This window comes from Trachypithecus francoisi, unplaced genomic scaffold, assembly GCF_009764315.1.
Source record: "Trachypithecus francoisi isolate TF-2019V2 unplaced genomic scaffold, Tfra_2.0 Lachesis_group7, whole genome shotgun sequence".
Lineage (NCBI taxonomy): Eukaryota > Metazoa > Chordata > Mammalia > Primates > Cercopithecidae > Trachypithecus > Trachypithecus francoisi.
In genome coordinates this window covers 41,129,765-41,273,943 of record NW_022681472.1, presented here as the reverse complement: position 1 = coordinate 41,273,943, position 144,179 = coordinate 41,129,765, and the positions used below count along the sequence as shown (strand labels likewise).

At 38.5% G+C, this 144,179-nt stretch overlaps 2 protein-coding genes and 3 long non-coding RNA genes across 6 annotated transcripts; 1 reads left to right on the top strand and 4 right to left on the bottom strand.

Annotated features, from left to right (window-relative positions):
• Positions 1 to 39,672: 39,672 nt before the first annotated feature.
• Positions 39,673 to 50,157, bottom strand: LOC117079104. Its single transcript, XR_004435262.1, has 3 exons — positions 49,861 to 50,157; positions 40,925 to 41,052; positions 39,673 to 40,173 (listed from the first exon to the last, which is right to left on the bottom strand). It is a non-coding gene; the product is annotated as an uncharacterized LOC117079104 (long non-coding RNA).
• Positions 50,158 to 89,900: 39,743 nt separating this feature from the next.
• CA2 (carbonic anhydrase 2) lies at positions 89,901 to 108,311 on the bottom strand. 2 transcript variants are annotated; one of them, XM_033203523.1, is made up of 7 exons: positions 107,811 to 108,311; positions 106,466 to 106,663; positions 97,736 to 97,854; positions 97,136 to 97,228; positions 95,710 to 95,772; positions 94,286 to 94,441; positions 89,901 to 90,713 (listed from the first exon to the last, which is right to left on the bottom strand). In XM_033203523.1, exons 1-7 carry the CDS (start codon positions 107,842 to 107,844, stop codon positions 90,594 to 90,596), a joined length of 783 nt encoding a protein of 260 aa, XP_033059414.1. In that variant the 5' UTR covers positions 107,845 to 108,311; the 3' UTR covers positions 89,901 to 90,593. The 2 variants fall into 2 exon arrangements, with proteins under 2 accessions (XP_033059414.1, XP_033059415.1); XM_033203524.1 differs by lacking the exon at positions 97,136 to 97,228.
• Positions 107,842 to 108,399, bottom strand: LOC117079529. Its single transcript, XR_004435492.1, has one exon. It is a non-coding gene; the product is annotated as an uncharacterized LOC117079529 (long non-coding RNA).
• Positions 108,400 to 123,481: 15,082 nt separating this feature from the next.
• Positions 123,482 to 134,224, bottom strand: CA3 (carbonic anhydrase 3). Its single transcript, XM_033203522.1, has 7 exons — positions 133,514 to 134,224; positions 132,541 to 132,738; positions 130,292 to 130,410; positions 128,364 to 128,456; positions 127,243 to 127,305; positions 126,167 to 126,322; positions 123,482 to 124,467 (listed from the first exon to the last, which is right to left on the bottom strand). The coding sequence occupies exons 1-7, from the start codon at positions 133,545 to 133,547 to the stop codon at positions 124,348 to 124,350; spliced, it is 783 nt and encodes a 260-aa protein (XP_033059413.1). The 5' UTR covers positions 133,548 to 134,224; the 3' UTR covers positions 123,482 to 124,347.
• Positions 131,927 to 133,586, top strand: LOC117079526. Its single transcript, XR_004435491.1, has 3 exons — positions 131,927 to 132,029; positions 132,146 to 132,354; positions 133,455 to 133,586. It is a non-coding gene; the product is annotated as an uncharacterized LOC117079526 (long non-coding RNA).
• Positions 134,225 to 144,179: the final 9,955 nt, after the last annotated feature.

Here is a 144,179-nt window from a genome sequence, read left to right as displayed (position 1 = left end):
AATGTGAGAAAAAGAAATGATGAATCATGGGCTGCTTGTTCTCACTAGATGATTTCCCTGAACCGCAAAAATATTGGTCTCTCAGTCCAGTGAATTTTCACCATTCTGAGATTGGTCTCATTTCATATTTTAAAGCAGGGGCTCCATTGTTATTATAACAGACATTATTTTGTACATATTTAGCATTAATTAGCTTCTAAACCCTTAGACATTATTCCATAATTTTTGCTTGAAAATTTGAGAAAATTGTGTGTGTGATTGTGTGTGTGTGTGTGTGTGTGTCTCTGTGCATGTGTGCGTGAATTGAATGATAAATTTAAATACTTGATTTTTGATATAGACTAAAGTAGCACATTTGATACAATTAAGAATTTTTATAATGTTAGCTCTAAACAGTTATAAATAAGTAATTATTCTCTTCATCAAATATACAGCATAATTAGTTAAACTTTTCCAATTTTGAGACAGTTCTACCACTAATAGGTGGAATTCAATCCATTTGCTGGTGAAAACTTTGTACAAATTTTAAGAATATAATAAAAGACAGGAGCTTTTTCCAACTTTATGTTGCAGCTGTTTCAAGGTAGTTTACTGCAGTGCTTTGGAGTCCTGTCTAAATCTTTTCTCCCATCTTCAAAGTTGTGTAACCTTAAACATGTTGTTTAATCCCTTTGTGATTCAGTTTTTACCTTTTTAAAGCAGGATGACTATAGGTCTACCTCACAGGGTCATTGAGGGTATTGTATGAGTCAGTAATGATCCTCTATGTGTGATACTCAACAAAGACTCAGTGCTTGTTGGGTGGCACATTCCCTTCCAAACCAGAACTTATGTTATATTTCCTAACAAACTTTCAATCAACAAAAATATCCCTAAATTATTTATTTATTTATTTATTTGTGAGACCGCCTCACTCTGTTGCCCAGGTTGGAGTGCAGTGGTGCGATCAATTAAGCTCACTTAATTGAGCTTAATGAGCTCAATTAATCTCACTGCAGTCTCTTGACTTTTGGGCTCAGGTGATCCTCCCACCTCAGCCTCCAGAGAAGCTGAGCTTAGAGGTGTTCCCACCAAACTGGCTAATTTTTCTATATTTTTGTGGAGATGAGGCTTCACATGTTGCCCAGGCTAGTCTCAAACTCCTAGGCTCAAACAATCCTCCCACCTGGGCCTCCCAAAATGCTGGGATTACAGGCTCTAGCCACCATCACCAGCCTAAATTTTTACACTTTTGTAAAACCATCAGGACCTCAATACAGAACTTCAATGTCATAGTCATCTTTGTTCTTTTAAACCAACACTTGCTACTCACCATATTTTCAAATGCATATTATTATTTTTTACTTTAAAAGCTTATATACTGCCAGGCAGGGTGACTCACGCCTGTAATCCCAGCACTTTGGGAGGCCAAGGTGGGCAGATCACCTGAGGTTAAGAGTTCGAGACCAGCCTGGTCAACACTGTGAAACCCCGTCTCTGCTAAAAATACAAAAAGTAGCAGGGTGTGGCAGTAGGCACCTGTAATCCCAGATACTCAGGAGGTTGAGGCAGGAGAATCACTTGAACTTGGGAGGCGGAGGTTGCAGTGAGCTGAGATGGCTGCCACTGCACTCCAGCCTTCGTGCGACCAAGCAAGACTCCGTCTCAAAAAAACAAAGCAAAACAAAACAAAAACTTATTTACTTGTAAAACAAAAAAGTTTATTTATTTGTGAGCACAAGGCTTACCCTTTCCTATGAATCATAAAGTAATTCCCATAAAGCAATTTCTGCAACAATATTGATTGTCAGAGGAAGGATTGGACCTGAGATACCGGGGTTTAAAGGCAGACTGTAATTCTGCAATATTAAGAAACAGGGTTGAGTGGTCCCTAACTCTTGACTGGTGAGCATTCTATGGCTTCCCTCCTGAAATATTGTTCTCATAAATGTCAACATTTTGCTTTTTAAAAATTTAAGTCTGTAATCTTTTTTCCTTCTCACAACTTTGGCTGCAAAAGCAAATCATCAGAATTTGTAATAAAGGATTTTCTTAACTTACGGCATTTTGAAAATTAAATAAAATCCTTTTCTGAATTAAAGAAAAGCCGTATATATACATTATATGTTTTTTTTTTTTCCAGGTCATTCATTCTTCATTTCTGTAATTAAATGGGATGGAGAGGAAGTTTATTTAGCTCTGAACTTGAATTTCCCCTTTCTTCAAGGGAAGTGGGTTCAGTTCGAAGCCAAATAATTAGGTTTTACATTGGGAAGAAAGATTCACAGAACACAAAATACCTGGAGTACAACTTTTACTTCTCCCTCAGATAATAAAGAAAGAAAATAGAAATAATTCATAGCACCAACTTCAGTGAAAATAATTCCTCTTGGAAGCCTGTTGCTGCCAGTGTCAGGTATCTGTTCATAATGGCAGAAACAGGAAGAAGAGATTCTTTTTTTTTTTTTTTTCCTCAAAGAAATGCTCAAACTCTCTGGGCCTAGAGCTCAGAGTAGTACAAGGAAAATTTCTGCAGTGGAGTGTACAGTCTGGAAGACAACAATCTCACACAAATGTAGACTTTGGAGCTCTGGGTCCAAGGGTCTTTTGAGTCTCAATTAACATTAACTAAGGGAAGAAAAGTCTTAAAGTCCTCAATACCTAAACCTTTAATAGATATCAAGACATCTCAAATGCCATCTGAAATGCTTACAAATAGACACTCTAGATTTATAGACAGGCTTTTTCTGAAAATAAAATTGCACCAATATGTATTTCTGACCTTACTACACATCTGGAGGAAGAGCATTATTGTATTATTAGACCAGTCCTCCAGACCCCCCTTGGCCATGGGAAAAAGTAAACAAAGAAGGAATTCATACGTGCAGTTATAGTCTGTCAGTTATGGTAAGAATTGGAATAAACAAAATTAGTATTTAGCAAACCACATGTATTTCTAACCTCACCCTCAGAATCACTAACCAGACACAAACAATAAGCTGTTATTCCTAAATCCAGAAATATAACAACATCTGTAGATGTTTGTTTGATCTGTGCTTCTCAGGTCACTCATGGTGGCTTAATAAGTGTCTTCCAAATTTCTCCTGACCTCATTATTCTGTGGACTCAAATGAGATCGCTGTATTATTTAGAATCTCCTTTAGCTCAATGACACTCACCACTTTGACAAATTCTGAGGGTCCCTCTCCCTCTCTCTTTCCTCTGAGTGTCCCCAGGGACTATCTCTGCCTGCTTCTGGATGGGTCTGAACCCATCATCTCCCTAGTGTACCCTAGACCAGGGCTTGTGAAGTTCTACTTCAGCAGGTGCCAGTTATTCCCTTGCAGCATCCTCAGAACTATTCTGCTGTGTGCTGCTGCTCACTGCAAACTGCCACTTAGGTGGTCTACTCAGAAACCTTCTCCTTTGGGAAATTAGGAGGAAGCCCCTTCCTCCTCTGGATCAGCAAACTTGTGGGTGACCCAAGCTGCAAGAGCACACTATATTTAAATACAAATCTTCCTCCCTATGATATTAGGAAACTTCCAGTTTGTCTGGTGTCAGGGTGGGTTCCGGTTCCAGCCCTACACCGGTTCCAGATGCAGACCCTTCTCTGGGTCTCCTCACTTTGAATAAATTCTTTCAAGGGGCGCACAATTCCCTCTTATAATTTGCTTTCTGTCATTTTCCACTCTTCTAATTAATTGGGCACATAAATATATTTGAACTCCAATCATAGACCATGTTCTGGTTCTTCTCACAGGTGGTTCCTCAGCCATTATAAAGTTGGCCAATGAAATCAGATAACAGGGAGGAGGGTGTCACCTAGCTCTATACCCCAACTGTGTGTGTGTGTGTGTGTGTGTGTGTGTGTGTGTGTGTATACATATATATATGGTATATGTACATCCAATTAGATGTGTGTATGTATATATACACACACACACATACATATGTATCTCCAATTAGAAATAATTGCTATGTGTATCTCTAATTGGATATGTATATATATAATATATATTAGAAATACACATTAAGTAAATTCTGCCTTTGCCACCCTAACAAATATAGAAAGTAAACATACATATATATATACAACTAATTTTCCCAGATCTCACCACCTATGATGCAAATGAATTTATCTTAATAGATATCATTCAAACTCTACTAGCTTTTATATCTATCATTCAAACTATCTGTCATTACATATTATATATATATGTATATATATATATATACACACACACACACACACACCACACACACACACATATATATATAAAATGCGATTTAGGGTTTAGAATCAAATCCCTGGATCTGATTCTAAAATTTTGGGTTCTGATCTTAGGACTGCCACTTACTAGAGGTATAACCTTGGCCAGTTACTTAACCTCATTGCAGTTCAGTTTTCTCATCCCCAAATTTAGAACAATTATACTTAGCAAACATTGCTACTTTGATATTTGAAAGAGATAATACAATGGGAACTTTGTAAAAAAAGTTCTTAGTATAAAGGATTTTGTATGTGGCAAGAGTCCTCACTTGACCTGTAGCCAGGGTTCAAGAACATGTGAATGTGTCTGGAGAACTTGCATGCCTGGGCCAGCTAAAATCTTTTTGCAAGAGGGCTGAAGAAACTTCCGAGAGAGACTCCAATCTTACCAAAGCATTCAGATACAAGGCACTTGACTCAGTAAGGAGATTTTGGTCTTCAGAAAAAAGGGTTGATTTTCAGTTTAAGATGAGAATATATCTTTCTTGAAGCTCAACCCCCAACTATGCTCAGGTCTCCCTAAATACCTACTGAGGAAGCTAAGGTTATTTTTGATCAGGGCAAGCTTTTAAAACCTAGCAGAGTTTGAATGATATCTATTAAAATGACTCCATTTGTATCATAGGTGGTGAGATCTGGGAAAATTAATTTTGTGTGTATATATATATATGCTTCTGTTTGTTAGGGTGGCAAAGACAGAATGTACTTGATATGTATCTCTAATATATATTATATATGACATATATACACATATCCAAGTAGAGATACACTTAGGAATTATTTCTATTTGGAGATATATATTATATATACACATCTAATTGGAGATATATAGTGTGTATATATATACACATATATATTAGAAATACAAATTCCAATTAGAAATACACACTAAATACATTTCCTAAGAAATTATCATGTTTACTTCATTAAGTAATACAATTTTTTCTGATACTACTGAAAATTATAGTTTCCATTTATTTATCTTTGATCTACAAAAGTACAGAAAAGTACAAGGTTTAGTTGGTCGCCAGAAAGTGGTTTGGGCAATTACAATTAACAATGAATTACTACTTTAAAGGAAACTGTATATAATGGAAATGCTCTTTGCTTTTTTGGAAGGTAGTTATCAACTAAGATGAATCGCTGGTAATGTTTACTTCTTTGTGACTTGTCAAGAAAACAATAAGCAAATCTCAAAGGAGATTGATGAATAAAGTCTCAAGGACAATACCATTCCTGCTTGAAATCGTAACTAACTGAAAGACCAAAGGTACAAAATTCAAAATTTCAATGTTTTTCAAATTGCTAGTAGACAAATGGGGAAGAAACCAGAATATTAATTTAACTGTTCACAAAACAACTGAAGGCAGTTACAAGTCAGTCATGGCAGGGCACGGTGGCTCACGCCTGTAATCCCAGCACTTTGGGAGGCCAAGGAGGGCAGATCATGAGGTCAGGAGATTGAGACCACCCTGTCTAACACGGTGAAACCCTGTCTCTCCTAAAACTACAAAAAAAAAGAAAAAATTTGGCCAGTCATGGTGGCAGGCACCTGTAGTCACAGCTACTCGGGAGGCTGAGGCAGGAGAATGGTGTGAACCTGGATGGCTGGGTCTGCAGTGAGCCAAGATCACACCACTGTACTCCAGCTGAGTAACAGAGCAAGACTCTGTTTCAAAAAAAAAAAAAAAAAGTCAATCATATAACAAAATCTTGAAAGCAAAATTACTGTCTCAAAAAGTAAGATGACAACTCTCTTAATGGGTGGAGTCACACCCCCTCAAAATTCGTATGTCAAGTCCTAACCTCTAGCACCTCAGGAGGTGACTGCATTTAGAGACAGGGCCTTTAAAGGGGTAATTAAGGTCAAATGAGGTCATATGGGTAGGCCACAATCCAATAAGACTGGAGTCCTTATAAGAACAAAGACAGGATCAGAGGGAAGGTCACATGAAGACAAGGGAGAAGACAAGGCAAGGAGAGAGTTCTCAGAATGAAACCAACACTGTAACACTTTGGTCTTGAACTTCTAGCCATCATCAATGTAAGGACATACATTTCTGTTTCTTTAAGCCACTTAGTCTGTGGTATTTGTTATGACAGCCCTAGCAGACAAATATAGTCCCCTATACCAAAAGCCTTCCCAAGAATTTAACACAAAGGAGGGAGGGTCATAACTCTTTTTCTTGAATCATGAGGTTGTAATCATCTCTTATATTTGGATCTTGCTCATAATTTTGCTTTGTATCTGTTATCTCCTGTGCGCCCATGACAGCTCCATTAAATGAATGGCAAGATGGAGGCTGAGAAGGGAACAATGACTTGCCTTGCTCAGTGACAGACTAAATACCACAACAAAACCTCCTGGTTCACTTGTACTGTGGCAGCTAAGGTTTAATGAGGACAGCTATACCATCCCTCCACATTTACTGATGGGGAGACTGAGGCACCATGTGACTAGGTGGCCTACCCAAGGTCCGCCCAGCAGGAAGCCGACTGCCGGGACCCAAAGCCAGGTCTTCAGATGTCAGGTCCCATAATGTTTCCACTGTTGTATGAGAAAAAGGCATGCATGGCTGAGTGTGGTGACTCATGCCTATAACTCCAGCACTTTGGGAGGCAAGCCAACAGGATCACTTGAGCCCAGGAATTCGAGACCAGTATAGGCAATATACTGAGACGTCATCTCTACAAAAAAGACAATTTTTTTTTTAATTAGCCAGGCATAGTGGTGTGAGCCTGTAGTCCCAGCTACTTCAGAAGCTGAGGTGGGAGGATCATTTGAACCTGGGAAGTGGAGGCTACAGTGACCCACAATGTCGCCACTGCACTCCAGCCTGGGTGACACAGTGAGAACCTGTAAGAAAAGAAAGAAAGAGAGAGAGAGGAAGGAAGGAAGGAAGGAAGGAAGAGAAAGAGAGAAAGGAAGAAAAGAAAGAAAGAGAGAAAGAAAGAAAGAAAGAAAGAAAGAAAGAAGAAAGAAAGAAAGAAAGAAAGAGAGAGAGAGAGGAGAGAGAGAGAGAGAAAGGAAGGAAGGAAGGAAGGAAGGAAGGAAGGAAGGAAGGAGGAAGGAAGGAAGGGAGGGAGGGAGGGAGGGAGGGAGGAAGGAAGGAAGGAAGGGAGGGAAAGAAAGAAAGAGAAAGAAAGCAAGCAGGAAGGGAAGAAAGGAAGAAAGGAAGGAAGAAAAGAAAGGTATGCATTTTCTCTGCAGTCCCAGGACAATTCCTGGCGTCCTTCCTTTCCTTCCTGCTCCTTTCTTTGCCAAGGAGATGCCAGCCCTCAGGTCTAAAGAGAGAATAACCGGTTAGGTTAGGCGTATAGTTATAGCTTTTGAAAGAAATCTTTATTACAAAGGCGAATTTGTATTTTTATGACTTTAACTTTTGTTTCTAATAAGAAAGAAAAGTTCAATCTCTACATGACAAAAACAAACATATTAAATGTATAAGTAACTACAATCATACATACATGTTATTGTACCCTTTTAGGAAGGGAAAAGATTGTTTTACATAAAGAAAATCATTTAAAGAGACAGACTGGGGACTAGGTTTGGGGGTTTGTAGAGATTTATATAACCACAGAACATTTGTGGGAAAGGAAAGCTGTCTAATAGAGGTTTTTAGGAAACTTAATTTGTAATACATTGTGTGAACCCTGCTACATCCCAGCCTTCTTGGATGTCTTCAAGGACTGTTCAGTAGAGGCCTACCATTACTTTTCAATGATTTTTGGAGCCCGAATTGTATTTCTTTCTTTGAATGTCATACAAATATGATCCCCTAGGACTGGTCTTAATGAAGGACAACTTTGTTCAGATACAATTATTTCCCATTAGTTTCACTGAGGAATAGAAAGCAGCTGTGCAATGAGACATTGCGAATTCAAGGGAGTGGGCAGTTGGTAACCAGCCAGAAGAACCTGGAACTCTCTAGACACCAAAATGTGACTCCCGTACAGTCTCCCGGATTACCCAATACCTCTTAGCAAAAGTCACTCTGAAGACTGAAAAGGTGTAGTATCTATTTATCTTTCTACATTTATGTCTATATATTCTACTAAGTAGTTTCTATATACAGATTTTTGATTCACAAAATTACCCCATATGAAAGTTCCAAAAAAGAAAAACTCTCCATGATTAAAATAACTGTGAAAATCAGAGCTCCTGTTTATAGCTCAATTTGCCCCAGTTGTTGACAATCAACTTCCTTTCTCTCACCTTCATGAAATACAGAGCCAAAGGGTGAAGGAGTAAGGATAACACAGTCTTTAATAAAAAAAGGGAAAAAAACCTCTAAAAACTGGTTTCCAATTCTCCTAACTGTTCTATCAGAATCTTCTCTTAGTCTTTTAACATTGTTAGTTCACACTTATCAAACAAAATCATCCAGAAAGCAATCAGATCCAGCCAGGTATTGTCAGAGGGGCTGGGCAGGGTCTTAGAATGAAGACATGCACTGAGCACTCTTTTAGCATGTCCCTGGTTACTTGTGTGAGCATCTCTTGGAGAATTGGTGGTTGTTTGCATCAGAGTCATTGAGATTCCAAGTGATCTCCAGAGACTTCCAACTGCTATCCACCAGTTAAGGAATTTAGCAAGAAGGCCATTGCCAAGAGTTAAAATGCACTCCGCATATTAATGCTTAGGCTGCAATGGAACTGCATCCATGATGTCAGACATAGTCAGCAACTCCTATAAAGCCAGAAGAAATGGACTTTGGCTGAAAAGTCCCAAAAGAGAGGCCTGAATTTCCCAGACACAATCTTAGATTCAACCTTTCCTGGTGTTGTGGCAGAGCAGGCTCACTCACTGGCCATAGGGAGGGAGGCTCACCTTTCCTGGAAGGTCACTCTCTCCAGCAGCCCAAGAGCTTTGGGCACCTGTTCATTCTATATTTAGTAATAGTCTACTCTGCAATCTACTATTCCCAACTGTCTCCTCTATTTTTTTCCATGTCAGAGCTGGCTCTACCTACCTTATATGCTGTCTGTATCCTGATTCTCTCATCCATCCCACACCATCCCTAAGGTGCTCCCATCAATAAATACAAATAGTTCAGCAGAATGTCTGGCTGTTCTTGGCTGAGTTTTCCTTCTCTTGCCTTAGCTATGTGCTTACCCTTCAACCCCTCCCTTCTTGACTCATTGTGTGGAGGGGTTTCTAGAGCACTTTCCTCAGACATACTTCTCCTAGGAGAAGGTTAGTCTTAAAATAGCTCCCAGTTTGGCCAGGCATGGTGGCCCATGCCTGTAATTGCAGAACTTTGGGAGGCCAAAGTGGGAGGATAGCTTGAGGTCAGGAGTTTGAGACCAGCCTGGCCAACATGGGGAAACCCTGTCTCTACTAAAACTACAAAGATTAGCTGGGCATGGTGGCATGCACCTGTAGTCTCAGCTACTTGGGAGGCTGAGGAAGGAGAATCACTTGAACCTGGGAGACGGAGATTGCAGTGAGCTGAGATCATGCCATTACACTCCAGCCTGAGTGACAGAGCAAGACTCTGTCTCGAAGAAAAAAAAAAAAAAAATAGTTCCTAGTTTATTGCCCATCTTCTCACCTACATGGATTCTCTTTTAAGTCTCTAAGGGTTTTCTTTCTTTCTTTCTTTCTTTTTTTTTGGTCAAAAGATTATCACATGGAAATCCAAATACTCCTGGAAATTATAAAGCCTTATTAGCAAATTAGCAAATATCTTAATCAGCAAACAGTTGAAACAAGACCCTATAAATGCTTGATGCCAAATAATGGGTTAATGATACTCACATTGGATTTTCAGCTCCTATTTTTCTCCTGAGCTTTACAGTTATATATAGCTATACAGTTATATATAGCTTTACAGTTATATATTCAGCCATCAGCTAGGTATTCCCTCCTGGATGTTGTCTATATGCTTCACTCTCTACATGTCCCAAGCCTGGTTCATCGTCTTCTTCAAGTCTTTGTATTGTACTGAAATCACATGCCATACTCAAGGTGCCTAAAACTAAAGTCTTGAGTGTTTGTGTGTATGTGTGTGTATATATATATATATATATTTGTGTGATGATGATAAAGTTAAGCACAAGAAATCTTTATTTGTACTTATGCAAAAAGGCTTAAATACTATATTCTTTGATAGGGATAACAAACATGTAAATTGATCCCAAAGTAATTTAAACTAGTTAATATAGCACTGTCCCATAGAAATAAAATGCCTACTACATTGTAATTTCAAAGCTTTTACTAGCCACATCAGAAAAAGTAAAAAGAAACAGGTAGGATTAAGTTTAATATATTCAACCTACAATAACTGTAATATTGTCATTTTGACATGTAATCCGTGCAAAAGTTATTAATAAGATATTTCACATTCTTATTTTTGTACTGTTTGATAATAGGTATATAATGTACATTTACAACACATTCCAATTTGCACTAGCTACACCTATGACTAGTGGCTACCAAATCAAATCATGCAGATCAAAAATAATCTCAATTAGGCCAGGTATGATGGCTCACGCCTGTAATCCCAGCACTTTGGGAGGCCGAGGCAGGTGGATCACTTGAGGCCAGGAGTTTGAGACCAGCCTGGTCAACAAGGTGAAGCCCATCTCTACTAAAAATACAAAAATTAGCTGGGTGTGGTGCCACATGCCTGTAGTCTCAACTACTCGGGTGGCTGAGGTGGGAGAATCGCTTGAACTAGGGTGGTGGAGGTTTCAGTGAGCCGAGATCACGCCACTGCACTATAGCCTTGGTGGCAGAGAGAGACTCTGTCTTACAACAACAACAACAACAAACCTCAATTAAAATATAATTTGAAAAACAATTCTGACATTCTAAAATTTATAAATTTAAAATTTCAGAAAAAAATCTGAAAAAGAAGAAAAAGTATTATATAAGTGGAAATATAAAAACTTAGATTAATGGGGGCAGCAAACATTACAGATTCAGTTATAAATAAGAATGTAGTTAACTCCAAACAATGGAGAAAGGGAGAAACATTTAATAAACAGTGTTAAGATCATTATTTAAGGAGGTGAGGAAATAATATTTTTAAGTCTCCCACACCTTTTTTACCATATATAAAAATAAATTGCAGAGCGTATAAAGTATTACATTTAAAAGGAAGAAAGGTTAATTAATCAAAAATAGAAAAATTATTATATCTTCAGAGAACTACTAATTTTCCAATAGATGATATGATACAATAAATTACAAAGGAGAGGACTCATAGATACAATGACAAAAAAATTTAACACGTGTAGAAAAAGAATGTAGACAATAAAAAAAAGAATGTGAAAAATTTGAAGGAAATGTTCTTTAGATTTATAAGAAATAATTAAGATACTAATTAGAAAAGAATACAAATAGATCATTATATTTAAAAATCAGTAGCAAGTATATAGAATCACCATTAGTCAAATAAATGAAAACAACTGCAAGTTATACTTTATATAGCTTAAATTTACTAAGTCAATATTTATAGAGCATGTAATGCATGTAAGGAATTCTTTAAGGTTCTATAGATGTGCAATTGAACAAAACAAGTAAATACTCCTGCTGTCATGGAGTTTATATATTCTATTTTTTATATTCCATTGTGGAGAGAAAGAATGAATTTATAAAGATGTAAATACATTCTGTAGGTAACAAAGTCCAAGAAAGCCAAATACCCAAGAGTATGGGTCAGGGAGCAGGAAAGAGGGATGCTCTCCAGGAAAGCCTTGCTGCTAAGTGCATGCCAGCAGAGACCTAAGGACTGTGAGCAACTCAGTGGCTGATGAAAAAGAGGACATTCTGTGCAGAGTGAAAAGCAAGTGTCAATGCCCTGAGTAACAGGGTAGAAGCTAAGGAAAGTGGGGAGGTCAGAGATTGATCTTGTGGGTGTTTCAGGCTATCATAACAACTTTGGCTTTTACACTAAATAAGATGAAAAGCCAATTGAAGTTTTTAATCAGGGAAGTGAATGATCGGACTTTGTATTAAAAGCAGTACTTTTGCAAGTGGAGGATGGCATATGGAATGCAAGAGTTAAGAACAGACTGTGGGACCAGAGTTAGAAGCAGGAAAAGACCTGTGTCAATACTTCAACAGAGAGGCCAGGGTGCCAGGATGAAGATGGTGGAGACAGTAAGAAGTAATCACTTCTGGGGATGTTTCGAATTTAAACTTCTGTCAATAGACCATGTGTGAATTGTGAAAGAGAAAATTCAAAGATGAATGGAGATTTACGTTCAAGAAAGGGGAAGAACTGTTCTGTTCCCATTTCCAAGAGGGAAAGATACATGTGAATAGAACATGTTTCAAGAATGGAGGTGGCACAACAAAACCCCATCAGTACATCACCATCATCAAAGACCAAAGGCAGATAAAACCACAAAGATCGGGAAAAAGCAGTGCAGAAAAGCTGGAAATTCAAAAAATCAGAGCACATCTCCCCATACAAAGGAATGCAGCTCATCACCAGCAATGGAACAAAGCTGGATGGAGAATGACTTGGACGAGTTGAGAGAATAAGTCTTCAGTCCATCAAACTTCTCAGAGCTAAAGGAGGAACTATTTACCCAGTGCAAAGAAACTAAAAACGTTGAAAAAAGAATGGATGAATGGATAACTAGAATAATCAATTCAGAGGAGACCATAAAAGAATTGGTAGAGATGAAAACCATGACACAAGAACTACGTGACAAATGCACAAGCTTCAACAACTGACTCGATCAACTGGAAGAAAGAGTATCCGTGATTGAAGATCAAATGAATGAAATGAAGCGAGAAAAGAAGTGTAGAGAAAAAAGAGTAAAAAGAATGAACAAAGCCTCCAAGAAATATGGGATTATGTGAAAAGACCAAATCTATGACTGATTGGTGTGTCTGAAAGTGATGCAGAAAATGGAACCAAGTTAGAAAACACTCTGCAGGATATCATCCAGGAGAATTTCCCCAACCTAGTAAGGCAGACCAACACTCAAATTCAGAAAATACAGAGAACGCCACAAAGATACTCCTCGAGAAGAGCAACTGCAAGACACATAATTGTCAGATTCACCAAAGGTGAAATGAAAGAAAAAATGTTAAGGGTGGCCAGAGAGAAAGGTTGGGTTACCCACAAAGGGAAGCCCATCAGACTAACAGTAGATCTCTCAGCAGAAACTCTACAAGCCAGAAGAGAGTGGGGGCCAATATTCAACATTCTTAAAGAAAAGCATTTTCAACCCAGAATTTCTAATCCAGCCAAACTAAGTTTCATAAGTGAAGGAGAAATAAAATCCTTTACAGACAAGCAAATGCTTAGAGATTTTGTCACCACCAGGCCTGCCCTACAAGAGATCCTGAAGGAAGCACTAAACATGGAAAGGAACAACCGGTACCAGCCATTGCAAAAACATCCCAAAATGTAAAGACCATCGATGCTAGGAAGAAACTGCACCAACTAATGAACAAAATAACCAGCTAATATCATAATGACAGGATCAAGTTCACACATAGCAATATTAACCTTAAATGTAAATGGACTAAATGGTCCAATTAAAAGACACGGACTGGCAAATTGGATAAAGAGTCAAGACACATCAGTTTGCTGTATTCAGGAGACCCATCTCACATGCAGAGACACACATAGGGTCAAAATAAAGGGATGCAGGAAGATCTACCAAGCAAAAAATCTAAGAAAGCAGGAGTTGAAATCCTACTCTCTGATAAAACAGACTTTAAACCATCAAAGATCAAAAGAGACAAAGAAGGCCATTACATAATGGTAAAGGGATCAATTCATCAGGAAGAGCTAACTATCCTAAATATACATGCACCCAATACAGGAGCATCCAGATTCATAAAGCAAGTCCTTAGAGACTTACAAAGAGACTTAGACTCCCATACAACAATAATGGGAGACTTTAACACCCCACTGTCAACATTAGACAGATCAATGAGACAGAAAGTTAACAAGGATATCCAGGAATGGAACTCAACTCTACACCAAGTGGACCTAAGAGACATCTACAGAACTCTCTACCCCAAATCAACAGAATATACATTCTTCTCAGCACCACATCACACTTATTCCAAAATTGACCACATAGTTGGAAGTAAAGCCCTCCTCAGCAAATGTAAAAGAACAGAAATTATAACAAACAGTCTCTCAGACTACAGTGCAATCAAACTAGAACTCAGGACTAAGAAACTCAATCAAAACGGCTCAACTACATGGAAACTGAATAACCTGATCCTGAATGACTACCAGGTACATAACGAAATGAAGGCAGAAATAAAGATGTTCTTTGAAACCAGTGAGAACAAAGATACAACATACCGGAATCTCTGGGACACATTTAAAGCAGTGTGTAGAGGGAAATTTATAGCACTAAATGCCCACAAGAGAAAGCAAGAAATATCTAAATTGACACCCTAACATCACAATTAAAAGAACTAGAGAAGCAAGAGCAAACACATTCAAAAGCTAGCAGAAGGCAAGAAATAACTAAGATCAGAGCAGAACTGAAGGAGATAGAAACACAAAAAACCCTCCAAAATATCAATGAATCCAGGAGCTGGTTTTTCTGAAAAGATCAACAAAATTGATAGACCACTAGCAAGACTAATAAGGAAGAAAAGAGAGAAGAATCAAATAGACGCAATAAAAAAATGATAAATGGGATATCACCACCGACCCCACAGAAATACAAACTACCATCAGAGAATACTATAAACACCTCTATGCAAATAAACTAGAAAACCTAGAAGAAATGGATAATTTCCTGGACACTTACACTCTCCCAAGACTAAACCAGGAAGAAGTTGAATCCCTGAATAGACCAATAGCAGGCTCTGAAATTGAGGCAATAATTAGTAGCCTACCAACCAAAAAAGTCCAAGACCAGACGGATTCACAGCCAAATTCTACCAGAGGTACAAGGAGGAGCTGGTACCATTCCTTCTGAAACTATTCCAGTCAATAGAAAAAGAAGGAATCCTCCCTAACTCGTTTTATGAGGCCAACATCATCCTGATACCAAAGCCTGGCAGAGACACAACAAAAAAAGAGAATTTTAGACCAATATCCCTGATGAACATCAATGCAAAAATCCTCAATAAAATACTGTCAAACCAAATCCAGCAGCACATCAAAAAGCTTATCCACCATGATCAAGTGGGCTTCATCCCTGGGATGCAAGGCTGGTTCAACATACACAAATCAATAAACATAATCCAGCATATAAACAGAACCAAAGACAAAAACCACATGATTATCTCAATAGATGCAGAAAAGGCCTTTGACAAAATTCAACAGCCCTCCATGCTAAAAACTCTCAATAAATTTGGTATTGATGGAACGTATCTCAAAATAATGAGAGCTATTTATGACAAACCCACAGCCAATATCATACTGAATGGGCAAAATCTGGAAGCATTCCCTTTGAAAACTGGCACAAGACAGGGATGCCCTCTATCACCACTTCTATTCAACATAGTGTTGGAAGTTCTGGCTAGGGCAATCAGGCAGGAGAAAGAAATAAAGGGTATTCAGTCAGGAAAAGAAGAAGTGAAATTGTCCCTGTTTGCAGATGACATGATTGTATATTTAGAAAACCCCATTGTCTCAGCCCAAAATCTCCTTAAGCTGATGAGCAACTTCAGCAAAGTGTCAGGATACAAAATCAATGTGCAAAAATCACAAGTATTCTTATACACCAGCAACAGACAAACAGAGAGCCAAATCATGAATGAACTCCCATTCACACTAGCTTCAAAGAGAATAAAATATCTAGGAATCCAACTTACAAGGGATGTAAAGGACCTCTTCAAGGAGAACTACAAACCACTGCTCGGTGAAATAAAAGAGGACACAAACAAATGGAAGAACATATCATGCTCATGGATAGGAAGAATCAATATTATGAAAATGGTCATATTGCCCAAGGTAATTTATAGATTCAATGTCATCCCCATTAAGCTACCAATGACTTTCTTCACAGAATTGGAAAAAACTGCTTTAAAGTTCATATGGAACCAAAAAAGGCCCTGCATTGCCAAGACAATCCTAAGCCAAAAGAACAAAGCTGGAGGCATCACGCTACCTGACTTCAAACTATACTACAAGGCTACAGTAACCAAAACAGCATGGTACTGGTACGAAAACAGAGATATAGACCAATGGAACAGAACAGAGCCCTAAGAAATAACACCACACATCTATAGCCATCTGATCTTTGACAAACCTGACAAAAACAAGAAATGGGGAAAGAATTCCCTATTTAATAAACGGTGCTGGGAAAATTGGCTAGCCATAAGTAGAAAGCTGAAACTAGATCCTTTCCTTACTCCTTATATGAAAATTAATTCAAGATGGATTAGAGACTTAAATGTTAGACCTGAAACCATAAAAACCCTAGAAGAAAACCTAGGTAATACCATTCAGGTGATAGGCATGGACAAGGACTTCATGTCTAAAACACCAAAAGCAATGGCAACAAAAGCCAAAATTGACAAATGGGATCTAATTAAACTAAAGAGCTTCTGCACAGCAAAAGAAACTACCATCAGCATGAATGGGCAACCTACAGAATGGGAGAAAATTTTTGCAATCTACTCATCTGACAAAGGGCTAACGTCCAGAACCTACAAAGAACTCAAACAAATGTACAAGAAAAAAAAACCCCATCAAAAAGTGGGCAAAGGATATGAACAGACACTTTTCAAAAGAAGACATTCATACAGCCAACAGACACATGAAAAAATGCTCATCACCACTTGCCATCAGAGAAATGCAAATCAAAACCACAATGAGATACTATCTCACACCAGTTAGAATGGCAATCATTAAAAAATCAGGCAACAACAGGTGCTGGAGAGGATGTGGAGAAATAGGAACACTTTTACACTGTTGGTGGGACTGTAAACTCGTTCAACCATTGTGGAAAACAGTGTGGCAATTCCTCAAGGATCTAGAACTAGAAATACCATTTGACCCAGCCATCCCATTACTGGGGATATACGCAAAGGATTATAAGTCATGCTGCTATAAAGACACATGCACATGTATGTTTATTGCGGCACTATTCACAACAGCAAAGACTTGGAATCAACCCAAATGTCCATCAGTGACAGACTGGATTAAGAAAATGTGACACAGGCCGGGCGCGGTGGCTCAAGCCTGTAATCCCAGCACTTTGGGAGGCCCAGACGGGCAGATCACGAGGTCAGGAGATCGAGACCATCCTGGCTAACACGGTGAAACCCCGTCTCTACTAAAAATACAAAAACTAGCCGGGCGAGGGGGCGGGCGCCTGTAGTCCCAGCTACTCGGGAGGCTGAGGCAGGAGAATGGCGGGAACCCGGGAGGCGGAGCTTGCAGTGAGCTGAGATCGGGCCACTGCACTCCAGCCCGGCGACAGAGCGAGACTCCGCCTAAAAAAAAAAAAGAAAAAAAGAAAATGTGACACATATACACCATGGAATACTATGCAGCCATAAAAAAGGATGAGTTTGTGTCCTTTGTAGGGACATGGATGCAACTGGAAACCGTCATTCTCAGCAAACTATCGCAAGAACAGAAAACCAAATACCACATGTTCTTGCTCATAGGTGGGAATTGAACAATGAGATCACTTGGACACAGGAAGGGGAACATCACACACTGGGGCCTATTGTGGGGAGGGGAGAGAGGGGAGGGATAGCATTAGGAGATATACCTAATGTAAATGAAGAGTTAATGGGTGCAGCACACCAACATGACACATGTATACATATGTAACAAACCGGCACGTTGTGCACATGTACCCTAGAACTTAAAGTATAATAATAACAATAGTAATAAAAGAAGTAATAATTGTGGGATTAAAGAAAAAAAAGAAAAGAAAAGAAAGAAAAAAATTAGCCAGGTATGGTAGTGAGTGCCTGTAGTCCTAGCTACATGAGAGGCTGAGGTGGGAGTATTAGTTAAGGCCATGAGTCTGAGATTGCAGTGAGCTATGATCACACCACTGCACTCCAACCTGAGTGACAGAGTGAAACCCTGTCTCTTATGAATGAATGAATGAATGAATGAATGGATGAATGAAGACATAAAAAAAAAGAATGGAGGTAGGGGGCAATGACATTAAGAAAGTTAGAAAAAAACCCAGCAATTTCTTTTTGGATATGCTATTTTTGTATTACATAATGTATATCCAAATGCAAAAAGGTAAAGTAGGCAGTATATTATTATAAAATATATCAAACAATTTAGTAGAATAAAGAACAAAAGAAGAAAATCATTTTAGAATCCCAACAGGTGTAGAAGAAGCATTTCTTAAAGCACTTATCTATGAAAAAATGTGGGTTTTATTTTTTTAGAAAATCAAGTATGGGAAAGTACTGTATTAACTTGCAAATAATATATTCCAAAAGTCTACTGTGAATTTAATCCTTAGGTTAGTTTCTTTAAATTTTATAATTGTCATAAATGTCAGCTTTCTTAGATTTTTTTTGCATTGTAATGGAAATCATGGCCAACAAAATAAGAAAAGAAAAAGGAAAGAATGGTGTAAGAATTAAAAAGTAAGAGATAAGCCATTAGTACTAACAACCCTTCAGAATGACCACATAATACAAGATCAATAGAGTGCCTCTACTCCATATGCTGGCACACTTTTTCTGTAAAAAACAAGTTAGTAAATATTTTCACCTTTGCAAGCCATAAGTTTCCATCACAACTGTTCAACTCTGCCATTGTGTTGTGAAAGAAAGCAGCCATAGACAATATGCAAGTGACTGGATGTGACTGAGTTTTAATAAAACTGTACTTACTTAGAAAAACAAGTTGGTGGGCCAGATTTGGCCCCTCAATCATAGTTTGCCAATTTTACATCTTCTGTATACCAATGTTACCAACCAGAAAAGGGAATAAAAAATGAAACACCTTTCTCGATAGCAGCAGAAACTGTGAGGCATTTAGGAATTAATTTAAACAATATGGCACAATACGTTTACAAAGAACATTTAAAAATATTCTCAAGGACATTGAAAAAGACTTGAGTAAGTGGAGAAATATACTGTGTTCACAAATGGGAAATATCATTGTGAAGGTATCACTATTTCCCAGATTAATCTCTAAATTAATTTAATCCCAATAGAAATTTTAGCCACAGTTTCCAAAAACATGAAAACACTTATTCTAGAATTTATATGGAATATAAAAACCACAAATAACTAACTCAATAAGGCAAAAATAAGAGCAAAGTAGGTTGCATCTTCTACTATATTTTAAAGCTATAAAGGCTTAGTAATAGAAACAAAATCATACTGGTGGAGAACAAACTAATGAAACTTAGGAGAAGACAATATGCATGCATGCATATATATCCTATATATACATATACATATGTATTAAAACTATATGGGAAAAAGAGCATCAAAACCAATGAGGAGACAATTCCTCATTTAAGTAGATTATACTGGAAAAATCTCATTCAGTATACAGAGCAAAATAAACTAGATCCTAACTTTGTTGTTTTTTGTTTGTTTGTTTGAGATAGGATCTCCTGTCCCCTTTTGCTCAGGCTAGAGCGCAGTGGTGCAATCACTGCTTACTGCAGCTTCGACTTCCTGGGCTCGGGTGATGCTCCTGCCTCATCCTCTTGAGTAGCTGGGACCACAGGCGTGCACCACCACACTGGCTAATATTTTTGTATTTTTAGTAGAGACGGGGTTTCTCCATGTTGCCCAGCCTCATCTTGAACTCCTGGACTCAAGCGGTCGCCCACCTCAGCCTCCCAAAGTGCTGAGATTACAGGTATGAGCCACCATGCCCGGTCTAGATCCTTCCTTTACAAAATATACTATAATGAAAGCCAAATTAAAGATATTAATTTAAAGTTAGAAAGTCAAAATAGTAAGTATTGTGGAATATCTTTATAATCTTGTAATGGAAAAGATATATTTACACAAAACACACAAGATATGCTTATCAATTTGACAAAAATTAGAGATATCTTTTCTACAAATAATATTATAGGCAAAGTTAGTAAACAGATGGCAGAATGGCAGAGGATATCAATAATATCTGAAACAGTCAAGGGATTAATATCTTAAAAACAGGAAACTCTTGCACATCAAAAGAAAAGAAAATGGACAAGTACTGTAATAGAAATCACACAAAAAAAGGAAAACTGAATGGATTAGAGATCCTAAAACTCATCAGTAACCAAAGAAATTCAAATTAAACAACAATAGCACTTTAGAGCCATCAAATTAGCAAATTTTTAAAATTAAGATACTGCCCAATACTGATGAGAATGTAAGTCAACTGGAAATTTCATGCCTAATTGATGAAAAGATTTGAGTCACTCTGAACAGCAATCTGACAGTTCCTAATGAAACCTATTGTGAAAAAAGCCTGTGACTCAGCAGTCTCATTCTTGGGTATAAATCTCAGAGACATGCTCTCAAAGTTCATTATGTGATATTTGCAAGGATATTCATTGCAGCATTATTTGTGTTTCCTGGAAATATGAGGTAATTTATGCAACAAAATGCCACATATGTACATTTAAAACTCTTATAAGTATCATGTTTTAGAAGGGTGCATACATATCCAAAAAGCTGATGTCTACTAGAGAAGGGCATGTGTTTGGGAATCAGGAATAAAAGGAATTAAGAAAAGGGGACAAGAGAAGGGTCTTAATTGCACTATGAATGATGGAGCTTCATAAACTGAGTGTATGATCAATTCTACACATGAGGCTCAAAAGAGAAATGTCTTGCTTCTGTATTGCAACCAAAAATTGTCGAAAATCACAACTAAGAATCATGCAAAAATATAGACATGCAAGGAAGTAATGTAGAAAAAAGCAAAAATTGGTGTGTCTGAGTGATAAAATTATGTGAAAAAATTTTCCTTTGTTGTTAAAATGTTGTTAGTGTTAATGACACTTCTCTTTAAGCGCAATACAAGGGAAACCCTAACAATGATGTTTGTTGTCAGTGCTGAACATTTTCCAGGGGCAGTGGCTAAGCAAAATTGATAGTCTGAGTAAAAGTACTAATTAGTTATTTATTTGGAGCTTTGTTGTTTTTTTTTAACCTCATAATACTATGGTAAGTATTTTGGCTATTTCTAATATGTCACAATAACTTAGCTTCCTTTGTTTACTTAGAACATTTTTGTTCGGTTTTAAGTGCTGAGTATGGTAGCCTCCGGTAATAAGCTTTGGGATTAAGGAAAGGCACTGGGGCTCTGCTTCAACATCCACTGGCAGATAAATCTTGACAGTGGGAAGATTTTAAATCTTGTGCATGACCTCCTAAACCAAGAGTTGCAAACCCCTGTTCTCAGTTTTTCTTGATAAACCCAAAAACATGAAAGGACTCACTCAAATCCACTACAACCCGTTCTCCTTGTTAAATCCTCACAGAGTGGACTCACATATCCATAGCCATCTATATCTAAGAATATTTGCTTCCCTCTATACCTCATATTTTTTTGTTTCTTTGTTCTCCTTTTCTCCTGACCAATTTCCATTACTGTAATATATAAAGCCTCTGTTCACTACCAGCCAGGGTTGTCCCACTTTGGGAATGACCTTCCTGCTAGCAGCAAATAAAGGTTTTCATGTGGTTGCTCCCTGTGGCCGTCTAGTTTAGGACCTTTCTAGAGTGGCCAATCCTGACATAAAGCTCTGGAATTCAGTCTATACCAATTGTGGCACACTTACATAAACTTCTCAAAGTCTGCTCTTAGGACCAACAGATTTCAGACCAAATAGTCTTTTTGGACCAGTAAGTCTTCAGTATGCCTACCATGCTGTGGCTTCTAAGTCTTGAAAAAGAGCAGATAATTTTTTTTCTTAAAGGTAGAGAAAGTGATTTTCAGGCCCATTGTGGCCTTCACTCTTCTATTCTCTAAACTAATGGTCAAGCATGAGCCTGAAACCAGATAACTGAGTTGCAATACCATTTCCATCACTTACTATCTGTGACCTCTTGGGTAAGTTACTTGGGTAAGTTACTCTTGGGTAAGTTAACCTTTGTGTGTCTCAGTTTCCTCATATACAAATTGGAGAAAATAGTAATAATCTCATAAATTTGATGTGAGGATTAATTGAGAACCTAAGTAAGCACTCATTGCATTTCTTCTATTATCATTGTTGCTGTATGCCAACCACTTCAGTCTCTGTGCCAGGTTTGCCATGCTGAATCAGACAAAATCTCTGTTCTCATATTGCATCTATCTTAACAAGAGTCATCAATCTATTATTTAGCAGCAAATTTTCATTGACTAAAAGGCAAGGCCCTGGTTGCACATCCCAAACACTAGGATTCTTTGTGCCTCCAACTACCCTCTTCTACTTCATCTGTTGGGACCAGAGCTTTCAGGGATTCCTATCCGCTAATCTCTCACTTGTTTCTCATCCTTCAGGGGTTCTTAATATCATAGCCATCTGCTCCAATATCCCCATTCTCTAGAAGGGCAAACCTAGGTATATAAGAAAGGAAACACCAGGAAGAAGGTTGTGAGCCTGTTTGTAAACAGAGCAAAGGCGACATCCTTATAGCCCCTATAATCATAAGTCAACAACTTATGTTGCAATTGAAATCTTCCTCATTGGATTTATGTTAATGTGTCAATGAGGAAAGAGATTAAATGTAGTGCCAAGAGTGAATTAAGAGTAGAAAAGTTTCATGAGAAATTACAAATCTAGGCTGAGTGTGGTGGCTCATGCCTCTAATCCCAGCACTTTGGGAGGCCAAGGCGGTTGGATTGCTTGAGGCCAGGAGTTCGAGACCAGCCTGACCAACATGGTGACACTCAGCCTACAGAAAAATACAAAAATTAGCATGGTGTGGTGGTATGTGCCTGTAGTCCCAGCTACTCAGGAGGCTGAGGCACGAAAATCTCCTAAACCTAGGAGGTGGAAGTTACAGTGAACTAAGAGCATGCCACTGCACTCCAGCCTAGGCAACAGAGCAAGACTCTGTCTCAGAGAAGAAAAAAAAGAAATTACAAATTTAAATTTGGCTCAAGAAAAGCTGAAAGGCAAATAGTCCAATCAGCTTGGCTACAATATATGATCCAAGCAAGGCTCCATCTGGTTTAGATGCATCCAGGTGTAAACCTGGTACCAAACAATAAAACTAAACAATACTGTAGTACAACAGATAAGAAGCTACCTTCATCACAGATAAGAGATGCAGAAAAGAAAATAGATTATTGGGAAGAAGACACTGAATAATTCCAGTGAAGACTTGATGGCTGCAAAGGTTGATTCAATCCCTCTGGGCTTATGAAGATAAATCTCTAAGGCATATTATTAACACTTCAACCCAAATGGACCTTGCTTACCCACTGTTATCCCTTGGAAACTACACAGAACAGGTGTAGTATGTGTGAGAGGGTTGTGTATGTGTATATATAAATTAAGTAATGGAATAAGTAATGCAATGAAGACCTTAAAATTTGAAACTTGAGGCCTGGAGCGGTGGCTCATGCCTGAGCAACAGAGCGAGACTCCATCTCAAAATAAATAAACAAATAAATAAATAAATAATTGAAACTTGAATCTCTTGGTGAATTATTCTAAACTTTATCCACCCCCCAACATGTCTTACACTTATAAAGTTACTATTTGCCTAAAATAAAATTTGGAATCTTGACTTCATTATGCTGAAAGGAAGCATCTAGATAGATTGATAGGATGGTGATGTTGTTGGGATATTATCCCCTTCAAATCTCATGTTGAAATGTGATCCCCAGTGTTGGAGATGGGCCTAGTGGGAGGTGATGGGGTCATAACGATGGATACCTCAGGAATAACTTGGTGCCTCGTGAATCACCCTCTCTTGCTGTATAACAGGCCTACTCCCCCTTTGTCTTCCACCATGATTGTAAGCTTCCTGTGGCCTCACCAGAAGCTGAGCAGATGCAAGAACCAGGCTTGTACAGCCTGCAAAACCATGAGCCAAAAATTCTCTTTTTTAAAATAAATCATTCAGTCTCAGGTGTTCCTTTATAGCAACACAAAATGAACTAATATTGACATCCTTAGGGGAAAGTTACCCAAGTCCTAGGATTAGAAACATATTTTCAGTAGCCTATCCTCTGGAACAAATTCTATCTAAAATGTAAAATATTTGAAATTAGTTGAATCTAGAATCTAGTAGGTAGATAGATCTAGTGGGCGGAGAGGAGGCCCAAAGTACGCAACTCATTTCTTTGATTAATGAGGTATTAAATGCTAAATGTTGTTCTAGAATCATGTGTCTCCAGCCCTGCCTGCGGTTAATGTATATGTACTCATGCCTGAGGGTACTCTCCAACCAACAACAAAACAAGCTGCTAGATTTAAATGTTAACTTCTGCAGATATACAAATGACCACACACTGACACTCAAATATTTATTCTTGTTAATAATAAACCTCAAAATCTAGAGTACTGGTATAGACACTCTGTTTATTTAGAAATATTCCAAGATAAAGCCACTGCTCCTCTTGCAAATATATGTGCTACTTTGTTGAACAATTTTAAGTTAAATGACTATTACCTTTTCTCCCAGACCAGGTTGCCTTTTACCAATTTAAATGTTGACTATAGCAAGTGGAAAGCATAAAAAATAAAATGATATAGCCCTATAAAATCAATAAAGAAATCAAGAAAATCAAGAAAGGAGAGGCACAGCCCTGCCTGAACAAATATCATTAAGCCTAACGATACCTAGAGGGCAGGGATTTGTGTCAGTTTTGTGTCTCCAGCAGCCTAAAGAATGCTCATGAGCTGGAGACACAAAATATATATTTCTTAAATTAACAGTCTTCAAATTTTTAAATTATTTTCCATTTCCAATTATAAACTCTACATTTCATTCTCTCACTTATTTCATTCCATTTTCTCCTTTTTGTGTGTCATTCCTCCAGTATCTCTAATAAGCACATCTGTCTATCCCCAAGACACATGCTAAGCAGCCTAATGTGATGCCTATGCATCTCCAAGACGTTGCCTAAGGGAAAAGGGAGACTTTGGAATCTTGCAGGATCAGATTTTGTTCTTCAGAAATGATAAATGAGTAGATGAAAACCTAGAAGACATTCACTCTTTAAAACATTTGCTATCTTGGAAGACCGGGAGGATTGAGGGTTGAGTCAAGAACAAGCATCCTTACTAAACATATTTTATGCAAATAAGAAAGCTTTTGACCAACAACAAAATTTTTTTTAAAAATACAGCAACAACAACAAAACCAGTGACCCTGTGAGATATAATTACACCTCAGGACAACCACATAATTTTAATTATGCCAGAGTATGTTGAAATGTATAGAAAACGTGCCCATCTGAAACCCTTTACTGGAAGAAAATGTATTTCACAATAACAAGCTCAAGCAGTAATGAAACCTCCAGTGTATCAGGATGACCTTTCAGACTGTGCCAATGTTGACAAAATCAAGGAACTCTTCGAAAACCGAGATAGGAGAAGCAAATAAGAAATGCCAAGAGATCACACTACATTAACCAAACCAAGCTTGTTCGTAACTTGACAACATTCCTACGAATCAGAAATTATATTGCTTTTAAAAAATGTTTTGGGGTTCTAAATTTTAAGTTTGATCTCTTGAAATTGTTTATGTTATGTTTAAGAAATTCCCAGACTAGCAATTAGCTCAAATAGCTTTTTAAAAATCAACTTGCATTAAAACTACTCAGCACTAAAATGTTCCATATTATTGAAATATATTGAAGCCATTTCAGGTGTTTGCCTGGAAATCATGGAACCACATGTCTGCATATGGTTATGCATGCATGTGTATGTATATGCATGTTTATGTATGTGTATATTTGTGTGTGCATATACCTATATATGTCTGTGTATATATATGTGTGTGTGTATATGTATAATGTTTAAATATCTTTAAGTACAAAAACAACAAAAACTTCCAACTCAGTGCTTGTTTAGGACAAAATTAAATGCAGATTCTCAAGCCTTAGCATATTAATGCTCTCCAGCTCAAAAGATCAAATGTCAGCATCCACAGTACTTCTAGCGGATTTAAGACAATAGGGAACAAGAATCCCAGATGCTTTGCCTTATCAGCAAATCTTTTTCAGGTAACTAATCCTTAGCTCATTATGCAGTTTTGCCATCTAAGAGATTTCTTTTACTCCCTCTCTAAGTGTCTGTCTGATTGCATTTGTTCTAACAACTTGACTGCAGTGTACTGTCATTATTACATGATTTATTAAGTAGCCAAGGGTCAAACATGCTTGAATGTCTACAGTAGATTTCAACAATGTGGGCAGCATAATAGAATGAGACCCGAATAAATGACTGTGTTATAAATATTTTATATTAGTGAAAAAAATGGTAGAAGCTTTTGGGCTTCTCTGAGTCCTTCTGAAAGGATGCGGTTTTTAAACAACAGAGCCACTTCAAAACTAAACTCTAATTTTAATTCAAAGATGATGTCTCTCAGTATTCCACACCTGAGCTCCAGTTGGTATGTAATTCCTAAAAATTCTAGGTAAAGGACATCACTGTTTTTGTCACTGGATGATGAATACCATTTCCATGTCAGCAGCCTCTGTTTGACAGCTTAATAGTGCTATGAAGTGAAAGGCATGAAAGAGGATTACAATGCTGGTGTTTGGGGAGTGAAGAATATTTTTAAAGCAGTTAAGGCGGAAAAAATAGGCTGGGTCTAGGGAAAATAACTTATTCAAGATTATTTGAAAAAAAATGCAGATAACATCACAAAGCTAAGTCTCCTGCTTTCATGTTAAGGATGAAGGATATTTCTTAGCAATTCTGAAAGTCAGCCAACCTTTAGTTCTTTTGCATTGCAATGAGCCACTTCCTTACTCCCTGCATACGCACCCTGTTGTCCTTACTGACCTTCATTTCTTTCTATAATTGTGGTAACATTTAACATGAGCTCTACCCTTTTAATAAATTTATGAGTGCACAATACAGTATTGTTAACTACAGGTGCAATGTTCTACAGCTGATCTCTAGAGCTTTATTCATCTTGCCAGACTAAGACTTTACGCCCATTGATTAGTAACTCTTCATTTCCTCCTCCTCCCAGTCCCCAACCACTATCATCCAACTTTTTCTGAGTTTGACTGCTTTAGATACCTGATCTAACTGGAAAAATGAAGTATTTGTCTTTTACACTGGCTTATTTCACTTAGCACAATGTCCTCGTTGTCACTTATGGCAGGATTTCATTCTTTCTTTAAGGCTTAATAATATTCCATTTTTTGATATATATCATGTTTTGCTTATTTACTCATCCTTCAGTAGATATTAAGGTTGTTTCCACTCTTGGCTATTGTGGATTATGTTGGAATGAACTTAGTAGTGCAAATATCTCTTCAAGATCCTGATGTCAATTTTTTTTAATAAATACCCAGGTGTGGAATTGCTGGATCATAAGGAAGTTTATTTCCACGCCTGCACTCATCTTCATCAGGGCTATCCCTATTCACTCGTCAGGTCACATCTTAGCTGTCACTTCCCAAAAGAAATCTGTCTGGCCTCACCCTCTCACAACTGTATTTCTTGACTACATAATGTCACAACTCAACAAGCAAAGTCCCAAGGCCACGGCACTTGACCAAGTCTTCTTATCTCCTTCTGTGTTCCTCCCTCAGGGAATGGCTCCGCATTCATGCAGTAAATCCATCCATCCATGCAGGGGCCCAAGACAGAAATGTGGATGCCATCTTTGGTTCCTCTGTTTGTGTTCCTAACATCAATTTGGTTAACAAGGTTCTCAGTCAAATCTGCCCACTTCTCACCATGCCTACCCTGACTCCTCCGATTCAGGTCACCATCATCATCTCTCACTTGCTTGATGACAATCTCAAAGTTTCCTGTTCTTCTAACTCCCTGATATGTTCTCTACTTTATTGTCAGCCATCCTTCTATCATGTGAATCTAATCATTTATTCTTCAGTGCTACCCGTTTACTAGTCTCCATTGCCTTCAGGATATAATCCAAACTTCTCATCACGATTTACATGGTATGTCATAATCCCTAATCCATAATCTGTGTGGTAGATATTATCACCCTTAGATTGATTATACAGAGATACACCCTTGATTATATAGAGATAATCAAATTATAGTCTCCATGATATTGAAAACCTTGATTAGTGTCATACAGACAGGAATTGGTGGTGTTAGAGATGAATTCATATTATAAGCTTGAAAAATGTATTCAAGTTTGATTCGTATTTAGAAGTTTTAATTTATTTTTTCCCAGGAAGGTATACATTCTAGGGTACCACTTAACATACTTATGATTTTATACACAGACTAGCATGGTTAGATTTCATTAGAACGTTACTCGTATATAAGTTTTTAGACAATCCTTACTTGTTGTCTTAGTTGGGTTCTCATCAAAACAGAATCTGATAAAGGATTTGTGTGCAGGTAATTTACTTGGGAAGTGATCCCAAGAGCAGGAGTGGGGAGGATTACGAGCCAGGGAAGGAGAACCAGTCAACCGAAGTATGTGTTAAGGAATGCCAATGCTATGACAGTGGGGCTTAACTTCGTAAGGGCCTTGTGAGAAGTGTCCTGGATGCCTCCCAGAATTCCTACCTGAGGGACAGAAAATCGAGAACTTTCCATCAGTTTCTGGCCTCACTGGTTGAGAGTAGCCCTCAGGGGTATTAATGTCCCCCAAGTTTCTAAGCTGCACATATGCAACAACCAAACAAGTTCCTGCCAGCTCCTGGGATCTGCAGAATGCCAGGTCAGAAAGCAAAAACAGGCTGCACACGTATAGTCTCTCTGCCAGCATGATGGGAATTGAAGGCCACATAGACCTGTCCACAACAAAATCCAAGGTGGTGGCCTCGAGGATAAATCTGGGCACTAGGCATCTAAAACATCCATGTCAAGCATGAAATAATTTAGAAATAAAATGCTATTTACTAATATTTCTAGACTCAGAACAAATTTCAAGTACAAATCATTGGTTATGGATTAACACAAATACATTTTTCACTGATTTTTCTCTGCAGAAAACAAGTATAATTGAATTATGTGTAGGTGGTCTTATTAAATGATTCATTTATTGCAAATAAGTACTAGGTATTTAGCTGCAAAGCTGGGGCTAATGAAGAAATCATTCTTTCTGGAAAAGGAACAGAATTATCCACTATAATAGTCCATTTATAGAAATATTAAATATTAAAAACTCTAGGCCCTAAATTTTTCACACAGAAAATGGTTTTAACCATTGGTAAGAACTTTTCAAGACATATGACTGATATTTTTGCTTCTTTTTATTCTCAGTCAGTTCTCAAAGTTCTTTGCTGACTTATGTGTTAGGGCATTAAGAAGTACATCAGGATCATCTGTAACTTTCAAAAATGAAGTATTTCACATATTTTTGGAACATGAACTCTTTATATCTATTTCACTTCATTTTAAAATGTATGTTAATATATCCCTAGGCAGGGATAGGGACAAGGTAGGAATAGGATGTAATTTAACATATTAACAATAATGACTGTTTGATGTTGGAATTAAAGAAATTTTATTTTCTTCCTTGTGTTATTTCTGGATTTTCTATAGGTCTTACACAATTTTTGTAATATGAAACAATCCTACACTATACATTTTTTGAAAGTTGAATTAAAAAGAAAATACTTTGGTAACCACTTTTAACTCAAATGTGGCCCAAGATACTTTTTATGAAAAACTCACAACGTGAGCTCATGTAGAAAAGTTTCTCTTGCTATGAAAAAGTCTCAACCTTTTGACTGTATACTGAGTTAACTTATTTCCCATTTGTGAAAGATGTTAATATCTTTGGTTTGGAGCCCATGCAGAAAGGGCCTGAGAGGTGATGAACAATATGTATACAGAAGTGGGAGTTACAGTGGGGAAAACTATAGTGTCCTTTTTGTAAGATAGGTTGCAGCAGAGTCTTCCAGGCAGGAATGAGGGAAGAACTGCAATATCCCACTGGCGTTAATTTTGACTAGATAGGGACAAACATAGCATTGTACCATTTGTCATTTCATGTCATGCCTTTCTGGGTTGGTGATGACCTTGCAGTTTCTGGATAGATTTATCCATATGCTCCTGTTAGGAAGGTTCTTCTGAATATATTCCACTGTATTTCTCCTCCTGTGTTAATGGAAAATTCTGGAAAAGAACCAGAAACTTTTTACCTAAGGGACTGGTGAGCATATTAATCATTAACCACTGTAATCACACCAAACCAGCCAGAAAAATAGGCTGATAGGCAGAGCCGATAATTCTGTCAGGCTCACTGCTTATGACTGGCAAACCCTACGTGGATCTTTATGTTGTTAACCATGAGTCACTTCCGAGGCGCTCCTTTTCCACAAATTCCTGACATTGGTCAGCTGTCACAGCATTTCTAGAGCTGCAGCCCCTTGTCCTTCTCTTCCCTATGGCTGACTGCAGAGTGGAACTCCGCCTTTCTCCTCTGCCATGTCAGTTTCAAAGACAGTCACATAGGCCCTTAGAGTTTGTCAGAGTTTTTGTTTTTTGTTTTTGGGGGGTTGTTTGTTTGTTGCTTTGCATCATGAAAAAAATGAGCATAACTGAAAATAACAAGGAACAAAGTCTAGTTTCTGATTATCACTCACTCTACAATGCTGATGCGTTACTGAGATGGTATCTAGTTCCAGCCTCTACTTCCATTCTTCAAGTTGTTGTTCCCCAAATAGTTCATCATTTTCTGACTTCCTCATTAGAGAAAGGACTCAGAGTCTTCCCTATTCAAAGATTTTTTTATTCTGTGTATGTTGGCAAGGAAAGAAACCAGAACAAAACAAATGTGCCCTTTGTCTTTAGTGATTGATTTTCTTCTCTGCGAATGTCCATACTAGCTATTAGAGAGGCTTTACCTAATTCCCAATCTCCCCACCATTATATGCTCTCTAAATACTACATATTTTCTCTTTACAACAGAGTTTCTCAACTTTGGCACTGTTGACATTTTGGGCTGGATGATTCTTTGTTATGCAGGGCTGGACTATGCATTTTAAGATGCTTTGCAGCATCCCTGGACTCTACCCAGGAGACATTGGTAGCACCACCCCACTGCTTATCCTGGTCATTAATTCCTCAAGTTGGTGCTCCCCAAATATCCCCTAATTCTGACCTCCTCATTAGAGAAGGGAATACAGAGTGCTCCCTACTTGAAGTCTTTACTTCTGTGTATGTTGGCAAGCAAAGAAAACAGGGCAAAACAAATGTGCCCTTTATCTTCAGTGGTTAATTTATGACAACCAAAAATGTTGCCAGAAATTGCCAAAAGTCTTCTGAGGGGGAGGGGGCAAAATTACCCCACTTGAGATTAAAAACCGCTTCTCTAGAGAACTTATTAAATTTGTAAGTGTATGTTTATTTCTGTAATTTTAAGTAATTACTGTCTCTTCCACTAGACTAAATTCCAGAAGACTAGGATTATCTCTATTCTAAAACATGCCTAACTTATCTTCCTGGCACATAGTAGCTACATATTAAATATATATTGAATTAGTTAATGAATAAATGCTGTGGTCCATTTTATGAGTGGTTACAATAATTCTGAAAGATCCAGGGTTAGTGTCTACATCACATTTCATGAGAAAAATGACTATTCTTGCTATGTGACATAAATTATATTTACAAACTTTAACAACATGTAAGGGACATGACGTTTGAGACATATGAGTAACTTTTTTATATTATTATTTGAAAAACTTACAAGTAGAAGAATTTAAAGTTTTTTCAAAAATTGATTTGAATTTTAATTTACATCATATTTCTCCATAAATTTTATCTGAATGTTTGTGAGTATGCGGGTACATTTATTAATGCTGATGCCAGAATAATTGTTTAGTTCTTGTAAAACATTGTATTAGCTGGGTGTGGCGGCTCACACCTATAATCCCAACACTCTGGGAGGCTGAGGAGAGCAAATCACTTGAGGTCAGGAGTTCAAGACCAGCCTAGTCGATATGGTGAAACCCCGTCTCTACTGAAAATACAAAAATTAGCTTGGCATGTGGCATATACCTGTAATCCTAGCTACTCGGGGAGGATGAGGCAGGAGAATCGTTTGAACCCAGGAGGCGGAGGTTGCAGTGAGCCAAGATCGAGCCACTGCACTCCAACATGGGCAACAGAGAAAGACTCCATCTCAAAAAAAAGAATTGTTGAATTTATTATATTTTTAAATTTTTAATTACAAAATATTCACACACTCTAAAAAAATTAAGAATTTAAAAGAATTTAAACTATACAGATAAAGTAAAGCCCTTGACTGTTTCACAAACTAGCGTTGTCTTCATAATTGAAAACCGTAGTTTTGTTTTTTAATAAGTATTAAGATATTAAGTTTTCATCCTCATGCACACATTTATTTCCTGGCTCTTGACACCATACAGTTAGTGGCATTCATCACCTTGGAGGAGAGCTAGCACACTCAAATGAACCAAACAGCAAGTCCAGTTCTTACATTTCTAAGCAAACTTTTGAAAATCATGACAAAAACCATAGGCTTGAAAACCTTTTAAAAATTTTTTGATTGCAAATATAGTGTTTTTGGTTTTGTTTTGAGCTTTGAGACTCAAAAGTAAAATTTGGGCAGAGCTGAGTAAAAGGGAAGAAAGCCACAAACAATAGCCTGAAAAGAGAATAGCTGAAGATTCAGAATAACTACCCCACCTCCATCCCTTCCCCCAGCGGCATAGTAGATAATACCAGCCCTGGGAATGGAGAGAGAGCAACAGTCAGACATCCATGTCGGTCTTGGGGAAGAGAAGACTTTGACCAGGTGCTACAAAATTGATGGAAAGAGGGTTGTTCCAATGATCTATTGTGGCATAACAAATTACCATAAAATTTTAATGGTTCAAGACAAAAATAATTATTTTATTACCTCTCACAGTTTCTGTTAATCAAGAATTCAAGAAAGGCTTGGCTGGGTGGTTCTGGCTCTGAGAAGCCTATATATTCAGTGTCCATTTCCCTGTGAACGGTATAATACCCCTGTCTGCGTGGGCAGACACCAAGTGGAGACCATTCCCACCCCAAATGTTATGGCCCTTTAGCACCTGTGAATGTACATGACGGCTAAGGTAAGAGAAAGTCCTTAATTGATATCTGGAAGTGACCAGATTAAGTTTTCTACCATCAGTCCACATTGGGGCTCAACATATAATCTCTATGTTGATTTACAGAAAAATAAAGAATGCTGTTAATTTCATTTTCATAAGATACCCACTACATTACTATTCCCTCTTGGGTGAACATTTAGATTGTTTCCAATTTTTTACCACAGAAATTATGCTGCAATGACAACTTGTACATGTTTATATGTGTATATGGCTATTCCTCTAGAAAAGTTAAAATTTAAATAAAAATTCAACAGATTCTTTGTGCTTTTCCACAAGGAATTATCCTGCCCAACCATTCATTGTATTACTAGAATGTGAGCTACTTGAGGACAGGGATTTTTGTGCGTTCTGTGGATATTATTTGTACAATAAACTTACATTGAACACAGTTATCCTTTATGTATCAAATAAGTCTATTCTTTCTTCTCAATATGTTTATCTTTGGAATAGTCTCATGAGCCTTTTTTCTCAGAGAGTTCCGTGTTTCCTGAATAAAACTAATGCCACAAGCAGTCTTAGAAACCAGCTAGGGAAGACTGAGGAGGAGTTTGAGTAGGAAGTTGGCTAGGGTCCCCTTGCTCAAGAATACCAACCCTGTCATCTATGAAGCTGTGATTTTTACAGCATAATTGTTAAGGGTCTTGAGGAGGTTTGATTCTCTACTAAATGCAAGTATTCTCAGTAGATAATAAATCTTCCGCCCCCAACCCATCACCACCAATAAATTTTACCATAGTTATCAGCTGGTAATTTAAACATGGCTTGACAGAAACAAAGAAGACCAATTTTAATTGAGATTTTTTTTAAAAAAAGAAGACCGAAAGAGAAGGACACTAAAGACATAAAATCTCTTAACTTCATTTTGCCTGGAGCCCATCTTGCCTGGGATTAGAGATGACAAAGTTTATACTTAGAGAATTTCAGTTGCTTGACAGTTACATTTCATCTGTGAATGTCATTCATTCTTTTCTTCTCACTTCTTGATCACTTGGAGTACACTTGGAAATGCATTTGCTCCATAAGACACATGAAACTGGCAGGTAACCCTCCAGGTGCCCACAGGTGCATAAAATCCATCATTTTGGGCTAGGTGCCCTTCTCAGCTTGGTCAATTTGCTGCCAACAGGAAGGGAAACCTTCGCAGCCTCTGAGTGGGCAGCCACTGCTCCCAACACCTACTCCAAGCCCTTTGTCTTTCTTCATTTAAAGCTTTATTCCAAAGCTCCTTGGCTGAGCAAGACAAGGAAAATTTCCTCAAAATAGATGACTGCGCATTTATAACCCACTTTAAAAATCTTGTATGGCCAAGGTGGGCTAGTGACTTGGGGTCATTTTCAAGCTTCATTCCATTTTCATTTACTCAGTTATTCACTCATTCATTTATTCAATGCTTCTTAAGGGGCAGCTGTGTGCCATGTGCTCTGTAAGTACTAGGGATGATTAGTTATCTACTCTCCGTCCTCAAGAAGTTGCCCAAGAGATGCTTTATAAAAGGCAGTCTGATAAGTCCAGTGATGGAGGAATGTGCAGGGCACTGTGGGAGGACAGAAAAGGTTTATCCATCCCAGCCAGAGGAGGTGGGCCGAGGGTGAGGGAAAGCTTCCTGGGGAGGCAACCCATTAGTTCATTCTGACAGGATGAGTGGGAGGAATCCAACTGGGGTGGGAGACTGGGACTTGATGAGGGGCATTATGGACAACGAGGACAACATGAGCCTAGACTTTAAGGAGGTCACCGTGTATGTGTCTGTGTGTGTTGTGTGTGTGTGTGCACGTGCATGTGGGGGCTGTGGGGACGCGTGTGGGACAACGTATGTTGGGGAGGGGAGGGGCTGCAGCAATTCTGCATGTCTAGGGTGGAGGCTGAGGTGAAAAGCCCCAGCAGATGAGGCTGGAGAAACAGGAGGTGAGGCCACCCTGGTGCTCTGGAGACAGTTAATGAAGTCAGTTCATTCGTGTCATCAGGGAGCAGAACAAAAAAGTTAAGAATGAACAACTACACTCATAGCTGCCTTATTATTCCTCTGTAGTTACTGATCAGAAGTCCTGAGGTGTTCCAAGATCTAACAGCTTCCGAAAGCATGAAAATTAAGACTGACACTCCATAGGATCCTTGGCAGCTCTTTCTCAAAGGCTTCTCTGGGCTTTCGTTTCTTAAGTGGGTAAGTGAAGAACCAGAATTCTGGAGTGATGATGCACGAAGGCTCTGAGGTTGACTGCCTTGGTTTGCATCCTCACTCCAATTGCAGGTTCTATAAACTGAGGCCAATTGCTTTGGTCTCTTTGCCTCAGTTTCCTTGTTTATAAAATAAAGAAGATTATGGTTTTTATCTTTTAGTTGCCCTAGTCACAAAATATTCATAAAGAGCTTAGAAGCTTACCTGGTACAAAAGAAGCACTCAGTGACTGTCCATTTTTACTGTAATTGTTGTTATAGAGGCTCATCTTAAATCTAAAACTTTAGGACTCCCCAGTTATCTCAGATATTTACTGCATAATTTTAATTGTAAAAGTTTAGCAAAGGTTTAGAGAAAGAAAAAGATTTGGGAGCTAGAGTGTCATAAACTGCCGCATTACAGCAATGGAAGCATTTTTTTTGCCTGTTTTCTTATTGAAAATATAATTTATAATACCAAAGCTCATGATACCTATATGTAATTCATATAGTTATTTTAAGATTAAATAAAAAGAAGTATGTAAGGATGCTGAAACGCTTGGTGTAGGCATCTGGTATACATATTCAATATGAAATAAATAATTATATTCCTCTTTACACAAATATAAATAGTTACTATTTCCATTAGAGGAGAGAGAATATACAGAATAGAGCATGTGTAACTTTTTGATGAGTCCTGCAAATGTAAGGACAAGAAGACACTTGAAATTAATAGGTATTTTATCCAAAACAAACAAAGTGGAAATACTCTTTTTTTTTTTTTTGAGACGGAGTCTCGCTCTGTTACCCAGCCTGGAGTGCAGTGGCACGATCTCGGCTCACTGCAAGCTCCGCCTCCCGGGTTTACGCCATTCTCCTGCCTCAGCCTCCCGAGTAGCTGGGACTACAGGCACCCGCCATCTTGCCCGGCTAGTTTTTTGTATTTTTTAGTAGAGACGGGGTTTCACCATGTTAGCCAGGATGATTTCGATCTCCTGACTTCGTGATCCGCCCGTCTCGGCCTCCCAAAGTGCTGGGATTACAGGCTTGAGCCACTGCGCCCTGCGTGGAAATACTCTTACAGCCACTTGTGGAATTGGGGTTATTGATAGCCACAGAGATATATTTAATAACAGTGCTTTATGGATATCAGTGACATCAACATCATGCAAGCTGAGTGATGGCAATGACAGTACAAAACCTTGGGATGTACACCTGGAGGGTGCAGAAGAAATCCTCCCTCAATACAAAGCAAGAGGATGGAGAGGTATAAAACAAACTAAAAACAGGGGTGATCAAAAAGGTGTTCTTAGAAATGTTAATACTAACCATGATCCAACAGATATATTAAGAAAAAGTCATCTTATAAATAGCATAGAATTATGTATTGAGTAGAACCAGTGCATATATTTATGTACATGATTAAGCTAAAAGCAGAGCTTTTAAGTGGGATCTAGATAGAAGGAAAAATAATCATGATGAAGCTTCCCCACACTGTCATTGAGTGTCCTGTGGGTGACAACAGCTCCCAGAACATGCTGAGAGAGTGGCAACTAATTATTTGCCAAACCCGTTCCCATGCTTTAGCCTTCTCTTACATCAGCCACCCCTTCTATTCCATTCCCTTACTTAAAAGTTACTTTCAAAACCCCTGCAACAAAGCAGACTAGGAAAATACTAACTTATTCTCTTACTCATGGAGGCAGCCTCCAGTCCTGCCAGCCACAATAATGGCACACTGTTTTATTTAAATGACCAAACCCATACAGTCAATCAATAAATATTTAGTGTTTTCCCAGGAAGTTTCAGCATCTAGGACTCATGGAGATGCCAAAAAAATACATTTCATTGATGATGCCATCAGTTCTAAGGCAAACCATAATTTTATTTCAACTGAGAAGGGAGAAACACTTCCAACTAACTGATGACACGATGCCATACTGATAGTATGTATGCATGCATGAGTTGGTCATATCAATTTTCGTTGCATTACATTTTTTTCATCAATTAAGAGGTAATTAGCGATTTCTTCTTTTTTTGTCACCTTGCCTTGCATATGGTAAGCAGTCTTTTTGCCCACATTTTAGTACAAAATGTAACAAAGCTTCAACAATTTACGGCTCTCTTTCTTAGGTTATGTAAAGCACTTCATAATTGCTTTGCAAGAAAATGTGGAATTGCAGTCATCCCTCCAATCACCAATATCTGCTTCACTACTGTTACATGTATGCCCCCACTTTTCTATTTCTGCATCTTGCTATGTACAAATCACTTTCATTTCATTACTGGATTATAATGTATTCTTTCTATATTCATTTTAAGTGGCAATTGAATTCAACATGTGGATTATCAACAATGCATCAACAGATGTGATGATATTGTTGAGAGCTACAACCAAGTTCACCCATGTGCAGGCAATGACAGCTCTGTCACCATGATGATGGTAATAATCCATAGATTATAAGACACATCCTGCTTTCAGAGATGCTAAAATATGGAGGTCTTGGATAAGTTCATCTTAGAGTGGATAAAATGTAATAATAAGCTTGATTCCTGTCTCCCAAATGTCCATACACCATAATTTGTAAATAAGACATAGGCATATAATATGACACCCACAAGTCAGTGATTTGCATAATTTCCAAAAGGCTGTCACAGACAGTAAGTTCTCTAATTCTTCAGTGCAGAAAGAAAATACTTAATATTGATTTAGATTCCTTCCAAAGGGAAGGATGGAGACCCAATTCTCTTTAGTATTTTCAATTCCTGTTGTCCTATTCCTACATGCCAAAATAGTGTACAGTGATATTTTATGCAAGGTAATATGACACCTCCACCTTAATTCCCAGGCATTAAAGAGGTGTAGAGTGTTATAACGCAATCCAGAGTGCAGCAAACATTTACCACACAGGTAGTTAGTGCAGTAAATAAAAAGGAATGGGGAGTGTGTGTTCTGAAGGTCAAAGTCTCTTCACAGACCTCTTGCCAGGCAGGCCTAGGTGCTGTCTCCGTTAGAATTGGCATATATGTGGATCTGTACATACTTATTCTCAAACCATGTCCCCAACTCAAATATTCTCACCTAGCCTCAAACCACCAATCATTTAAAGAAAGTTCAGCTTAAATCCTCAATAGGTAAAAATGAGATTTGAGGATTACTGGCCACAGGAGGGTGATCAGGGCACTGGAAGAGAACAGATGGACCATTACCAATGGTATCACCCAGAGGACATTCAGCATCTACCAGGGAAGCCGTGCAACCATCCATCCTCTTCCTATTCAAGCCCTTCAGCCTGCTTCCATAGTAGAAAACATTTAAATCTATAAACCAAAGGGCATAGTCCTTAAATCTGAGCATAATACTTGCGTTTTGTGGTTATTTAGAAAGATGTGTAGCTGGCATGTGTTATGGGTGAAATTGTACCTCCAAAAAGATAGGTTGAAGTCCCACACGCAGTACCTCAGTATGTGAGAATGTGACCTTATTTGGAAATAGTCTCTATAGAGGTAATCAAGTTAAAACGAGTTCATTAGGGTGAGCCCTAATCCAGTAGCACTGCTGTCATCATAAAAAGGGGAAATTCAAACACAGAGACAGACACACACAAAGGAAAAATGTTATGAAGATACAGAGAGAGAACGCCATGTGAGGAGAGAAGGTTAGAATGATGGTTCTACAAACCAGGGAATGCCATAGAGTGCTGGCAAATCATCAGAGGCTAAGAAGAGGCAAGGAAGGATTCTCTTTTTCAGGTTTCAGAGGAAACATGGCAATGACAACACCTTGACTCATGACTTTGAGGTTACAGAATTATGAAACAATAAATTTGTATTGTTTTATATTGGTTTATAGTACTTCACTCTGGCAGCCTTCTCTGGAAAATGAACACAGCATGATACAATCTTTTTTTTTTTTTTTTTTTTTGAGATGGAGTCTTGCCCTGTTGCCCAGGCTGGAGTGTCCTGGTGCAATCTCAGTTCACTGCAATCTCCACCTCCTGGGTTCAAGCAATTCTCGTGCCTCAGCCTCTAGAGCAGCTGGGATCACAGGTGCACACCACCATGCCTGACTAATTTTTTTATTTTTTATTTGTAGTAGAGGTGGGTTTTCACCATATTGTCCAGGCTGGTCTCGAACTCTTGGCCCCAAGTGATCCACCCACCTTGGCCTCCCAAAGTGCTGGGATTACAGGCATGAGCCATCACGCTTGGCAATACAGTTTTTTATTTAATGGGCTCCTAAGAATGATCAAGTGTCAACACTTCATCATTTGTTCAAAATATTTTTAAACATAGAGGAAAAGTGTGGAAAAGAGGAGCCAAAATACATCTATTTATTTGTTACAAGCTACCGGAGTCCAATGAATGTAGTAGATAGCAACAGTTTTGCCCGTGCCGTTTCCAATAGCTACCATAGGAAGTGCTGATGTAAATTTGGCTAAGTGGCTGTTTCCCACTGGAATGTGATTAAAACAAAAGCAATGCTAGATCACACCAAGGATCTCAGGCAAGGTGCCAGCTTTTCCAAGGGAGAAAGTTGAAAAGTACTTCAATGGTTCAGAAACTGTTACAAACCAAACACATCACTGTTGCTGTGAAAAGGAAAGGTCACAAGCATGTTGTTCCAGTGCTGAGGAATTGTGGATGTAGCTGCATGTTGGTCCCCTGGGAATAAAAGATTTTTTTAAATTGAAAAACTTGTGAGTGAAACCTAATACCCAATACCAAAAGCTAACGGATTTATTGTTAGGGTATCCATATCCTATTATCTACTTGAGCATTTTCTAGACTCTAAAAGCAACACAAAACTCATTAAATCTTTCTATAATTCAAAGAAACATAAAATCTGAGATATACAGATTTCAAATCATGATCAAGGTATGCTATAATTTAAAACACTCTCAAAATACGAAGTTTCACCTTAATCCAAAAGATGCCAATTTTTCTAGCAAATGTAGCAAGATTTACAGATTGATATACTCTGTTTTTGATAACACCAAAGATGAAATATACAGTAGGTTTTCTTAAAAAGAAAAATGTTATTCAAATATTTGTTAAGATGAAATTTTAATCAAGTATCTTGAGAAATATACCAAAATCAGACTTTATTAACTGATATTTCAAAGTAGAAATGTATTTCAGTATTACAGAATTACATAGAATAAAGACACTATAAATTATCTTCAGAAGATAAAACATTATTCAATTTTTTACATATCTAAAATAGTATAAGGAATAGTTCTCTATAGGTTTAATAAGATGCTAAACAAAACCTAGTTTGTGTTTTAATACTGATTAAAAAGAAAATGGTAGATTGTCTATAACTGTCTCAATTCAGAATGCCTCTTTCATTTGTTTCATTGAGATTTGTCACTATTTGAGAAATGAAAACTTTCACTTTCTGTTTTTTCCCTACCTGAAACCTCTCCTGGACTTCTTTTGGTCATTACATTTGAGCCCAAATTGTTTATTCATTCACCATTTCTGTCTTCACCCCACAAACCCTTTATGTCATCAAAGCCATGTAGGAGTCTTTAGGTATAACTAAAAGGAAGACGAAAAATTAGTAATTTTTAACAGGTAGTAAGAAAGTCTTCTTTATCCAAAATTCCAAAAGTGACCTCTTATCCCAAACAGCTTTTCTTCTATGTCTTATAAAACAACTGAGGCAATGAGTTACTTCTCAGTCATGTGTTTTCTTAGAGTCCTAATAAAGATTACAGTGATGCGGAGGAATGCACTGTCTTGCTTTCTTCTTAGAAGCTAGTTTGTAGGTCCTCCTTCTGTGCTAAATAACTTTCAGTGATTATTGCGAGGGCTGTGAACACGTTTGGATACCACATGAAATCAATTTGTTAATTTTCACTTATTTCCCAAAGAATAATTAATCTCTGCGATAGAACCAACTTAACACTTTCATTTTGAGGGTCAGTTACCTGAGCCATGTCAATACAGAGATTATTTTCAAAGTTAATGAGCCAGTTTTTTAAGGGCCACTGGATAGATTTTAATCATCATGACTTTTAAAGTCAATTAATTACAAGTAACTCAGATGTGTTCTGTTCTGAGACTGTTTCCATAAGTTCGTTAAAATTGATTCCCCTTCGGGATCAGATTGTACTTGCTTTGTTCCTGCTGAAATCAACATTTTGGACTCAATTAGTTTTCTTGAGTCTTCTTATTTTCAGAAACTTTGCTATGGAAGAATAGCTTTCTCTAACACCCAGAGTTGAGATTCCATGAGAGAGTTGAGATTCCACGAGACTGAGGATAACACATCCCCTACCTTTCTCTACCCAAGTCAGGATTTAAGCTGGGATCTGAAACTCATACCATCACTCAGTTCAAAACGTTGATTTTCCCCAGAAGAATATTTAGGAGTCATGGAGTCAGAAGAGATTAGCACAAGGGAGGCAGAGGATGATGGCAGTGTGGTCCTACGAGGAATCTCAAAGGGCTCCTTCTCCAAAGGTCTCAAGTTTTACACCAATGATTGCCTGAACATGTGGGTAGAGTTGATTAAAAACTGGAATGAAAAATACGTTATTCTCAAGGAACCAGGAGACCCACGTTACATCTGGTAGGGCCTGGATACCGTTTGTATTCAGGAATAGAACAGCAACTATTTTTAGATATAATTATTCATAATAGTAAAAGGTAGCCTTATTATGGTTTTCACAGATGATACTCATGCTTCTTTAGTTCAACCAAATCTAAAATGCATATATTATCACTTCATATTCAATGTCATTAGTTTTTCCTCCTGTTTAGTTACTGTATTGCAATAACATTGCTCTATTATCCTTCATTGTAGATGAACAATTCCTCAATCATATTAAAGATTTAATAATCTTTACTTGTTATTTTGGAAAACCAACCACTATATCTACAATTTCTGTTAGAATGTACATTGTAATTTCAAATAAAAGACATTAAAACAAAATTTTGTAGTATAGCCCTTTATGAACTGGGTCCTGATGGTCCTAACAGCTAAGTCCAAGAGACCTGCCAGAAGGGGAGAGTCAGTAGGGAAGGATGTGGGCCTCATATTTAAAAAATTGTTTCACTTTGGTCCTTTCAAAATAATGTATAATTATTTAAAATGAATAAGTAGAATGCTAGAGTCAGGATATTTTCATGAGTTTTAGGTTTCTAGGGCATAAGAAAAGAGAAAAAGAGATGAACTTCTTTTTATAGGGAGATACATTTAAAGAGGATAGTAATCAGACTGGGTGCGGTGGCTCACGCTTGTAATCCCAGGATTTTGGGAGGCCAAGGCGGGTGGATCACATGAGGTTGGGAGTTCAAGACCAGCTTGACCAACATGGAGAAACTCTGTCTCTACTAAAAATACAAAAAAAATTAGCCAGGCGTGGTGGCGCATGCCTGTAATCCCAGCCACTCCAGAGGCTGAGGTAGGAGAATCACTTGAACCCGGGAGGCGGAGGTTGCGGTGAGCCAAGATTGTACCTCCAGCCTGGGCAACAAGAGTAAAACTCCATCTTAAAAAAAAAAAAAAAAAAAGGAAAAAGGAAAAAAAAGAAAGAGGTAGAAATCGGTGAGGGAGTTTGGGGTTAGTGCTGATAAAGGGAAATTTATTGTTTTGAAGGAGAGCCATATATAGATTAAATATGTGTTGTCAGTGAATTCTGAAGAACATATTTCTCAGTAAGACACTGAGACAAACAAACTAGATAAAGATAAAGAGACTGTAGAATGTGTATATTCTTTGGACCAACCAAAGTAAGGCAGGCCAAGTTTACAGTTGGAGAGAGGTTCCAGCTACATTCAAAGCACTGGTGCCTCTCCCAGTTGCTCTAGTGATTGAGCCCCTCCTAACCTTAATGATTTTATAATATAAGGTAATATACAAGCAAAACAAGTCTCATGTAGGAGTAAGGTCTTGGGAGGAGAGTGCATGGGGTGAAGGATGAGATCATGAGGTAAGATGCTTAGGTGATCTACACGGAATACTGTCGTCCTGAGTGCTACAGCTTCTCACGTTTTAATGCACACACACTTCACCTGCACGTTTGGTTGAAATGCATATTCTGATTCAGTAAGTCTGGAGTGGAGCCTGGGACTCTTACATTTTCAAAAGACCAATGCTGGTCCATAGGTCACATATCCTAGACATCTTGCCTCTCTGTTTGACATCAGTATAAACTATTCATTCCTGAATCTATCTCAACTGTTCTATCATGTCCAGTAGGAAGTCCTGGGAGTGGAAAACAGTGGGAATCTTTCTCCCTGGGACTTTTGTGAACTGGCTTGGCTGTTAGCTGTGGCCACTTGCTGTCTTTGTCAGTTCCTTGGCTTTTGTTGTCGTCAAACTCATCCAAATGGGTTAGGAAAAGTAGAAGAAAGCGCCAATGGGAAGATCGTTTAGTAAGTAAAAAATAATTTTGCTTGGATGAACAAGACATACAATATGATGTTGCTAAGAGTGCAAAGATTTATCAGGGCCTCCTAGTCCTAAGAAACTTTTGGCTTAGTACAGAGGTTCTTATCCTCTGGGGAAAGGGAAGCTTCTATCTTTATGTCACTAGCCATTAACTGAGATGTACTACTTCCTTCCAGTATGAAAGTATGTATCACCATGATATTAGAAGAATCTACAACTCCATCATTAATGGAAATCTCAGATATTTTTATATTACATTATTGTTGTAAACTTCTCTCTCTATATATGTATGTATGTATACATAGAGAAAGACTAATGACAATTCCATCACTGTTTGGAATTGCAGTCATTATTATACTGACATCAGGGTTCACATGATACTAGTCTTTCTGCCCACAAATGTTATTGTAATACAAGTCGGCCAACTATTGGGCAGTTTTGAAACTCGTTTTGATCAGCCACCTGACAGTGAAGTCATGTGTAATACCTTGATGACCTCAGCATCCACATTTCTTTCCCCGTCTACAATTTCGCATTAGTCAGTATGTGGAGATGAGTCAAGGACCACTCCACAGTTTAATAATCTTACTTTAGCTAAGCTACGGTAGCTGATGCTTTAAAAAATAAAACTAACTTGCTGACACTTTAAATATCATCTTTTTCTTCAATGCGTTAACAAAAACATGTATACTACTATAACACGAATTTGTTTTTTTAGTGTTTTGATAACTGTATTTCACTATTTTAAATAATTTCTCTCATAAGTCTATACATTATATTTCATGCATTAAAAAGTTACTTTGAGAAGGGGTCTGTAGGCTTATTGACTGCAAAAGGTGTCTATGGCCCAGAAAAACGTTCATAACCCTTGATCTGGTAGAATAATGTCCATTTGAAGAGTTCATTACCATAAAATACACTTTTTTCATAGAGGTAAACTAGTGACTAGAGCTACTCTAAGGTACTGGGCAGCTATTTTCTTAAAACTTCTGCAGGACACCGGGTGCAGTGGCTCACGCCTATAATCCCAGCACTTTGGGAGGCCAAGGTAGGCAGATCACGAGGTCAGGAGTTCAAGACCAGCCTGGCCAACATGGTGAAACCCCGGATCTATTAAAAAAAAAAAAAAAAATTGCTGGGCACACGCCTGTAATCCCAGCTACTTGGGAGGCTGAGGTAGAATTGCTTGAACCCGGGAGGCAGAGGTTGCAGAGAGCCAAGATAGCACCACTGCACTGCAGTCTAGGTAGCAAGAGTAAGACTCTGTCTCGAAGAAAAAAAAAAAATCCACAGGAAACAGATACTGAGACATTAAGTTCTTGCCCATCATGTATAGAGTTATCCAGGGAGAAGCTGGTTCTGTCTTCAAGGGATCTAGTTTATTCATTTCTCTCTCTTTTTTTTTTTTTTTTTTTGAGACAGAGTCATTCTGTCACCCAGGCTGGAGTTCAGTGGCGCAATCTCTGCTCAGTGAAAACTCTGCCTCCCAAGTTCAAGTGATTCTCCTGCCTCAGCCTCCTGAGTAGCTAGGATTACAGGGATTTGCCACCACAGCCAGCTAATTGTATTTTTAGTAGACACAGGGTTTCACCATGTTGGCCAGGCTGGTCTTGAACTCCTCACCTCAAGTGATCTGCCCGCCTCGGCCTCCCAAAGTGCTGGGATTACAGGTGTGAGCCAACACATCCAGCCTTATTCATTTATTTATTTTTGGCTGGTCATGTGGCTCATGCCTATAGTCCTAGAACTTTGGGAGGCTGAGGCAGGCCGATGGCTTGAGCCTAGGAGTTTGAGACCAGCCTAAGCAACATGGCAAAACCCCATCTCTATAAAAATACAAAAAATAAAGAAGGAAAAATTAGCCGGGTATAATGGTTCATGCCTATGGTCCCAGCTACTTAGGAAGCTGAGGTGGGAGGATCACTTAAGCCCGGGTGGTCGAGGCTGCAGCGAACCAAGACCAAGCCACTGCACTCCAGCCTGGGCAATGGAGTGAGACCCTGTCTCAAAAAAACAAAACAAACAAAACAAAGTTTTCTTAGTTCCTACCTACCACATGCCAGGTACAATTCAACTTCTTGGGGATAACAATAACAACAACAAAAAGACCAACAAAAATGCTATCCTCCTGAAGCTTATATTCTAATGGGTCTTCTTTCCTCCACTGCAGATACCTCGGATAAAGCAACCACGTGTAAGAAAAACAGTGAGAAGGCAGGAGATAGAGACACAAACTTTAGCTAACAACCAAATAAGCAATACTCTTTTCGAGACAACAAGAGACTATAGTTTATTCCTTTCTTCATTCAAAGTGTCTTTTATTTTAAAAAATTGTTTACACTTTGGTCCTTTCAAAATAATTTATAATTATTTAAAATTAATAAGCAGAACACTAGAGTCAGGATATTTTCACGAGTTTTAGGTTTCTAGGGCATAATAATTGCAATACATTTATCTGAGAGAATTTATTATTTATACTACTTGAAATTTTATTTTCTATGGGCACCTTTTTCTGAAATATTCCAGTGGCCACATAAATAATCTTTGCAACCTTTGCCTTGAAAACTCCCAGGTCAAATTGTTTGAGGTGATGATGTGTAACCCAGAACTTTGGGGACTTAGTCACTAGTGACCTACATACTGGAGCAGCAGGAGAAGTGTTTTCTGAGGAAGACCTTGTCTCAGCATCTAGGCAGTACCTTCGCCCACTTTCCTGCAACTGTGGGATGGCCATTCCATTCAGGCATGTGTCTTAGTAACAGACTTTACCCTTACCCTCTGTCTCTTCCATATCTGCACTGCAGGTTCTTGGCAGAAATGACAACTTCAACCATTTGTTGTATAACTTCTCAATGATAGCCTCATTATGAGAACTAGTAAATGTGTAGAAATGCTCAAAGAACATATTCAGTTCTCCAGTTATTCTAAATGTTTTCTTTGGACCAAAACAGAAAATGAAAATAAAAACATCGTGCTTTGAACACTTATTCCATATCACCGTGCTAAGACGTTTACTTAATTGTATGCTAATAACAATGCCATGTGTAGCTATTAATTATCTTTATTTTGCAGATAAGGCACAGAGAAGTGAAGTTATTTGCCTGAGGTTTTACAGCTAGTAAATGGACTAGTATTCACATCAGTCTGTCTGATCCTAAAGAGAGTTACCTTTAACATAGTAAAAGGTTCCACATCAGAATACTACATGCTTAAATTATGTTGCTTCAGACCTTTATGAATTATGTTTACTGAAATATGGGTTAGCCTTCCTTTACCAGATGTCATTGCAAAGTGTTCCAATACATATCCATACAAACTGGCAATGTTGATGATGATTGTTGCATAAATAAGGACTCATCAGAAATTATTCCCAAGTGTGTTGGTCAAATAAGTCTAAGATTCTTCTGAATACCTTTTTTTTTAAATCTTAAGGACACTGAATGTCATTGATCATGTTTTCTTCTTTACTTTGGCTACTAGGATTCACAAAGACAATTGATGCCTATCTCTAGCATATGTACATATGCATTTCAAAATGTCAATTTTACCATAGATATATTATTTTTCTACTCATACTTTTCCTTTATCCTAATTCTCTCACTTATTTATTTTAGCTATTTTTTTTTTGCATATATTTTTAAGTCTACTCAAATCCTTGGTGAAAGTAGGCAGAGTAGATTAAGTAAATAAATGCAGCATATTAAAAGTGATTCTAATTACTGTATTAGTCAAGAATTAATTAAGTGCTTAATGTTTTATCAAAACTATTCTAGGCGCTGCATTTATACTGAAACCTAAAAAAAAAAAAAAAAAGCCCATATGTTATTCTGATGTTTAAAATATAACTTCTACTTCTTATTTTATTAGCCAAGCAAATGTCTGGCCAAAAGTAAAAATCATGGACTCACAGAAACATCCTAATTCTGGTATTCTGCTTTCTTGTACTATAGCATACAATAATCTTTTTCTTTTTCTTTTTTTTTTCTTACAGTTTCGCTCTGTCACCCAGGCTGGAGTGCAGTGGCACAATCTTGGCTCACTGCAACCTCCACCTCCCAGGCTCAAGTGATTCTCCTTCCTCCCGAGTAGCTGGGATCACAGGTGCCCACCACTACAGCCCGCTAATTCTTTTATTTTTAGTAGGGATGGAGTTTCACCATGTTGGTCAGGCTGGTCTTGAACTTCTGCCTCAAGTGATCCACCCACTTCAGTCTCTCAAAGTGCTGGGATTACAGGCGTGAGCCATGGCACCTGACCTTAATATGTACTTTTTTAAAAACTATATTGAATATTTTAAACTATATTGATTTTATAATAACTATATTGAATTTACAGTAACTGTAATGAATTTTTAACTATATTGAATATTATCAGCTTGAGCAGTGTAAGGGAGAAGGCATGCAGATCAATTACAATCAAAACACATTCATGAATGAAGCTACAGTAGAGGAAAGCAAAAATAGAGTTTCTTTGACATCTTAACAAACATTAATTAATACTCAAAACTACTTTTGCTCAGCTAGATAATATCTTTGCACCTCTAGGCCTGAGAAGAGCAATGCATTATGCTTTATACAACATTTTTCATGAGATGAAAATGAAATGCAATAGCAGAACCCAGATGTAAGCCAGAGTTGCCTGTTATGACTACTAATCTTATTTTCCAAAGAAAAGAAGAAATAAACTAAGAAAATTAGTCAAGATTACCCAAAACAGACACGTGTAATCCAGTTTTGTTATCCTTAAAGTTTATCTCACTGAGTGTTCTGACCACTTTTGAAAAAATGAATTATTAAGTAATTTCCGTAAGGCGACTTGGTCAGGTTTTCCTCCCACCTCAAGAGCAATAATGCACACAAATGCATCACAGAGTAGGAGGCAATTAAACCTTTAATTGATTTCAATTATTGACAATACTTCAATTAACTTAGGGATTTAGGACTTCTTTCCCCGGCTATCTTTTATTTCCTAGAAAAGTGAGAAAGCAGATGTTTTAAACTTCTTGACCATTTACTTATAAAACATATATTTTAATGATTTTTTCATTACGGTAACTATTATCCACTGTTCTTTTATGAATAGAAACTGCTGTAATGGACTTATTGATTTTTCATAGTTATTTCCAGAGAAGATTGCTACTTAATTCTGTCAAGACAAAACAAATTTCCTAAAAGGTCTCGAGAAAGGACAACGAAAATAATAAACTAATACTATAAATATTGACCTCTAGATGTAGCTTCAATAATTGTTGAAATGTTCTGACTTTATCTGTGGTTGCCTGGTACGATGACTTTAGAATTAGATAAAATAGATTCTTATTTTAAGAACAAAACTGAGATATACCTAGGAACTCAATTAAAAAGTATTTTTATGATGTGCAGAATTCTGTGTCAAAGTTATCAAATGTTAAATAGTGATCCACTCAAGGTAGGGTTTACCTTTGAAACAAAAACGTTTCTGTAGACTCATTTGGGGCAAGTCTTTATGATTACTGTTACTGACAAATGAAAATTTAAAACAGTTTTTTGTTGTTTGTTTGTTTTCGTTTCTTTTTTTGTTTGTTTGAGACAGCATCTTGCTCTGTCCCCCAGGCTGGAGTGCAGTGGCCCAGGCTGGAGTGCAGTGGTATGATCTCAGCTCACTGCCACCTCCGCCTCCCGGGCTCAAGTGATCCCACCTCAGCCTCCCAAGTAGCTTGGACTACAGGCGTGTGTGACCATGTCCAACTGATTTTTGTATTTTTTTGTAGAGGCAGGGTTTCGCCATATTGCTCAGTTGGTCTCAAACTCCTGGGCTCAAGCGCTCCTCCCTCTTCGACCTCCCAAAGTGCTGAGATTACAAGCGTGAGCCACCCACCTGACCTAAAACAGGATTTTAATCTCAGTTAAAACATACACTGTTTGGGTTGTTTTCTACTGTGGGTCTCTGACAACACTTTCCAAACTCACTTCAACAGTAACAAGAGGTTGATTGGTTCCGATAACTGAGGTCTGCCGGTGCTGGGGCTTCAGCGTTTCCATGCCACTTTCTCGTGTTCCTTCAGCTGTGTCCTCTACTGGGTTTTGGCTTTGTCTTTAGATGGAATTCCCATCGTGGAGACAAGACGGCTCTGGTGTTCCAGACATAATATTTGTGGACCACAACATCCAGGAAGCGATCATTTCTTTGAGTAGCTTTTTCTAAAGAGAAGCACGGGCCTCCGTGACCAAAGCTCACATCTCATGAGTTTGAACTGAGCCACTTACCCAGGGGGCGGGGCTGCCCTGACGGGCGTTAGCCAATCACAGCTCCCCACAGGACGTGACGAGGGGCAACGCCCACTCAGACCACAGGCTGCAACGGACCAAGGCAGGCTGGATGCCAAGCAGACAATTGCAGGGGCCACTCCCGTTCCTAAACTTCTTTCTCCCTTTTTTCGTTCTCCTTTATTTATGGGTGGTGGGGTTGGGGGATATAATATGAAACCCAAGCATACCAAGAGAAACTAAAAATAATTCTCATAGAGAGAAGCCTGGACATGATGTGAGTCCTGACTTCCCACTTGTGACATTTTACCAAAGACCCAAATACCAAAATTTACTTAATTCTAGATCAAAGTAAATGTGACTTTTCATAGTATTTTCTCCCCATTCTTAAGAGAAACGTTACTGGCAAGACTTTACTGCAACTGGCTCCCGGTCTGCCTCTTATTTGGGAAAAAGCAGCAGGCATGAGGATTCCCATCTCCTTCACAACTTCCTGGGAAAGGCTGCTGCTAGGTGACATCTTGATGTGAGAGTCCAACGGCAAAGAAGCTTCTAAGTGAGCCGGAGCCCAGAGTTAGGTGATACGTCCTTGTCATGAGCACAGAGACAAAGAGGCCTGCTGAGCCAGCAACTCATCTTCAACAGCACTGGAAAATAGAAAGAATAGACATGTTGAAGAATGTTATCTAAACAAATCTGTAAATGAGTTCACAGGGGCAAATCATTTCTGAAATAAAAACAATCAACCGTGCCACTAAACTTTATCACTGAATTGTATATCTCTTAGAGACTGTTAGAAAAGACAACAGCAGTATCTAGGCATCTACTGAAAGATTCTAGTACCCCTCTTGAAACAAAAAGATATTGTATTCTAACCAAAATAATAAATAAATTTAGAAATTTGTCCATAGGAGTACTCATTACCTATTCATGTTACAAATTGTCCTTCAAAACAATAGAATTCACAGTGTTTTCTATTTGGATTCTTTCATTTTTAAGTCTCTTAAAATTGAGTTTCTAATACATTCTGTCAGCTTCACAAAAAAACACATCACACCCAATTAATGAAATTCCTGTCAGTGGTCAAGCAGCAGATCTGTTAGTGCCTAGAGGAAGCCAGAGAAGTAATCCATCTTGATTTAGGCAAAGCTTTAGACTGTCCCATTTGGCATGTACTGGAATAATCTAGGAAAATGTGCTCTCTAGAATTCCACTGACTGCAGAATGGAATCTGTTCATTGATTCATTCATTTAGTCAGTCAGTTGACAAGTGTAACCTGTGTACCTATTGCATGCCAGGCACTGGGCTTGGTGCAGTGGTCTCCAACTTCACCACTCCCAGAAACAAATGGAAGTTGTAAGAAAAGATAGTGAAGGATGGAAAAAATTGGGGGCAGGAGAGAGGGAAGAAGAAAGAGAAGAAGAGAATGGAGAAATGACAGGAGAGAAGAAGGAAGAAGAAAAATATATCTATTAATGACCAATTAATGTTGCTGGCCAGGCTTGTTTCCTGGCCAAGCCTTTGTTTAGTGAGAATGAACGGGAGAAAAGGGAGAATGTGGTGGAGGCAAAATGTGAAGGGAAGAAAGACCTACCTTAGAGTCTCTACCACCCCTATTCATTAAGTCTCAGTGCCATTCGTAATTCTCACATCAACCCACCTCCTAGATTCAGTGCCATGCCTCTTAACACTGGTTACCTTATTCCAGATTGCTGGGAAGACAACCCTAGTGCCTTGAAACCATCAGTGATGAAACAGAAGATGTAGTCCTATCTCCTTGAGACATAAATCTGAGCAAATATTCCAGTGATGTCAGCTAGAGTCTCTATTACTGCATATGGTAGTCCTATAGAGTTATTCTTTAATTCATTCACTCACGCGTTGAAGATCTACTATTTTCAGTCACTGTTTCAGGCTACTGAAGGCAATGTTGCACAAGACCTCTCCTCTTATGAAACTTACATATTAGCTGGGGGACACATAGAATGCACAAAGAAATTAACAAGAGAATATCAGGTAGTAGATTTTTTTGAGCTATGCAAAGAATGGAAACATGATAACCTGTTTAATAGAATGATTAGGTGGCTAATCTACATTGGGTGTCAGAGTAGGTTTCACAGTTAGGCTGAGTCTACTAAGCAGGTGCACCCAGTGACATTTTTCTTAATGTCTGGAGGAGAAGGAGTCAGAAAATTGCACTCTAAGTGAGAAGACAACTTAGGCAAATGCCTTAAGGTGAGAATAAATCTGACTTCTTCAAGAATCTTGTGGAAGACCAGTGTGACTGGAGCACAGACGGTGAGGGGAGAGTGGTGTGAGGTGAGGCCTGAAAGGAGGCAGAGGATGCCTCATTAAGGACATCATGGGATAGGGCAAGGGATTTGAGCTGTACTCCTGGGGTAAGAAGAGAGTATTGCAGTACACTGGCATTGTACACCTTTAGCATTGTCCATACATGTGACATGCTAAAGAGGTTTGTGGACTTTTCTGGGGTCCAAACCACCATATGAAAAATTGTTTCTATGAGAAATGCTTTCTGAATGCCAAACAAAAATTCTCGCAATTTATTGAAAGCCTGATCAATTTATTATCAGTGCTGAGATCTTTCTCTAATATGGCTTGGGCATTATTTCAATATTGCTTTACTTTCATTCCTGATGATAAATTTGGAAAATGGAGAACTGCTATTTGAATCTTCCAGGCCTCAGGAAGAAGGTGGCTGGTCATTTACCTCTCTCTTCCCGTGTACAACAAGGCTTACCACTCGCAGAATCCGTTTCAGGATGGTCATTTGTGTTACCTACTACTGAGTCTACAATTCTTAGGCCGTTTAGTTTGTATTTGAAATGTTTTCTGACAAAAAAATTAATTCACAGCATCTTCTCCTTCTTGGTCTTAATTAAACCAACTTTCACTTTGAATTTTTCTGTAAGCCTTTTTGACCTAAAAATATTAGAAATAGGCCGGACGTGGTGGCTCCGCCTGTAATCCCAGCACTTTGGGAGGCCAAGACGGGCGGATCACAAGGTCAGGAGATCAAGATACCATCCTGGCCAACACGGTGAAACCTCGTCTCCACTAAAAAAAATACAAAAAAATTAGCCAGGCATGGTGGTGGGCGTCTTTAGTCCCAGCTACTCGGGAGGCTGACACAGGAGAATGGCATGAACCTGGGAGGCAGAGCTTGCAGTGAGCCAAGATCGCACCACTGTACTCCAGCCTGGGTGACAGAGCGAGACTCTGTCTCAAAAAAAAAGAAAAAGAAAATATATATATATACATGTAAATATATATATAAAAGAAATAAATCTTTACCATTTTGAAAATTTCATTAGTAAGCAAAATGTGAAATGCAATTATATGTTTAGTTCTTTGTGAAAATTATTCTCTAGGATTCAATTATTTTATTTTGGGATATACATTTCTTCTAGGATAAGAGATTACTCTAGTATATATTATGGGCCACATCAAATAATTTGAAACAAGTTGGAACTTAAATAAATATATAAATGTAAAATGGTGTTTTTCATTAAGTCAACGACTACCTCATGCACAAAAGACTTCCTTCAAGCAAGTTACTAAGACAGAAAAATATGATGTTTTTTATTATCATCTTAAATTGAAGCTCACTGTATCCTTACTGTAAATTACTTTCTGTAGGAAGAGATTTTGGGGAGTGTTTTTAAGACCTTAGATAGAGCCCTATAATGGAAACTTACCATGTGAATTTCACAGACTCAAAAATCCAGAGGCTAAATAAATTATCAAGTAATATAATAAAATAAATTGTATTTTCCAGTTGTGGATACTTACCACACAATATTATCAAAATACTTCTTTTAAAACTTCATTTTATGGAAAAATTCAAACACTTCCAAAAGTAGAAAAAATAGTATCATGAACCCCCCTTTATACACCATCCACTTTCCATAATTATCAGCATTTTGTCCACTTGTTTTAGTAACTCCTCAACTTTTGAGAACATTATTAAGAGTTGAAAATAATTATATGCATAAATTGGTAGTTATTTTGAAGTTAACTACAAGATCACTCTCTTTCCTAACACCATATATCTCTTTATGGTTTTTCTACATTTTATCATAATTATTAGATTTTATTTTAATTTTTTAAGAAAAAATATGATCTACAGTGACTTCTTGTCACAGTTTTTCAAAGCATCACATCTTTCACTGCCTTGTGGGAATTCAGTAAAAAATAAGTATTAATAATTTTGGTGTTTCGGAGTCATAGTGCTTAGGTTAAGAAGAGAGCATAATACCTGAAAAGTATTGTAATACTTTTGTAATACTTGTAAATAATACCTGAAAAGGACAAAACAGGAATTCCTTTATTGCTTGACGATAATTGTTGAGTTTTAGCCTTGACGGCGTTAATGACAGGAGAGCAATCTCACGATATGAGAATCAATGTAAAATAAAGTAATCTTTTGTGCTTTTGCCTAATGAATAATCTTAGATTTGTTTCCCATACAGTAGAATCCAGTTTAATAAATCTTCACCTCTGCAGCCATTATTTTATTTAGGGTTTCTGTTATTTCCCCCTTGCAGTTCTGTGATTCACTCTCCTAACATCAGCACACTTTTGCATACTGTCTACCTTCAGTAGGGGAAAATATTTATAAAACTCAATTTTAAACATATTGAAATCCTGCAGAGGTTCCTCGTTGACTTCACGGTAACAGCCATCACTTTAGCATGACTTAGGTGAGCACATCAAATCTGACTCCAATTTCTCTGTCTGCCGTCATAATATATTGAACTTGCTGCATGAACTGCAATGACTGTCCAGAATGCCCCTTTCGGGTGAAAACTAATTACACCGTCTATTTATTCTTCAGATATTCCTTCATTTAGGGGCCCTGAGTCGTCATCTGTATGAAGTGCTCCTTCTCTGCTCTCACAGGACTGAGCAGGTTATGTTTGTTTGTTTGTTTGTTTTTTGAGACAGAGTCTTGCTCCGTCACCAGGCTAGAGTGCAGTGGCGCGATCTCGGCTCACTGCAACCTCTGCTTCCAGGGTTCAAGCGATTCTCCTGCCTCAGCCTCCTGAGTAGCTGGGACTACAGGCATGCACCACCATACCTGACTACTTTTTTGTATTTTCAGTAGAGATGGGGTTTCACCATGTTGGGCAGGATGGTCTCGATCTCTTGACCTCGTGATCCACCCACCTCAGCCTCCCAAAGTTCTGGAATTACAGGTGTGAGCCACTGCGCCCAACTCTGAGCAGGTTATGTTTTAAATGTCCATTGACATCATCCTTCCCAACTACACAAAATACTCCCTGAGGCCAGGGATGGTGTTGTACTCATCTTTACATCCTCGGTGTGTTTCCCATTGCTCTGCATGTACTAAATATCCAATAAAGAGTTGTTTAATAAATGGCTGAAGTAATGAATGAAATATGCACAATTCTGCTTTTATTTAGTAAAAGCATTTTACCAAAAGGAAAATGGAAAAGTCATCACTTGGAGTGTATTTTCTGCCGTAAAAGTTATGGTAGCAAGTTACTTCTAGGCAAGTATAGGATTCTAGATCTATTTCTTAAGTATATCTATTCCAGATCTATAATCTCAAAATAGTATTATTCATTGATATCAGCTCCATGTTAACAATGTACCCCATCAAGATTTCAGTAGAACGTGTGAGTTTAATAAAAGTCCTCTGCTCTCTCATATCACATGGGTTGGTGAGACACAACCCAGATAGCTGTAGGTTCCCTAAGAGAGCTCCAAGGAAACAACAATGAATAAGAAGAAGCTGAGTCTATTTTTTCCCTCAAGAAAACAAGCACGCTTTTCCCAGCAACTGATAGACATAAGTTACTTAGGTTTCTCAGGGGATTTATTGAGTTATGAGTATGTATCATTGCAAATTTAAACCATGTGTATTTTTATACACTGTCTCAAGTCCTTTCAGAAACAGATAGGAGCATAAATTTAAAATAAATAAAAGTAAAACTTAATCTATATATAACTACAGAATTGCTGGAACATGCTACATGATATGTTGGTATACTTGTTTCATATTTGTAAGACTAAATTTATCCGTGTTATTACCTGCAGTATGGCTATACTGCTTTGCTTTGTCCCTAAGAGATTTTAAGCTTAGTACTTTAAACAGAAAATGTGACTGCATCGTTTAAATTGCTCTGATCTTAACCCAATGCAATGCATAACAAAAAAAAAGAGCTGAAAAACTGTACTCTTTTAAAGAACCAAGGGAATATGTAATTCTTTCAAATACATTTAAGAATAGTTTGGGCCGGGCGCGGTGGCTCAAGCCTGTAATCCCAGCACTTTGGGAGGCCGAGACGGGCGGATCACGAGGTCAGGAGATCGAGACCATCCTGGCTAACACGGTGAAACCCCGTCTCTACTAAAAAATACAAAAAAATTAGCCGGGCGAGGTGGCGGGCGCCTGTAGTCCCAGCTACTCGGGAGGCTGAGGCAGGAGAATGGCGTGAACCCGGGAGGCGGAGCTTGCAGTGAGCTGAGATCCGGCCACTGCACTCCAGCCTGGGCGGCAGAGCCAGACTCCGTCTCAAAAAAAAAAAAAAAAAGAATAGTTTGTCTTGAATGTTGTAATTCAAGCTGCAATTTATGCTTATTTTCAGAGCTTTGCTATAATTTTCTTTCTTATATGCCTTGTACCAAAAAAAAAAAAAAAAAGGTTTGCATCCGTCTGTAACAATGCGTGTTTATAATAAGGCTATGAAAGAACTTTCAAATTTAAAGTACACAATATTTTTTAAAGTTCTCTAATCTTTATTTTTTGTTTCTCTGTGTTTTGTTTTTGTTTGGAGACAGGGTCCTAACTCCTTTGCCCAGGCTGGAGGGCAGTAGTGTAACCACAGCTCACTGCAGCAACGACCTCACTAGCTGAAGCGATCCTCCCACCTCAGTCTCCAGAGTGGCTGGGACTACCGACGTAGGCCACCACGCCCAGCTAAGTTTTTGTACTTCTTGTAGAGAAGAAGTTTTGCTATGTTGCCCAGGCTACTCTAGAACTCCTGGGCTCAAGCTATCCTCCTACCCTGGCCTCCCAAAATGCTGGGATTACAGGCATGAGCCACCGCACTTGGCCTTCATTCTCCAATCTTAGTCTAAGAATAATAGGAAAAATTATATGATTCAGATTCAGATTCCATAAACATTTATTGAAAAGCTACTACAGGCTGGGCACAGTGGCTCATGCGTGTAATCCCAGCACTTTGGGAAGCCGAGGTACAAGGATCACCTGAGCCTGGGAGATTGAGGCTGCAGTAAGCCATGATCCCGCCACTGCACTCTGGCCTGGGTGAAAGAGTAAGAATCTGTCTCAAAAAAAAAAAAAGCTACTACATGCCAGCCACTGCACCAAGTTCTTTTTTTGGTATCTCATTTGCTCTTCATAACAATGTGGTGAGGAAGGTATTATTATCATCTCTATTTTACAGATGGGCAATTGAGACTCAATGGGGTAAGATGCTTACTATCGCACAGGAAGAATGGAAAGTGCCCAGGAAACAGTCCAGCGCACAGCAGGCATCAGTAAATGCTTGCTGGACCTGAAAATACACCGCCTTTTAAGACAAATTTGCTGCTTTTCAGTACTCTTAGATCCTATCACAGTGGGTGAGTAAACATGAGGTTTGGCAATCATTTTGGCTTTTTGTGGACTTATTTTTAAATGTGTTTTCTTTTATCTGGACAGGTTATTAAACTGTCTGCCAAATGTTTTACACTATTTAAACATGTTCAAAGTCACCCTTTTCAAATTATATTTCATTATTAACCCACTACATTTCTCTGCCTTGTTGTTTTATAAAGGTGTCTAAGAAATTGAAGTAAAGTAGTTTGAGTTTATTTTGATAAATCTGGGAAAACATCCCCTTATGTTCAATCAATGCTTATATGTTCTACATTACAGTTTGGACATGAAAATGGCAAATTGCTTTAAGATCAACCTTTACTTTTTACTAATTTCTTGTCCCCTCAGCACATACCACAGTGCCTGGTACATCATAAATATTCAATGCGTTTATCTGTCAGATAAGTAAAATGATGAAAGAACAATTCTTACATTGAATGCCACCTACATATAAAACAAGTAAATCTTTCCTGAAATGTTTGTTTTGGTTGCATTCAATCTGGCTATTTAAAGACAATGTTCAAACTCTGCCACTTACTAGCTGTGGGAACTTGGTCAAATCATAGAAAGAGGCTAAGCCCCAATTTTCTCCTCTTTAAAATGGGGACAATAAACTCTATTTGCAGAATAAATTATGAAACTTGATGGAAGGTAGTTTTGAAGTTTGTACCTGTTGTGGATTGAATTATACACTCCCCCCAAAAATCGTATGTTGAAGTCCTAACCTAGATTACCTCAAAAGGTGACCTCACTCAGAGATAGGATCTTTACAGAGGTAATGAAGTTAAAATGAGACTAATATAGTGGGCCCTAATCCAAAGTGCCTCGTGTCCTTATTCAAAGGGAAGTTTGGAAACAGGCACACACACACACACCTACATACACACACACACAAACACACACACAGGGAGAATGCCATGTGAACATGAAGGCAGAGATTGGAGTGATGCCTCTAGATGCCAAAGAATATCAAAGATCACCCCAAAACCACTAACAGTTAGGGAAGAAGCATTAAACAGATTCTTCCTCACAGCCTCAAGAACAAATCAACTCTCCTGACACTGGATCTTGGACTCCTAGGCTCCAGAATTGTGAGACAATAAGTTTCTGTTGTTTAAGCCACTTAGTTTTTCATGTTTTGTTATAGAAGCTCTAGGCAAGTAATACAATGTCTGACTGTGATTATTTCCTCAGTTAAGAAGTTGTAATCACCAGCTGCAGTGGCTCATGCCTGTAATTCCAGCACTTTGGGAGGCCAAAGCAGGCAGATCACTTGAGGTCATGAGTTCGAGATCAGCCTGGCCAACATGGTGAAACCCCGTCTCTACTAAAAATACAAAAATTAGCTGGGTGTGGTGGCGGGCACCAGAAAGCCCAGCTACTGGGGAGGTTGAGGCAGGAGAATCACTTGAACCCGGGAGGCGGAGGTTGTGGTCAGCCGAGATCGTGCCATGGCACTACAGCCTAAGAGACAGAGTGAGACTCAGTCTCAAAGAAAAGAAGAAGTTAAAAATCATCTTCTGGGAGGAAGGAGTTGGCATAGAGCTGAAAGCTTGAGAAGAGAGACTCATTCTACCTGTAGTTACTGGACATCTCCCATGTGTCAGCTATTATGCTTTGTCACCAGAGCTATAACTGTGGCTAAGAGTCATGGCTACTACCCTCACAGAGCTGAATGCCCAGCAAAGGTTTGAAAGTGCTACGGTGGAGAACAGGCAAAGGAGGCAACTTGGGTTGAGTAAACTAATTGTCAAACCAAGTTCAAACTGTTGATAGGCACAGCTTTTTATGACTTAGATTTTACCTGCTTCTTTTACTTCATTTTCAACCTTCAATTGACTCCTTCCCCATCACTCCACATATTGTGCACATATGTGCTTGTGCACATGCGCGTGTGTGCACACACATACACACACACAGAGGTTATGCTGCCACCACACTCACTTACATGTCCCAAAACTCCAGTATTTTTTGTCTTTCACCTTTGCACATTCCCTTCTCTCTGCCTGAAAGTCCCCTCTCCTCCTTTTATTTACTTGGCAGGTTACCAAGTTTTCCTGTATTCTATTCCTGCATTATCCTCACATTTTAAATTTTCTGACCAGAGCCTGAGTTAGAGGTGTCTCCTCTGCTTCCACAACACCAGACACTCATTATTATACTGGATAGCAATTGGCTGTTGGTTTGTTTGAAACCAGAGGCTGAACGTTTTTCATCTCTCTCCTTCATGCTAAGCACAGTACCCGGCACAACATAGATATGCAATGCACGTTTCTTTAATCAAATGAATAATTAATTAATGTAGAAATATGTCATACGCAAAGATATTCAGCAACCCATACACACGTGGCAAAATACCCCTAGGGCTGATTTTTGGTATCATAGGCACCTGTTCCCTGATCCTATCTCACTCTGTCCTGCAGGCTTCTGCACCTGCCCTCCACATTCTCATCCACTACAAAGGTACCTCTCACCATTAGCCCAGCTTGCCATCAGGTGCTGAATGTGTGTCTCCAGCCTTCACCATTCACTAGGAAAGCCTCTGGAATGCTAGCATTTATCTTTTGAAAAGTTGCCAAGCACAACAGTAAAGCTGTGTGGTATTTTTCAACTGTGCAACTTTAACATGTCTCAAGGAGGCTCTGAAAAAGTCGTAAAGTACTAAGTCCCTCCTTAGTGATATTTCAATCCCTTTGGAAATAAGTAAATGTGTAAAATTAAGAGGAAAATAAAATTTGTTGAAAGATTTCAATTGTTTTCTTTATTTTTAAAAATTTATTGTATTTTACTTTTAATTGACAAATAATAATTATAGATATGTATGATTATAATGTGATTGTTTTGATATATGTGTATATTATACCACCACATATCTTCAGTGGTAGATGTAAACAAGTACTTCCTAAAACAGTCATGCAAGAATTAAGAACTGTAAATCCTAATTTTTTACTCTGCCTCCGCATTGGATTGTGACTTGGCTTTAATCTCTTGCATTTAGAAAATTTAGATTTTCTCCTATTTATAAAATAATTCAGGTATTTCTACAATGCATGTTCACCTCTGCAAAACTGGACACTAAAAATAAGAGAGCTTATGGAAAGAATAGAATTGGGGCAAATTCCTTGTAAGCTATGGAATTTTGCAACCAAGAAACTAATGTGAATAATTAACACTCCTAATAGAAATACCAGCATTGTTAAATCTTTCTTTGTATTTACGTCCAATCAGTTAATCTTCACAGTTTTAACTCCTGGTTCTGGTAATTTCCCTTTGAAGGAGAGATACTAGAGGACATTCTCCTCTAGTAGATTATTTAACAAACATTAGAAATCTTATCCAGAGTGTAACTTTTTTTTTTATAAAAGGGAAATGTCATTCATTGAAGCTTTGTTATCTGCACTAACAGTTTACCCAAGAAGCTGGGCATAGTAGAAAGTCTAGCAATTCTTGATGCCACTAACCTAGTCTCCACCTGCAGTTCTGCAGATTTCCAGAGTTAATTTTCAGGTCTTTTTCACAGATTGTTAAGGCTCTTTCTTTATTTGTAAGAAAGCCTACTCTGACCATTTTAAAACACTAACCTGCTGGAAAAAAAATTATACATAAACTAAGACGCTACTACTGTGTTATGAAGACATTATTCTCCTATTATCTCCTATTTGCACGAGGGAAACAGTATCAATGAAACAGCTTTAAAGTAGAGCAGATTGTAGTTCTAAATACTTATTTAGTTTATGAACAAAATAATTAACATGGTTTAATAAAGATCATGTCAGAAAACTCTTTAAATTCCATGAGACAAATCTACTATGTAGCCATCAGTATTTCTTTGGAACCTCACAAATAACAATTGCTACAATCACTTCCACTTTCACATTTAAAGGAAATGTATTTTTAGCTAGGGCAACTCCTACCCTGGCTACCTTCCCAGAAAGTTGTGTGTTAAATATATTGAGGCAAAAACAATGAAGACTTGCTCAATTTTTGCTGTGGAAGTTCTTTTGGGCTTTTCCAACAGATACCTTACTGACCAAATGATTTGGAAGACACAGTTCTAAATTCTGCAGCTCAAAATGCTTCCATTGTAGTCTATCCGTTTATTTCCCTCTCGAATAAGGACATTTAAGTAGCTTTGGAAAGGAACTGTGCTGAATCTGGCATAAATATAAGTCATCTCTTTCTAAGCCTACCAGCTTGACTCAAAAACAGTTGAAATATAAGCAAGAATGATACTGGAGTGCATTGGTACAAAATAAAAAGAAGTGCTTTATTACAGCAGGGACACTTTTAATTTTGCATTTTAGTCTGAAACTAGGTTATGCTCCTGGAAATTGGATGATAAATTTATGTAGTATTCTTCTGTGAGGCTACTGTTTCAGAATAGGTATTTAGCATTTTTATCCTTCTGTATTGATCCTAGGTGAGCTTCTATAATATTAGCTATATGTACTCACAATTCATCTACTCATAGAGTTACAGATGTGCAGAATGTTAGAACAGATTGGATCTTAGAAGTCAGTTCGATCGTCTGTAGCTTCCTTTCATAGGCCACAACATTGAAAGTCACAAGGAAGAAATGAATGGTGGGATATTATAATATTTCTTACAATATTTTCTGGGTTTTTTGAGGGGTAAGTATGGGAAGAAATTATGATCAGCTGGCAGAAAGGAGAGTGATAATGTGTGGTTTTCTGGTGTGTATATTAAAGCTTATGAATAAAACTACTAGGTATAAGAGCTTACCCAACACACAGTGAACCTCAAGGGAGACGGTTGCCCATCTGGTTTCAATTTGATTAAGTTTATGTTCTATTTGATGCTTATTATGTGGGAGACACTGAGCTAGGTGGTTGGCATACAAAGACAAGCAAAAGAGGCAAACATAATAACACTGTTTCTTGAAATTAGTCTTAACTTACTTTGAGACCCAGTTCTACCACCTATTAATTTATTATTAGCTTATTATTAATCTTGGGCAAATCACTTAACCCCTTAGATTTTCAGTTTTATTTATCTGCAAAACTAAGATCCAGTTTGTAAAGTTTGGTTTAAGGAATTAAATATCTCATATGCAGTCGCTTAGCACAGTGCCGGGTATCCAAGATGTATTTGTCTCCCCCAGATCTAGAGCCAGAAGCCTTAACTTTAACGTACTCATAATCCAATAGAGACATGAGTAGTGCCTTACCAATGCTGAAGAACAGACATACAATGAATATACGCGAGCACATACGGAAAAGACCGTGTTTCTGGTGGAGAAGGATTAAATGTTGGAGAATAATAAAGGAGTGTTAGGGAAAGAAACCAAGGAATTTCTGATATGGAAATAGGCAGGAGATGGAAATATTTGGGACAGATTCAACACTGATGGAATAAATGTTGAGGCAAGACATAGACTATTTATACATAATACATCTCCTTTGTTGAAAATTGGAAACTTTTAGATTAATAGAGAACAAAGAATCATGATTTGTATTATTTCATTTATGCTGATTTCATTCATTCTTTTCACAAATAGCTTCTATGTGTTAACCACTAAACTAGGCACTGTGTATCCAGAGGTAAGCAAAAGAAGACAGTTCTTATTTTCCTGTAACTTAGGGTACTTAGAAGGACAAAGAGATCACTGAATTGATAAGTGCTGATAAAATGCAAAGTGCTGTGAAGGAAATGAAGATGCTGTTACGGCACCCTTGGCAGAACAAAAGGGTTTAGATAAAAGATGCAGGAATACCTTCCTAAGCAATGATGAATCCTAAAGAGAAAGAAGTAGCTAGCTACACTCAACCAGGGAAAAAAATCCAGACAGAGAGACCAGCAGGAGAGATTTAACTGAAAGAAAGAACTGAAAATATGTGTTGGTTCTAGAATATGTACACTGTGTGGCTGATAACTTCAGCACAATGCCTGGAATGTGCTAGATCCTCAACCCTTGTTGACTGACTGAATGAATGAATGAATGAATGAATTCTAAAAAGACTGATTAGTTAACAAAGCTGTTGGGCAGGAAAATGACATAGTCAGATTAATACTTTAGGGAAAGCAGTTCTGCAGCCATCACCAACTAAGATAATTTTGCAATAGCACAAGATTAGAAAGACTGAGAATATATCTAGGACAGTGTTTGTGAGAGACCAGGAGTGAAATGGTTGGGATGGTAATGACAAATAACTTGATATTCCTACCAATGAAAGGCTAGCTCGGCCATGGTGATAGTGGTAGATCATGGAGGTCCTATGTGTGTTACTTCAGGCCCTAAATTTATCTTGTGGAAAACAGAAAGGTTTTGAAGAGTTTTTAAGCAGGGGTGTAACTGGTTGCAGTTGCATTTTAGATAGGGCATTCTGTGACAGTATGGAAGATAAATTTGAAAGCTCCTCAGATGAAAGGGGGGTTGAAGGCTATTGTAACATTCCTGTGAGAAATAATGAATAAATTAGATTAGTGGGAAGTAAGCAAATGTAGGAGGCTATTGTAATATTCCAGGTGAGAGAAACAATGAGTAAATGAAAGAAAGCCGTATATGAGACAGAAAGAGCATTGACTCAAACTACTTTGGAAGCAGAATACTTATTTTATTTTATTTTATTTTTGAGATGGTGTCTCACTCTGTTGCCCAGGCTGGAGTGCAGTGGTGTGATCTCGGCTCACTGCATCCTCTGCCTCCCAGGTTCAAGCAATTCTCCTGCCTCAGCCTCCTGAGTAGCTGGGATTACAGGCACCTGCCATCATGCCTGGCTAATTTTTTTATTTTTAGTAGAGACGGGGTTTCACCATGTGGGCCAGGTTGGTCTTCAACTCCTGACCTCAGGTGATCCACCTGCCTCAGCCTCCCAAAGTGCTGGGATTACAGGCATGAGCCACCGTGCCTGGCAGAATATTCATTTTAGTGCTTAATTGGGTGTGCAGGGAGGAAGGAGTAGGAGGAGTTCAGGGTGATTCACAAGTGTTTGACTGCAGTGATTGTGCCATTAAATGAGCAAGAAAACTAGGAGGAAGACCTGGTCAGGATAGGAAAAGGTCATGGGAGTGAGAGTGAGACATAAAGTCTGAGGATCCTGTGGTACATCCAAGCGAAGATGCTCATTAAGCATTTGGATATTCAAGTTTATATCCCAGATGTGAGGGCAAAGCTACAAAGATAGGTGAATGGATAGAGAGATAGATACATAGATAGGTAAATACCTAGATATAGAGGATAGATACTTACATATAATGGATGATAGATAGAGTCATCTTAATATGAGAGTTGCTTAAACCGTGTGAATCACCCAGAAAGACCTGTTGAATGGAAGAGCAATGGGTAAGAACAGAACCTGGAGAAGAAATAGCTTGAGAGGGCAGGGTTAAAGGCCCATGTATGATAGTAAGAAGGAATGAGAAAATAAATCAGAGGATGACCATGGGAGACATTTTTTATGATAAACAAGAAAGTTAAGAACATTTATTAAAAAAAAAAAAAAAAAAAAAAAAAAAAAAAAAGATGAACAATACCATCAAATGCTACAAAGTGGTCAAGTAAGATGAGGGTTGAAGACAATCCAGACATATTTGCAAGAATAAGGACTGAACATTGTGGAGATTATGGCCAGAGTAGGATACTGGAATTGAAGATTTTGAATAGAAATTAGTTTACTTGGTGACCAAGTCCCAGGTGAAAATATGACAATATGTGTGACTGAGGCAGAGGGGCAGTCAAGATCCTTAGAGATGAGGAAATCAGGGGACTGTGCAGGTCAGGATTTCAGACGGGACATCCACGTGACCACTGAGGTCACCGATATGTTGGCAGGATACGAGGTACAAAAAAAGACGATTTTCCCCATCCTTTATGTTTGAGAAGTGAGTAGGAGACCAATTGAGGAATTTGTACTAAAGACAATGAGGTTTTACACAGAGAAAAAGAAGTGATTGAGTTTTCTTAAATCAAGTATAGTCTAAAGATGCCTCCTTGCATATTTTAAGTTTGGCCTAAAGATTTCTCTGTACGTCATGGACTATAACCTAAATGGAGTTGTATACAGACTGTACTCTACTCTTGTGCCAATCACCAAGTTTTGGCCAAAGGTGCCCAACCATTCAAACCATGTCCAAATAAGACAAATGCTGAGCTGTAACCAACCTGGCTGTTTCTGTACCTCACTTTCATTTTCTGTGCATCACTTTTCTTTTTCTGTCCATAAATCTTCCACCACCTGGCGGCACTGGAGTCTCTGACCCTACTCTGACTCAGGAGTCTGCCTGATCTGTGACTCATTCTTTGCTCAGTTAAACTCTCTTAAATTTAATTTGGCTAAAGTTTTTCTATTTACAATTTTGATGCAAGAACTGGGATATAAGAGATTATTGACTCCACTTTATAATCTCAAAGTTCATGAGGCCCTCATGATATATGAGTTCAGGATTGCACTGAAAAGGAAAAATGAAAAATTGGTCATAAATAGGGGGCACAGAACAACATAGGTTGAGATCAGAGAGAAGTCAAATGGTTTACATTTAAGGAGACTTATCAAGGGCTAATGAAGAGGTTTCAGGACAGCAAGAATTAGTGAGGACCAAAAATTAAACCATGGTCCCCACCCTCATGGAATGTATACTATTGTGGATAGATGTATCAAAGACTCGATACATGTAAGGTAAGATACATGCCACATAAGGGGTAGGAAGGAAGTGAACACAGGATGAGAAAGCAGGTTATAGGAGGGGTTGGTCTGCTTAGCGAGGAGAGGCTTCCTGAGAAGCAATAATTATGCTGGATTCTGAAGGAGCTGGTGGTCTGGGGAGAGGGCACGCAAAGGGGAGTGGGGGGACTGGGGTAAGAGGACAGTGTGTGCAAAAGCCTGTGGTAGGTGGACCAGGAGCATCCCATGTTGGGTGGGGTGCACAGCACAGTGGGCATGTGCCATGGAGAGAAAAGCTGGAGCTAATCATGTCAGGCCTTAGCAGCTTCCAGGAAGGGTGGTCTTTATTTAAGGGCATGTTTTGTCCCTGTGACAAGAATCCCCAAACTATCCCTCTAAGGCAGATGGGGAGACCCAAACACATCCTATTTGTTCTGACTGACAAATCAGTTGGCGAGCACGGAGAAAAAAATTTACCCTTTGCTCCAGTGAAGGCTGTTGTCATGCTCACAGTTGACATTTACTTCTTCAAAAGGATTATAACATCTTGGAGATCTTACACAGTTGGTTCTTGGTATCCACAGGTCCCACATTGGTGGATTCAGTCAACCACAGATCTAAAATATTTTTTAAAAGCAATAAATAATTAATAAAAAAAAGAAATAAAATACAATACAATATAACCACTATTTACATAGCATTTACATTGGATTAGGTATTACAACTAATCTAGAGATGATTTAAAGAATATGGAAGGATATGCATAGGTTATGTGAAAATACTACACCATTTTATTTAAGGGATGTGAGCATCCAAGGATTTTAGCATTTGCTGGAGTAGTCCAGGAACCATTCTCTGCTCTGTCAATATCAACTGTACTTGTGAACAAAGTAGGCAGGTTAAAGTGTCACGTGAGCCCATCCTCCCCCATGCTGCTTCCTGTCTCTCTCCCCTCCATAGGTAAAACAACCTCTTTTGCTAGGACAGTGGTGGAGGGGGAAGTGAATTAGAAGATGACAGAGATGTAAGATGCCTTTTGATAGAGCAGTTTCAATAATATTGTGTGCATAAAAATCAAATTGCTGTAGGTAAACAAGGAAGTAAAAGTATTTAGCTAGATAGCTATTTCAAAAAATGTCAAGAGAATGAGAGGGAGAGAGATGAAAATGAACCCTGAAGAGAAATGAGATTAAAGGAAACATACTTGTTCACATTGCCTTTTGCAACAACTCTTTGAAGAAAAAAGTTCAAACATTCACAAAAGTAGAAACAATAGTAAAATGAACCATGTAATTTACTCAGACTAAACAATTATCAACAATCACATTGCTACTTTTGCAACATTTTTCTTTTCTCCTGCTCTTTGTGAAACTCCCTTTGCAAAATTACGACAGGTAGAGAAATTTGACATGGCTGACTCCATCTTGCTTCTTGTTTCACAGGCTGGCTGTTGTCACTCCTTCCTGGATGTATGCCAAGCTAACTTTGGGGAAATTTTAGTTTACAGTTTAAATGATAATAGGCCTTCCCAAAAACTAAACTACCTTTGTAAAACTAATGAAAGATCACAAAGTTATGAGGATGAGAGGATCCTGAACTCTACTACAATGTAGGCACAGTTAAATAATCACCAGTCATAATTCTGGAGGTCCCAAACTTGTGTCTTCCCCAATAGCTCCTTCAGATAGTATCACTACTGTAGAATCTAAGACTGGCTTTTTGAGATGTCTTCTCAGGTTTTTGCATTTCTGACAACCAAATGGCTCCATTGGGACTCACCAACTGGTCCTGTGGCCCAACCCAGGAACCAACTCAGCACAATTGAACAGCTTCAACTCCCTATGATTTCATCTCCTACCCAACCAATTCCTGACTCCCTACCCACCAAACTATCTTTGAAAAATCTCTAACCTCTGAGCCTTTGGCAAGATTGATTTGAGTAATAATTCCATCTCCCACAAGGTATGGTCAGGCTCCTGTCCATTAAACTCCTTCTTTACTGCAATGCCATGGTCTTTGTGAATTGATCTCATTTGTGCAGCAGGCAGGAAGAACCCACCAGGAAATTACACCTTTTCCCTAAGTATTTTATGGCAAATCCCAGACATCATGAAATTTAATGTAGTCTTCCTATTCTTACCTATGCTTCACTAAAAATGTATTTTTTCTTTTATGAATATAAAGCTATTGTTATATACAACCAAATTACCAATAATTCCTTGTCACAACCGATACTCAATTCATATTCAAAATTCTTTCATTGTCTCAAAAAATATCCTTCACAATGAGCTTATTGGAATCAAGATTCAAACATGTTCTAAGTATTATATTGGATTGCTATGTCTTTTTTAAGTCTTCTGCCATCTAAAGTAGCCCCTCTTTGTTACTTTTTTTTTTTCATGCTTTGGATTACCTTTTTTTTCATACTTTGAGATTACAGCTCAGGAGTTTCAGACCAGCTTGGGCAACATGGCAAAACCCTGTCTCTACAAAAAATACAAAAATTAGCCAGATGTGGTGGCACATGCTTGTAGTCCCAGCTTGTAGACTAAAAGACTCCTCAGGAGGCTGAGGCGGGAGGATCACTTGAGCCCGGGAGGCAGAAGGTGCTCTGAGCTGAGATTGTATCACTGCATTCCAGGCTGAGTGACAGAGCGAGACCCTGTCTAAACAAAACAAAACAAAACAAAACAAAATGAAGAAAATCAATTGTTAGTAGAAGATGGTGAGAATATGGGTATTTATTATATTTTGGATATTTTTCTGTTTTCACTATTTATAAAACCTTTAAAGAATTGACAGATGAAAGCTAGATTACTAGACATATAAAGTTGAACTAAAAATCAACTTTAATGAAAATTATTATGAATATATACTTCTGTTTTTTAAATCAGATATGCATAATAAAAATATAAATAATTAAAGAAAGAAGTTAGAGAAAAAGGAAAAAACAGTAGCCAAAGCACCATAATATCAGCACCCCGGTTTATGTGTTTCTATTCTCAGTTCTCAAATGGATTTTCATTTGGGGAGGGGCACACAGCAGAGCACAAGTTTGTGTAAGTTTTTATTTTAAGAATGTATAATTATAATTTCCATATTATTGTATAAATTTTGTAGCAATTTTCCTACAGTTTTGTCACAATTTTTAACTGTTTTTATAGAAATATTTAACCATTTTTAGTTAAATATTATACTTAACTATTACCCTAGTGAGGTTGCTTTTAGATTTATACTCATAAATAATGATGAATGAATGTATTTTTTGTTGTTTATTTTCTGAAAATATAGATTTTTTGGGATATTTATGAGTCAAAGGATATGAAAATTACTAAGGTCCTTCATAAGAGGTTTAAGGTCTTGCTCCACAAAGCCCAATTGATTTCTAAGAGGATTTACATTTCTACCAGCAAGATATGAGACTGTCTATTTCACCATACCCAATTCAGCATTAGATAGCACTTACTAATATCTCATGGATAGCTAATTTTCTAGATGAAAATTTACATTTTAATAATTATGATGGCTAACATTTACAAAGTACTGCTCTATAAGTACAGTTAAGTACTTTACAAACATTCATAAGATATGTCTTGCTACTGTCTGGATCTTAAAGAGAATTAAAGTATCCAGTCAGCCAGCCAATGACTATAAATGAAAGAAACTCCTGCTAAGTGCCAGACACTGTTCTGGGTGCTGGAAATACAAGGATCTTACACAGCACAGGTTAGAGAAACAACATAAACAAAACATATAAATAAGTACAATAATTTCAAATAACAGTAGGTGCTTTGCAGAAAATAAAATAGAATGATATATAAGAAAGTAATGGAAGTAGGGCATTGGGGGAACTATTTTTACTAGGATAGTAAAGGAAAATCTTAATAAAATGACATCATTTCAGTTGAGACCTCAAATGAGAGGGAATAGCTGTTTGAAAATCTCAGGGAAAATCATTCCAAGGAGAAGAAATAGCAAGCATAAAGCCCTTGAGGTTCTGGAATGCAGAGAAAGAGAGGAGGGCAAAATCTTTAAAGAGAAAGGCTGGTCAGATCATGTGAGGCCTTGGGGGCAAGGGAGAGAGTTTGGATTTCCTTAGTGATTCAATGGGAAGCCACTGAAAGCTGTCATAAGGGGAATATATGATTTGATTTATGCCTGTTTGAGCTCTCAGCCTCCTGTGTAGAAAGTAAACTTCAGAGTATCCAGAGTAGAGGAAGAGAGACATGCTGAGATGTTATTGCAGTAGTTCACGGAAGATACAACAATCGTTTGGATAGGGTTGCATGAAGAATGTTAGACAGAGAGAGGAATCAGATGTGATTTGCAAGTGTTTGGCTTAAGCAACTGGAGGGAAGATGATGCAATTTACTGACTTGGAGAATGTTGAGAATGAAGATTACAGAGACAAGCTCAGTTGGTCTTTTTGGTGATATTAAAGTTTAAGATGCCCCTTAGACATCCCAGTGGCAAAATTGAATAGACAATTGGACACGAGGGGCTGTGGTTCAGTGGGGAGGAAGGATAAATATGTGATAGTCTTCAACATGAAGGTGGCATTTGAAATGGAAATCCTGGATTACTCAGGTAGACCGTATAGCTAGAGGAGGAACAGCAAAGACTAGGTGCATAGGGAGCTCCATCAGTAGGAGGTCTGGCAGAGAAAGAAAAGCCAGCAAAGGGAGGAGCAAACCAGAAGAAAAACTAGACATTGAAGCCACTGAAAAAACATTTAACACAGAAAAAGGAGCAGTGATGAGCTGTGTCAGTTGCATGATGATGTCAAGTAAGATTAGGACACAGAAGGGAGAGTTTGCTTCATTTAGATCTTTGTGATTTTTGTGTGTAGGTCTTTGTGATCTTAAATTAGTGCTATTTCAATGGTTTAGTGGAGACAAAATGCTGATTGAGGTGATCCAGGGAAAGAAGAGAATGGGGAAGTTGAGACAGCAAGTATGAACAACTTTTTCAAGAGATTTGCTCTGAACAATGACATGGATTTATAGGTGAATTGGTTGACGTAACTTGTCCAGGTGTGCACAGAGAGCAAGCCTTCGGATCTTTACTTGGAAGCACAAATGTTCTGACAAGCGCTTAACCAGATATACTGTTTTGATTTGTATCTAAAGAACACTTTCTAGAAGTATTTACTTAACTGTTTTTTTGATTTTTAGAAAACAATACTACTATAGTCATTGAGACAGTTGCCTGATGTTGAGATGCTGCCAATTCCTAGATAAGAAGTCTGGAAATACTAGATAGCTGGGAGGGGCCCAAAGAATGCCAGAGTGTGGTGCAGATTGTATCACTGAAAAGGTCAATATCTGTCACAGGAAGAATTATCTGTATATTGTACACTCCTGGCATCCAATTTCCAAAAGAGAAATAATTCCCACTTCCCAACTGCACGCAATACTTTATTGTAGAAAGAGTAGAGCTAAAAATGGTTTCATCATACTTGGTATGAAAGCTTATGTATGACACACCAAGAAAATGATTGCTCTTCAGTTTGTATTTAAGGTCTGCCCGTTATACGTGACACAGGAACTGAACATCACATGAAGTGGGACTGACTCAGAATAATAAAATATATTGGCATATATTGATGTAAGACTTAAAAGGAGACTTTAAAACTGCATGTGGCTTTACTGGTGACAAGAATTGAAAGGAGGAAGGGAAGGAGGGAGGTAGCAAAGGAAATTAACCAACAATTATTGATCAGTCATGTGCCCCAGCACTATGCTAAGTGCTTAAAAATGCATTATCCTTTTCAGTCCTCACAAAAGACCTTTTAAAGTTACTATCTACATTTTTCAAGATAGTGAAATTGAGGCTCAGGGATGTTAATTCCCTAAAACAACATAGGTGAATTAAAGAGCCTATGCACAGTCTAACTAAAGTCTAGTTCCAGCAATTAAATATAATACCATCATACACTAGCAAAAACTTTGTCAATCATCTATGACACATTATGTTATTTCTTGTTCAAGTTTATTTTGAAAAAGAAAAGTAGTGGCTGGAATTCTTAGAATGCTACTCAACAATGTTCCATTCAACCTTAGATGTAATTTCTTGTCACACGCTGTTCGTGGGAACATGTCACATAAGGGAAGAAATCCTTGCACCCCTGGCTCAAAATGGGCTTGTAATTCATTCACAAAATCTTTCTGGAATACAGAAATAGAGACTGAGTACAGTTTTACTAATAGAAGAGACACATTTAAGTGGTCTCTTGTATAGATTTTTTAAAAAATTAATTTAAAAATTTCTCCTGTGTACTCCTGGAATACTAGAAATCTCCAGCGCAGAGCCCAGCACCTAATGGGAAGTGGGGATGGGAGGAAGGGTCTCCGTAAATGTTCATGGAAATAAAGTGATCTCTGATTATGCATGTGTAGACACTTTGGATTATTTAAAGGAAATAATAAGTCAGTCCACCTTAAGAGATGGGAGGCTAAGAATTTACATAAACAGACCAGACGGAAGCAAAGAGCTGTCAGAGAGACCCAGACAGCTCTGAGGACTAGCTTCTTCATCCTCCTCTCTGAGTTTTGGGATTTTTGTCTTGAAGGCTCCCTGTGCTGTGTTGTTTTCCCTTCTCTGTTAGACAATCCTCTTTGTAGCCTTCAGGCTGTTTGTAAAGGAAGACTACCTGATAGGCTCACCTATTCATTGTTGTCTCTTCTGGGGAAGAGATCTTGATTTCAAGCCACTTCTTGCTCCAAATTTGAGTTAGCTCTCTTCCACAATCCAATAAGTAAGTGGTAAATGGTGCTCAGAGAACAGCAGAGCACCGCTTTCCTGAAATTATCGAGAAACAACTTTAGCTGGAAGGGGGCCTGACAAGGTGATTATCACCAATTGTGGAGGCTAATGCAACTCCACCTTGGATGCTAATCTGCCATGTTGGCTTCTGATCAACCCCTGTTCCTGGAGGGCCTCTAAGATTTTCAGTTTATCTATTGCTTCTCGTGTAAGCAGAGGTATTTACTGTAAATCCTACTCTTAGGTCAAACAACCTTAACGTTATCATACTTCAGATGTCCTACACATCCCTTTGGAATTATCCTTTCCCTACGGTATATAAGCCCTGGGTTGGTGGGGTAATGGCATGAGGTTCCACCATCTTGTCGCACCACCTCCTGAGATACAGACCAGACACAGCTTCTGATTATAAGTTCCTATTAACCGTTTCTTTCTAAGAAATTGATCTATCAGCTCCTTCTTTGGCCTCTCAGCTTCCTCGAATTTTAGGGTTGGTTTGCATAGACCTGCCCACCATGGAACACCACAGCATTAGTTTCTATGATCTCTAACCTAATGATCTGATTCAATTTGCATCAACAGAAAGGAGTTTGCCTAATTCTCTGACCAAAGCCTTTTCAATATAAATCTAACTCATCTTTTCCAGTCTTTGAAGAACAACGGGAAATTATATGAAGTGTTGTTTCAGAATTCTTTTTAAAAAAAAATAATATTTGAACTCCAGATGGGCCAGAGTATTAGGTACTGAATAAAAAAGTTTGAAAGTGAATTTTTTCTCCTTGTAGCATTCATGAGTTGACACAAAAACCAATTCATGCTTACTTTATACAAAAAGTACTTTTGTCACCTAACAAAACTGTGACAGCTTTATTTTACTAAAGATAAAAGAAATTTGATGCACTAATAACAATAAGTCATGTTCTGATATGTATAGAAATAGCTTTGCAGCCAGACTCTGTGGTTCACACCTATAACCCCGGCACTTTGGGAGACCGAGGCAAGTGACTTACCTGAGGTCAGGAGTTTGAGACCAGCTTGGCCAACACGTTGAAGCCCTGTCTCTACTAAAAATACAAAAACTAGCTGGGCGTGGTGGCAGGCACCTGTAATCCCAGCTACTTGGGAGGCAGAGATAGGAGAATTGCTTGAACCTGGGAGGTGGAGGTTGCAGTGAGCCAAGATTGTGCCATTGCACTCCAGCCTGGGTGACAAGAGCAAAACTCCTCTCAAAAAAAAAAAAAGGAAATAACTTTGCTCTCACTGTAAAAGAACAAGTCTTATAACTATAACTTTATATGGATAACAAACATACAGGTGAAACACAGGACATGAACAAGACACACATTGCTTCCTGAAAAATGAGGCTTATAACAACATACATTTGAAGAAATCAGGGACATCAGTGCAGCTTGATAAATGTTTATTATTTCTAACTTGGCACCTCCACAAATATTCTGTAAAAGTTTTCACCAATCGTGAAAGACTTACATATAATATAAACACATGGTGCATTAAAATGTGCCTTTTTTCTCCTTTTAAAATTTATATTGAATCTGTAACAGTAATTAAAACATGCCATATATATTTTATGAACTTTTTTAACAGAAAGCAACAATAAAATAAAGTGTAGGTTCCATTAAGACACATTTAGGAATTAGTGAAGAATAAAGTTTCCCTTTGTCATGTAACACAAATTTTTGTGTGAAAAGATATTTTGAATGGTTTTTAGGGTTGAATTGTGTCTCTCCCCCTCAAAATAATATAATGTTAGAGTCCTACTCACTGCCGATGGAATTAGTTAAGATAAGCTCATCTTAACTAATGGAATACAGTGGGCATTCCATGGTATAATCCAATATGACTGGTGTCTATGAAAAGAGGAAATTTGGACATAGATACACAGGGAGCATGCCCTGTGGAAATTGGTGGTATGCTGCCACAAATCAAGTAACTGCCAGAAACTAGGAGACAGGTCTGGAACGGAGCCTTCTCTAGCACTTTCACAGGCCTGGCCAACACCTTCATCTTGGTCCCAGGGTCCCGAGTTGCAAGACAATAAACTATTGTTTAAGCCACTCAGTTTATGGTACATGGTTACAGACACTCTAGCAAACTAATACATGGTCAACCACAGTTGGTAAGTGGATATAGGAATCCCTTCTTACTCAGCGCATCCATAATAAGGTTAAACTTATATGCTGAGGAGGAGCAGAGTTAGACAATACCCCAAATGTCTATTAGAATGAATTAGGGTACATAAGAGCTGAAAATCTGCCTGCCTTTGAAAAAGATACAGGAACACTGACCTTATTGAGATTCGAGTCTGTAAAAATGCATAAACTGGGGTGACACGTGATTGAAACCACATTGCACCATGAAAGGGAAAGCACCAACAGGGAAGATGGTGCCTGGACCCCAAGCTGTCCTCGGTGTGAAGGCCAAATGGGGCCTATGCTATGGGAGCACTCTAGAGACAGTGACGTGTATGTGTGTGCGTGTGTGTGAAAGAATTGTGCTTGCCAACATTTAGGAACACAGACAGTTCTAAGCCAATACATTATAATATACAGAGAGACAGGAAGGGATTCTACTCACCTCTTTCTCTTTTTTTTTTTTTTTTAATTCCTTGTGTCTTAAAAATTTTTTGTTTTTTATTTCTGTAGGTTTTTGGGAAACGGTTGGTATTTAGTTACATGAGTACGTTCTTTAGTGGTGATTTGTGAGATTTTTGTGCACCCATCAGCAGAATAGTATACACTGAATCTGATTTGCTGTCTTTTATTCCTCATGCCCTTCCCACCCTTTGCCCCTGAGTCCCTAAAGTCTATAGTGTCATTTTTATACCTTTGCATTCTTATAGCTTAGCTCCCACTTATGAGTGAAAACCATATGTTTGGATTTCTATTCCTGAGATACTTCACTCAGAATAATAATCTTTCCCATCCAGGTTGCTGCAAATGCCATTAATTCATTCCTTTATACGGATGAGTAGTATTTTATCATTATATATATATAAAGAAAGAAACCGAGGTGTTTATATACACATATATAAACACACACACACACACTTCAGTTTCTTTATCCACTTTATCCACTCATTGATTGATGGGCACGTGGGTTGGTTCCACATTTTGGCAATTGTGAATTGTGCTCATCCCTTTTTCAAGAGCATCACAACTTGTGTGAGTTGAAGGAGGTATGCACTAAGGCCATGAGACTATAAGGCTCAGCTAGAAGCCCTGGCAATGGTGACAGTGCTAGCAGAGATGTGAGTGGATCCCCAGTCCCATACAATGGCAGATCTCCCTTTCTCTCACTGGTAGCAGGAGTGATGGCAGGAGAGAGAATCAGAGACCTCTCAGGGGACCATCACCTGTGGAACTTGCCCACAAGGAATGTCTGTGACTTTCTACTTCATCAGCAGGCAATAATAGTGAATTATGTCCAATGAATGTTTTTTGAATAGATGTGTATACCTCTCAGATCTGAAGAAATCTCTGGAGAGAAAGAATCTTTTGCAGATCAGACTTCCTTGTGAGTCTATCAGGTAGGAGCGGAGCATCAAAAATGCAAAACTCAATGTAAATGTTTTCTGATTTGTATGCAAATTTAGACATAGCAATCTCACTAGTGTACATGTAAAGTCAATTTCTTGTTTTCTATACAAATATAAAATTGATGATTTCAAGAACAATGGCAGAAAACATACATTATGTATGTTTTTGTAATTACTTAGAGGATTTACTTCTTGTAGTTACTTAGAGAATTTACCTGAGAGGTAGGTAAATGAAAACTAAGCAAGACATTGAATTGCTTGCTACTGGCACAATGGAAAAAGCTATGAAAATGCTTGGGAGTATCCCAAGAAAAGTGGTTTTTGAACTCTACAAGATCAGCTGAAAAAACAAATGGTGGAGCCTATCAGCCCCTGACAGCACTGTCTACCAAGGAAGGCATCAGATACTTGGGTCTTCACAAACTCATTCTAAAGACTTTCATTCCACAGTGACCACTACCTGCTAAATGACTTCCATTCTGGGGTGGGTGTTCCTTGAGCTATACCCAGAAGAATCAGGTATTCCACTAGGCTTGCAGCATGACCAAAGTTTATTCTAAAGTAAAAAAAATACTCAACGTGGTTGTTGGAGGCAGCCATATATTCACTTATTTGGTTATACATTTCCAGAAGCCTGGAAAAACCCCAGTTGCCATGTCATGAAGTGAATTTCTGCATGGTTGATTCAATGAACTTTTAATAACCTCAGATAGCATTTGCTGGTGTTAAGAGTTTTACCTAAATTATCTTTTTAAATCCTCAAAAGAATCCTTAAGATATAGGTACGTTTATTATTTCCATTGAATGGATGAGGAAACTGGAGCCCAGGAAAGTGATAGCTAAGCCAGTGTTTAATCGTCAGCGATTAAATCGCTGGCTGACCTCACATCTTACTGTACCTGAGTCAGCCAGAAAGAGGCTGATGTGATCCTTAAGTAAGACTGTTGTTTGATTGGAAAATATATCTTATTTTGAGTATATTTATAAGAGTAACCTTTTATTGAGCACTTACTATGAGCCAGACTACACTGGTGCTCTTTGTGCATAATTCCATTTACTTCTCACACTGTCTCTCTGAAATGTATCACTCTCCTCATTTTATACATGAAGGAGCAGGTCTGAGTCACTGAGTCATTAAGTAACACATTCAAGGTCACACAGTTAAAATACAGGCCTCTCAGTCGGACTCTAAAGACTACATTTCCCACTCTAGCTTCCTTCTTTTACTCATAAAATTCTCATTTAATCAGTTTCCGATATTTTTACCTATTATCCCTGATTAATAATAATGCTGCATATGAAATATTTTTCCTCAAATATGATATTTGTCTTTTCATATTACATTAGACTAAGATAAGCTGAGAAATTGCTCTCAGTTCATTTCACCACAGTGGTCAGTAAATAAAACAAGTTAAAATGCCAACCTGAAATAGATTAATCATCGCCCTTTCAAAAAACAGAAATTTAAAGCAAAAGTGAGAGAAAGGGGAGAGGGAATCCTGGCAATATGGAGTTTGTATCCAATACCACCTTGCCCAGGAGCAGTGGAATAGTTCTACAGGTTCCATTGGGGGAAAGCAAGTGTGGCTTACTTGATTAATACAAATTTTTAAAATATAATCTGTAATGTATTTGGGAAGGCAATGCAATAGGAAGCAATTGGAGTTTATTTTCTGATTGCATAAAAGCTTTCTAGACTTTGAAATAAGTGGAGAACCTACTAGATATTTATCTGTCTACAATTCACTCGTTCCTATACTGAGCAATATTTCACAGAATGATCAGGAAAGGCATGCATTCTTGGAGCATTATTAAAGAGGTCAGCATAGAGAAAATTCCATACCTAGGAAAAAGAGAGGAAAGATGACACACGAAGTCACTCATAGCTGTTTACACGCAGGAGCCTGGTTTGAGTTAGACTCATAACTGACGGCCCTTCGTTTTTAGTCACTTTTGGAGCCTTACTAATCATAGTTGGGATTTTTTGAGTGCTTTCAAAGCATGATAGCTTGTCTCTTAACTGGATTAGCTCCCAAGAATCTTATGTGTTAGCTAGTATTATAATCCTCATTTTACAGATGAGAAAAAAAGACATTAAATAACTGGTCCCAGTTCATACAGCTAAGAGACAAAAAGCCAGGCATTACACCTAGACAATCTAATTCCAGAACCCACCATGGTCAGCCACGACATTTGTCACCGTTAAATCCAGGTCATCTCGATGCCACATCTTATTTACGGTCTTATACATCTTTTTAAGTTAGCTTTGTATATATCAGTTTGTTTTGTGCAGAATGTGACTGCTTTCAACTGGCAGGGAACAAATGAATAATGAAACTGTTGATAATAAGTACATTCCTTTATATGGCTTTATATGACTCCAGTCTCCCCGTGCACATTTGACTTTTTCAAAATTTGTGATAAAATACATTCAATATACAATTTACCATTTTAACCATTTTTAAATTATAGTTTGGTGGTATTAAGTACATTCACATTGTTGTACAACCATCACCAACATCCATCTCCAACTTCTCATTACTCTTCAATTTAAAACACATTTATCTATTCATTCAGCAGTGCTATTGAAGTCCAGTTGAACCTGTACTCTGAGCCAGGTGCTGAGCGAAGTATGGCCCAATTCACTTTCTCAGATTCCCCTTACAGGGCTGGCTGGCCCCACCTGATGAGCCTTATTCCTTATAGTTTGGCCACCAAAACCAGTAGTTAATTGAAAGGGTGGGAATGAGGAGGTTTGATACAGTTAAAGAACAGACCCTAGGCCATTAAGTGTCATCCTTCATGTGGTGCTGTAGAGAGGATGTGAACAATAAAGCTTGGGCTTGCATCTCCTTTTTGCCTCATATGCTGTGGGATTTGGCCATATTTCCTATCCTCTTTGAGCCCCCAAGTCTCCATTTGTAAAATGGGAATAATGTCAGCCTGGTGCAGTGGCTCATGCCTATAATCCCAGCACTTTGGAAGGCCAAGGCAGGCAGATCAGCTGAAGTCAGGAGTTCGAGATCAGCCTGGCCAACATGGTGAAACCCTGTCTCTACTACAAATACAAAAAAATTAGTTGGGCGTGGTGGTGTGTGCCTGTATTCTCAACTACTTGGGAGGCTGAGGCAGGAGAATTGCTTGAACCCAGTAGGCTGAGGTTGCAGTGAACTGAGATTGTGCCATTGCACTCCTGCCTGGACAACAAGAGCAAAACTCTATCTCAAAAAAAAAAAAAAAAAGGAATAATGTTTATTTTGTTGAGAATACGACAGATAATATGAAAATGATTGCTGACAAGAAAAATAAATATTTGTAATTCTCCTGCCACTTTTATGGAGAGACTTTGAAACTGGAGGAAATTACCTTTGCTAGCCTTTAGCATGCTTAAGTGTGGTACAGTAAACAGTACAGTAACAAGAGACAGCTATGTGTATGTGTACGTGTGTGTGTGCATTCACATGTGCATGAGTTTCTCGGTGTACGTGTGAGAATGTGTATGTGTGTATTGTGAACGGAGAGGCAGGGAAGGTGGAACTAAATTGCTCTGTGTTAGAAATAGAGAAGAAAATGAGCCCCGAGGGAGGCTCCAGGCACAGGAAACTGCAGCCAGGGGAGATTCTGAGTCCTTGAAGGGTAGGGAAAGAGGATGGTGAATGGGGATTTGGGCCATGAAATGCTGCACACTGTGTGATATAAAACCTCATTCCTTTTTTCAGACAACTGTAATCCACATTGTTCTGCAATACTTACATTTTCTATTTTTGAGGCTATATGGCTGATGTAGGTGCATGTGGGTGATGTAGGTTATAAGGTGATGTAGGAAGAGACGAATCAGTAAATCCTGTGTCAATATTGGCTCCTAAAGGAATCAGGTGGCTCATCAAGGTAGTCATGTATAAAATATCTTATGTATCACAAACACACATATTGCCAGCCTTTATCTCACTCTGTCACCAGGCTGGAGTGCAGTGGTGACATCTCGGCTCACTGCAGCCTCCAATTCCCTGGTTCAAGCAATTCTCCTGCCTCAGCCTCCTGAGGCTGGGATTACAGGCACGCGCCACCACGCCCAGCTAGTTTTTTTGTATTTGTAGTAGAGATGGGGTTTCGCCATGTTGATCAGGCTGGTCTCAAACTCCTGACTTTAGGTGATGTGCCTGCCTGAGCCTCCCAAAGTGCTGGGATTACAGGCATGAGGCACCGTGCCCACCCCCCATGCACATTTCTATAGGCTGAAAGGCATCACTGTGCCTGCCAGAACTTTCCAAGCATGCAGACTTGAATTCTTCAGAAAGTAGAAATACAAGTGGACTGAAAAGAGGAAATAAATGACAGTCCAGTGACTGAGCAGTAGACAGACCCTTTCTGGGAGGGCAGATTGCCCTCTGCCAAATGTATCACAATCATTCTTCTAAGAGAAGGTAAAAATACTTCTCTAAAAACATCAGGGACAATCTTTCTTCCACAGACCAAAGGTATGTGGAAGAAACCTTCAATGTCTGGGTCCTGGTTTAGAGTGTGCAGAGTGCCCAGGACTGTGCTGGACTCACTCTTTCCACTTGCACCTGCAGGCCCCTGTTAGCTGAGGGCTCCTAAATTTAGGGTTCCTAAATCTCTTTCTGGGTATCTCTACTTGAAAAACAGATCCTTGCTGGTGGGGGCCATGCTGTTCTACAGAATGTAACTCCATCAGGGGTGCTGTGTCCAGTCGCAAGTCAATGGTTGAGATTCTCCCTTAAGTCCCACAGAGGGACCATCTCTGTTTCCTACACAAGGAAACTGTGCACTATTCTATTTGTGGAACATGAACCTTTCGGTATCAGAGCCTTCAGAGTTCCTTTTTGTTTCGTTCCATAAAACAAATTGTTAAAGATACCAGATGAAAAGTAATGATGCACTTTTTGGATTAAGATGACGGATAGGAGGCAGGACTAGCTTGCAGCTCTTGCTCAGAAGGACAGAGCAGTGTGTAGAGACTCACATCATGAACTTTTGCTCCAAGAACTACCATGGGAACATACCAGGAAAGCCGAGGGAATCCACAGACCCCTTGAAGGAACTGGATCACTGCAGCAGGCTCCCTGAGATGCTGAAATACTGTGAGTCTGCTTTCTTTCTCAACAGGGAGGTCTGTGGTCTGGGGCAGGTTTCAGCCCTGGTCACTAGTTGCTTGGAAATAGACTCGGTGCTGCTGGGGGTGCATGGTGGGGATGAGACTGACCTTTAGGACTGTGGTCTGTGTGGGAGTGGGGTGAGGTCTGTGACTAACAGCTTTCCCCCACTTCCCTGGTGAACTGCATGACTCAGCAGCGGCAGCCATAATCCCTCTGGGAATGTAACTCCATTGGCCTGGGAACCACATCCCCATCCCCCATAGCAGCCACAGCAAGTCCCACCCAAGAAAAGTCTAAGCTCAGACATGCCTATGCCTGCCCCAACCTGGTGGTCTTTCTTTCCCCACCGTGTTAACTGAAGACAAAGGTCATAATCTCTTGGGAGCTCTATGGCCCTGCATATTGCCTAAGAAGCCTAAATACTTAACCACATGTCCCCAGGGCAGGTTTGCATCATCCCTATAGGATTGCAGCTGATGTACTCTTGAAAGTGCCACCTCTTAGCTGGAGGCCAACCAACACAAAACCAGTGCACTAAACAAAAATACAACCAGGGACCCTGGCAGAGTCCGCTGCACTCTCCTGCTACCTCCACTGGAACTGGTGCTGGTATCCATGGCTGCAAGATCTGAAGACAGATCACATCACAAGACTCTGCAGACACTCCCCAGTGCCAGCCCAGAACAGGTTGGTCTGCTGGGTAGCTAGAGCCAGAAGAGCAAAAACAATCACTGCAGTTCAGCTCTCAAGAAGCCCCATTCCTAGGGGAACAAGGAGAACACCACATCAAGGAAGCACCCCGTGGGACAAAAGAATCTGAGCAGCAGGCCTTGAATCCCAGGTCTTCCCTCTGATATAGTCTACCCAAATGAGAAGGAACCAGAAAAACAATTCTGATAATAGAACAAAAGAACAAAATAAGGACTTTTAACACCCCCAAAATATCATAGCAGATCACCAGCAATGGATCCAAATTGAGACAAAATCTCCAAATTGCCAGAAAGATAATTCAGAAGGTTTATTATTAAGTTAATCAAGAAGGCACCAGAGAAAGGTGAAGTCCAACTTAAAGAAATCAAAAACATGATACAGGATATGAAAGAAAAATTCTTCAGTGAAATAGTATAATTAAAAAACAATCATAACTTCTGGAAATCAAGGACACACTTAGAGAAATGCAACATGCACTGAAAAGTCTCAGCAATAGAATTGAACAAGCAGAAGAAAGAACTTCAGAGCTTGAAGACAAGGCTTTCCAATAAACCCAGTCCATCAAAGACAAAGAAAAAAAAATTTTAATGAACAAAGCCTCCAAGAAGTTTGAGACTATGTTAAACATCCAAACCTAAGAATAATTGGTGTTCCCCAGGCAGAAGAGAAAGTTAAAAGTTTGGAAAACATATTTGAGGGAAAAATTAAGGAAAACTTTCCCAGCCTTGCTAGAGATCTAGACATCCAAATACAAGAAACTCAAAGAACACCTGGGAAATGTATCACAAAAAGATAATCACCTAGACTCATAACCATCAGGTTACCTAAAGTCAAGACAAAGGAACGAATCTTAAGAGCTGTGAGGTAAAAGCATCAGGTAACCTATAAAGGAAAACCTTTCAGATTAACAGCAGATCTCTCAGCAGAAACCCTACAAACTAGAAGAGATTGGGTGCTACCTTTAGCCTCCTTAAACAAAACAATTATCAGTCAAGAATTTTGTATCCAGCAAAACTAATCTTCATAAATGAAGGAAAGATAGTCTTTTCCAGACAAACAAATGCTGAGAGAATTTGCCACTACCAAGCCAGCACTACAAGAACTACTAAAAGAAGCTCTAAGCTGTGAAACACATCCTTAAAAATACAGAAAAGTAGAATCTCCTTAAAGCATAAATCACACAAGACTTATATATCAATAACACAATAAAAAAAAATGAGGGCAAGAAATAGCATGATGAATAGAATAGTACCTCATAACTCAATACTAACATTGAATGTAAATGTTCTAAATGCTCCACTTAAAAGATAGGGAATGGCAGAATGGATGAGAATTCACCAACCAAGTTTCTCCTGTCTTCAGGAGACTCACCTAATACATAAGAAGTCATATAAACTTAAGGTAAAGTGGTGGAAAAAGATACTCCATGTAAATGAATACCAAAAGCTAGCAGAAGTAGCTATTCTTATATCAGATAAAACAAACTTTAAAGCAACAGCAGATAAAAAAGACAAAGAGGGGCATCATTTGATGATAAAAGGACCAGTCCAACGGGAAAATATCACAATTCCAAATATATATGCACCTAACACTGGAGCTCCAAAATTTATAAAGCAATTACTACTAGATCTAAGGAATGAGTTAAACAGCGACACAATAATAGCGGGGGACTCCACTGACAGTGCTAGATAGGTCATCAAGATAGAAAGTCAACAAAGAAACAATGGACTTAAACTATATCCTATACAGAATGGACTTAACAGATACTTAAAGAACATTCTACCCAACAACTGCAGAATATACATTATATCCATCAGCACAGGGAACACTCCTCAAGATAGACCATATGATAGGCCACAGAACAAGTCTCAGTAAATTTAAGAAAATTGAAAATCTATCAAGTACTCTCTCAGACCACAGTGGAATAACAATGGAAATCAACTCCAAAAAGAACCATCAAAACCACACAAATACACGGAAATTAAATAACCTGCTCCTGAATGATCATTCAGTCAACAGTGAAATCAAGAAACTAAAAAATTATTTGAACTGAATGATAATAGTGACACAGCCTATCAAAATCTCTGGGATGCAGCCAAAGCAGTGCTAAGAGGAAAGTTCATAGCACTAAATACCCACATCAAAAAGTCCAAAAGAGCACAAATAGACAATCTAAGGTCACACTTCATGGAACTGGAGAAACAATCCAAACCCAAACCCAGCAGAGAAAAGAAATAACCAAGATCAGAGCAGAATAAAATGAAATTGAAACAAACAAAAAAAATATAAAAAAATGCAAAAGATAAATGAAACAGAAAACCGGTTCTATGAAAAGATAAATAAAATTGATAGATCATTAGTGAGATTAACTAAGAAAAGAAGAGAGTAGATCCAAATAAGCTCAATTACAAACAAAATGGCAGATATTACAACTGATACAAAAGATTATTATTCAAGGCTACTAGGAACAACTTTACATGCATAAAGTAGAAAACCTAGAGGAGATGGATAAATTCCTGGAAATATACAACCCTCCTAGGTTAACCCAGGAAGAAATGCAAACTCTGATCTGACCTATAACAAGCAGCAAGATTGGAATGGTAATAAAAAAACTGCCAACCAAAAAAAATCCAGGACCAGATAGATTTACAGCTGAATTCTACCAGACATTCAAAGAAGAATTGGTACCAATCCTATTGACACTATTCCAAAAGATATAGAAAGAGGGAATCCTTAAATCATTCTGTGAAGCCAGTATCATCCTAATACCAAAACCAGGAAAGGACATAACAAAAAAAGGAAACTACAGACCAATATCACTGATGAGCATAGACGCAAAACTCCTCCACAGAATACTAATGAACCAAATCTAACAGCATATCAAAAAGATAATCCACCATAATCTGGGTTTCATACCAGAGATGCAGGGATGGCTTAACATACATAAGTCAATAAATTTGATACACCACATAAACAGTATTTAAAACAAAAATCATATGATTATCTCAATAGACACAGAAAAAGTATTTGACAAAATCCAGCATTGCTTTATTATTAAAACCCTCAGCAAAATCAGCATAGAAGGGACATACCTTTAGGTAATAAAAGCCGTCTATGATACACCCACAGCCAATATTACACTGGATGAGGAAACATTGAAAGCTTTCCCCCTGAGAACTGGAACAAGACAAGGATGCCCACTTTCATCATTTCTATTAAACTTAGTACTGGAAGTCCTCACCAGAACAATCAGACAAGAGAAAGAAATAAAGGGCATTCTAACTGGTAAAGGGGAAGTCAACTGTCATTGTTTGCTGATGATATGATCGTATATCTAAAAAACCCTAAAGACACCTCCAAAAAGTTCCTAGAACTGACAAAGGGATTCAGAATGCAAGATTAATGAACACAAATCAGTAGCTCTGCTATACACTAACAGCGACCAAGCTGAGAATCAGATTGTGATCTCAACCCCTTTCACAATAGCTGCAAAACAAACAAATAAAAAAGCAAAAACAAAACTTAGGAATGTACCTAACCAAGGATATGAAAGACCTCTACAAGAAAAACTACAAAACACTGCTGAAAGAAATCATAGATGACACAAACAAATGGAAATATATCCCATGCTCACGGAAGGGTAGAATCAATAGTGTGAAAATGACCATACTGCCAAAAGCAATCTACAAATTCAATGCAATTCCCATCAAAATACCACCATCACTCTTCACAAATCTAGAAAAACAAAAGGACCTACAATGCATATGGAACCAAAAAAGAGCCCACATAGCCAAAGCAAGACTAAGCAAAAATAATAAATCTGGAGACATCACATTACCTGACTTCAAACTATGCTATAAGGCCATAGTCACCAAAATAGCTTGGTACTAATATAAAAATAGGCCCATAGACCAATGGAACTGATTAGAGAACATAGAAATAAAGCCAAATACTTACAGCCAACTGATCTTTGGCAAAGTGAACAAAAACATAAAGTGGGGAAAGGACATCCTATTCAACAAATGGTGCAGGGATACTTGGCAAGCCACACGTAAACGAATGAAATGGGAACCTCATCTCTCACCCTGTACAAAAATGAACTCATGATGGATCAAATACTTAATCTAATACTTGAAATCATAAAGATTGTAGAAGATAACATGAAAAACCCTGGTAGACATTGGCTTAGGCAAAGACTTCATGACCAAGAACCCAAAAGCAAATGCAACAGAAACAAAGGTAAATAGGTAGGACTCAATTAAACTAAAAAGCTTCTGCACAGCAAAAGAAATAATCAGCAGAGTTAACAGACAACCCACACAGTGGGAGAAAATCTTCACAATCTATACATCTGACAAAGGACTAATATCCAGAATCTACAAAGAGCTCAAACAAATCAGCAAGAAAAAAATAAATAATCCCATCAAAAAGTTGGCTAAGGACGTGAATAGACAATTCTCAAAAGAGGAATTACAAATGACTAGTAAGCATATGGAAAAATGCTCAACATCGCTAATTATCAGGGAATACAAATCAAAACCACAATGTAATACCACCTCACTCCTGCAAGAATGGCCATAATCAAAAGATAAAAAAAAATAGATGTTGGCATGGATGCAGTGGTGAGGGATAAAATACTGAATATTGGGTACAGTGTACACTGCTCAGGTGATAGATGCACCAAAATCTCAGAAATCATCACTAAAGAATTTATTCATGTAACCAAACACCACCTGTTCCCCAAAAATCTATTGAAATAAAAAATAAAAAATTTTAAAAATAAAAGTAATGATGCTACCTTTTGTTAAACATGGAAGCACTATAGATTACTTACAGTAGAGGTGGATGTCAGGGGCATATAGATTACTTATATTAGAGGCAGAGGTCGGGGCGGAGAGGAGATGGAGACAGGAGAGAAACACAAGTTGAACTTCTAGATTTTACCAAGTGGACTAAAGAAATCTCACTGAGTCTTTGGCAGCAGCATATTGCTAAGTGTAACGTGGGTCCTAATTTTGAAATATTTTCTGATGGCCCTTCTCCTATTGTAAAACCAATTTTTCTTTCTGTGCATTTTGTCTGCTATTATGACTCTGGGGAAGGCACCAGGTGAATGCTGCTTTCAGAAAGGAACAGGGTACAAGAGAATCTGCCGCCATACAGGGAAGGACAAATCAACCTTTTCTGACCCTGTGTGAAGAAGGGGAGAGAAGAATTAAGCAAAGATGTCAGATACTAGTGTCCTTCTTTGTCCTTATTCTTTAAGGGTCCAATCTGGGTGATAAGGAAAAGCAAGGAAACTGGCTCTTCATCAGAAGATAGGTTGCCTCTGTGTGATTCTTCCTGTATGACAGAGGCTTCCCTTTTACTGTTTCTTTCTGGAAACAAGATTCACCTGGACCCTTCCCCAGGGTCATAAATGAAGAGCTTTAGACTTTGCAACTAGAGGCAATGGTGGGGATAAGCCTTCTGCTATTAGTACTTCCAAAAACCAGATGGAACAGACCAAACATCAGCAGACACAGATGGAGCCAGGGCCAGCCTAGGCCACCCCACAACAGAGGCCAGCAAGGATCTAGGGGGCATTATACAGATCCTGGGCCCTCTCCTCTGTCACCCAGATACCATCTGTGTGGGCTGGTATGAGTGGAGAATAAAAACCCGAAAAAAGACTGCTGAAACCTGAACAAACTGAGATATCCTTTACTGACAAGTTTTAATTGCCAGCCGCCCTGCCGCCACTGAGTGGGGAATGGAGACGAGGGTGGTCCCAAGGAAGATGAGATGAGCTGTAGCAAATAAAGCACAACAATCCAGCCTGGGTAACATGGTGAGACCCTGGCTCTACTAAAAATACAAAAAAATAGCCAGGTGTAGTGGTGCACACCTGTGGTCCCAGCTACTGGGGAGGCTGAGGCAGGAGGATCACTTGAGCCCTGGAGGAAGAGGTTGCAGTGAGCTGAGATCGTACCATCACGCTATTGTAGTCCAGCCTGGGCCACAGAGTGAGATCCTATCTCAAAGAGAAAAAAAAAGCAACAATCCTGGGTGTCACTTTCAATATATACCCAGGATCAGAGAGGTTGAGAAGAGCTGGGATTCAAAACAAATAATCAAACTCAGTACAATTCTTTAGGAAAACAGGTGAGAAAGTAAGTTGTTTTGGTTACTTGATCTACAAAGTTACCAAAACAATTCAGTGGGGAAAGGATAGTCTTTTCTACAAATGGTGCTAGGAAAGTTGGCTCCTCAGGCCAAAAAACTGAACTTAAATCCTTACCTCATACCATATAAAAAAGTTAACTCAAATTGGCTCTTAGACCTATGATTTGGTAGAAAACATAGAATAAAATCTTTGTAAGCTTGAGTTAGGTAAAGATCTAAGGTGAGTTTAGGAAATTTTCTATCTAAAGCAACAAGTTTTTATTCCCTGACGTGTAGAACCTGATATGTGTTCTATTTCGTTTTCCAGAATAACTCATTAGTCAAAGACTCCATGGTCAAGGCACAGAGCTAAATCCAGAAAGGTATAATAGCAAGAGATTTTTATTTCTTTTATTCACTCTTTCCTGTCTGTAATAGTTGTATAATTCATCTTTTTTGTTTGTTTGTGTGTTTCTTTAGAGACAGGGTCTCACTCTGTCACCAAGACTGGAGTACAGTGGTGCACTCATAGCTTACTACAGACTTGAACGCCTGGGCTCATGTGATCCTTGTGCGCGAGACTCCCAAGTAGTTAGGACTACAGGTATGCAACACCACGGTCGAATAATTTTTACATTTTTTATAGAGACAAGGCCTCACTATGTTGCCTAGGCTGGTCTCAAACTGCCAGCCTAAAGCAATCATCCTGCCTCAGCCTCCCAAAGTACTGGGATTACCAGAGTGAGCTACCATGCTCAGCTTAATTTCTCTTTTTAAAATTCAAATTATTTTATCACCCTGGGTATCAATTGAATTCCCTTTTTTAATAAAATGAACTTTTATTTATTTTATTCCCAAGGGGCTTATATTGATTGAGTGTGCAGACTCTTCCCCCTTCTCTACCTTGCTACTTTTAATGTAATCATTTCTCTTGCAGAATTAATCTTCATAGGATTGTCATGAAGATCACATGAATGCTCAGAAAGCACTTAAAACAGTACTTGGCATAATAAGTAAATGACCTCCAGAGTTTTCCTTTTATGGAGACTTCTTCAATTATCAGTAAGCCAATTATGATGGCTCATTATTAATAAGGAATTATGAATTGTAAAAGTAGACATTTGTTCCTCCATTACTGTATTACCCACTACTCAGTCCACAATAAAATAACCCAGAATAGAATTCTGAATTTTATTAGAGAATATATCTAAAATACAATATTTATTAAGTTATGATATATTGTCTGAATTGAAATATATTCTGTATCACAACTCTAATTATAACAATTTTTACAGATAATACTTCATTTACATCTCAGTAATTCAAAAGTCACTAAATTACAACGTAAATCATATTTAAGATAGCTTTACTAAATAATTTTTAAAGTTTTTCTTTAATATAACATCTTGGAATCATGAACATTTATTTTTTCTGGTTTACATTACATAGAATCATGACTATTCTACCTGGTTTGCCTTAACTAGCTCAATTTATCATGTGCTATGGATTTGCACTCAATCATTCTACTTTCCCATGTTTTAAAAGCAGCATTTTAGTGAACAATTGAGTGTTCGTCACCATACATGCTGTGAACAAAGTCAAGGTACTTTATTCTTATTTCTTATCCTATATTCTGTGTTACAGAAAAACTACTACCATAAACAAAGCACCAACCAGCCACAGCAGTTGTGTCAAGCATGACAATTGATCTAGTCTTCACATTTTATTAGTAAGCCTATCAAGTAAGAGATGAAGCGTCTGGAAAACCAGACATAAAGCAATCAGGGTCCAAATCACCAAGGCAGATCTGTGCTTAGCTAAAGGGAAACACCTGAAGATTCATTATTTGGATACAGGCTATGGGACCATCTTATTTGAAGGAAGCTTTGATTTGCCTGTTCTTCAGTGGCTGAGCCGGGCGCCAGTTGTCCACCATCAGTTCTTCAGGTTCACCCTCCCCATTGAAGTTAAGTTTACGGAATTTCAACATCTAAAAGACACAATAAAACACTGATAATTAATGTTTCACAGTAGTATTCAGTTATATGCTTGTGTTGTATCTTTAAATACATTCCCCTGCCAGGCACAGTGGCTCATGCCTATAATCCCAGCACTTTGGAAGGCTGAGGCAGACGGATCACTTGAGGTCAGCAATTTGAGACCAGCCTGGCCAGCATGGCAAAACCCTGTCTCTACTAAAAAAAAAAAAAAAAAAAAAGAAAGAAAAAATTAGCCAGGCGTGGTGGCACACCTATAATCTCAGCTACTCGGGAGGCTAAAGCACGAGAATCATTTAAACCCTGGAGGCAGAGATTGCAATGAGCTGAGACTGCGCCACTGCACTCCAGCCTAGGCAACAGAGCGAGGCTCTGTCTCAAAAAGCAGAAACAAAAACAAACAAAAATTACATTCCCCAACATTCACAGTGCTGTGCATCAAAGGTCAAAATTCAATTTGATTCCTAATAAATACATAATCACATATAGATTATGTATGCATGCTTTAATATAACAAACCAATTTATACAAAATACACAAATTCATTGGGGCCATTTTTAAAGGAAATTTTCAGTGACCTTTTAATTTTAAAATTTAATCTCAAAAGTCTATAAACTCATACCTTTAGATGCAAAATAATAACAATTTTGGTTTCAAATTAAAGTTTGTTTTCTGCCCCAGGGAAGACAAACTATCACATCTGTACAATTAGATCAAGTGGTCAGGACCTGTAAGCTCTATGGGCTGAGTGACGAGCTGGCATCTCCAAATACACAAAAACACAAAAATGAATTTGCCCAGACTGATTTGCCTTAACTAGCTCAATTTATCTCATGCTATGGAGTTGCACTCAACCTTTCTACTTCCCTGTTTTAAAAACAGCATTTTAGTGAACAATTGTGAATGCTAATCACCCTACATAGCCCTATTGGTATTTTGCCAATATATGCATTTAACATTAGAACCCCTTATCACTGGCTGATTTTTATTCCCTTGTAAACTTGTTTCAGTTTACTGGCCACCACTGAGATACAGGAAGCCATTAAACAGTCTCCCACTTCTTCAAGATTCTTAAAAAGTGCTACTTTCCTCCCTCTAACCAAGACTTGATCCAAATGAAAAAGGGTGGTTTGGGCAGTAATACAGCAGCCCAGGAATCAACAGCCTTTAACCTGATTTCTTTTGTCCGGTAATAGTCTCTCAATCACTCCCATAAAGCCACCTTCCATGCACATAACATGTACAGCTATGGTTACTGAATGCTAGGGAGCATTCTAAGGATATATAGGGTTGACTCATTGCAACAGAATTCCAGCAATCTGAAAGAGAGTCTGTTCATAAAGTGTAATCAGGTCAAACTTTTGATCAAACCAATATAACCAATTTCTGTTCCTCACTGCACCAATTAAATTACACTCATCACATTAGTCAACTTGACTCATTATTTTAGCATCACAGAGACAGAGCCTGAATATAGAAAACAAAGGTAGCAGAATTAGCAGACCCGTTTATACTGCTTACCTAAAATCCACACCCCCCACCCCCATACTTCCTCATTAACAGACATCTGCTTTCTCCCTGTAAGCCTCAGTAGGGTAATGAAGTTGTAGTGTAAGGAAATATTATAATGCCACTCTGTTTTGTAGATGCAGTGTTTACGTTATAATTTAAAACATGGAATTTTTTTTCTTCTTTCACTGAGAGCAATCCAACTTTAAAGCAATAGTCTGACATTTAGAGCCATTATAGCAAATGGATTTATGGTGTATACACACCCACAGGCCGAAATGATCACATTCCCTGGCTAGGGACTAAGTAAGAAACGCAATTCTAGCCAGTGAGAAGTGAAAGGTTTGCTAGGGGCCTTCAGGGAAAAGCTTCTCTGCTCCTAGGGAGCCAATGGAAGAGGTATTCATTTCCTCCTCAAGAAGTGGTTGTATCCAGATGTGATGCTCAAAATGCTATTGCAACTACCTTGAGGATGAAGTCCTCACCTGAAGATGGGCAAGGCCAAGTCAAGGGAATCAGACAGAGGAGGATCTGGAGCCCTAGCTTCCTGAGCTGAGCATGAGCCTCCCTCCAGACTCCATGTTATAGGACAAGAAAAATAGCCCTATTGGTATTTTGCCAATATATGCAATTAACATTATTTGTTTAATACCACTTTCAACTTTAAAGAGCAAACTGAGGGCACAGGGATTAATGCAGTAGGTTCAACTGCCCTTATCTATATGTGTATTTTGGCCTATGGGTGTGTATATGCCGTAAATCTATTTGTTATAATGGCTCTAAATGTCAGACTATTGCTTTAAAGTTGGATTGCTCTCAGTGAAAGAAGAAAAAAAATTCCATGTTTTAAATTACAACGTAAACACTGCATCTACATAGCAAAGTGGCACTATAATCTTTCCTTACACTATAACTTCAAGAAGCTTGCTCAAATATCTTATTACTACAAGGTCAATCTTCAAGTGACATACTACAAGACAAGCATGCTATTTTTTAGGCCCACGTTGATATGCTACAAGTAATTTTCCAGTCAGATATATATTTCCTTTAAATAAAGATGTGAAGCATCTTCAGCATTCATAAGTCCATATTCTAAAGGAGGACACAGGAATAGAATCCTTCCTCCCAGACCTGATTCTGTCCCAAGGTAGCTGAGGGGAAAACACTTCAATTTTCCTGTTTCTCAGACTGTTGTTGATCAATGTGATTCAAGCCAGTGAAGTGAGAAAGTTGGACAACATAATCTCTATTGCACATTGCAGCTCTAAACCTCTATTATTCAGCATTTTTGTACGTTTAAATCACACTGTCACTACTCACATAGTTACCATTTTCAAGATTGTTGGCTCCTAAAGCTCTCCTTAAATTATTCAGGATCCAACCTCTTGTGAATCCTAAGGAATGTTCACTTTCTACATTTCAACTGTGTGCTAAGAGACAAGTCTAGGAAAAATTCATTTGTATCCACTTTTGTGGCCACTCATCAGTGACTTAGAAGCTGCATTAATCACTTGAACATCACACAATACATTGTATTGGAAATGTAAGAATACCTGCTCTAAGCCTCTAAAGCAACCTGGAGTAAGTTTTAACAGATACGTGTTCTCCAAGGGATGACTCTCACCTGTCAGGATTCAGAAATGCATTCTGATATAAATAAAACTGCAGAAAGCTCTTATGTGAGTGAGTAGTAAGCTGGGAATTCACTGATATCTATGTAACCTTGAATATGAACTCTCACATTTCTAAGCCTCAGTTTCCTCAAAACTGGCAAAAAAAAAAAAAAAGCATTTATTAGGTGACAGACACCTTTCTCATTGAATCTTTACAATGACTATTCAATTTTACAGGCTAAACAAACTGTGTAAGTTTATAGCTAATAACAACAAAGATTTACTGAATGCTATTTATTTGCTGAGCACCGTCAAAGGCACTATTTCCATAGCAAGAAGTAGCAGAAGGATTAAATCTCAGGTCTCTCTCACTCTGGAGGCCAAGGTCTTCTGCCTTGACTAAATGCTCCACCTGTAAACAGACCTGTCATTAGAAAACCAACCTGCTCGCTGCTGACGCTGATGGGTTCCTTGAGCACAATCCAAGTCACACATTCCTGAAGAGGAGGGGTGGTCAGTGAGCCTGGGTAGGTCCAATAATCCAAGGATTCAGGAAGGAGTCCACGAGGATCGAAGTTAGTGAAGTCAGCACTCTTGCCCTAGAACAAAGCAAATATGCAGGTTCAAACCGTCACATTGACAGAGTAGGAGGAAGGTGGGAAAGCAGGAGACACAAATAGGTTTACTCCTCTCTGATGGTCAAAAACACTTTTTAAAAGAGAGGTCCTATATTCACTGGCAAACAAAATAAAAAGAAATTAACAGAAGACATTCGACTTGAAAATATGTGGCAGGTCTTAGCAAAACAAAACAAAACAAAAAACTATTTTCACATGTCCATTTTTCATCTTGGCCTTTTATCTAAAATGATCTCTTACATTCTCCATTAAGTCATTAACTGATCACACCCACTATTTAAAGTGAGACTGCTGCCACTAAAATCAGGTGACTTCAGATTGCAATAACAGAAACAGGGTATCCCTGATGAGGAGGTGATTTTCTCGCTCTAGGTCAGAATCAAATAACTACATTCTGTTTTGGACACTACACTTTTCAAGCAAACAGGAATGATTTACTGGAAGAGTGACAAGGTGGTGGCAAAGAGAGAAAACGATGTCATATGAGAATAGTTAAAGGGAACTAAAGATAATTAGCTTGAGGTAGGTGAAAAAACAGAGTAGAGAGAGAGTAGGGTTATGTGGAAGAGAGATCAGGTTTATTCTATGAATTCAAGGGGCTCAAGCCAGGGGTGTAGAGTGAGCATTTCAGAGGATAGATGCTGCTTCAATGTGAGGATCAGCTTTATAAAGCCAGGGCTGCCCCTGGTGATAGGTTCCCCATTATGGGAAGTGACTGTATTGTTTAAACAGATGCTCAACGACCTCAATACAACTATGCTATAGAGAGGATTTAAATGCAGGATGAATGAATGCAAAGAGGTTATGGAATAGAAATCTCCATGAAACAGGGCCTTGTTTATCTTGTTCACCATTGTGTCTACTTGTTTGCAAAGCGACTGGCACATAGTACATACTCAACAAATATCTGCTGTGTGAATGAGTGAATAATTTGACTAGAGGACCTTTGAACCACCTTGCAGTCATAAGATTCTCTGACTCTTACATATGGATGTTCAAATGATGGGGGAGCAAGATTAAATAAACACAAGTCTTAGAATTATGCTAGCATTAGGATCAACTTTGTTGAAAGACACATTAAATATTTAAGGAATATTCTACTTTTATTAACTGCTCATCCAAATACCACATGTCATTGAGACTGTGCAATTTGATCAAAAGAAATTTCTAAAACCAATGGAGTATTGAAAATCAGTACCCTAAGAAGGTGGCAGAAAATTCAAATTTACCTTTGTTTTAATGGAGTCCAGCACATCAACAACTTTCTGAAGGCCTGGTTTAGCACTGCCAACCTAAAGAAAAACATAAAGGGCAAGATACTATCACCCAGTTGTTACTGTAGCAGTTTTTATTTTTATTTGGGTAGCTCTATTAGAAAACATCCAAATAGCCCAAATCCTCCACTTTATACATGATACCCATCAGTACTGGCTTGATGACACTGACACCATAGACTTGCCTACTTTCACCGAATCTTCAGCCTGCCTCGGCTTCCACTCAGATAGTACTCCTGAAACCACTGGCTCAATTGTCCCCAGTGACCTCTAACTTTCAGAATACTCTTCAAGGACTTGCCTTGATTTCCTTGTAGGACTTTACACCATGGTCATCTCTTCTTTTTAAAAATTATCTTCTTCTTTGGCTTTCCCTATGCCTTCCAACATCCCAAATCTCTCTTAACTCTTGCCTTGTTTTTTAGAGTCAGAGTCTTACTCTGTCACCCAGCCTGTAGTGCAGTGGCATGATGATAGCTCACTGTAACCTCAAACCCCTAGGCTCAAGTGATTTTCCTGCCCTGGCCTCCCGAGTAGCCGGGACTGCAGGTATACACTACCATGCCCAGCTAATTTTGTGTTTTTGTGTTTGTTTGTTTGTTTTATGCCCAGTTAATTTTTAAAAAATTTTATAGAGATGGAATGGCGCTATGTTGCCCAGGCTGGTCTTGAGCTCCCAGCCTCAAACTATCCTCCTGCCTTGGTGTCCCAAGGTGCTGGGATTACAGGTGTAAGCCACCACGCCTGACCCCTTTTAAGTTGTTTAATTTGCATCCGTCCCCTTGTAAAGGCCTTACATTTTGCAGTTTCTCAGGATTGCTCCCTGCACAGCTTTCTCATCTCCCTCTTCGTGCTGCACTTGGATGATTTTCATAGACACCTGTAGCTTTCACCTCAACATATGAATCATAGCTCATAAATCTCCAGTCCAGACCTTTCTCCATTCCCCTTTACCACTGTTTAGAGGGCAGCTCAACCAGTTATGTCCCACTGTTGCCTGAAATTCACTGTCCTTCCCCTCTTCAGAACCTGATCTTACTTTATCATGATATAGTACTGTTTAGCCTCAGGTTAAATGAAAAGAAAACAAACACCTAGCAGTCACCCAAGTTGATCTCTTTATGTTCTTCACATTTACATCCAAACAGTACCGGCATTTACATCCAAACAGTACCGGATAAACACCTCTCCTATTGTCTTTCTGTCCTCCATCTCCACTGCAACTAGCAGATATGAAAGGAGGAGATAAACTTGAAAACATTTCAGGGACAAAGGCATTTCCTAAGCTCTTCTGTAGAATGTCCTGTATGTGACAAATGTTCTGTCTGGTCATTCTTTATTAAAAATAGGAAAAAAAGAAATAATTGGGCCATCAACTAACCTTCAAAAAAATACCTAGAACGGCCAGTCCATCGGGTTGCTGCACAGCTTTCCCAAAATCCCCATATTTTGTGTTCCAGTGAACCAAGTGAAGCTACGGCGAAGAGACAAAGCCACAGTGAGTGGTTTACACAATCAAAGCTGACAGATTTTGTCCAGTGGTCTTTTTCTCACAGTAAAGGTTACTTAGGAAATTGAAAATACGGATAATTTTAAATCAAAACTTTCCTTTCATTTTAATTCTAATTATCCACAGAGTACTTGGTATAATAGCAAGTGTTTTCATCAATAACTCTAAGACAAAGAAATGTACAGTTTTGACAGAAGGCACACATTTGATATCCAAATTTATGTTAAAACAGGATCCTTTAATTTGAGTCTGTTTACTTTTTGCAAATGGTGGAGTTGGAGACAGTAGAGAAAGTTCTGCAGCATTAAGTATGATGTCACAATTAAAGGTTATAAAAAGCAAATATGAAGGTCTTTTGTAAAAGAAGTGGTTCACTGGGTGTGAGTTGAATTTACAAATTAAGCTTTTGAAATTAATGCTATCAACTTATAAACATTTTTCCCTGGAAAGAAAAAAAAAAGTATATCTTACCTCTGCAGTATATTTCTTTTTATTCACACTATGCTCAGAACCTTGCCCATCAAGTGAACCCCAGTGAAAGTGAAACTGAATCAGTCTGTAAGTGCCATCCAGGGGTCCTCCCTTGAGCACTATAATTAAAAACATATATACATATAACATATATGTATGTATCTGCATACACATACATACATATGTATACACACATACACTCATACACACACACACACATGAAACACACGTCTAAATATTACCATCTTTAGTTCTGTTTTACAGTACTAAATGTTTGCCTTTCATCACATTTCACTCTGAAAATTCAATCCGGAGTCAAGTTTAGTCTATGGTGCTGAACAAAATCACTTCGTCTGTTTTTATTCCTAACATGTGTTGTCTGGAGAAAGGATGCTTTTCACATCTTTCTTTCTGAGCATACTGATTCCTTTTTCTGGATTTGTTTTAGAGTCATAGATTCAGGTCCAGAGAGAGAAAATTTTAAGTGAAACTAATAATCCCTCTGTGAATCATTTAGGAAGTGCCCATGCAGCTACTGGCCAAATAATTGGTCTGCTACATACACTTGCAAACGTGGGACCGTCTGTTCTACCAAGGCCCGATGGCTGCCATACAGCCTGCTTTGCTAAATTCTGATACCAGTTCTTACACACCCGAATTTGTGAAATAAGTACTCCATTGATCTTAACATTGCAAAATCCAATTATCCTTATATAGGCTTCCCAAATTCTTTAGAATTTGGACTGTCACTGCTGCTGGCTAGCTTTGTCCCCTTAATTTTTTATTATTTATTTATTTATTTTTAAATTATCATTATTATTATTATTATGGTGGCTCACACCTGTAATCCCAGCACTTTGGGAGGCCGAGGTGGGCTGATCACGAGGTCAGCAGATCAAGACTATCCTGGCTATTATTATTTTTTTAACAAAATCTTGCTCTGTTGCCCAGGCTTGGAGTGCAGTGGTGCGATCTCAGCTCACTGCAACCTCCGCCTCAAGCAGAATTCAAGTGATTCTCGTGCCTCAGCCTCCCGAGTAGCTGGGATTACAGGCGTGCACTACCATGTCCAGCTGATTTTTATATTTTTAGTAGAGGCAGAGTCTTGCCTTGTTGCCCAGGCTGGTCTGGAACTCCTGAGCTTGAGTGATCCATCCACCTTGGCCTCCTAAAGTGCCAGGATTATAGGCGTGAACCACCGTGCCCAGCCAAAAATTTTTATTAAACCTCTTTGACCTTAATTCACTCATCTGTAAAGTGGATACACTAAATCATTTACTATTTTACTAATATTTTATGGATTGTCTTCTATATGCAGTGTAATGTGCTCTATTATCTCTAAGAACTTAAAATTCTAACTTGATAACTATTCCATGATTCTACTATTTTGGCGTTAACGTAACCTCACTAAGCAAAATCAGTACTAAAACTCACATACTTGGGCTACGAACTATCTGTACATAATTAACAAGTTGCATCTTGACAGAGGATTAAAATAGTGTGAAATCACTCTGTCTCCCATGCACCAAGAAACTCTGTACCTAACTTTATATGTATTAATGGGATTTAACCATTATATTCAAAAGCTTTTAAAAGTAGTTTAGTTCCACAATTTAAATTTTATTTTTCTAGTACTGGGAATTAAACATCTGTTGCTATAAGTGTATTTTATTAGCTTTACTTTATAATTCCATAAAATAATGAGCCCAAATTTACTTTGGCATTGCAGAACAAAGGGATAACTTCTGTATAACAAGATTTGTTCATGAGCTTCACCTAAATATGCTTACATGGCAGCAACACCCATTCATCTATTCAAATTGAAACACTGCTTTGAAGATATTTAAGCAGTGAGGTCTTTCTGTGGTTCCTGATACAACCTCTGGCTGCCAGATCTGTTTTACAGTAGGCCAGGATAAAAAAGGAAGAATGGAAACAGAAAGAATTATAAATGGTGTTATGTTTCAGATCTGCTAAGAAATATGAATTTGGATGTATTCTGACAAAGTCACATCTCTTGGAACACAAAAACAACTTATTATGACAATATGTTTCCTGAGAATTCTATAAGGAACTATTAGCCTCTAATTCTAGACTTTTTTTAAGAGAATGAAAGAATTCCTTTTTTTTAATAATAATATACCCTTAAAAATTAAATACATGTTCATGAAATAAATTAATACTGAAAAAAATGCTTTATAATAACTCTTTAAAGCTAGCAACCAACTGGCTGATAATAAGAAGCAAATGTCATTTGTCACATCATTAATTCTACCAAGTGGTAAAACTAACTAAATAAAACCATACTAAGTATCTGAGATAACCAGTTTTCTAAATGTATCTTCTTTCTCCCCAGTGAAGAATCATAGCAGGATCTTACATTTTAAGGAGAATAAAGTTTATTGCTATTTATTATTCTTATTCTTTCTCTTACAAATCTTAAAATTTCATCTTAATTTGTTTCTAAGAACATTCAGAATTAGGCAAGAGTGTGTGCAAACTTTTATTAAACAATGCTTGCTAACAGCTAACACTAAAAAAAAAAAAGGAAAAAGTACTCTGGGCTCAATGATTAAACATGTTCAGTGCTAATCTACTATCACCAGGTACCTGTTTTAGCCCCTGTTAAAATAAAACTCTTTGCTATGAAGATTAGAAACTCACTGTAACTAGAAAAAGTTATTAAATCTTTAACGTTTACTTGCTACAGAAGGCAGCAATTCTGGCAAACTCTTAGCATGGAGTTTAGTCAATGAAGTCCTTCAAAAACATTGTTATAATAAATTGTCATAAACTCAAACTTTTTATTTGAGAAAAATAAAAGATAATATTTTGGTTTAAGTTAGGGACTTTATGGTATATTCTGGATCTACTTATTTATTTAAATGACTACATGCCATTTTCTAAACTGTTACAGTTTAAAATGAAATCTATTTTCTAATATAAAAATAATTTTTAAAAATAGCAGAAATTTCTAACTGTATATTTTTTCTCTGTAAAATCCAGCCATGGCAGTGGCGCTTTAAAGAGTCAATGGTTTATTGTGCCCCAGAAATGTGTTTTGTGAGGGATGGAGAATAAATACAGTTTTCTACTCTAACGTTTTTTCAAGACCTCCCAAATTTAATTTAAATTCAAATCTCAACATCAAGAGCTCCAACCAATTTTAATTTTCATGATCTGTCATCAATTATATATACTCTGTATATAACACAAAACAAGCACTAAGTGTAATGTTATAGAATAATCTGTCTTCCTATACATATTATTTGAGGAAATTATATAAATTACTTTTTGAGAAAAATAAGAGATCTAGCAATATTGAAATGAATCACATTGCTTATACAAATTAAAAGCTGAACATTTAATATTTTTAAATTTTTTCTTCCTAATCACTTAAACTAAATTAAGATGCACTGGAGTAACAGACTAAAGACCTTAATGAATGTCAACAGTTTCTTTTAAGTCCAAAATATAAATAAACTAGTCCCAATAATCTTTAGTTTAAAAATAAAATTTAAATGATTTCCTACTAATGAAGCAAATGACTAATTCTACAGAAAACATGTCATTTTCGGGACTATCTTTTCTATAAATAACCTGAAAATGTTAAAATCATGCATTACTGTTTTGCCTGTTGGCAGCAGCCAATAATCCTAGGGCTACATGCCAATATAGACAAATCTGGGGATAAAAAACATACACGTGTTCCATTTGTTTTAAAGCAATAAGATGTGTAGCTGTCACTTTCACTAGAGTAAACACAGTCGAAATTCAACAGAAGTTGTGGTTTAAGTTGTGGCAATTATATAGGAGTAAAAAAAGAAGCTGTTTTGATGTGAATATAGTAACTACAGTGTTTAGAATATGTTGGTCCATTTTCTAGGTATTTAGGGTTTTGCTGACACCATGACTGTGTGCATGACAAGCCCTTTCGTTTGTTGCTGAGCTGTCTTTTAACTTAGGACTGCTGTGGAAGAAAACTTTTAGAGCTTCAAAAGCAAGTCTCTGAAAGTCAAGCAGGATCCATGTATGAAGATACATTATGTCATACAGACAATAGGTCACTTAGAAAGAGCACAGGTAAACTCATCCAGCTTCCTTTACTCTTTTCTTGAAATAACAAACAGATTTTAAAAATTCCAGTTTCTAAGAAACAGAAATGATGTAAGACTTGGATAAGAGTTGGCCCAATAATTCTGGCATTGGCTTTCAAAATTTGTCCCTAACTTTGCAATAAAGCAGGAGAGTATTAAACTCCTTAATAAAAGTTAATAAGTTAGCAGGAGTTAATAATTTGACTACTATTCTTTTCTCCTAGATAAGGCCATTAATAAAACATCTCAAGCAGGGTGAGTTATTATTTAATAAGTTTTTTAAAAAACCTAAAGGGATTAGCAATTTTTCATTAACTTAAGGTGAATTTAAGGTGGCTTATTTTCAAAGGAATTTAGAAGATTGATGAGAGCTCTAACCCAAGCTTCTAGTTAAATCCTATTAACTCCACATTTTAAAAAATTCTCTCAAGCTTAAATCAGCGGTAAAGTCAACCCACTCAGTTCCTGATACCCAAGTACTCAAGTTTGGATATAAGAGAACATTTAAAGCATATTGGAAAACCTCAATTTATGAGAAGTTCTAGAAGGCTGAAATCTCATTAAGACAAAGAAGACAGGTAAATGAACTACATTTAAATGCAGGAAATAAGAGGTATAGGAAATCTAACAATGTTACCACCACAAAAATAATTCCTAACAAAAAAATATGTTAAACTGTTGATTTTTTAAAATTAAATGAGTAAAATAAAAAACTTTTTGACTTAAGTGCACAGAAAAAAATGCCAGTTTTTAAAAAAATGGTATGTACAAACTAAATGTCAAATATGGTTATCCTTCAAATATTTTTATTCTAATTCTATTTTTAAGTGATTGCTATTTAGTGCCTCCAGCAAACTAGCAAGGAGATGACTTAGCAAGTTATTTAAACTCTTCGGCTTCAGTTTCTTCATGTTTATTTTAGGTGAGTTTAACTAGAGTATCTCTACTCTTTGTTTTGGCTTTGAGAGCCTAGGATTGTTTTATTAAAAAAAAAAAAAGTTTAAAGGGAGTTTTTCCACATGTTTTTTCTTTGTGTGTGGTTTTGTTTGTTTGTTTGTTTTGAGATGGAGTCTCATGCTGTCACCAGGATAGAGTGCAGTGGTGTGGTCTGGGCTCACTGCAACCTCCGCCTCCCAGGATCCAAATTCTCCTGTCTCAGCCTCCTGAGTAGCTGCGGTTACACACGCATGCCACAGCACCCAGTTCATTTTTTCGTATATTTAGTAGAGACGGGGTTTCACCCTGTTGGCCAGGCTGGTCTTGAATTCCTGACCTCAAGTGATCTGCCTGCCTCAGCCTTCCAAAGTGCTGGGACTACAGGTGTGAGCCACCATGCCTGGCCCCCACATGGTATAATTTTTAAAAATTTATTCTGTAGATGTCTTTTCCCTTAATATTGACATTTTAATATATTCTGCATCCTTGTTTAACCAAGGTAACTGAAAATGTGGAAAAGAGAGGCAAAATTACAAAGGAATCTTTCATATGCAAATGAGGGCAAGTACTTCCTGACCTTGCTTTTAGTATGCCTTCTTGCCTTTCTGGAGCACATGCTGTGCTCTCTTAAGTCCCCTGGTATTTCCTATCTCCCTTTGCCTGGACTCTTGTCCAAGACATCAAAATCCTTCAAGCCTCCACATAAGCCTTATTTACCCTGGAAAGTCTTTCCTGTCTTACACAGTTAGACTGCTAAGCCTCCTTCACGTTTCCATAGTTCCTCGGAATACTTGCTTTCTGCACTTATCAAAGTGGCAGTCAGGGTCTACTATTTCTATGTCTTTCTACTTTAGATATTTCCAGCATGGGCTCTGGGAAACAGGAGAGGGACCAGGCCTCCACCCTGCTTTCATGATGCTTAGCTTCCCATGCATTTAAGTGGTGTTAGTAATGATTTTTTTTTTTTTGTAGAAGAACTAGGTGGATAATACATGTGTCTCTAAAGACATGGGTGGGAGCTCCTACCTAAACGCCATGGTTTTCATCTGTTTCACAATCTAAACATGGCCAACTTTTTTTTTTTTTTTTTTTTTTTTTTTTTGAGACGGAGTCTCGCTCTGTCGCCCGGGCTGGAGTGCAGTGGCCGGATCTCAGCTCACTGCAAGCTCCGCCTCCCGGTTCATGCCATTCTCCTGCCTCAGCCTCCCGAGTAGCTGGGACTACAGGCGCCCGCCACCTCGCCCGCTAGTTTTTTTTTTTTTTTTTTTTTGTATTTTTTAGTAGAGACGGGGTTTCACCATGTCAGCCAGGATGGTCTCGATCTTCTGACCTCGTGATCCGCCCGTCTCGGCCTCCCAAAGTGCTGGGATTACAGGCTTGAGCCACCGCGCCCGGCCGGCCAACTTCTTTAAAAATGTATGCATTGCTCTCCTCAAGAAGTAGCTGCTAAAAATGTAGCTAGATCTAATTAGTTACTGCTTATGGAGAAATCCGTCAAAGTTTAACAGATTCATGGTAAAATATATAACTATATAATAACTTCATACATAAAATAAGTACATATTCAGTATGATAAACAGAATGCTTCGGAAAATATAAAATAAATTTTTAAAATACCATCCAATGATGGGAACTAATCTTAAAGCTGTTAAAGAAAAAGTTTATTCAGAAATCTTATCTCAGGTGCAACATATACAGCAATTGTCTAACAGAGGTGGTTGAAGGTTTCAAATGGTGACAACAACAGAGGCCATTTATTGAGGAACTTCTATGCGCCAGGCACTAGGCTAGGTGCTTTACATATACTGTCCCATTTCATCCTTCCACTGTGGCAGACACTATTGTTACTCCAACTTTACAGTTAAAAACAACTAAAACCTAGACAATATTACTCCCAAAGTCTCTGAGCTAGTTGTCGGCAGAGCTAGAACGCAACTCCAGGTCTCTCTGACCCCAGTCTATGCTGATAACCACCAGATCATATGTTCAAATCCACTTTCCAATAATATGTATTACTAGAATAATTTATTTCACTATCCATTTTCTAAGGACTATAAGGAACCTCATCTGCTTTCATTTGTTGGAGATTTGTTTCTTCAGTGTTCTAAAAAATACTCAAAAGTATCCAACTTCTATGTAGCATCCAATGAGATACAAAATTTGGTAGACATTACATCCATTGAAAACAATGACATCATTGTGGCTCTTTCAAAAAGTACAGCTACAGACTAAAGTAGCTCACTTCTTTTAGTTTGTAAATGACTAGACATGAAATGTTATAGTATCCTTTCTGCATGTGTAATACCTTGAGACCTTTGGCCTTGTCATGTTATAAATATACAGTATTCTTTACAAGAAAAAAATTGTTTAATTATATAACACTGTTCCTTTGGAGTGAGAGGAATGCTTGGGAAAGCAATGTAGCAGAATCACTGAACTGTCTTCAATGTACAACCTTTACTTGATTCTAATAAATCATCATACTGTGTCAGAATGTGTGAGTATGATTGTGAGTGTGTGTGTGTATGTATGTATGTGTGTACAGGGGAGGGGTGCACACAGGCAGGCACAGGTAGGTTGAAAACATTTCTCAGATGATCTCCACATTATCCCCCATCTAATTGTCTTCCAGATTCACCATTTCAGAAAGCCAGGTGTTTACAAATTTTTTAAAAGTTGAAAGGAGGGAAGAATTCTTTTTTCAAAACCAAGCTGACTATATAGGATAGCTACTGACAAAGAATAGTCAACCCAAATGGTTATAATTACATGTTATACAATATATTAGTACCATAGGTCACTACTCCAAAACTTTCTCATTTTGCTCCACCACTCCCCTCACTCCCACCACCAAACAAAATGTGTTTGCAGCACCATTTCATTCAATGACCTTCAGAGGAAAGCACTCAGGAAAATAGGGCACTGGCAATTAAAGCAACTGCTGAGCAAAGAAGGCAGCTACTATGTCTGAATGGGATTGTTCTCTTGTTTCAAAAGAGAGAGATTTAAAAAAAAAAAAAAAAAGCAGCACTTTTTCTTTTTTCTACAGTGAGCATCCTGTAAACAGTTCTATTACAAATAAACATGGTAATTGGTTTTGTCAGTAATGGGCCAGGTATGTCCACCAACTCTACAACATCTTCGTTTGTGGAATGAATTTCTGAGTAGATATCAAAATATGCTGCCATTTTTATCACACTAGCCCAGTCTTAAGAAATACCCAAAACATTTTCCAAGAAATTCAGCATTTTACATTGGCATGTTTTTTGTTACTCTTCTCGCTGCTACCTTGAAGATATGGCTCACTAAGATATACTTTTTAATGGATACGCATCAGCTCTGGAAGACAAATATTTTACAATCTTAAAAGTTCAATTAGTGCAAATCTCATCATGATTGATCTTTATTGCTGGGGGACTTTGCGCCTTTTGTGACTTTTCACAGGCATATCGCAGTTATTCAATGCCCTACATATAAGTCAGGGATTTCACAGAAGAGAAACGGCCTCGGGACACTTCAAACTAATTAGCCTACTTCTCAGAATCTGAGACCTACTGAAAATGATCAGGGTAGCATCCTTGAGTCCTGAGACAAACTGTGCTATTAAGAGGGTTCCTACTGCTGTTCCTGGCTCCTTCCATTAAGCTCGGAAAACAGCTACTGTCTAAAATACACAAGTTATTTTCTAAACACTGACCTGCTTTGTCCTGAGAGTCATCGAACTCCACGTTGAAAGAATGACCATTGTTGAGGATCCTCAGAGAAGTTGCTTGATCATAGGAAACAGACAGGGGCTTCAGGGAAGGGTCATACTTGGCTGTATGAGTGTCGATGTCAACAGGGGACTGGCGCTCTCCCTTGGCATTGGGGAAGTCTTTATGCCAGTGCTCAGGTCCTGGGGGAAAGAAGACCTGTGAATCCTCCATTGTAGGGAAAGGTACACCCAGACCCCTAGAGAAGAACAATCATTCCGGAGCCTATCTGCTCAGTTCCAATTTTAGAAGCACCACTTAACAGTGGGGTAAATTTTGGCAAAACACGTAATCTGTGCCTCAGTTTCCCCATTTGTAATATGGAATAATTAGAAATTTACCTCATAGATGTCGCTGTAAGAATTAGAATCGATATACGTAAAGCTTTTAGATCACTGAGTGCTATATAAATATTAGCTATCTTAAAGTCATTTTACTGAAATTCAGCAAGTGAAGTTGGGCAGACACTAATGTCAGGGCTTGTGGTTGGGATTTTGGGATATGCAAGCTCACTTAAGACATTCAAGGAGATCCGGATCCTTTCCTCACTGCCCAGGCGCCGGGTCCACCCCTCCTTTAACCGTCAGGGTCCCCACTACCTAGGAAGCCCCACACCCTCCAAAGATGCGCTAGGTGCGCCGAGGCATGCTTCTCTGCTCCGCTGGCTCCGAAGAACCAGGTCTGAGGCCAAGATAAAACCTGATTCCTGGTGTCCGACCCCCTAACATTATAAGTCGAGAGACGAAGGGAAAACTCGGAAATCAGCGCCATGGATTCAAACCAGCACTGGAAAATGCCCCGGGACAGTTCGTGCTGAGCGCCTTAGCCACAGGTGGTGAGGAAACTGCAGGGGTGTGTGGGGGGGTGGACTGAGGTGTGGGGAAGGGGGAAGGGGAGTCTCTTAATTTCTCTGCGATCAACAACTAGAATTTTCCGTTACAACCCTTCCCCGCCTCCACCTAGGTCCGGTTAAAATGATCCCCAGGTCGGGACCCTGGAGGGACTGTCCTCGGGTCCCCCGGCCAGGGCTGTGCCTCCCCTCCTTCGGGCCCTGCGCGCCTCGGGCGGACGCGGTGATTCCTCGACAGTGGCCTCGCAGCTGGGGCAAGGGGGGCATCCCTGGCGCCCGGGAGCCGCAAGCGGAGTGAGCGCCTGGGGCGCACCTGAGCATCCAGCGCTCCCCGTGGCCGCGGTAAACAGCATGTGCGGGTGCTGTGGGCCCCGGGCCGGCATCCAGGCTCGGGGATCCGAGATCGGTGGGCCGCCGCTCCGGCCACCGCCGGCACTCACCGTTGTGCTTGCCGTACCCCCAGTGATGGGACATGATCGCGCCGGCGGTCGGGGCTGGACAGGAATCGGCACAGGTCTAGCAGCAGCGGCTCAGGCGCCTGCACTGTTTGTCCGCGGGTCGTGCCGGCACCGGCTTTTATAGGCTCCCGCCAACTTCGTGCCCGGGAGCGGCCCGGGGGAGGGGGCCTGGGTGGACCTAGGCGACAAGGGGAGGAGGTGACGGGCGGAGGTGATCTCCCCGCGCTCGGGGCGGGCCGGGCGGGCTAGGCTCCGGGGGCGGGGAAAACGCCCTCTCGGCGGGCGCTCAGCGGGGCTCCGGGGCTCCTCTCCCGCCGCCCGGCTCCCCTCGGCCCGCGTCCGGGCCCTGGTGTCCTGGGCTGGCAGCGAAGCTCGGATCTCTGGGCTTGCGGCGGCTGCGGTGGCTCCTGGGCTCCTCCGTCCGACCCGGGCCGCAGAGCGTCTACGCGCACCCCATCCCCCTCCAGGGCGCGGAGTCTGGCGGCGGCAGGGACTGCTCGAGACCCGGACCCCCGGCACCTTTCATCCCCTGTGCCCATTGTGATCTGTCTCCTGGCCCTGGAGCCCTCCCACCCCACCCGCGCCGGGGTCTCCAGCGCGAAGGGCTCCGTTTCTGGTGTCCCCGGCCTGGGGCTGGCAAGCTGGGTTAGGAGCTATGACCTTGGGGCAAATAGGGATACGATCCTAGAGGCGCTGGGGAACGCGCAGCACTGAGCGCTGAGAGCCACGCGCCCTCTGCTGCACCACCGTGGAATAAAACGAGACAGCGGCGCCACAGTCCCCTGCCCGCAGCCCACGCTCGGGCGAGCCTAGAGGATTGCATTTCCTCGTAGGCTGGCAGAGCCTCAGATGAAGTGTTCATCTTCTCCTTTTACTTTCCTTCTCTTTAAAAAATTAACGTGGGTGAGGAGACGTCCTAAGTTGAGTACATATTGAGTTGAAATAAACAAAACTCCTAATAAATCACTTTTCTCAGAAGAATCTAGTATGAGAAAGATAATTTCTTCCAAAGATATGAGAAGTTCCCCGGCTGGCCAGGAAAACTTGGCATCTGGCATACCTAGGAATCATTGGAAATAGTTTAATAGCAAGGACATTTTGAGGCCAGCCAGCATTATGACTTTCGTGGGTCCTATGGCGTTTCGCCTTGGGGGGGTCCCTTTTTCGTAAACACGCATTTATACCTACACTGACATAAAGAAAAATATCTTAATATTATATATTTAAACATTTTTCTTGACCAAAACCTATTTTTTTCTTTTTTGTTCTTATTTTAAAAGGAAACATTTTCCTGAGCATCTGAAAGTATTGTGGACCTGAGGCACTGTGCTTACAGCGTCTAATGGGTAAGTGAGGCTGTTTTGAGATATAGACAGAATTCATTTCCTACAAGGGACTTTGCCACAAAAAAAATCCGGGGGTTTGTGAGAAGTTCGGTTCTGTGGTCTCTTCAATCTCTGAGGGCAACAGTATTAGAGTTACAGCTGGGGAAGCAGGACACAGTTTAATGTGATTGTGTCAGCCTTGGCATCACATTACTTACATTTGAAAATATATAGATAAATAAAAGGATAAGTTATTAGTGTACATTTTTGCAATATTTATCTCAAAATCACTCTTTACTATTTATTTCAGTCAATTTCACCCAAACAAATATGATTCATATTTAGACTTACTTGTTCTTGTTCTAAGATTCTAGAAAATTGTGTGCTTCTGCTTATGTGGCTTTTGGGGTGATGTCACAGGGAATTCTTAGGCACGAAAGCAGCAATACACTTTTTAAATTTTTAGCACCATTACAAAATGGAGTTTATTTGTGCCTCTGTAAGTGCACGGTATCTGTTGGGGTGCAGTGAGGTAATTTTGATTCATTACATAATTTTTAAATATTAACTTAGTTGCTGTGAGACTCTTCACTTGGCCCTGGGGACATGGCATTGATAGGTGCCAAGAATTGAGTACAAAGTTTATGAATGTAGAGTGGGTTCCCGGGATTCTGTAGAGGGAGCCAGGCTATTTGATCAGCAGAAATGCTTGTCTTTCATTTGCTATGACGCTGGATTATGACTTTCCTAATAGGGATGAAGTAAGAACATGTTTGATTCTTAAATATGTGTAAAACTTCAAACACCACCCAACTGCAGTTCACCAAATGGATTATTGTTGTGGGAATTTTCCCTTATCTCTCACTTCTGGAAAGTGAATTAATTCTCAGTGGGAGCAGGCCCTCCCCACAGAGCTGCTGTTAGGGAGAGTGTCACATGTTCACCACAGGGTGGAGAGTAGTTCGCCTCTGGTTACTCAGAAGCAATCTAAATTTTTTAGTAGTGTTTTGCGTAGTACAGTGGTTGGCTTAGCACTGTTTTATTTTCCTAGTCAGTTTTTTTTTTTTAATGGAGTTAACTTTATGCATTCACGTCAGTCAGTCCCAATCTAACTTTATTTTACTGAAGGCATTCTTAGCAGACTGTCATGATTCACTGGCTGCAAAAGACTACTCTAATACTGGATTTGTTAAAATAAAAAAAAGTATTTATCTTATTATGTGCCTATGTTTCCATGAGAGGAAAGGATTGGTTCATTTCAGAATAATCCTAAGTAAAGGAACTGACAGTAACTGGAGAAAAGTACTTGTCTTTGCCCCAGGGGAAAAAAAAAAATTCACTCAGTATATCAGGAAAATGTAATATAAAAAAATCTTAAAGTCTGTGTTCCAATTATTGGAGTAAAAAAAGCTTCTAACATATTAATCTTAGTAAAAATGTAAAAGAAAAAGTATTTGCTTTTTCTCAAAAAATGTAAAGATATTGTTAAGATATTTTACAAAGTGGGATATACATTACTTATTAAATATTTAATTAAAAAGCTAAGAAAAAGCTGATATTCTCATACTTGTTACTATTATAGTGTTAAAGTAAATATCTGGGACTGGACTCAGCTGCTCATGCCTGTAATCCCAGCACTTTGGTAGGCCAAGGCAGGCGGATCGCTTGAGCTCAGGAGCTCAAGACCAGACTGGGCAACGTGGCAAAACTCCATCTTTAGAAAAAATAAAAAGTTAGCTAGGCATGGTGGTGTGCCCCTGTAGTCCCAGCTGCTTAGGAGACTGAGGTGGGCGGATCGTAGCCCTGAAAGTCAAGGCTGCAGTGAGCCATGATCATGCCACTGCACTACAGACTGGAAAACAGAGTGAGATCCTGTCTCAAACAAAATAAAAATAAATAAATATCTATGGAGCCCAAGAGCCACTTGTTTCTTGGGGCTCCCATAGATCTTTGCATGCACATCCTTCTATCCTAATATTGGCAATTCTGCATTGTAATCAGACACTATTGTAATCACTGGGTTATAATCCAATGCCCCAATAAACTGTTGACTGCTCATTTGTAAAGCAGGAATAACGACACCCACCTCATTGTTGTGAGAATTCAGTCAGTGAGCATAGGTAAATCACCTGTCAGGTGTAGGCACTCAGTAAATGATGGCTATTCAGTTCCTCCTAGACAGTGCTAAACAGTTAGAATATAACGTAAGGAATGCAAAATTAAACACCTGGGCCAGGTTCAAGGGAAACGTTTAAGAGGAATGAGTCTCCAGCAGCAGGAGGTGTTTTTTTTTAGTTTTTTTTTTTGTGTGTGTGTGTGTGTGTGTGTGTGTGGGAGGACAGAGGAGTGTTTGGGTCATGGAGATGTCCATTCTACCACACTTACGTTTTTCTTCTTAAACTGTGCCCCCTGAAGTTGGGCACTGTGTCACATTATTTATCTCTGTATCTTAGGCACCTAGCACCCTTTACCTAGCCTGAATCCCAGGATACATATAGTAGCTACTCACATAGTACTCCTTGAAATTATAAACTTTGAAAAATCCAAATGGAGATAACGGCAGTTTCACTTTGCAGAAGTTAGTAAATAATTTTGTTACAGATTACAATTAGCAAATAACTTTGTGCTAAAATTAGGTTGGTTTTGAATCTGGATTAATTTACTGGCTTTGTGACTTTGGGCAAACTGCTTGATTGTGCTAAGATTCAATTTCCTCATCTATAAAACTAGGGTAACAATAATACCTACCTCACAGAGTTGTGGTGAGGACTAAGATGATTCAATATGTGTGAGGGATTTCACCTAGTGCCAATAGTTAGAGCTTGATCAATGTTAGTTATCATTACTACCATTACTTGTTTCTCAGCTCCTATTTTGTGCTTAATATTTTCTATGTGCTAGGTGGGCTACACAAGATGACTCATGTCTTCATTTATTCACTCAGCAAATCATTCTGAGTGCTACTATGTGTCAGGCATCAGCACAGAGGCTATAGCCATAAACCAGATCAACATAACTCCTGCCCTCACAGAGTTGACATGGAGATGGATGGGGCTACTATACAATAAATGACTCAAAAAAAAAAACAAAACAAAAAAACAAAAAACGAAAGTAAATTTCCAATACTGAGAATTTGTATGTGGAAAGTAAAACAGGAATGAGGTAAAGAATAACAAGTGAGGAAATCCTACTTTAGATGCAGTGATTATAGAAAACCTATTGAAGGAAGTGCATTTGAGGAACCACTAAAAAAAGATCTGGGGAAGGGCATTTCAGGCAGAGGAAACAGCAAGTATAAAGGCCCTGAGAAAGGAAGTTTCTAGAACAGAAAAGCTTGTGACTGGAGCATGGCGATTGAGGAAGAAAAGACAAGTAGTGATGTCAGAGACAGTCAAGGGCTACAGCCTGCAGAGCCTTGCAGACAAACGATAGCAATAAAGGATTTTATACTGGTTGCACAGGGAAGCCATTGGGAAGTGGCTTATGCACAGGTGTATTATGTGCTGGGAGGGTGTAATACAAACTGCAACAATATCACATTGTAGAATTAAAAGAAGTTTGGAGGTTAACTGGTCCCACTCTTTATTTTATAGATAAGGAGACTTCTAGAAGTCCCCAGATACAACATGCTGTTCCCTAGCTCCTTGCTTTTATTCATCTGACAACTTCCTTTACAGAAAGATCCAAACTCCTTGTTCTACCTATAAAACTATTTAATCCTGTCTCTAGCTTCCCTCTTGGGCTCTGAGTCTCTCAGTATCCTTCTTTGGTAAGATAGGAGGCAGCATCACACGTGGTCAAGAGTCTAGGTTTTATAGTTTGGATTTGGCTTCTAGGACTTCTTCACTACATGATCTTATATTAATTGTTTGGCCTCCTCAAAGCTCCGTTTCCATACGTGAAATGTAATGAGTACCCAGGGCTGCTGATCGTGTCAAATGGACTAGTTTGTGCGAATTGGTCATGTGAATGAACATGATGCCTGGTATGTTGTTAGCATACCAATTAGGGTTATTGTTATTGTAGTCAAGAGTCATAGAATTGTGAAATGGGAATCGACTTTGTAATAAGACAGACCTGTGTTCATACTCTGACTCGAACACTTAACTTGCTGCATCACCTTGAGCAAACTAAGCAATCCCTCTGAACTTCATGTGCTTTGTTTGTGGATGGGGACTGGGCGGAGTGGGGTGAGGGGAATTCTACCTCTACAACATGATGAGAATGAATGTCTGGAAGATGCTAGATACAATCCTGGCACATTTTCTTTGTTGAATAAATGGTATGATTGTCATTACATGTAATATGTTCCATTGTCAAATAACAGGCTGACTTCCCTAGTTCTCTAGCTTGGATGAAAATTCACATGTATTTAGTTAACATTATTTGAGTTCCTGATCTATAAAAACAACTAACACTTATTGAGAACTGATTACGCACCAACACAGTTCTGAATGCTTCACATAGTCCTGCTCTACAGCTGGTGACATTGAGGCATAGAGGTAAGTCAGATTACCCCAGGTAACTCAGCCAGGAAGTGATGAGGCCAGGTATGAAACCAGACAGTTTGAACTATTAGCCATCTGCTGTGTGGTCTCCCCGAGGGCCAGCGAAGTGCCTTCAAGGAGTTTATAAAGGCACCTGCCTTGTCATGATGTAATAGCAATGCATTAAGATTATGTAAGCAGTATTCCTCTATAAAATAGAATGTTCTATCAAAATGCTGGCCATTTTTAGGGTTTCCTGCTAAACTCCTTTTAACTATTTAGGGTAGCAGGGGATAACAATAACTTTACATATAATAAACAGTTGAATTCAACTTTCCTTAGTAAATAGCTTTTCAGACTTTTAAAAATGTAGTTTCTGAATGTGTCTTTGTTTTTTCATAATAACTAGTAACACTTAACTTTTCTGTAAGTAATAAAACCTATTTAGTTTTGAAGAGTAGTGGATGAATTCAAAGCTCATTACCTAGTTTCACTTTCAACCAGAACTGGAAGAAGTATTAAGTGGGACAATTACACTAAAAATACGCAAAGTACACATTTCAAATATTTTATATTCCAGAACAGCTGTCACATGTGATACTATCATCAATCTAATAAAAATAAAAGTCCACCTCTTCTTAGAACATAGCTTCTCCGCTGGAGGCAGTTTTGCTCCCCGAGGGGGATGGTGACAATGTCTGGACACATTTTTGGTTTTCACAGCTGGGGGAGACAGGGGCTGTGTGCCATTGGCCTCTAGTGGATAGAGGTCGGGATGTTGCTAAACATCCTACAATTCAGAGAATCACCTACTGACAACAGTGAATTTTTCTGTCTGAAACGTTAACAGTACCAAGATTTTGGAACCCTACCTTAAGAGTATACATAAGGTAATGCTTTTGTAAAAGGTCTGTGTTACAGTTTCGTATGTGTCCAGCAACATGTGAGCCCTAGGACAGGGCTTTGCCCATAATACTCCCTCGCTTATCTTTTGTTTATTGGATTGTATAGAAAAGAACACTTTTACACTGTTGGTGGGATTGTAAACTAGTTCAACCATTATGGAAAACAGTATGGCGATTCCTCAAGGATCTAGAACTAGATGTACCATATGACCCAGCCATCCCACTACTGGGTATATACCCAAAGGATTATAAATTACTCTACTACAAAGACACATGCACACGTATGTTTATTGCGGCACTATTCACAATAGCAAAGACTTGGAATCAACCCAAATGTCCATCTGTGACAGACTGGATTAAGAAAATGTGGCACATATACACCATGGAATACTATGCAGCCATCAAAAAGGATGAGTTTGCATCCTTTGTAGGGACATGGATGCAGCTGGAAACCATCATTCTTAGCAAACTATCACAAGAAGAGAAAACCAAACACCGCATGTTCTCACTCATAGGTGGGAACTGAACAATGAGATCACTTGGACTCGGGAAGGGGAACATCACACACTGGGGCCTATCATGGGGAGGGGGGAGGAGGGAGGGATTGCATTGGGGAGTTATACATGATATAAACGTCATGCACATGTACCCTAGAACTTAAAGTATAATAAAAAAAAAAAAAAAAAAAAAAGAAAAGAACAAAATCCAGCTCTGTACCTTAAGATCATTGTCTCTTCACTTTGCTTCAATACACTTCCATGATGGCTTTGCACCTAAATAATAGTGACTTGGTTAAGTTAATATTAGCTTCGCCACATGATTAAACTTCTCTTTTGCTTATAAATCACCATTTTGTATAGGGGAATTTCTGACTTCCCTTTAGTTATAAGAACAATTTAACATTTTCCATGCAAGGGGAATTGTAGGCATTACGAATAAGTTTTTTCCTCCTGTTCAAGGACGGGAGCCCTCATTCACCAGTGTCACTAACTGACAACTGTCTTAAGAGTATACAAGTGGAAAATCAGCACTATATAATCCTATAACATATGTGGATAGGCTATAGGAAACAAAGATAATTATATTTTATAACTCTGTAGTTTTCTCGTTTGTGTTTATCCAGGTTGATTCTAAAGAAGACAGAAAATCTATATGCATGAAAAGATGTCTTAAAAAGTTTTGAACTACTCAAAATTAAGATTTGGGGAAATAGAAGTAGTATATAACCTAAGAAAACTGCTGCTGGCTGTGAACCCCCATGGCATTTTCTTTGCAATTCTTTGCTTCTTGTTAAATTGTATGTGTTTTTACCATTTCACACAAACTTTTAAAGATTATTCCATGCAGTTAGCTCTATGCTTCTATTAGTGTCTCTCTCTCTCTTTTTCTCTCTCTCTTCCATCTGAGTATAATGTCTAGAAAATAATATACACTTGAAAGAATAAATGTCATTTAAATATTTTAATGAACAGAAGGAATAGTCCAGTATATTTCCCTAGACCTATGTATTGTGAATGCTTTTTTCTTTCTTTTTTTATCTTTTGCCAGCTTGACCAAGCCAAAAGAGTTATAGCCAAATTCAAAAAGCTACCCAACCCAAGATCAAAACTGATGAGTCAAAAATGTGTGCTATTCCTCCAAGAACTCATTGACATGACAGTCTCTGACCTTCCTAGGATGATGTTCTTAGCTCATGAACCTAGACTGGCATTCAGTGTTTTAGGAGTTTCGTTGTACCATCTCTCCATACATCCATCCATTTATCCTTCCATCCATCCATTCATTCCTTCAACCGTGCAGCAATTCACAGCAGTCTTAATGACTCTCTCTTTTTAAAGATTTGTTATAGAATTATCTCCTTCTACTTCCACTCTCAGGTAGTCTCCACTTGGTGAGACAGTGAATAAGACAGCGGGCCAGCATGGCTGGTGAGAAACGACAGGACAGAACAAAGTGGACCAGTTGGCAGGAGATTCTGTAGGATGATTTTGTTAGCATTTGACTCTGCACCAGCTGCCCCCCACATGACCCTGTACACACTTCAGGAGTGCACATGATGACTGCCCCATGACAGGAAGAAAACATGATAAATTCTATTTATAGTTAATTTTTTAGCCTCTAAAATTTTCTACTTTGTTTATATTTTATAATATACAAAATAATAAAATACTGTGAATATACACTTCATTTTTTTTAAATGCAATCTTGTGGGAACATGTGGAAGAACTGTGTCCCAGGGTCCCTACATCATTCAAAAAGAGTCCGGAGTCCGTTGCTGACCCAAAAACCCAGGTGACCCAGAGCCGTGTTTTGCAGGTCGCCTGTACCCTCAGTCCTATCTGTTCCTTCTTTCCTATGGCACTGATATCACTGTTCAACATGTATTTCATGCCCAGTGTGTTGGGCACTGTGCTTGTGCCCGATAAGCCCTTTCATTCAGTATTCACAGCCATGTCTAGTATCATTTCTCTTGAGCAATGTTTGGAAGTCGCCTTTATCTTTCTATTTTTTTCTTCTCCTTGATGCTTCTAAGTAGTTCCTTAACCTACTTTTATTTCTTCCGTATTTGACACATAAACACTTTTGAAAAGCATGAAATCTTTTCAAAAAGAGCCTTTCTTATGACCAGGCATGGTGGCTCACACCTGTAATCCCAGCACTCTGGGAGGCCAAGGTGGGCAGATCACTTGAGGTCAGGAGTTTGAGACCAGCCTGGCTAACCTGCTGAAACCCCATCTCTACTAAAAATACAAAAATTAGCCAGGCCTGGTGGCACGTGTCTATAATCCCAGCTAAAACCCCGCCATAGCACTCCAGCCTGGGTGACGGCAGAGTGAGACTGTGTTTCAAAAAAAAAAAAAAAAAAGAGTCTTATTTTAGTCATCTGTGTATACTTTTAAAATTATATACCAAATAGTGAATACTTTTGCCCAGCTGAAAGCATTACCCTGTAGCTGTAAACTTTCTTCTTTATGCCTCGTGGTGATTTCATAATTTCTCTGCAACTCTCTGCTCCTCTTGGGGCCTCATCAATGTTTCATATCAATTAAACTCCCAAGAATAAGAGACTCAGTACACCTCACAATCCCTTAGTTAGAGAAAACAAATGAAAAGGAATGAATTAGACCTTCTCAGATAAAATGTCATTAAAATACTCTTTTAATTAATAAATATTTATAATAGGCTGTCTGAAATTTACATGTCAAGCTACAAGTTAAGCCGCAAAGTACTTACTATTCCACCCTGCCACTCCCCAGCCCACCACCATCATAACTGATGATGACTTCTAGTAATTTACTGTCTGAGGTAAAGCTTTTTTAAAAAAAATTCTCAGCTATACTATAAAGCTCGAGGTAGTAATTATCAGTACCTGAACATACATGGGGCCTATGTTGTTTGTGGAGGAAATTTACCTGAATTTACCATCTATTTGGCAGGTGTGGTGTGGAATGTGTCCGTTGGAAATGCTTATTGGATTTTCAAAAGCATCATACTTTACTAATCATGACTGTGAAACAAGGATTTGTGTTAGGAAGAGGGATCTTTATTATGTATGTGAACTTGCCATAAGCATCTCTACGCAAAACTGAATGAAATGGAGAACTAAAGTCACTAATAAGAAAATTAAGGCAAACTTAGAGAAAAGAGAGAGTGGGGAAGTTCAAGTGCCAGCATGAATCATGCCAATTAGTGTCATCAGAGTCTAATGCCACAGACTCATTGCTAATCTACCTCTTCAACTTGCACATTAGAAGCATGAGTGCTAAAAGAGATAAATATGCGGGCAGAGACTCTGCTGTAATATCTCCTAAAACATGTCGCTTTTATGCTAAGTGAAATTAGTTATGAAGATTAAAATTTGCAAATGGTAAGCTTTGGATATATGTAAAACTGCTTCTCTTCTTCCATGCACACTTTTTTTATAGAGAAGCCTGGGTTGCAGCAACAGACATCTGTATATTCTGCATTGAGAAAGTACAAGAACTTTCCCTAATTGAGGAAGTATAAGAACTCATTGAGATGCCAGTCTCTGGCCTTCCTAAGATGAGGCAACAGCTCCCAGTAGCTCATGGACCTAGACTGGCGTTCAGTATTTTAGGAATTTCATGGCACCATCTATCTGTTCATCCATCCATCCCTCTATCAGTTTATCCATCCATCTATTCATTCCTTCAACCATGCAACAAATATCTTTGGGCTCAATTCTAGATTCCAGATACGGTGTTAAGTGCTGGAGCTTCAATAGTGTAATGAAACAGATGAAGTATTTACCTTCATAAAACCTCCCTGCCGCCACTACTTATCACACACACACACACACACACACACACACACACCAGCTCTTATATTACAAACATAATTTTAAAGTGTTGTTGTTACTCCTAAATTAGTTCCCAGTGTGAGAATCTGAGCTCTTATATATTCACTGATGTGCAGCCTTCTCAGTTCTTAATTCTTCCCAGCACTTGGCCTTGCCCTTACATCTGCTGTGCTTGGCTTGTACAATTTTCCCACCCTTAATAGGCCCCCTTCTTTGGGGTCCTGATCCATCCACGTGCCCCTTGTGATGCCTTAGATCTTGCTGTAAACTGATCTCACAGGAGCAGAAGTGTGAATTCTGTGAGCGCAGTATTTTCAAACACTTCCATTTGTATTATAGTTCCATGGGAGCCAGGTTCCTTTTAGGGTAAGAATTCCCTTGAACAAATGCGTTTGGAACCATCCAAATTTCAAGTGCGCTGAATACATATTATAGAAATGTATGGACATGTTGGAACAGAGAATATGTACACTTAATGCCCAAAATATTTCCCTGGAATTCCACTCTCCTCTACCTGAGGAAGATTTAAATTCAAGGGAGGATTTGATTCCTGTTTACTGCACAGAGTCAATTCTAACCTGGCTAAAATTAGCTTTTAAATCACTGGGTTTTATGCTGCTGCTGCGCACGTGGTCCCCTGTGATTACACCATTAGATTCCCTCTTACGCCTGCTCATTACCTGTGATTACTTACATGGTCAAGTTGTCAAGTGGCAGCACCTACTAAACACCTTCACGCCTAAAGTATTTCTTTAACCCTCTACTTAATTCCTTGATGCTGGATTTTATGCCTAGACTGTTTTATCTCCTTTTTTTGTAGTCAAATCACCCCCAAAGTACAAGCTCTTCTCTCAAGTGTGACTTCTGCATCTCATTTAGGATTCTGACTTTATGGCATGCTCAGACAAATCCAAAATCAATTTCATGGCAAGAGACTTTCTGTATTTACTATTAAGATAGATTTCCACTTCGCGCTGCACTCCAAGGGATTCTATCTTGCCCACATTTGAAAATCAATATTGAACAAAAGGAACGCTATGGTTCTTCCAACTCTCCTCTTTGGTTTATTTTTTGGATATTTTGCTAACTCTGTATGTTTCTCAGGAGAGGGGTAGAACTCCTAGAGCAGAAGTTTCCTCAGGAAAAGTTATTTGGTCCTCCTTTGAATCACTGCTTCTAGTGATGTGCTGGTTTCCAATGTCACCACATCTTGTTTTGCCTGATATATATATGGGACAGAAGTTGTTGTTTTAAAATACCATTTTCACCAATAATAACCAGAGGTGAGCCGTTATAGAAACTCTTTTAATATTACCTGTGATGAGGTGTGGATTCATGATGTTACTAATAGATACCTAAAGAAAGAAACGTGAGTTTAGGTATTGAATAAAGCATCCAATTTTTTCTTGGTTGATGTAAAATTAATTAATAAAAGATCATCGTTAACTCCTATTGTCAGTTACGTCAGAAGGACTATTCTAAGTGATTTACAAGGAATTCTTAAAATCTCTCTGGAGGCAGGTTTACAGATCTCTGGAGAGATCTCTTAAAATCTCTCTGGAGGCAGGTTTACATTCCTGTTTACAGATGAGGAAACAGGCATAGAGAAATTAACTTGCCTGATGCCACACAAGTGTTGTGTGACTTGAATCTAGTCCTTCTGAATACTGAAGAGGGCTTTAAAATGTTAATTTCCCATTATTTAAGTTTCAGTGCAATAACTACTATTCTTTTATTCCTCAGGCCTTATTTTTGGCTATAAAGACACTTAAAAATATGTAAGAATCCTTCACTCTCTTTTCTTTTGCATAGATATTAATGACTAACAGTAAACATTTGAAAAACAGAAATAGGCTGTCAAAAACAATTTTTAAATCTTATTGCTCTACAATTAGTGTGAATAAAGTACAGCACGGCTTTTAACGTCATAGTCATTTTTGTAATTATTTTGCTGCCATCTAGTGACTCACATGAAATTTTTGTAATATTTTGCTGCCATCTAATGACCTAAGTGAAAATAACATTCGAACATGATTTTATTTTCCCATCTGCATTTTAAGACTTTAAGAACTACTTTAGGGGTAGGTTTTAAAAGAATCATTAAATTTCTATATCTCAAATATGAAATTTAAAAAATCTGAAATTCACAGTTATTCATTTTTCTTACCTCTTCTCACTTATTTTTCCTCTGCTAAAATAATATATTTTACTCATAACTGGAGCTCATATTTAATATTAGATAAGAAGGCATTAGAAAAGAACCTAGAATCTAATTAATTTTCTTTATGTCAGTTTAGACCATATGTATTTCTCTTAGGCCAATTTTATTTGTGCCAATTCTCATTTTAATAACTGTCATATTAATTTTTCCACATGTATCCAAGCTTCTTAATAGCTGATCAATTTCAACTATATTTAATTGTATAAATGATTATGGTTAAACATTGAGAGCTTCAGTTTTGCATGTTCTGTGTAGAATGCTTCTCACTCGTCTACATAAATATTCACTGATTGTACTGTTTAAAGAATTTTGGATCAATACTCCTGAAATTATTTGCCTTTTCATAAATATATCCTGTCTGCTCATTTAAAAGGCAGGGATTATATTAACAATATATTTGCACACTTAGCCTTGGCTGGGTGTGGGGGCTTACGCCTGAAATCCTAGCACTTTGGGAGGCGCAAGTGAGCAGATCACCTGATGTCAGGAGTTTGAGACCAACTTGAATAACATGATGAAACCCCATCTCTACTAAAAATACAAAAATTAGCATGGCATCCTGGTGCATGCCTGTAATCCTAGCTACTTGGGAGGCTGAAGAACAAGAATCACTTGAACTCAGGAGGCGGAGGTGCCAGTGAGCCAAGATCATGCCACTGCATTCCAACCTGGGCAATAGAGTGAGACTTCATCTAAAAAAAAAGTTATATATATATGTAAATATAGATATATTTGCATACTTCTAACAATACCCTATAGTAGGTAAATTCTTGTTGATTCTGCCTTATCTATAGGCTTTTAATGACATGATAATCTGAATATTATGAAACACGAATTCAAATTAGTTTCTGCCCTATTTTGAAATGTTAAAATATTTGCAATGATTATACCCTGAAGAACAAAAGTTGGCAGATGCTGAAGTCTTCTTACCACAGCAGTTCCTGGCCATGCCCCTTTATAAGGCTATGTGTATCTGAAATGCCATTGTTTGGGGGCCTGTTTATGATCAGGAAAATGATCCCCCTGCTGAATAAGGACACAGTATGTCTTTAATATTCTAATGGACATCTATAATATCACAGCACTTTGAGTTCAGCACTTTGAGAAGCTGGGAGGAAATTTTAAGATGGGCGATAATTGTGAGCATTGACAATGACTCAGACTGGAGGGAGGGGGAGAAGTATGTTCTACTAGAAAGTTCCCACCTGAAGCTAATGAGATCATTTTCCAAGGGGATCTAAACTAAGATAAACAAAAAACAATATTCCTATTAACCATGTAATGTGTTGTTCAAGAAGGTATTTTACCTGGATTCATCTATATTCATGATATCACTTTTTCAACAAATATTGAGTAATTATTATGTGCCAGACACGGTATTAGACAGCAAGGTGAATGTCAGCATGCAAGACTCATATTTGTGCCTTCATAGAGCATATGGTCTATGAAGATAGCCTCTTTTGATGGGGCGTTTTCCCTCAAAACAGTTCTAACCTTGTTCAGCTTGTGTACTGGAATAAGGACCATTTGTAGCTGGCATTAAGTCATATGTTCCTCCCCCACATAGAGTCAATACTGGATACATCTTTTACAGTGCATAAGCATTACTAAGTAAGTACCTTGAGAGAATCAGCTTGTGTATTAACACTAATGATCAAAGCTCCACACCTCCTAATTTCAAGGGATTTAATTAACACTTCCAGTTCACACTGACCAACCTGGTTTGACTTCACCTAGGTGGTAATCTATTAAATATCTTTAGCCTCATAGGACTCTGTCACATGATTTGACTTCTGGCATCTCAGGACTCTCCTGACCCAATATTATTTCATTCCTTAGGGCAATGAACTTATTCCTGTCACTTTTTAAAGTAAGTTAACATATTGGCCAGTGAGGTGATGAAAGACATATCAAAACCACTAACTGCAAAATTAGACTTTATGTCTAAAGATTTTATATTACATGGTTTAAAGATCTAAATATATGGATTTTTGCAGTGTTAGGCCAGCATCATCCTAAAGGCACAATTTTTAAAAATATAGATGTAAAAGCTATAGTCTGACTTGATTTCATGCCCCTAAAACCCATTGTACTAGTCTGAGCCCCAGAATCCTAAACCAATTTTGAGGCCTCTGGAAAGTATTTCCCACTATCAGATATATGGCCACACATTCGTCTTCTGGTCTGCAGTTTCCTCAGAAGGCCCTTACTAATTGCTTTTTTTTTTTTCCCCCTGACGCTCCTTGAGGAATGTAGCATCCAAACTAAGAACTTCAGTCCTTAGTGCCATCCTTCAGCTATAAAAACAAACTTACAAAGTTTGTTGCTCTTAAACTCCATTTTTGTCATTTATGCTGCCTTTCCATTTTAAAAAAACACAACACTCAATGTTTCCCATTAATGTCTTTATTGGTTCTGGTGATCAGTACAACTGCTTTAACTTCAAGTGCCATCATTCACTGTTTTGTGTTCTAATGATCATTCATTCCAGCCTCCAGTGAGAAAGACAACAGAGGCACTTTTTATTTTAATAATCATGCAAAGGAAAATGTAGTGAAATTAAAAATAAATGGCCCTCCTTCAGGTAAAGAAAAATACTAGGATAAATTCAACTACATTTATGAAGAAGAAATTCAAATACTGAATCAAAAATTTGAAAACTCCTGATTGTATTGTTTTCTTTTCACTGATAATCAAAACCAAGTAATCTTAGTAGCTAAAAGTTCAATAAATGACTGACTTCTTGCTGGTGTTAAGAGTTAAAACATATTATTAAGCTCAGTTCTTGCTGTCCATAGTCATTTTAATTTCTGGCTTATGTTTAATTGTTACATGATCTTCATACACCTCTACTACATGTAGAATTACTGATATTTCTTTAAGATGGACAACTCATAATATAAAAATAAAAACAATGAAGTTCTGTGAAATTTTAGGTAACAGAAAAACTGGTGCCCAATAGCTAGCCATTTTTAAAATATCTTTACTCTTCCATCTCTGTTTCTTCTTCTTTGAAACTTTACTAAAAATGCTACTTTTATAGGAAAGATGATTATTACAGAGATCAAATGTGAAATCTATGCTTTCATATTAGATCTTGTCAAAAGTAACTTTGGTTTCTTGGTGACCACATCTCTCACATTCATTGCTCAGTGTGGAGAAATGAAATAGACTTGGAGTAAGGAGCACCAGAAGGAGGCAAGGAACCAAGCTCTCCAATGGCAGGTTTCCTTTCCTGAAGAGGGCAAGATCCAGCAGCCTCATTTGAAGGAAGCTCTCACCACCCTGTTCTTGATAGGCTGTGGAGGGCGCCAGTTGCCCACAAGGGGCACTGGGGGCTCGTTCTCAGCGCTGGAGAGGAGGCTCCGCAGCTTGGCCATCTGCAAAGGGCAGGAGTAGACTGTTAACAAGACATTCGGATCAACTGGACACACTATGCAACAAAGAGGTGTAAATACTGGTTTTTTTTGTTGTTGTTTGTTTGTTTTTTGGGGGGCGGGGGAGTCTCGCTCTGTAGCCAGGTTGGAGTGCAGTGGTGCGATTTTGACTCACTGCAGCCTCCACCTCCCAGACTCAAGCGATTCTCCTGCCTCAGCCTTCTGAGTAGCTGGGATTACAGGTATCCACCACCATACCTGGCTAATTTTTTGTATTTTTAGTAGAGATGGGGTTTCACCATGTTGGCCAGGCTGGTCTCGAACTCCTGACCTCAGGTGATTCACCTGCCTCGGACTCCCAAAGTGCTGGGATTACAGGCGTAAGCCATTGTGCCCAGCCAATACTGGTGTTTTAAAAGCGACAAGCAAACCACACAACCTGTCCCCAGTGTCCAGTCCAGAGCTATTTAGCTAGTTGCTGCATAGTGACACACATTTTTTGTTTATTTGTAAAAGCCCTTTTCTTCATTCTATACAAGATCACTATGCCCTCTGGTCACAGCGTTTTCCTCTTGAATTCTGAAACATTTATTTTTTATCTGAGGGGTCAGTATGAACTATATACTTTGTTGGAGAGGATGACCACATCCATATATCAGTGTAAATAAAATGTAATAGACCTTTGTTGTATAAGTTTATGGAGTCAATTATTTTAAGAGCAAAAAGAAATCCAACTCATGCTTCATTTTCAATTTTAAATTGTCTTTTCTTTCTTAAAGGGTAAGAAAACAAATTCTCATTAATAACACTATGATTCTACATTAAAATATTTTTACATTTCTTCTTGAAAAAATTTCATTCTTTCCAAATAGTTATATCACTGAACACGGTTGTTAAATCTGATCTTTTAACAAAAATGTCTTTATAAACTGACATAAATATGCAACCTGTTGCCTTATGCAAGAGACACACACTGGGAAACTGATTTTACTATTACAGAACATGCATGCTCTAGGTTGTAAGTCCCTGTGTTGTTTACTTGCTTCAATGTGTTTTTCTCCATGTTCTTGCCCACTTATTTTCTCCTACGTAGCTTTTCCTTGAAAGTGTCTTTAATGAATGTTACTAGGACACTCTTTAGATTGAACAGTAAGAAGGGAACCTTGAGAAGAGATGCCAAAAAGTACTGGGAACAGTTTGGAGGTGGAATTAGAATCCTGCACTTGGCTGTGTGATCATGGACAAATTACTGAATCTTTGAACCTTGAATTATGTATCTGTAAAACTGCAGAAATAATATATAGCATACAAAATTGTTAAATCCTTTCCAGTAGCACCCTTCTCTTCTCCAGGTCTGTATTTATCATCCCATCTTCTTACCAGTGCTCAGTATTTGGCAACATCCAAATTAACAAAGATTCATATTAATCTAAACCCTTTAAAGTGTTTATAGAGCATAAACTCAGTCATGGTCAGTATCGAAATGACTTTTAAATGAGTTGCATTTATCCTGGTACCCTTTGGGGGCCAAATTTTAGAAAGTCGAACAGGCTGTTGTAACTAACCAGGGCAGACCTTGAAATCTCTAGCCATAGAGCTGTCCAGTGAGTATCCAGTTAGTAGCTATGTATTTTTGATTTGGTATCTGTATCTTACATAGGCAGGCAGCAACATAACTCCATGTGTTCACAAGGCTGCTCACCTGGTCAGAGCTCACGGTCATGGGCTCCTTCAGCAGCAGCCACACAATACACTCCTCGCAGGGTGGCGTGGTGAATGACCCCTGGTAGGTCCAGTAGTCCCGGCATGCCGGGAACAGGCAGGATGGGTCAAACTTTGTGAAGGGTGCCTCCTTGCCCTGGGTAAGAGCAGGTTGCAGGTGCAGTGAGTGCGTGCATGCACATGCTCAACCACCCCAAGCCCTCACCACTTTATTTGTGAGAATGGATTTCAAATGCAATAGAGAAAATAGAACTTTTGAGCAAAGTATAGGCCTGTCAGAAATAAAGATCAAAGCGGGGAAGCTGGTTTGCACATTATTACTTGATCTGATGCAATCATTGTCACACTGTGTTCCTTATTGTTTTAACTGTGAGTAGAATTTGTAACTCTATCACTCCTCAAGAAAAAGGAGAAACTGATATCTCAAGCGTAATTGAATTATTTCATGTAAGTTAATGTTTTGTTGTTGATGATACCAAAAAATATCAGGCTTGCATTTTTACTGAATGTTCTACTTGGAATACTTACTTTCTCCGTTAGTAAAACTGAATAATATTTGATTAGAATGGTCACAAAAAAAATTAAAATTTTTCTGTTACTTACATGAGTCTATTGTTAAGATTTTAAATTTATAAGTGCTTCCCAGAAAGGTCATCACCAAGACTCAACAGACCAGTACTGGCTGACATTTAGTATCTCCATGATGGTACGCATGCATATATGCAGTGTGTGTGTGTGTGTGTGTGTGCACGCGCGCGCGTGTGTGTGTGTTGGGCGAGGATGTGGTGACCACTCAACTTCTCTGATTCTCACTTATTCCATTGAGAAAGAGATTATCTGACAGGATGACTATCACCATTAAAAAACTGATATATGTGAAATTGCTCTAAAAACTGTATGCCACACAAATATAATAGCATTTATTTTTACATTTATGCTTAGCATATCCATCAAACTTAGTAACAGATTTTAGGTGAAAAAAGCTACTTGAAAATGTGTAAAGAAAATTTGCATAATCTGCTTTATGTTTTAGGGGGGAAAATGATTTTTGTTTACCTTTGTCTTAATCTTGTCCAATGCATCAAGGAAAATCTGGAACTCGCCTTTCTCACGTCCTATCTGTAAGAAAACGGAAATCCAAGTATAATTCTTTTATCTCTCCATAATTTAGGATTGTCTTCAAAGCTGATTTTGATCCATCCATCTGCAACTAGTGTTTATAAATCTGCCAGAATATCTCGTACTAAGCAAAAACATAAGTTTATTTTTCCTCAAGATTTTAGAGTATATATTTTCTGATCTAAATTTGGACTCCAGGCCTCTGAAGTACAGGACCACAAAATTACACGTTGATCTAGTTCTGTGTCTTTGACCTTCTCTGCAAAGTCATTCCACTTTTCTAAAAAACAGATTTAGAACCAAAATGGACCCTATGTTTCCCAAACTAAACTCATTGTCTTTCTTCTCAGACCTACTCCACCTCCTGCTGTGCTGTGTTCAAGCACCAGAAATGACCCAGTGAATTAAGAACCTAAAACAAATTAGGTCATTCAAAGAGAAAGAAGCCAGATTTTCACCTCTGGCTTGAAATCTAGATTATGTTACCACTAACCTCATGTGTTAATGACACTAAGTCCTCTTTAAAGCAAGGCTGGCTCAACAACACACACATTCCATGTGCTATCTTAGCCTGGGATCATGGGAGTGGTGACCACCTCAAGCCGAGGGGATGTCCAGCCAGGGACTTGGCATCATATGGTTCCCAACACTGACTTTTCTGGTTTCCAGTGCAATTGAAGTGGAGCAGTGAGAAAGGAAAATGAATATATGCCACCTTTGCCCTTACCACCAGTATAATAAGCGCACTTTAAGGCTCTGTCCCCGCCACCTACACACACACACACACACACACACACACACACACCACACACAGACATCCCACATCTGGGGAAAATTTAGAAGTGCTAGGGGTCCTGGAGTGTGGTAAAATATACACTTTTAGAGAAAAGCAAGACATTTTGAGCTGATCTTAGCAGAAATATCTTGATTAGTTGAATTAATAATAAAATGTATATAGAGGGAAGAATGTAAAAATGAGGGAATGAAACCCAAACTATGCTAAGCATTGGTAGGGAAATACATTTTGAAAGAAATTATGTGGTCAATTTTTACTTTACCTTCAGAAAAATGCCAATCACAGCGATCCCATCACGCTGCTTCAGGGCTTCTTTAAAAGTGTTATACTTGGGGTTCCAGTGAACCAAATGAAGCTGAAACCATAGAAGACAGATTAGAAGGTAAATTCCTGGAATATGGAAGTAAGTATAACATTATCCACAGTAAATCCAATCGTTGCACAGGCTAAGGTTGCTGAGCACTCTCATAAAAGCTGAGAAAATTTGAAAGAGTAGCATGTAGTATTTTGGTAACACTTCTGGTGGCTCAAATAAAAGGCATATAAAATTATTCATCTCCTTTTATCAACCAGAGCTCCGAAACCTGGTGGCAACCTGATCTTAATTTAGAACATGGGTACCAGTTAGGTTAATCAAACTTTCTATGCTGAGTTACAGAGAATGGCAAGAGAATACAATCATTTGCAGCAGTTAAAAAATGTTTTATTCAAGACCAAAAGTATGAAATAATCCCATATGCAAAGGTCAAACTGAAAGTCTTGCCTGCATCTGTAAGAAATATACTCAACTTTCCCCATTTGGTTGGGGAAGATGTCTAGAAGGCATTCTCAATATTTAATTTATCTTGCCATGGCTCTCTAGATTGGCTATAAAGAAATAGAAAGATCACAGTGAAGTACTTTGGGTTTTCTAGCATCTAATTTAACCAAGAACTAAGCTGCCTAATGATTCTGCTTAAAAACATGTTCATAGTGTATTTCTGGGCTTCTGTCACAGCCCCTATGTTAACCAGAGCCTATCTTTGGAAAAGAGAAAGGCAGGAAAAATGAATTGGTCCTCACCTCCAAGGCAACTGCCATCATTTATTGGCTTGGCTTTATGAAGAAAACATGTCAGAGGCCTGTCTTAAGCCCTTGTAATTTGATGCGTTGATCTGAGTTACGATTCATTCTTTTCTTTAATGAGTTAACTGAGACAGAAAGTAGTATATGCTCAGATTAAATTGTATGTGTGTACACATATCTCTATGTGTGTGTAAATATGTGTGTGTGTGTATATACAGATATTCACACACACATATATATATGCACACGGTTCATTAAGAGATTGGAACATAAGCATTATTCAGAATTTCTAAATGCTATTTTTAGAGTACTATATTCTTATAAAACAGGCAGCATAGGGCACTGGATAAGACGATGAACTCTGAAGCCAGTCTGTATCAGGTAGAGCACTAGCATTCACCAGCCGTGTGACTTTATTATGTGTCTTTTCTATGCCTCTGTTTCCTCATCTGTAACCTGTCTCTTAAGGTAGCTAAGAGGACCTAATGAGTTAATACATGTAAGCATTTAATAAGTATTAGCTATCCTTTTTCCAGTTTCATTGAGGACCCTAGGCTTTCTTATTAAGTAGCTATCCAATTTCTAACTTTTTGAGTTTTTTTCGAGACAGGGTCTTACTCTGTTGCTCAGGCTGGAGCGAAGTGGCATAATCATGGCTTACTGCAGCCTCAACCTCCCAGGCTCAAGTGATCTTCCCACCCTCAGCCTCCTGAGTAGCTGGGACCACAGGTGCATGCCATCATGCCAGGCTAATTTTTGTATTTTTTGTAGAGACAGGGTTTCACCATATTGCCCAGGCTGCTCTCAAACTCCTGGGCTCAAGCAATCCACCTGCCTCAGCCTCCCAAAGTGTTGAGATTACAGGTGTGAACCACTGCACTTGCCCCAGTTTCTTAATGTAACCTTGGAAATCTTCATGTTTGCTGCCAACTCACCTATACCCCTTTACCTGTCTAGCCTAGAATGTCCAGCAGCTTCAGTTTAGCTAAAACTAGTACAGCTATTTTCATAACTATAGACTTGAAACAAAAGCAGTGGATGATGCTTTGTTGCTGTGGTTCTTATTTTTAATTTTGCAATTTTCACTGTATGAGACCCAGAATGGATTATGGCAGTTCCTCCTACCTCTGCTGCGTACTTGACTCCATCCACGGTGTGCTCAGAGCCATGATCATCCGAAGAGCCCCAGTGAAGATGAAACTGGCGAAGTCGGTAGGGTCCAGGGAGAGGACCCCCTCTCAGCACTGTGATTCAGATAAGCTTGGTCAACAGTGAATTCATGCTTCTTTTACAGAGCTTAATGGACAAAATGCAGTCAGTGTGCTGGGTAGATGGTGCCACTCCCAGGACACCAGACTCCTTATAAAATGAAGTCTTGGGATATGTCAAGATAAATGATTGTTCTTTTCTGTTTTTCTTATTTTGTTTGCTTGTTTCATTATTATTGAAACATCATTTTAACACTTAGAAAAGTAAAATTAAAACAACAGATGGACAATGAGGAGGCATACACCCAGAGAACAGGTCGGTAGTGTGGTGCAGTAGGAAGAATTGGACAGTTGAGAACCAGGTGGATGTAGGTTTCCAATGCTGGCTTCACCCCTTGCTAGTTCTGTGATCTCAGACAAGTTGCTAAACTTCTCTGAACCCACTTTCACATTTCTAAGAAGGTGATAATAATACCAAACTTTCAGAGTTGCTGTGAAGATTAACTGAGATTAAGCACCTTAAAGCGCTCATCATTGTGCCTGCATGATGATCACTGAGCAAATGTGAATTCCTTCTCCACGTATTGCTTCCAAGTACACTTTTCTTTAAGACAGCGAGCAAGAACTTTCATCTATGTCTAATTTAGACTGTGTCTGTTCAAATGAGATGAAATGGAAAATTCAGAAATTTCCCAGAAAACCAATCAATTTGGATGACTAAACTAGATAATTCTCAGCAGCATTAATTTGGGCTTGTTGATAAATATCTCAACCCATTGCAGAGTGATTTAGAGGTTCAGATATCTTCCAAAGTATATTGAAAACTATGCAGAAACCGTAAGATCAAGATTTGGCAATATAAGCTAGATCAAAATAGAATTCAGAGCACAGCTATTTTAGAAGAGGTTGGCCACACTAAGTGGCCCAGGGAAAGCCATAAATGTAGACCTCAAACAATGAGGCTAGGCCTATAAGAGTTTTTTCACGTAGAAATGGAGTGGTTCAATTCATTCCATTTTTCCTGTCCAGCCACTCAGAACAGTTATTATAGGGACATGTGAGTCCAATTTATTAGAATAAACTGTATGAAATTGATAATATTCAACTATTTTTGCTCACAAAAATGGCATTTTCATATGGTTCAACCTAATAGACATGTTTAATTTTGTTATGGTGCTTTCAAAATGGTACTTGATATATAAGGAGAAGGGGAAAAAAGAAAACAACAGCAATACAAAATCACTGTTTAAGAAAATTTAAATTTCTATAACTTGGAACCTCCTAGTAGGTAGGAATTATGAATATCATTCTTCATTACAGCATCATTAAGAATGTTCATTTAAGTATATCAATAAATGTAACTTTATTAGAAATGTGGCTATAAGGAATTATTTTGCTGTATATCAAGCACCAAAATATTAAAGGAAGATTATTTCTTACCTCATTTATTGTGAAATAAAGTATTTCTGACTAGCATTCTTTTATTTTACTGATTTGCTTACTAGTATAAGTGAAATAAAGAGATCTGTTTTTTCTAAACATGTATTTTTCAGTTGCTATCTCACACACAAATACTACTCAAGAAGAAATTGTCAGATATTTCAAAAATACTCACCAAAATGATTAATCAGATGAACCCCACTGAAGGCTTGAAGGTAAGTCATCTTCACACCTTCAATGGCCCCATTCTCTCCCCTAGATTGGTCACCTCCCAGGCACCAGGGGAAGAAAGTGCCTGTTTAGGGTTTCTATTATATTTCTGGCTTTGTAGAATGGAATCTACGCAATCGAGAGTGGAAGCCTGGCTCTCCAGACCATGGACAAGAAGCATAAAAAACACTCAGGTACAGGCCATCAGAGACTGAAGAACACTCATTTGAGCTTATTGTCATCTCTGTCCTATCATGTTCCATTTCAGGAATGCATTGCCAACTTTTAGCTTGGACATGGGGCCATTTTCACAGAGACCAAGTTTGGAGGGTGAGACATTTCTCTTCAATGCATAAATATAATTATTCATAACTAAAGCAAAGTCAAATGTCATCTCCATTTTCAGAGGTAAAGGGCTCCCTTTCCCCACTAATTCTGGTACTGTGTCATAACCCACATTTTGTCAATATGGACATTGAAAACATCCATGGGATTCTACCTCACTGTCATACTTACTTGACCTATCATAAGTATCATCAAATACAACTCGGCAGGTCTTCCCGTTATTCAGGATGGTCTTGGCAGAGCCACCATCATAAGACACTGACCATGGCTGCAGAGAAGGGTCATGCTTGATGTCTTTAGTATGCAGCTCAATGGGCGACTGGTTTTCCCCCTTGGCATTTGGGAAAAGTTCATGCCAGTGGTCAGGACCTAGGAAATAAAGTCGAAGGGATGTATTTATTTGGTGGCACAACCTAAGGCCTCTTTCTAATTGACTAAACCAGCAAAATGCAGAGAGGCTAGACAGTGATTTCAAAAAGGTCTTAGGTTTCAGACTGGGCAATAAGAGACTTACCGTTCATTTCAGGCCTGTTGGTAGTTTTGTGAATAGCATACATGGAGACTATTTAACTCGGTGTGTTCACTCTGCTTGCTCAAAGGCTTATTTTTGAGATAAACTTTATCACACTTTTTTAAACCAATGCCACCTTCCATCATACAGTTGGAATAAAATAATATTGACCACCTACATTTGAGCATTATGTTGCAGTTTTCAGAGCACACCCATATTCCTTTTCCTTGGATTAGGGAGAGCCTTAGGCAGAGCAGAGATTCTCACACCAGCACCAAGCTCAGGTTAGGTGCTTGTCCAGTGTAACAGAATAAGGGCCAGTCACACCTGACCTCGGGCTGTCTGACTTCTCAGAGGCAACATCGGGATCTTAGGCAAGTGATCCAACTTCTCTGCACTTCAGTTTCCTCCAAGAGAAATAAAAACTCCATACTAGGGAGAACTAAATGAGATGAAGGGAAAAAAGAAGGAGCAGCATTTGGCAGTTGAAAAACCTCAGTAAATGTTAGGTCTTATCCTACTCCTACATTTTCCACTGCACTCTCTAAAGTTGCCCATTTCTGTGCAATGGCAGGGCTCTCCAGGACCGGCATCTCCTCCTGGCCGGGGGTCGCCGCTGCTGCCTGCACTCACCGTTGTGACTGGCATAGCCCCACTCCTTGGCCATGGTCGCCTTCCTCCGCGCTGGACTGCTCCTGCCTTCTCTTCCCCTGCGTGGTGCAGTCTCCGCGAGCCCGCGCTTTTATGTAGCTTCCCCAACCGCACACTGCATGGCCTTATTAGGTCAGCGAGGGTGGGGCAGGGGGCTAAACTAGAATGGGGTGGTATTTGGGAGGCCGGTGGGGGAAGCCAATGAATTCCAAGAGCGGTACAGCTGTCGAGGTGAGGGGGGCGGAGATGGGCGAAGGGGCACCTACGCCCCTCCCTGCGCTCTCCCGGGAGTCGTGGCTCCTGGCCCCTCCATCTCCTCCTGTTGTCTCGCAAAACTGCAGGGCTTTCTAACTGGCGCCGACGTGCAGAAATGCAGGCGGCCCTCACCTCGTCCTCTCTCCCTCTTCCATGCATTCTTGGGGATGAGGTGGGGGCAGGGACAGGGTGTCGTAGCTGTGCTTGGCCACGAACTAAAATCTACATCCCGGCGGCTCTTGCAGCCTCACTTACAAGTTGCTTCAAGCGCAGGCTGGCGGTCTGGCTGCGACTCTGGACACTTCTGCGAGTTTATTTCGTTCTAGCGATCCGGTTACGGAGGCTGGAAAGAACTCGTTTGTTTGCCTGCCCCCTAAGTTTGACTCCCTTTGCAGGCAACATGTAAAATCCTAGGAGCAAAGGATGGGAAGAAAGAGCCCGGAGCGGGGTGGGATGGTGAAGAGGTCCTCAAGTCCGTTATCCTTAAAGAGATGGCCCTTTCTGGAATCGCACCAGGCAGCATTTCCCAACCTAGCGGATCCTTTTGGATTGCAGGAAGCCAAGGGCTGGATCTCAGAGAGCGCCGCGCACCCAGGAGATGTCTGGATCCTAGGTTCACGGGGAGCTGGAGACTGGGACTGATTTAGCCACACTCCCTGCGCTGTACCTCTGTTCATGAAAAATCAAGAATATTCTGAAGTATTGGAAGGCCACTAACATAAAATGAGTCATATTTCTTAAAACCTGTGACCTTGCTCTCCAAGATATAATGAGAGATTGCAAGAAAAGAAAGAGGGAAAGATTTACAGAATGGCTTTTAACTTTTTTCTCCCCCTCCTAAGTTGTTTTCTGATACATTGAACCATGCAAAGGAGAATAAAAGCAGCATATCTAGTGTGTACATGACAAAAGTATATTTTTAAATATCTGGTTAAGGTTCATATCAAAGAAGTCAGTAGTAGATATTTACAATTTTAAGAGTAGATTGTAAAATTTCTCCTGTTTTAATTCAGTAATAATTTTTTAAGACAGTGAGGAAAGATAAAGCTACTTTCAGTGCTATCTTGAACAACATTTTAATAAACATTTCCTTAATTAACTTTTATTCATAATAGTATTTAGTATTTGGGGATTACAAAACTCGAAAAGGAAATCGCTCGTCATGGCAAAGACAGCTCATCCCTAAGGCATGTGGAATGACTGACCACACTCATAACCTGGACGCCAGGGGAGTCACTCCCCAGGGTATTTTTGTGACAAGGGATTATTTGATCCACACAATAGCAGTGTGGAATCAGGAACTAAGGCAGTTCGGAAAATCCAAGCAAACATAGTAAACAGATGCCCTTAAACTCTGAGCTCCTATCTGTCACTGTTTGATCAGAAAGACTGCAGTGGTTAATGGAGATGTTTTATAGTTCTTATAAAATGTATAATTATTTGTATGAGTAAATCAATTCACTCAATCATTATAATATTCTTTTTCTGGTATGAGTGGTTAGAAGATTGGCAATTAAATTTCATGTTATTTGATATAGTAGTCATACACAGAAGACACTTAATAACATTTATACCAAGAACAATCTAGAAATTCATCATGTTATTATTTATGCATAGAAGGATACTTTTTAAAAAAAATACGTGCTATTTATGATTAACTGTAAAAGTGCTCAATAGCACATAATTTCAAATAAATGCTAGGTAAACTTTGCAAAGTGAATTATTTAATAGCTTTAGATGTGTGGCCTTTAAAATGATGATTTGTATTTCATTATAGTTTTTCATAAGAAGTTAATAGAGATTGGAATTTCAAGACAATTTATATTAAATCATGTAATTCTAGGCCATAATAAGTTTTTCAGAAACTTCATCTAAATTTTTCTGCAAATACATTTTTCAAAAACTTCATCGGCAAATTTACTATCTGCATCTTAGCTGATTTACTCCAGCATGTTTGCCTATACATTTCAAAATTCTCTGTCAATAAACAGATAATTCTAAACTGTGTGTTCAAGACTTTGAGATGTCTGGAGTTCACTTGAAAAAGAAAACTGTTAGGTATACACTGAGATAAATAATGCCAGAAACAAAAAGAGTGAGCGATGATTAATTACAAATTATCTTCTAGCATATTGGCAGCATTTCTCACAGTGCCATTATTGAAAAGTTGATATATTGAGCAATTTGTAGGAAATGACTGTATACCTATAGAGAAAAAGAGAGACAGAGAGGAAAATATTTAAGTAAACAAAAGTTATTGGTGGGGAAATAGTGTCCAATATAGAAGTTTCATCTAGGATTGTACGTTAACATTATAAACTTAAAAGATCTGAGGATATAAAATTTAACTATATTTTACTCATGACTTGGCATTTTGTTTTGCAAGATATCAGGTAATATAACTAATTCTAACCTTCTGCAAGTTACCATTTGGCATTTCTATTGTACCACAAAAAAAAAAAAAAAAAAAAAAAAGAGTGAGAAATTGCCCACAAAGTAATTGCAAAATTTTGCCTAGATATTTTACATATTATAGAGGCACGCACTTTCTATTACATTTTCATTTTTATCAAACAAGTTCTGGCAGAGGAAGGTGCAAATGGCTGATAAAAATTAAAATTGTTGATTAATCTACTGAACTGTCACAAATAACATAACTTTTACCTTCCTCCCTGACAATGTTATTTTCCAAAGCTTGACTCACTTAGCCTGTATAGGAACATGATAGGCCCAGCCTCTGAGTGTGTCACCAGTGACAGCTGGGCCACTTGAATCAGGTCTTAGATTTTGGCTCCTGTTCATGGCAAATTTGTAGGAGAGCAGCCTGGGCCTTGTCCCAACTGGTCTCCCTCACCGGAATGTATCAACCTAAGGTAGTCACTTTATTTGAGAATAGGAGCATGAATCCAAAGAAGACCTCCCAAATCTGTGCAGCAAGATTTCATCATCAGGGTCAGCAAATGCAAACTATTTTCTTTCAAAAACAAATTCTTCCCTTAGAATATAGTAATAACTTCTTAAATGGAAGAAAGTTCCTTAAACTTTATTATTTTTTAGGATCAAATTCAAATGCTCAAGTTTAGTTTTGAATAACTTGATGGCATTTGCTTATAGAACTAACAAGTGAAATTTTGCTTTAACATTTCAGAAGCATTTAGGTGGCCATTTGCTTAAATGTTTCTTTGACCCCAGTCACTTCTCTTTGAAATGGAGAAAATAACACACCTTGCAGGGTTCTTGTGAGGCTTAAATGAGATGCTAAATATAAGGCAACTGAGTAGGCCAATGTAGTTAGCACTCAGCAAAGTTAGTGCCCTTCTCTGGCCTTGTTCATTTCATCTAATTTCTCTCTGGGCAACCAGCTACCCTAAATAATCCTTGTTCCTTGTTGGCCATAAACAGTGCCTTCTTTGCTTGTCATAAAGCATAGGTGCTAACCCGCAGACATCACTTAAATGAAGGACACATCCTACTCATGTAGGATAAAAATTAATACAGCATTCACCCTTTTCTTCAGCTGTTTGAGCTGCGTAATCTAATCACCAGTTTACTCTTCCCATAGTGGGAGTCAAAGTAAACATTTTCAACCATACGTGACCAGTTATGCACAAAATGCATTCATCTAACATAATTAATGGAAACAAATAGAATCCAAACAATAAAAATCATATAATTCCGACAAAGCTTAAAACTCCTTTGGCATATTATTTGAATAACAAGTTTTTTAAAGTGAAATTCAAACTCTTCCAAATGGCATTCAGGAGTTTTCAGAAGCCTCGTAGCCTACTTACTTTTCAGCCTTATCCCAGCCTTTCTTCCCAAATTTGCCCACCTTCTGCTTAGCTACAGAGCATCCTTTACTCTTCCCATATAACACACTTTATTCTTTCCCTTCTCACACATTATTCTCTTTGGCTCAATTGTCCTTTCCTTCATTTATACCTGACAAATTTCAGCTGTTTATACCTATAGTTATGCAGACTGTGTAGGTAGTGAGTATTTATGTAATATTTTATGTGGAAAAAGTTACTTTTTAAAAATATGCATACTTTTAAAAATTTCTCATAGATTCAGAGGGTACATATGCAGATTTGCTACATGAATATATTACGTAGTGGTGAGGTTTGGGCTTCTAGTATATGCATCACCTGAATAATGAACATAATGCCCAACAGGTAATTTTTCAACCCTCACTGCCCCTCTCACCCTCCCCTCTTTTGAAGTCCCCATTACCTATTGTTTTCATCTGTATGTCTATATGTACCCATTGTTTAGTTCCCACTTATAAGTGAGAACATTTGGCATTTGATTTTCTGTTTCTGGGTTATTTCATTCAGGATAATGGCCTTCAGCTCCGTCTATGTTTCCCTGAAAGATATGATTTCATTCCTTTTTATGACTGCATAGTATTCCATGGTATATATATGCCACATTTTCTTAATCAAATTCACCATTGATGGACACCTGGGTTCATTCCATGTCTTTGCTAATGTGAATAGTGCTGCAATAAACATACAAATGCAGGTGTCTTTTTGATGTAACATTTCTTTTTCCTTTGGGTAGATCCCTAGTGGTGGGTATTGCTAGGTCCATTAGTAATTCTGGTTTTCGTTCTTTGAGAAATATCTATATTATTTTCCATAGAGGTTGTGCTAGTAATTTACATTCCCACCGGCAGTGTATAAGCATTCCCTTTTCTCCAAAACTGCACTAACATCTGTTTTTTGACTTTTTAGTAATAGCCATTCTTACTGGTGTGAGACAGTATCTTTCTTTTTTCTTTTCTTTTTTGTTTTACTTTAAGTTCTGGGATACATGTGCTGAACATCCAGGTTTGTTACATAAGTATACGTGTGCATGGTGGTTTGCTGCACCTATCAACCCATCATCTAGGTTTTAAGCCCCACGTGCATTAGGTAGTTGTCCTAATGCTCTCCCTCCACTTCATCCCCACTCCCTGATAGGCCCTGGTGTGTGATGTTCATCTCCCTGTGTCCATGTGTGTGAGACGGTATCTAATTGTTGTTTTAATTTGCATTTCTCTAATGATTGGTGATGTTGAACTTTTTTTGCGTTTGTTGGCCACTTGTATATTTTCCTCTGAGAAATGTCTGCTCATGTTCTTTGCTCACTTTTTAATGGGATTATTTGTTTTTCTGGACCCTATCTCTCACTGTATACAAAAATTAACTCGAGATGAATTAAAAGACTTATATCTAAGACCTGAAACTATAAAAATCCTAGAATAAAACCTAGGAAAATCTCTTCAAGACATTGGCCTATGTAAAGAATTTATTATTAAGACCTCAAAAGCAAATGCAACAAAACCAAAAACAAACAAATGAGACTTAATTAAGCCAAAAAGCTTCTAGACAGCAAAATAAGTAATCAATAAAGAGATAACCTACAGAATGGGAGAAAATGTTTACACACTATGCATCTGATAAAGGACTAATATCCAGAATGTATAAGGAACTCAAACAGCTCAACATGAAAAGTTATTGTCTTTAACCCACTTTCCTTGGCTCCCTGCAGCCATACTAATTCAAGGCCAAGCCACTGTTGGAGTTGCATTGACTCATATTTGGAGGGTGGAAGTGGGGGGGTACTATTTTCACTGTGATATAAATTATTTTGCTTCCTTGGAAAACAATCAAGCATCTACCTGATGTCTATAGCAGCTAGGAAGAAAACAAAACAAACAAACAAAAAACTTCCATTCTACATCTGAAGTTTCCTTTAAAGCATTGTTACCCTAGGCTGGTTGGCTGACTTCTTAGAATAATAATTGCCCTGGATACTTCACTTGGTTTTTAACACTAAATGAAGTAATATACATCAAGCTCTTAAAAACTAATATTTTGCATTTATTATTCTCATGTTATAAGTTTAATTAAATAAATACTTAAAATCTGGGGAGTCTTCATTGCAGGAAGCACGATTTTTAGAAATTGCATCATTTAAAAACTATAGCATCATTTAAAAAATTGCAAGTGCCATTTTGCAAGGAAAAACATGGTGAACTGAAGATCATAACATCTTAAAGACATTAAGAGACATTGGAGATTGCCTTTCACCAAATTTCCAGATAACACTGCAGAAAAATATCTGCACTGATTGCTTGAATTTTATAGTCCTTTAATGTTAATTATTTATTTATTTTTCTAAAATTAAGTAGTGAAGATTAATAGAAATCTTTCTATTAGTATAATGCCCCACAAGCTATTTTATCTCATTTATTCCAAATAAGTAATAAAATTTAAATAATGTATTTTTTTTTTTTTTTTTTTTTGAGACGGAGTCTCGCTCTGCCGCCCAGGCTGGAGTGCTGTGGCCAGATCTCAGCTCACTGCAAGCTCCGCCTCCCGGGTTCACGCCATTCTCCTGCCTCAGCCTCCCGAGTAGCTGGGACTACAGGCGCCCGCCACCTCGCCCGGCTAATTTCTTTTGTATTTTTTAGTAGAGACGGGGTTTCACCGTGTTAGCCAGGATGGTCTCGATCTCCTGACCTTGTGATCCGCCCGTCTCGCCCTCCCAAAGTGCTGGGATTACAGGCTTGAGCCACCGCGCCCGGCCAATAATGTATTCTTAAACATTTTTAAATACTGATATAATGATGCATGCAATTCTTAGTATTTTAAGGATAAACATGTCTGCTATAAAATGCTACTCAAAGCAGGACCAGAGTATATGATTGGTCTGTCATACACATTTTTAAGAAACATGGCATTGGCTAAAGGCATGATGAAGAGCACAATGAAACAAAATGAACAGATAAAATACTCTTAGATAAATTTGAATCTCACGTTAAAATATCAAGATTCCAGTCAATTAGCAGCAATTAACTCTTTCCACAATTCATTACTTATAGTTTCCAGAGGTTAATTTTAAATCAATTATCTATATCTATATATCTACCTATCTGTTTAGCAATATATGCATGTTGCCATGGATGTATATCTGTAAGATATTATGGAGAGTAAACAAGCTTCATAATCATGGACAAAGTATGTTCTTTATGTTACTGGAAACAGGTCCTGATCCAGACCCCAAGAGAGGGTTCTTGGATCTCATGCAAGAGAGAATTCAGGGTGAGTCCACAGAGTAAAGTGAAAGCAAGTTTATTAAGAAAGCAAAGGAATAAAAGAAAGGCTACTCCATAGACAGAGCAGCCCTGAGGGCTGCTGGTTGCCCATTTTTATGGTTATTTCTTGGTTATATGCCAAATAAGGGGTTGATTCTTCATGCCTCCCTTTTTTAGATCATATAGGGTAACTTCCTGATGTTGCCATGGCATTTGTAAACTGTCATGGCATTGGCGGGAGTGTAGCAGTGAGAACCACCAGAGGTCACTGTTGTTGCCATCTTTGTTTTGGTGGGGTTTAGCCAGCTTCTTTACTGCAACCTGTTTTATCAGTAAGGTCTTTATGACCTGTATCTTGTGCCAACCTCCTGTCTCATCCTGTGACTTAGAATGCCTAACCATCTGGGAATGCAGCCCAGTAAGTCTCAGCCGTATTTTACCCAGCGCTTATTCAAGATGGAGTTGCTCTGGTTCAAGTGCCTCTGACATTTATACAAAAATAAATTAACCACCCCATACCCTAGATTGCAACGGAAACAAAAAGAAAATGCTACTCAGTATTTCTACTTTCTCCACGGATCCTAGGATGAACTTATTTTGTGCTCATCTGCAAAAAAAAAAAAAAAAAAATGCTGTCAATTAAACTATAACACACTGCTTTTTCAAAATCTCACCAAGTGTCTTAGCACTAAGACTAAGATATGATTAGCTTTTATCTGTTGGCTTTAGAAAAAGATACTTGATATGAGCTCAATTTTCTTCAAGTTGTCAATACAACTTCAAGGCCACTGGGGACCATGGTGTCCTCTGCCATGTGGCTGATACTGATAGGCCCTGTTCTTCTTCTTTTATTCTAGTCATCTTCAGATATCTCAGCTGTGTTGGTTTCCCCAGCAATCTGGGTAGATGAAACCAAAGTGGGTCCTTCATGCAGTGCCCAGAATAGCTATATGAAGCTAACTGCTTCTATGTGCTCTGGTACAGAAACCACTTACTTTGCTTTAGCACAGGAATGTTTTTAATGAAACAGGAGTGTTTTTAACTATATCTTAGAAAAATACAGAGAATTCTCTTTCTATGACCTTGAAAAGCACAATGCAAAATGAATACCTAATGATTTGAAATTCTGCAATACTAAAAGTGTTGAAAGAGATCAGTATAAATATTGATGTCTAAAACAAATGTGTTTTGTTACATGCTAGAATAAATGCGTTTTCTGGAGCCAATTCAGTATGTAAATAGAATTGCGATCTTTGGAATTATAGTTTCTTATCTGTATATCTGTAGTTTCTTAGTATAGTAAGATGTGCTTTTCTTTGTACATCAGAAGTATCAGATGAATTCAAAAGACTGAGAAATTTAGATTCAACACTAAATAAGTTCCTTTGTAGGACCTAGTATAGTTTAACCTTGAAACATGCTATTACTTACTAGAAACGAGAGCTAGTCTTTGTTTTAATTTGTCAGAAATTAAATGAGTTTTAATTTCTCAGAATATCCTATTGAAAAAGGAATATAAGTGAATGAAAAGCACTTGCATGACATGTAAAAGTGAATGACAATGCTTAGAGCAGCCAGAGAACCTTTCCAGGGTAATGAAGAGACTTCATGTGTCATTTTTTAAACTAGAGCACCTAATGATCATTAGTTAATATTTATAAATGTCAACAACATAGAAAAATTGGAAAGCATATCCACAATTCAGGAGCCAAAAAAGTTTCAATCTAGACTTGATACTTAAGACGGACAGACAAGAACTAGTGGGGAAATGGTGGTCATATCGGGAATAATGTGATGCAGAGACATGAGTTGCCCTGCTCCTGCTTGAAGATCTATCCTGCCGCCTCCCCACTGCTAATCCTTCATTAAATTCTTAGGTTTTGTTGACAGTAACCCTCAGGACACTTGATCCTTCTGTATGGTCAGAACTTGAATCCTCAAGGGAGGCTATCCTGACCAGATTTTTGGTTTTCAGTTTCACACACAGAAGTCATCATTTATTATTGATGTTAAAGACATTCTTCTTTTCAGAAGGTGCCAGGGTAGAGAAAACAAACAATTCACACAGAGAAATCTTATTCAAATGAGAGGGGTGAACCGTGCTGTCCCTGTTGGGCAGAAGCACGCATATAAATACCTTGCTTACAGCCAGATTGATGCACATGTCTCTTCCAAAATAAAAAGGGCTGGATTTTTTTGTTTGGCACCCATTGTATTAGCACCCACAGTTACTTTTCTAAGGCATTCTTTTTTACCCACAAGGATCAGAACTGAGCCTGGGAGGAACAGCTGTTCAGATCTTTTTATCTTTGGCCTAAGTCACAAACTTCCCACGTTGATGTTTGATTGAAAGAATGAGTAATGGGTATTGTTGACTAGGGTTCAGTACTCAGATTGCAACCAACAACACTGCCTCGTCTGGGACAAGGAGGCAAGAGGAATAAATGGCAGCCCAGTGTGTCTGATGTTGCACATACTTTCCCCTTAGCATCATTAAAAGGTGTCATAATCCCCAAACTGAACTTTTTGAAAGTGAGTCCATTTGTTCTGATGTAGGAACACTCATTTCTTTACACTTTCACATTGCTGAAATGTTACATTCCAGCAACAAAAACTGAAGTCTATGTTGATTTTTTTTTAACGTTGCCTTATTTAAATAAATTAAGGAAGATCTTTTTGGCAGTGGTAAACTAGAAAGTTGTTCATTACTTCTTATCCTGTAAAAATTTCAGGGAGGGGAACAACACAGCGGGTGGGGGGCAAGGGGAGGGAGAGCATTAGGACAAATACCTAATGCATGTGGGGCTTAAAACCTAGATGATGGGTTGATAAGTGCAGCAAACCACCATGACACATGTATACCTATGTAATAAACCTGTACATTTTGCACATGTATCCCAGAACTTAAAATAAAATAAAAATTCATTGTTCTTTTCACAAGAATAAAGAAATTCAGAAATGTAAGCACTTAATCACATGGAAAATATAAATTATAATAATTTGTTATAAATTATTATAAAAATATAATTTATAATAAATTATAAAAATTATAATAAATTTAATATGCTTTGACTTGAGCATATATTTTAAATTTAAATTTTGCTACAGATATAGTAAATGGCATGTCATAAATCTTAGTGCAAATCTTCAATCTCTGAGAAGTGGTTTCTTTGCCAACAAACAAACAAACTTACGAGGTACTGCATCCCATTCTACAATTTTTACCTCATTACAGTATAGGAGTATATTATTTTGTTCAATGACTGGGCCAACACCTTTCTACAGTCTGTGATACTGGTGACTAATTAT

What these genes read in the sequence shown, in the direction of transcription:
- CA2 (XM_033203523.1), bottom strand. Translation starts at nt 107,844, where the DNA reads ATGTCCCATCACTGGGGGTACGGCAAGCACAACG. An exon ending in TGACTCTCAGGACAAAGCAG is followed by an intron (nt 97,855 to 106,465) that starts GTCAGTGTTTAG and finishes TTTTAATTATAG; the next exon opens with TGCTCAAGGGAGGACCCCTG. An exon ending in TCAGCGTCAGCAGCGAGCAG is followed by an intron (nt 90,714 to 94,285) that starts GTTGGTTTTCTA and finishes TGTGTCTTTTAG; the next exon opens with ATGTTGAAATTCCGTAAACT.
- CA3 (XM_033203522.1), bottom strand. Translation starts at nt 133,547, where the DNA reads ATGGCCAAGGAGTGGGGCTATGCCAGTCACAACG. An exon ending in TGATTGGCATTTTTCTGAAG is followed by an intron (nt 127,306 to 128,363) that starts GTAAAGTAAAAA and finishes GTTTTCTTACAG; the next exon opens with ATAGGACGTGAGAAAGGCGA. An exon ending in TGGACAAGATTAAGACAAAG is followed by an intron (nt 126,323 to 127,242) that starts GTAAACAAAAAT and finishes GCTCTTACCCAG; the next exon opens with GGCAAGGAGGCACCCTTCAC.